We start from the raw sequence: 144,179 nt of genomic DNA on the forward strand, positions 1-144,179 counted from the left end.
CTCCCAGATATTTTACAGAAGTAACTGCTACCAGTGTTTGTTACGCTATGATAAAATCATACAATAAAGGATCCTTCTTTCTGTGTGTTCGCAATACATTACATTTGTCTATGTCAAGGGTCAGTTGCCACTCCCTACATCAAGTGCCTATCCGCTGCAGATCTTCCTGCATTTCGCTGCAATTTTCTAATGCTGAAACTTCTCTGTATACTACAGCATCATCCGCGAAAAGCCACATGGAACTTGCGGTCAGTCTCGGTCAGTCTCTCGTCCCCAGCTTGCTAGTCTGTCTCTCGTCCGCATTTGTGAGGCAGTTAGTGTCTGCCTGTCGTTCGGAGTGCTACTATGTCTGTCGTTCGGATCAACCTTTAAAGCCGGCAAAATGAGAGTCTTTGCACTCCGCCAGTAACAGAACTCAGCGAGTGGTCGCCCGGTCGGGGCTTAGTTCCTGCATCTGAGTCGGCGCGTTAGGCCGCCAGTCTGCTCGAGTTTGCTCAGGCAACGGTCATTGGCGGTCGGATCGATAGATCGGTTGGTCGGTCGCTCACTGAGACACGAGATGACTTGTGCGTCTTGAGCGTCGGCGCATGTGAGGTCGCCACGTGAGTCCAGTGGGCCGCGCCGTATAGCGAGGGGTAGTGGCTTCGCGGCCGACACGAGAGCAGCAGGAGTCAAACCACGACGTCGGTCTGGCCGGTGCGAGCTGCGACGCCGTGAGACGGGAGATCGGCGCGCCTTCCTGCGTCCGCTGAAGCGGCTGGCAGCGGGCGGTTCGGGAGAGCGTGAGTGGCAGCAGCAGCAGCGTGTATCGATACTAGTACTGCTGTACTATCTTTGGTGTGGCGGATATATTTTGCGGGCATACTGTGTGTAGCAGTCGGTCGGTTGGGGCAGCGAGAAAGTCTCCGTGACGCGTTGTCTGGCCGGAGCCGCTGGAGGTTGGACTTGTGAGGCGCTTCTTGCTAGCGTTACGAAGTTCGTCGCCCACCGATGCTGGACACTAAAGTTGAGTGCTCACTTAACCCACTAACAGGCCTCAACTGTTATCACATCTCTTCGTTTGATCCTGGTTGTCGCTTTCTGGGAGGTTCCCGCGAGCAACAACATACGTGCATTGAAGCCGGCTAGAATTGCAGCCGTCTTCTTGTGTGATCATTATCATCATCTTCATCATTTAAGACTGATTATGCCTTTCAGCGTTCAGTCTGGAGTATAGTCCCCCTTATAAAATTCCTCCATGATCCCCTATTCAGTGCTAACATCGGTGCCTCTTCTGATGTTAAACCTATTACTTCAAAATCATTCTTAACCGAATCCAGGTACCTTCTCCTCGGTCTGCCCCGACTCCTCCTACCCTCTACTGCTGAACCCATGAGTCTCCTGGGTAACCTTGCTTCTTCCATGCGTGTAACATGACCCACCATCTAAGCCTGTTCGCCCTGACTGCTACATCTAGAGAGTTCATTCCCAGTTTTTCTTTGATTTCCTCATTGTGGACACCCTCCTGCCATTGTTCCCATCTACTAGTACCTGCAATCATCCTAGCTACTTTCCTATCCGTAACCTCAACCTTGTTGATAAGGTAACCTGAATCCACCCAGCTTTCGCTCCCATACAACAAAGTTGGTCGAAAGATTGAACGGTGCACAGATAACTTAGTCTTGGTACTGACTTCCTTCTTGCAATTTTGGAGATGTTGATCTTCATACCATAGTCCTTACATTTCTGATCTAGCTCTGAAATATTACTTTGCAAACTTTCAATCGAATCTGCCACCACAACTAAGTCATTCGCATATACGAGACTGCTTATTTTGTGTTCACATATCTTAATCTCACCCAGCCAGTTTATTGTTTTCAACATATGATCCATAAATAATATGAACAACGGTGGAGACAGGTTGCACTTCCTTGTGTCTAGGCCTTAAGCCATAAGAAATATTTTCCAGTTTGTATGTCGTCTTAGCTCAGTTTTCTTGTGTGATGTTAAACTTAATTCAATTCACTCCTTCGTTAATGAGGTGCACCAGTGGTATCTTCTGCCTTGACGTTCCTGTTACCTACCCTGGTCGTTGACGTAGTTTTCGGCAGTGTATTTTCCTCGTCGTGTTGATGCTGTCCAGCTCGGCGTGTAGTACGACAGCTCAGGTGTTGTTCGTAGTTTTGGGCGTTTATTCTGACTTGGCAAGACTGGGTACCAGTATCCAGAACGTTGTGCTATTGACATCTTGTTGTCGATTTGCTGGTCGGGTGGAGCGGAACTGACCTTGTTGGTCGGTTCGTCGGCTGGCTTTCAGTTGGGCTGCCTTCCGATTAACGGGTTGTCGGCCTGGCTGCCTGTCTCACCTAAACGTGCGCTAGTGTTACTTCCCAGGCCGATCCTTGGAACCTTCTGAGCGCCGCTCCCTCTGCTTTACATAGTGATTTCCTTTTAGTCGTAAGTACTCTGTGTGGCCTTCAGCCGGGTCTTAGCTCATTAATTTTACAAGGCTTTTCTTCTTAGGCCTCAAGCCGTACAAAAGAAAAAAAAAAGTTTCTTGTTTGGTATGTGGCCTTCAGCCGAGTTTCACCCTTTCAAAATTAGAACTGAAAATTCCTTGTGTCTAGTCCTTAAGCCGTAAGAAATATTTTCTAGTTTGTATGTGGGCTTCAGTCGAGTTTTCCAGCTTAAAAATTGAACATTTTTTTTGCCTGGGCTTTAAGCCATGAGATTGTTTGGGTTTCATATGTGTCCTTCAGCCGAATTTTATGTGAACATTTTAGGATAAAGCCTTTAGCCTATTTTACTTGAAATTTAGAAGGTCTTCCCTTTAGGCCTTAAGCCGTAAAATTGTTTTCTGCATGGTCTGTGGCCATCAGCCGAGTTTTAATCTCTCTTAAATTAAAAATTAAAAATCCTTGTCTTGCCCTTAAGTCACAAGATTATTATTCTTTGGTATCAGGCCTTCAGCCGAGTTTTATACGAAATATTTTAAGATAAGGCCTTGAGCCTTTACAAATTGAAAGCTCTTCTTCCTAGGCCTTAATCCGTTAAATTGTTTTGTCGATATGCGACCCTCAGCCTAGTTCTCAGCCTATTTAGATTAAACATTGAAAATCTTTGTCTCCGCCTTAAGCCGTACATTGTTCTTGATTAATGTGTGGCCTTCAGCCGAGTTCTATGGGAAAAATTTAAGCTAAGGCTTTCAGCCTATTTATATTGAAGATAATTTTTTTTTTCTAAAGGTGTGAAACCTCCAGAAGAACTGCTGTACCTCAGTTCCTTGCTTGAGCCTTGTGCCTTGGATTTTCGATGTGGCCTTCAGCCGATCTAAATTAAATCAAAGGAGGTCTTTCGTTAAAACCTTGAGAGTTTTTGATTCTTGCTTGTGTGATTGTGTCTCTTAACAAATAAAGTCTATATGTTGAGGACAACTGACAGTAACTTACTTTGGCCCCTTTCCACAAATATAACCTCATGCGCTCTGTCCTGCTAGCTCAGGGATTTCAATCCCCTGTCGATAGCACTCATTACTTCATGGGTATAAAGAGCTGGTTGTGTTTCACAAGAACGATATTTTCTGAATCCGTGCTGACTATGTGTCAATAAATCATTTTCTTCGATGTAACTCATAATTTCGAACACAGTATATGTTCCAAAACCCAACTGGAAATCGACGTTTGTGATATGGGCCTGTAATTCACCAGATTACTCCTATTTCCATTTTTGGGTACTGGTGTGACTCGAGCAATTTTCCAGTCTTTAGGTACGGATCTTTCTGTGAGCGAGCCGTTGTATGTAATTGCCGTACTGACGTCCAAGTCTTTCATCACAGTACTTTCATCGCCCAATGTTATTGCGACATTGTACTCGTTTCCCAGGTGCGTTTTTCCAGAAGAGCAGTTGGCTCTGGTTTTATTTTTCTGGATGACAATGCGCATCCGCTTCCGACAGCTCACCCGCGAGGGATCTCTTGGAAGGAAAGGCGAATGGACTGGCCTACTCAAGTCCCGTCGAGTATGTGTCGGCTGCATTGCGGAGGCGTATCGCAGGTCCGCGTGCTCCAACTACACCATCCATTAGTTGCCAAGCGCGCTGGTGGAGCAACGAAACGCTCTACGTCAAGAACTCGCCTCAAAACCTGGTGGCTAGCGCGGAACCACGCTGTAAAACATACAGTGCCGTCCGTAGTGATCACACACCGTGCTGGGAACCAATTAGAAAGACAGCAGGTGCTGACAGGTGTGAAAATCAGCCGAACTATCACTAAGTGACTGTTGCAAAATTTTCACTCGAATTATTTACAGAGGAATGCAAAAACTGGTAGAAGCAGACCTCGGCGAAGATCAGTTTCGATTCTGGAGAAATGTAGGAACACGAGAGGCAAAACTGGCCCTACAACTGCCCATAGAATATAGGTCAAGCAATGGCAAACCTACGATTACAGCATTTATAGACTTAGAGAAAGCTTTGGACAATGTTGACTGGATTATTCTCTTTGAAATTGCGAGGGTAAGATACAGGGAGCGAAAGGCTATGTACAACTGGTACAAAAACCAGACAGCTGTTATAAGAGTAGAGGGGCACGGAAGGGACGCAGTAGTTGAGAAGGGAGTGAGACAGGGTTGTAGCCTACCCGTGATGTTGTTCAATCTGTACGTTGAACAAGCTCTAATGGAAATAAAAGAAAAATTTGGATTAGGAAATAAAGGTCAGAGAGAAGAAATAAAAACTTTCAGGTTTGCGACGACATTGTAATTCTCTCAGAGACAGCAAAGGACTTGGAAGGGCAGTCGAAAGGAATGGACATCGTGAAAGGATTACATAAGATTAACGTCAACAAAAGCAAAACGAGGATAATGCAATGCAGTCCTTCATAATTACTTTGTTTGGATGTAGAACTGAAGAATTGTCCAATTGTCGTGTAGCGTGTGCTTACTCTGTGTTATTGTTCGCAAAACTTCTGACGAATTGATTGGGCAATGTAAGTCCCAATACCAATAAAGAAATACAGTCACTGCAAAATTTATTCGACCCCTTAGGCACTGAATCATGTGGCCCTGTTCAGAAGTAATAACTTCGATCCCTGTCCACATAACAAATAAATTAAATTGTCTTACGTCTAAAACAGCAACGGTGGAATGCGACATGTTCTGGTCTCTCGTGAAGAACAAAAATATGCTAGCTGCAGGCTCAGCAGTGTGCAATGCTGACCATAATACTTGAAATGCAAATGAAATTATTTTCGCTGATAAACGAGAACATTTAAGAAAATCCAACTTCTTTGAAAAAAAAAAAAGTGATCTGGACAGGGAGGAGGTAGTGATTATGGTGAATTACAAAGACGGAGGTTTTTTTTTTTTTTTTTTTTTTTTTTTTTTTTTTTTTTTTTTTTGCAATCCTGAAGATTAGATGGGTAGATCACATAACTAATGAGGAGGTATTGAATAGGATTGGGGAGAAGAGAAGTTTGTGGCACAACTTGACTAGAAGAAGGGATCGGTTGGTAGGACATGTTCTGAGGCATCAAGGGATCACCAATTTAGTATTGGAGGGGAGCGTGGAGGGTAAAAATCGTAGAGGGAGACCAAAAGATGAATACACTAAGCAGATTCAGAAGGATGTAGGTTGCAGTAAGTACTGGGAGATGAAGAAGCTTGAACAGGATAGAGTAGCATGGAGAGCTGCGTCAAACCAGTCTCAGGACTGAAGACCACAACGACAACAATATTCCTGGTTAACTTTGGCTTTTCAAAAACATGTGAGAATTGAAGTTACATTACTCACAATTGATTCACAAACAATGAGATTTAAATAGCAATTATTATCTAACCTCATTAAAACCAGTATAAATGCAAATCTTCAAATTACATATAGCTGTGTTAACAAATCTTAGAAGCATTACAAAAATGAAATATCTAAATAGCCTTTTTTTTTATCAAAAATGTATATGTACATTCTGGGGCTAGTCAACAACTACAATTATCAGTCAACTCATCTACTAGCCGGCCGGAGTGGCCGTGCGGTTCTACGCGCTACAGTCTGGAACCGCGTGACCGCTACGGTCGCAGGTTCGAATCCTGCCTCAGGCATGGATGTTTGTGATGTCCTTAGGTTAGTTAGGTTTAAGTACTTCTAAGCTCTAGGGGACTGAGGACCTCAGATGTTAAGTTCCATAGTGCTCAGAGCCATTTGAACCAGCTCTTCTACTCTAATGCCCTGGCAAAAACAAAAATCATAATTATTTAACATCTTTGCCTTGCTTAGAAGAAGATTTGTGATTCCAAGTTCTACAATACTGTCATACTTAAATTAAGCTTTACACGCCACACAACAAAAAGTGCCCACTCTATCGTCTTTCCCGCACAGACAGCTACCTACAAATGTGCACCAGCGTTTTCTTACTCCAACACTATAATAATCTCAGACCAGAAGCAGTATATTATCTTTGGCTCTGCAGTTGAGCACAGTCAGCGATCCGGATTACCCAGCCTATCAGAGACATTCATCGTTTATGGTATACTAGTTTCATTTTAATTTATTATTATTCTTATCTTGTTCTGGTGCCACATACAAGTGAGTCCTAGTAGACCCCTTTCAAGTCGAATTAAATGAGGTACTGCTGAGGAAATTAGATTAGAGAACTTTGAAATAGTAGGTGAGTTTTGCTACACTCCTGGAAATTGAAATAAGAACACCGTGAATTCATTGTCCCAGGAAGGGGAAACTTTATTGACACATTCCTGGGGTCAGATACATCACATGATCACACCGACAGAACCACAGGCACATAGACACAGGCAACAGAGCATGCACAATGTCGGCACTAGTACAGTGTATATCCACCTTTCGCAGCAATGCAGGCTGCTATTCTCCCATGGAGACGATCGTAGAGATGCTGGATGTAGTCCTGTGGAACGGCTTGCCATGCCATTTCCACCTGGCGCCTCAGTTGGACCAGCGTTCGTGCTGGACGTGCAGACCGCGTGAGACGACGCTTCATCCAGTCCCAAACATGCTCAATGGGGGACAGATCCGGAGATCTTGCTGGCCAGGGTAGTTGACTTACACCTTCTAGAGCACGTTGGGTGGCACGGGATACATGCGGACGTGCATTGTCCTGTTGGAACAGCAAGTTCCCTTGCCGGTCTAGGAATGGTAGAACGATGGGTTCGATGACGGTTTGGATGTACCGTGCACTATTCAGTGTCCCCTCGACGATCACCAGTGGTGTACGGCCATTGTAGGACATCGCTCCCCACACCATGATGCCGGGTGTTGGCCCTGTGTGCCTCGGTCGTATGCAGTCCTGATTGTGGCGCTCACCTGCACGGCGCCAAACACGCATACGACCATCATTGGCACCAAGACAGAAGCGACTCTCATCGCTGAAGACGACACGTTTCCATTCGTCCCTCCATTCACGCCTGTCGCGACACCACTGGAGGCGGGCTGCACGGTGTTGGGGCGTGAGCGGAAGACGGCCTAACGGTGTGCGGGACCGTAGCCCAGCTTCATGGAGACGGTTGCGAATGGTCCTCGCCGATACCCCAGGAGCAACAGTGTCCCTAATTTGCTGGGAAGTGGCGGTGCGGTCCCCTACGGCACTGCGTAGGATCCTACGGTCTTGGCGTGCATCCGTGCGTCGCTGCGGTCCGGTCCCAGGTCGACGGGCACGTGCACCTTCCGCCGACCACTGGCGACAACATCGATGTACTGTGGAGACCTCACGCCCCACGTGTTGAGCAATTCGGCGGTACGTCCACCCGGCCTCCCGCATGCCCACTATACGCCCTCGCTCAAAGTCCGTCAACTGCACATACGGTTCACGTCCACGCTGTCGCGGCATGCTACCAGTGTTAAAGATTGCGATGGAGCTCCGTATGCCACGGCAAACTGGCTGACACTGACGGCGGCGGTGCACAAATGCTGCGCAGCTAGCGCCATTCGACGGCCAACACCGCGGTTCCTGGTGTGTCCGCTGTGCCGTGCGTGTGATCATTGCTTGTACAGCCCTGTCGCAGTGTCCGGAGCAAGTATGGTGGGTCTGACACACCGGTGTCAATGTGTTCTTTTTTCCATTTCCAGGAGTGTATTTGGTCAGCAAAATGACTGATGATGGCGAAAGTAGAGAGGGTATGAAATGTGTACTAGCAATGGTAACTAAAGCTTTCCTGAAGAAGAGAAATTTGTTAACATGGTGTAACGATTTGTCAGGAAGTCTTTTCTGAAAGTCTTTGTATGGAGTGAAGTCTTTGTATGGCAGTGAAATTTGGACGATAAACAGTTTAGGCAAGAAGAGAATTCAATTGTTCAAATGTGGTGCTAGAGAAGAATGCTGAAGGTTAGATGGGCAGATCACGTAACTAATGGAGTAGTACTGAGCAGAATTGGGGAGCAAAGAAATTTATAGCGCAACCTGGCTAGAAGAAGGCATCGGCTGACAGGACATATTCAGAGACATCAAGGTATGGGCAATTTAGTTCTGGAGGGAAGTGTGGGGGCAAAAGTAGTAGAGAGGGAGACCAAGAGATGAATACACTAAGCAGATTCAGAAGGATGTAGGTTGCAGTAGGTACTGGGAGATGGAGAAGCTTGCACAGGATAGAGTAGCATGGAGAGCTGTATCCAACCAGTCTCTGGTCTGAAGACCACAACGGCAGCAACCACCAATTGTAATGTCCAGGGGACCATCATAAATCTAGGTGACTTCCATTTAATTATTGTCTTTAAAAAAATAAAATAAAAAAAACCTGTCATTTCTCTTCGTCTCATTGCGTACTCTTTTTATGATAATTTCCGTAGTATACAGCTCTTTCAGTAGTGTATTCGGAAATTCCCGTTACATACTTTACATACTTCTAGTTATTGTACAGAGAAGTGAGTACATAATAGTCTGAATAGGAACCCATGTTCGGAAACGTACAGTTTTCGTTCGACCACGGTTTCAGTTGAAATGTTTCAAGTCGTCCACTTCCGCTTGAGGAACTGAATTAGGCGTGACGCAGTACAGTTATTAGGTAATACATAGCTCAGAAGTAAACATGGCGAAATATCCATTTATCACTTGAGTACATTTGGTTGTATTAATACTGAAACATTAAGAGTTTGCACTTTTCCAAAAAAAACAAAAAAAAAAAAAAACAAAAAACAAAAAAAAAAGAGAGTGCAGCATTCCGTGCTTGCAGAACAGTGCTGACGCATCACGTCAGGTGATTGTCTGGCATGGTACACGTCTCATCTTGTCCGCCCTGTTGCATACCAGGACAAGCAGCTCTGAGACTTTTCCCTCAGCAGGTGTGGATGCGGTACACATCTGAACTGCAACCGCCGTGGAACGGAGATGGTACGTTTCCGAACATGGGTCCCCATCCAGAATATTATGTACTCACTTCGCTCTACAAGCCGTACAAGTTTGTAATGGGATTTTGCGACCACCCTGTATGTACGGTCCAAGTTTCATTGACCTACGTTACCCGGTAGCGACACACCATCATATGAAACTTACTTTGCAGATCAGTGTACGTATATTGTTCTCACCATAATCATAGCTAGTTACCCCTTAAGGAGAGCGCTAAGAAACTGTCAGTTTTCATCCTGTTTTTTCTCTCTTTCTTCTTTCTTCTCAGAAACCTCCCAAGCATCAAATTTGTTTGTTCTCTTGTTTCTTCTCTTTGGACGCTTGCTGGAATTTCTGTTTTCGGATTTTTTCCCCCTTATTTCCTGTCTATTATGTCTTCTGTTGATATGTTTAGTCTCTTGAACTCTTCCATGGTTTCGTTTACCCAGCTGATTTTCGCTGTATCAGTCGTCACTACGTTACATATCTTCTTGCTCACTCAGTCTCCTCCATCCTATCTATATGTCCGTATGGCTCTGCCCTTGTTTTCCTGATGTTGTTTGTAGTCGTCTCTGTCTGTTCGTAAAGTTCTTCTGTCGACCTTTTACTCAGATCCCCTCTTTCTGGAGCGGAACATACATCCTCTCTCATTTGTCTGTATCCTTGATTTTCGTACTTCCCTTCATTACTGTCGTTCAGGACCTCTGGTATGACTACTTCAATATAACCTCTTAATTTCGCATCGACGGGCATTCTTCTTTCCTTGTACACACACCAAAAAGTTGTGCGTCATCCCGGTTCCCAGAACTCCTGGAGATAGACGTTGACTGTGCTTACTGTATCACAGAAACAGTCCTTTTGACTGTTCCGAGATGTCACTAAACCCGTCCAAAGATGTAAACAACCATGCATGAGCAGCGCCTATTAGACGGAGGGGGTCCGACAGCCTATCGGTTCCACTCATTCCACCAGGAAGGAGGTACACGTCTCGTGTTGTCTGTAGTTCAACCGTGCCTGGACGGTCAATACCGCGGTTCGATCGCGTCCGCGTTGTTAATTTGTGCGAAGGGAAGTGTACAGGCTTCTCGGATTCAACCAAAGCGATGTTGTCTGGACATGGAGAAGATACAGAGAGACAGGAACTGTCGATGACGTGCCTCGCTCAGGCTGCCCGAGGGCTACTACTGCAGTGGATAACCGCTACCTACGGATTATGACTGGGAGGAACCCTGACAGCAACGCCTCCATGTTGAATAATCCTTTTCGTGCAGCCGCAACACGTCCTGTTACGACTCCAACTGTGCGCAATGGGCTGCAGGATGCCCAACTTCACTCCCGACATCCATGGCGAGGCCCATCTTTGCAACTACGACACCATGCAGCGCGGTACAGATGGGCCCAACAACGTGCCGAATGGACCGCTCAGGATTGGCATCACGTTCTTTTCACCGATGAGTGTGGCATATGCCTTCAGCCAGACAGTGGTCGTAGACGTGTTTGGAGGAAACCCGGTCAGGCTGGACGCCTTACACCCACTGTCCAGCGAGTGCAGCAAGGTGGAGGTTCCCTGCTGTTTTGGGGTGGCATTATGTGGGGCCGACGTACGTCGCTGGTGGTCATAGAAGGCGCCATAACAGCTGTACGATACGTGAATGTCATCCACCGACCGATACTGCAACCATATCGGCAGCATACTGGCGAGGCATTCGTCTTCGTGGACGACAATTCGCGCCCCCCGTCGTGCACATCTTGTGAATGACTTCCTTCAGGATAACGACACCGCTCGACTAGAGTGGCCAGCATGTTCTCCAGACATGAACCCTATCTAACATGCCAGGTATAGATTGAAAAGGGCTGTTTATGAACGACGTGACCCACCAACCACTCTGAGGGAAATACGCCGAATCGTTGCTGAGGAGTGGGACAATATGGACCAACATTGCCTTCATGAACTTATAGATAGTACGCCACGACGAATACAGGCATGCATCAATGCAAGAGGACGTGCTACTGGGTATTAAATGTACTTGTGTCTACTGCAATGTGGACTACCATGTCTGAAGGTCTCGCTATATGGTGGTACAACATGCAATGTGTAGTTTTCATGAGCAATAAAAAGGGCGGAAATGATGTTTGTGTCGATATCTTTTCCAATTTTCTGTACAGTTTCCGGACCCTCGGAACCGATGTAAGTCTGTATGCTTTTTGTACTTTTCCGATCTTTTCCTCATTGGATGCCCAGGTCGGTCCATTTTTCTGTGCTCTCTCCTGCAGGTATTTGAAAGTTTCTGTGTTGTCTTCCCGTAAGAAAATAGCAACGGGTGACTATGGATTTTGTGTCCATATACAGCGTTCTTTCATGAGAGATGTATAGTCCTGCTTTGGCTATGTTTCGTATAGTGTCTCTAGAGTTGATTGAGTTGATTGCCTTCTTTCCTGTTTTTTTTTTTTTTTTGTTATAGGAGCACGAAATCTAATAAGTTCATACTTGGTAAGGGGAAACTAGTATGGAGAGATGGGGGTGTAAAAGCTAATACCAAAGTTGAAACGAAAATACACAAACAGCGTTTCAGAACAAATGTCTTTAAGAAAATTGAAAAAACAAGCAATACGTTCTTAATGCACTTGAACATAAATAGGTTAAGTTCAAACTATACAAAGAGCAAAGAAACAAAACTTAACTACTTGCATACCCAATATTAGGGTCGTATGGTTGAATAAACATTGGCTTACAAAGGGTAGGGGAGAAGGTCCAAATGTAGGCTAGCTAAGGTTTTTACACAGTAATATTTTCTATTGATGATTCACTTATTGAAGAAACCATGGAATGGTTCAATAACTGTGTCCTGGGGATGTTATGGGTGATTAAACAATTAAGAAACACTATTGTTATTTTAAATAATTTGGATCGAAACATGGGTTACCTTTAACGTGAAGGAAATATATTTAAAAACAAGTGTGGAGTGCAATTTATTTCCAACGATCACAAATATAAATTCCATTGGCCATCCCTGCGCATTCAGTATGTGGCCACATACGGTATTGGAAACAATGGACCCAAATTTCTCCGCTGAAAATGGGCTGTCCCAGAATGTGCATGATTCGTCTTTCCGAGGATGTGTGCCGTTTCCAGAAAGCTCGAAACCACTTTTACCGTCGTCAACGTCGGCTCACCCTCATTAGATAATTCGCCAGACTAGGATAGGTCTACTTTCATTTTCTTCCGTTGATTTTTTTGCTGTCGTTTGTCTTGCCTTATTGATTTGATTCTTGAATCATTTTTGATGAGGAAAAGTCTGCCGTCTCTTGCTCTTCAGTCGCCTGTCCAAGGAACTTGTGCGTACTTCCTTGCATGGTGATCCCGTAATCAAGCAAGCTTCTGCAGATTTTCGACCTTTACTGCTTGTTTCCTTTGCAGTTGTGGGTGGTGAGGAAATCTGAAAAGGGCTAACAGGTTTCGAAGTTTCTGGTTGCGCATTTGATGAGGGAGGAATGTTGTTGTTGTTGTTGTGGTCTTCAGTCCTGAGACTGGTTTGATGCAGCTCTCCATGCTACTCTATCCTGTGCAAGCCTCTTCGTCTCCCAGTACCTACTGCAACCTACATCCTTCTGAATCTGCTTAGTGTATTCATCTCTTGGTCTCCCTCTACGATTTTTACCCTCCACGCTGCCCTCCATCACTAAACTGGTGATCCCTTGATGCCTCAAAACATGTCCTACCAACCGATCCCTTCTTCTAGTCAAGTTGTGCCACAAACTTCTCTTCTCCCCAATCCTATTCAATACCTCCTCATTAGTTACGTGAGGAATGAGCAGAGTAAATTCTGAAAACGTTCGTCGCTGAGAGAATAATTTTGAATTTGTTGGTCCTGTATTATGGCGAGATAAATGGCGATTCAGAAAAAGACCTGCCCAAATGCAGCCAACTGCGTTAGTGGTACAAGGTGCGTTAATACGATCCCTCTCTGCTAGAAACAAACGCCACCCGTTTCAAACCGGATAAAGTACAACCAAAAAACCTTTGCTCGATAGTCAACAAGTAAGAAACAAAGTCTCTTCTTCCGGATGTGGACCTGAAACAGAAGGCTTGCGTAGCTCAGCACCGGCAGCTGCAGTCGGAGTTAACACGTGTTTTCTTGCTTTACGGGCAGCAGGGTAGAGCGAGGTATGTCATATTCTTATGCAGCCTTTTGTGTCCCCACTTTCCTCGCCCTCACAGCAGTCCTCAAAGGGTCCCACGTCTTCCTTTTGCCCTTTGCTTGGGTAGACAGGCTTGTTACCGAGCTCCCTACGTCTACGTCTACGTGATTACTGTGCTATTCACAGTAAAGTGCCTGGCAGAGGGTTCAATTAACCTTCAAGCTGTCTCTCTGCCGTTCCACTCTCGAACGGCGCGCGGGAAAAACGAGCACTTACATTTTTATGTGCGAGCCCTGACCTCTCTTATTTTATCGTGACGATCATTTCTCCCTATGTAGGTGGGTGCCAGCAGAATGTTTTCGCTATCGGAGGAGAAAACTGGTGATTGAAATTTCATGAGAAGATCCCTTCGCAACGAAAAACGCCTTTATTTTAATGATTGCCACTCCAATTCACGTATCATGTCTGTGGCACTATCTCCCCTATTTCGCGATAATACAAAACGAGCCGCCCTTCTTTGTACTTTTTCGATGTCATCCGTCAGTCCCACCTGATGCGGATCCCACACCGCACAGCAATACTCCAGAATAGGGAGGACAAGCGTGGTGTAGGCAGTCTCTTTAGTAGACCTGTTGTACCTTCTAGGTGTTCTGCCAATGAATCGCAGTCTTTGATTTGCTCTGCCCACAACATGATCTATGTGATCGTTCCAATGTAGGTCATTTGTAGTTGTAATCCCGAAGTATTTACTTCAATTTACAGCGTTCAGGTTCCCGTGACTTATCACTTACAAAATGTAATAGGCCTACTAAAGTGTCTGCCTACACTACGCTTGTCCGCGCTCTTTTTAGAATACTGCTGCGCGGTGTGGGATCCTAACCAGATAGGATTAACGGAGGACATCGAGAAAGGTCAAAGAAGGGCAGCAAGTTTTGTATTATCGCAAAATAGGGAACAGTGTGTCACAGACATGATACAGGATTTTGAGGTGGACACCGTTAAAACAAAGGCATTTCTCGTTCCGGCAGAATCTTCCCACGAAATTCCAATCACCTTCTTTCTCCTCCGAATGCGAAAATCTTTTGTAGGCACAAACCTACATAGGCAGAAACGGCCATCACAATAAAATAAGGGAAATCAGAGCGCGTACGGAGAGATATACGTGTTCATTTTTTCCGTGCGATGTTCGACATTGGAATAACAGAGAATTATTGTTGGGATGGTTCCACGAACGCTCTGCCAGTAACTTAGTGTGATTCGCAGAGTGTCCGTGTAGATGTAGATGAAGATAATGTTAAGTCTTTCCTCCCTCTATATCTATGAGCTGATTATCTTTGTACAAACTAACCCCGATTTATTTGTAGTAAATCATTTTCAACATGGTTGCGACACCAGAAATCAGAACAATTTTATGCTGCCCACCCACGGTTAAACCTTTACGCTAAAACTCCACAGTATGTGGGTGTGATAATTTGTAACAAAGTGAAAGGAAGAGAATTGCTCACTATAAATTTAGAAACTGAAAAAAGCCCTCTGTGAGATACTAGTGCAGAAATGTTACCGTTCAGTAGAAGAATTCATGGGCAACCTGAAAATTTGAGCAGGAGAGAACAATTTTTAAAAGTTTGTTACTTTTTAAGAAACAATATTAATTACATGTTGTTGTGGTCTTCAGTCCAGAGACTGGTTTGATGCAGCTCTCCATGCTACTCTATCCTGTGCAAGCTTCTTCATCTCCCAGTACCTACTGCAACCTACATCTTTCTGAATCTACTTACTGTATTCATCTCTTGGTCTCCATCTACGATTTTTGCACCTCACGTTTCCCTCCAGTATTTGGTGATCCCTTGATGCCTCAGAACGTGTCCTACAAACAGATCGCTTCTTTTAGTCAGGTTGTACCAAAAATTTCTCTTGTAATCTTGAGCATTCTTCTGCAGCACCACATTTGGAAAGCTTCTATTCTCTTCTTGTCCAAACTATTTATCGTCCATGTTTCACTCCCAAACTTGCCTCCACTCCATACAAATACTTTCAGAAAGGACTTCCTGACACTTTGAACTATACTCGATATTAACAACTTTCTCTTCTTCAGAAACGCTTCTCTTGCCGTTGGCAGTCTACATTTTATATCCTCTTCACTTCGACGACCATCATTTATTTTGCTACGCAAATAGCAAAACTCATCTACTACTTTAAGTGTCTCATTTTCTAATCTAATTCCCTCCGCACGACTACATTCCATTATCGTTGTTTTGCTTTTGTCGATTTTGAACTTATATCCTCCTTTCAAGACACTGTCCATTCCGTTCAACTGCTCCTCTAAGCACTTTGCTGTCTGTGAAAGAATTACAATGTCATCGGCGAACCTCAAAGTTTCTATTTCTTCTCCATGGATTTTAATACCTACTCTGAATTTTTCTTTTGTTTCCTGCACTGCTTGCTCAGTATACAGATTAAATAACATCGGGGAGAGGCTACAACCCTGTCTCACTCCCTTCTCAACCACTGCTTCCCTTTCATGTCCCTCGACTCTTACAACTGCCATCTAGTTTCTGTACAAATTGTAAGTAGCCTTTCGGTCCCTGTATTTTACCCCTGCCACCTGCAGAATTTGTGAAAGGGTATTCCAGTCAACGTTGCCAGAAGCTTTCTTTATGTCTGCAAATGCTATAAATATAGGTTTACCTTCCGTCAACCTATCTTCTACGAATAATCGTAAGGTCAGTATAGTAGTTGCATATTAATTACATAGCCAGTACAGCATATTGTACTAATGGTAGTATAAGAAAATGTTTTGACGAGCGTCCTGTACATTAAGTCATTGTCTTGAAATTTTATGTTACGAGACAATGCTCTTCTATTCTATTCTAGGTACATTCTCAACAAGGGCCGGAAATTTTATATCGACGGTTCTATCCTTGTTATCTCAAATTTACCCCACTGACTGTTATCCCATGGTCTCATTATTTTCTCGAAAACGGACGTAGGTAGTCTGGGTGACAAATCATTTCCCTCTCGCACTCTTCTGTTTATTTCAGATGGTTCCAAGATCTCCCCCATGACTTTGACTTTGTTTGTTGTATTTTTCAATTATTCATGGATTAACTTTCCGGGCTTGTTGCCCACCTTTATTCCATCGAGTGTGTTGGAGCTTTATCTATATTATAGAATGAAGGCTTTCACGACCGGGTGACATGGCTGTTGATATACTTTCCGGGATGTGAGGTCGTGGTCCAAGAACTTTTCTGCTCCTTACGTTTCGTCCAGAACTGCGCTGGACTTCCTCAGAGGCGCTGCTCCGCTGAGTCTTGCCGACGTAAGGAGCAGAAAAGTTCTTGGACCACGACCTCACATCCCGGAAAGTATATCAACAGCTTTATCTATGTACCTGTAGGCTTTCTTGAAGTCGACAAGTAGTGTTGTGTTGTTCGTGGAATTTTTTTCTCGGGCACCAGACCTGTCCACTGCGCAATCTTCCATTCCTGACCCCTCCGTGGATTTCTCCTGTCTGTGGATCGATTTAACCGGGCTTTGGATAGAATTTTGTGCATCACAGGTCGTAGTAAAATTACTCTGCATTTATTACGGTACATTTCGTCCCACTTCTTATGAGGAGGGGGGGGGGGTATTAGGGCTGACTCCCAGTCTTCTGGAACCTTTCCTGTTTCCTAGATGTTTCCGATGATTCACTGTGTTTTGGCAGTAACGTCTTTTCTGTTAATTGCCTGGGTCGCGTACACGTGTAAAAATTAATACATGATGAGTAGAGGCCAGTTTGAGATGCCAGTGCATGCATCCTCACATCATGCTCGTATGAGACGCAAGTTGAACAAAAACTGGATGTAACCGTAACGACCATATCACGCAACAATTTGCACTGGTATAAGAGGCAAGTTCAATGAGCAATGTGGTTGTAACAGCACAACAGAGAGGAGACTTCAAAAGTAATTCGCTGACTGTGAATTCCCTGATGTAAGGCCTGTTAGGTACAGATCTACGGTGCAGCAGTGACGCATGGAAATCTGTTGCCAGATCCGGGCTTCTCGCTTATGGCGATCGGTCGTCTTGCCTTTAGGCAACCGTACGTTCCCTGTATCGAGTAAACTTCCATGCTTCACACATTCTTATACGAGACTACTATTACACCATGGGTAATAAAATCGCAGGCAAACGTAAAACAATAAGCTCACCATTACACCATTTATCGACAACAAAACTAACTGTGTCCAGTAGAACTAACTTGATACACTCCTGGAAATTGAAATAAGAACACCGTGAATTCATTGTCCCAGGAAGGGGAAACTTTATTGACACATTCCTGGGGTCAGATACATCACATGATCACACTGACAGAACCACAGGCACATAGACACAGGCAACAGAGCATGCACAATGTCGGCACTAGTACAGTGTATATCCACCTTTCGCACCAATGCATGCTGCTATTCTCCCATGGAGACGATCGTAGAGATGCTGGATGTGGTCCTGTGGAACGGCTTGCCATGCCATTTCCACCTGGCGCCTCAGTTGGACCAGCGTTCGTGCTGGACGTGCAGACCGCGTGAGACGACGCTTCATCCAGTCCCAAACATGCTCAACGGGGGACAGATCCGGAGATCTTGCTGGCCAGGGTAGTTGACTTACACCTTCTAGAGCACGTTGGGTGGCACGGGATACATGCGGACGTGCATTGTCCTGCTGGAACAGCAAGTTCCCTTGCCGGTCTAGGAATGGTAGAACGATGGGTTCGATGACGGTTTGGATGTACCGTGCACTATTCAGTGTCCCCTCGACGATCACCAGTGGTGTACGGCCAGTGTAGGAGATCGCTCCCCACACCATGATGCCGGGTGTTGGCCCTGTGTGCCTCGGTCGTATGCAGTCCTGATTGTGGCGCTCACCTGCATGGCGCCAAACACGCATACGACCATCATTGGCACCGAGGCAGAAGCGACTCTCATCGCTGAAGACGACACGTCTCCATTCGTCCCTCCATTCACGCCTGTCGCGACACCACTGGAGGCGGGCTGCACGATGTTGGGGCGTGAGCGGAAGACGGCCTAACGGTGTGCGGGACCGTAGGCCAGCTTCATGGAGACGGTTGCGAATGGTCCTCGCCGATACCCCAGGAGCAACAGTGTACCTAATTTGCTGGGAAGTGGCGGTGCGGTCCCCTACGGCACTGCGTAGGACCCTACGGTCTTGGCGTGCATCCGTGCGTCGCTGCGGTCCGGTCCCAGGTCGACGGGCACGTGCACCTTCCACCGACCACTGGCGACAACATCGATGTACTGTGGAGACCTCACGCGCCACGTGTTGAGCAATTCGGCGGTACGTCCACCCGGCCTCCCGCATGCCCACTATACGCCCTCGCTCAAAGTCCGTCAACTGCACATACGGTTCACGTCCACGCTGTCGCGGCATGCTACCAGTGTTAAAGACTGCGATGGAGCTCCGTATGCCACGGCAAACTGGCTGACACTGACGGCGGCGGTGCACAAATGCTGCGCAGCTAGCGCCATTCGACGGCCAACACCGCGGGTCCTGGTGTGTCCGCTGTGCCGTGCGTGTGATCATTGCTTGTACAGCCCTCTCGCAGTGTCCGGAGCAAGTATGGTGGGTCTGACACACCGGTGTCAATGTGTTCTTTTTTCCATTTCCAGGAGTGTATTTCCCGTTCAAGGCGGTAGCACAACACGGGTTGACGATTAACCATTACTAGGCAAAACATAAATTATATTGTGCCAATGAATTTGTAGTAGTCGAATTGTTCCTACTGAACACTCAGACATTTTGTTTCATAATCGATAAATTATATAATGTAACTATGACCTTTTTAGGTCTCGCCTTTGACAACGATTTTACTGTGCTTTAGAAGTATCTCATATTTGTTTTGCTGTTACGACCAAATCTATCATTGAATTTGCCTAAGTTATTGCATGATACGGTTATTACTGTTACATCCAGTTTTTCTTCAACATGCATATCATACGAGCATGACGTGAACATGGATGCATTGCCAACTCTAACACGTCTAGTCATCATATTTTAATTTTTTTATACGTACGCGATCCACGCAATTAAACAAAAACCGTTTTTCAAATTTTAAGAAGTTACCTGAGATCTCTGTCTCCTTACGTGAATGTGTCAGGCTGTGTTACTTTTCAGTGATGATATTATGTTCACGATTACCTCGTGGGCTGTTAGTTTCGTACCCAGGTTAGGCTCTGATTTTTCGGACTGTGGTCTCTGTGTATGTCTATCACGTTCAGTAGTCTGCCAAAGTATTGCGCCAATATCTCTCAGTTCTTTTTTGGTTTCGTCTCCAGTGTTGCGCGTTGTTTTTGTTGAAGTCCTGTTCTATACTATGTGATCAAAAGTATCCGGACACCCACTTATTAGGTGCATTGTGCTGCCACCTACTGCCAGGTACTCCATATCAGCGACCTCAGTAGTCATTAGACATCGTGAGAGAGCAGAATGGGGTGCTCCGCGGAACTCACGGACTTCGAACGTGGTCAGGTGATTGGGTGTCACTTGTGTCGTACGTATGTATGCGAGATTTCCACAATCTTAAACATCCCCAGGTCCAGTCTTTCGGATGTGATACTGAAGTGGAAACGCGAAGGGACACGTACAGCTCAAAAACGTACAGGCCGACCTCGTCTGTTGACTGACAGAGACCGCCGACAGTTGAAGAGGAGTGTAATGTGTAATAGACAGACATCTATCCACACCGTCACACAGGAGTTCCAAACTGTCACAGTTAGGCGGGAGCTGAGAAAACTTGGATGTCACGGTCGAGCGGCTGCTCATAAGCCACACATCACGCCGGTAAATGCCAGACGACGCCTCGCTTGGCGTAAGGAGCGTAAACATTGGACGATTGAACAGTGTGGAGTGACGAATCACGGTACACAATGTGGCGATCCGACGGCAGGGTGTGGGTGTGGCGAATGCCTGGTGAAACTCATCAGCCAGAATGTGAGTAGTGCCAACAGTAACATTCGGAGGCGGTGGTGTTAGGGTGTGTTTTTCACGGAGGGTTGCTTGCACCCCTTGTTTTCTTTTCTTTTTTTGCTTGGCACTATCACAGCACAGGTCTACATTGATATTTTAAGCAGCTTCTTGCTTGCCCCTGTTGAAGACCTACATCTATATCTACATACATATTCCGCAATCCATCGTACGGTGCGTGGCGGAGGGTATCTCGTGCCGCAACTGGCATCTTCTCTCCCCGTTCCGCTCCCAAACAGAACGAGGGAAAAATGACTGCCTATATGCCTCTGTACGAGCCCTAATCTCTCTTATCTTATCTTTGTCGTCTTCCAGCGAAATATAAATTGGTGGCAGTAAAACTGTACTGCAGTCAGCCTCAGTAGCGATTCACGAAAAGAACGCCTCCTTTCCTCCAGAGACTCCCACCCGAGTTCCTGAAGCATTTCCGTAACACTCGCGTGATGATCAAACCTACCAGTAACAAATCTAGCAGCCCCGCCTCTGAATTGCTTCAATGGCCTCCCTCAATCCGACCTGATAGGGATCCCAAACGCTGGAGCAGTACTCAAGAATAGGTCGTATTAGTGTTTTATAAGCGGTCTCCTTTTTACAGATGAACCACATCTTCCCAAAATTCTACCAATGAACCGAAGACGACTATCCGCCTTCCCCACAACTGCCATTACATGCTTGTCCCACTTCATATCGCTCTGCAATGTTACGCCCAAATATTTAATCGACGTGACTGTGTCAAGCGCTACACTACTAATGGAGTATTCAGACATTACGGGATTCTTTTTCCTATTCATCTGCATTAATTTACGTTTATGTATATTTAGAGTTAGCTGTCATTCTTTACACCAATCACAAATCCTGTCCAAGTCATCTTGTATCCTCCTACAGTCACTCAACGACGACACCTTCCCGTACACCACAGCATCATCAGCAAACAGCCGCACGTTGCTATCCACCCTATCCAAAGGATCCTTTATGTAGATGGAAAATAACAGCGGACCTACCACACTTCCCTGGGGCACTCCAGATGATACCCTCACCTCCGATGAACACTCACCATCGAGAACAACGTACTCTACTGCTGGAGGAAAATGACACCATGAATCCTACAGGACTGTTTGTAAATCCATACGAGTAGCGAGGGGGTGGAGATCTCTTCTGAACAGAATGTTGCAACGCATCCCAGATATGCTCAACAATGTCCATGCATGCGGCGTTTGGTGGACAATTCTGTGGCAATTCTGGACGTGTGAGATGTCGCATTGTGCTGCTGCAACTCCCCAAGTCCCTCGCAATGCACAATGGATAATTAATGGATGTAGATGATCAGACAGGATGCTTACGTCACCTGTCAGAGTCGTATCGAGACGTATCAGGGGTCCACATCACTCCAAGTGCACACGCCCCACACCATAACAGAGCCTCCAGCAGCTTGGACAGTCCCCTTTTGACATGCAGGGTCCATGGATTCATGATTTTGTCTCTATACCCGTACAAGTCCATCCGTTCGATACTATTTGAAACGACTCTCGTCCGACCAGGCGACATGTTTCCAGTCACCAACAGCCCAATGTCAGGCGAGGCGCCGCGCGGAATGGCCGCACGGTTTGAGGCGCCATGTCACGGACTGCGAGGCCCCTCCCGCCGGAGGTTCGAGTCCTCTCTCGGGTATGGCTGTCTGTGTTGTTCTCAGCGTAAGTTAGTTTAAGTAGTGTGTAAGTCTAGGGACCGATGACCTCAGCAGTTTGGTCCCTTAGGAATTCACACACAAAAAAATGGCCCTGCGCACTATGGCACTTAACAGCTGAGGTCATCAGTCCCCTAGAACTTAGAACTACTTAAACCTAACTGCCCGCATCTCGTGGTCGTGCGGTAGCGTTCTCGCTTCCCACGCTCGGGTTCCCGGGTTCGATTCCCGGCGGGGTCAGGGATTTTCTCTGCCTCGTGATGGCTGGGTGTTGTGTGCTGTCCTTAGGTTAGTTAGGTTTAAGTAGTTCTAAGTTCTAGGGGACTGATGACCATAGATGTTTAGTCCCATAGTGCTCAGAGCCATTTTTTGAACTTAAACCTAACTAACCTAAGGACATCACACACATCGACGCCTGAGGCAGCATTCGAACCTGCGACCGTAGGGGTCGCGCGGTTCCAGACTGAAGCGCCTAGAACCGCTCGGCCACCACGGCCGGCGATTCACACACATTTGAACATTTTTTTCAGGCGAGGCGTAAAGTTTTGTGAGGTGCAGTCATCAAGGGTCCTGAAAGCCCATATCGATGATGTTTCGTCGAATGGTTCGCACGCTGACACTTGTTGATGGCCCAGGACTGAAACCTGCAGGAATTTGCGGAAGGGTTGGACTTCTGTCACGTTGGACGATTCTCCTCAGTCGTCGTTGGTCCCGTTCTTGCAGGATCTCTTTCCGGCCGCAGCGATGTCAGAGACTTGATGTTTTACCGGATTCCTGATATTCCCGACTTCATCGCTACCTCGCACGTGCTGTGCCCCATCACTTGGGTGCCGACCATAACACCACGTTCAAACTCACTTAAATCTTGATAACCTGCCGTTGCAGCAGCAGTAACCGATCTATCAACTGTGCCAGATACTTGTCGTCTTACATAGGCGTTGCCGATGGCAGCGCCGTATTCTGCCTGTTTACGTACCTCTGTGCTCCAATACGCATGCCTATACCAATTTCTTTGGCGCTTCAGCGTTTGTCAGTTAACATCCAATATCTCTCACTCAGCATACGTGTCACAGAAAATCATAATGTTAAGAATAACATATTGTGAACATCTAAAGGACTGAAAAGTGGAAACACATGCACAGGATTTGCAAGCCACCTCGTACAACAGAACCACTTAGCTACTGCCATGTAAACACCAGTAAACAGTAATCACAATTTGCAGATATCTAAAAATCGACAATACTTTCAAGGCAGTAGAGAAAAACGGGGTTCGCTTGGTAGGTAAAATATTTAACCTAGAAACTTCCACACTAAGCAAAACTAATCATTGTTTAATTGGGTGCAGTATATTTATCATTGTTGAAAAGTCATGGTTTCAGTACTTTTTTTAATGAGGAATTCTTTTATAGTGATAGGTGTGACGTATAATATTGTTATCTGAGTCGATTGTGAGCGAGCACCGATGTTGTAAGTTGTATCGCAGACGTTTAGCTAGTATCTCTGATCTGGGCGAGGGCACAGTGGAAGCTGTCGATGTTAGGCTCTGGTAGAGTGAGCCAGTAGAAGTTCAGCTGTGTTGGAGTTAGGCTAATAATATTAAGCGTGATGAAGCTATGGCAATATTATGGCTCAAATTTAATGTCTCAATTTATCTTTTCTTCAATCAACGAGACTACGAAACTGATTTGTGAAGGAAGAAATCTTACGGAATGTCAGGCAAATACAATAATGATGTTACTTTGTTTTTTTTTTTTTTTTTTTTTTTTTTACTATCGCTGCGGCATCGAACTATACTACTGGCCACTACAATTGCTACACCAAGAAGAAATGAAGATGATAAACGGGTATTCATTGGACAAATACATTATACTGGAACTGACACGTGATTACATTTTCACGCAATTTGGGTGCCTATATCCTGAGAAATCAGTACCCGGAACAACCACCTTGATACGCCTGGGCATTGAGTCAAACAGAGCTTGGATGGCGTGTAGAGGTACAGCTGCCCACCCAGCTTCAACACGATTCCACAGTTCATCAAGAATAGTGACTCGCGTATTGTGACGAGCCAGTTGCTCGGCCACCATTGACCAGACTTTTTCAATTGGTGAGAGATCTGGAGAATGTGCTGGCCAGGGCAGCAGTCGAACATTTTGTGTATCCAGAAAGGCCCGTACAGGACCTACAACATGCGGTCGGGCATTATCCTGCTGAAATGTAGGGTTTCGCAGGGATCGAATCAAGGGTAGAGCCACGGGTCGTAACACATCTGAAATGTAATGTCCACTGTTCAAAGTGCCGTCAATGCGAACAAGAGGTGACCGAGACGTGTAACCAATGGCACCCCATACCATCACGCCGGGTGATACTCCAGTATGGCGATGACGAATACACGCTTCCAATGTGCGTTCACCGCGATGTCGCCAAGCACGGATGCGACCATCATGATGCTGTAAACAGAACCTGCATTCATCCGAAAAAATGACGTTTCGCCTTTCGTGCACCCACGTTCGCCGTCGAGTACACCATCGCAGGCGCTCCTGTCTGTGATGCAGCGTCAAGGGTAACCGCAGCGACGGTCTCCGAGCTGATGGTCCGTGCTGCTGCAAACGTCGTCGAACTGTTCCTGCAGATGGTTGTTGTCTTGCAAACGTCCCCATCTGTTGACTCAGGGATCGAGACGTGGCTGCACGATCCGTTACAGTCATGCGGATAAGATGCCTGTCATCTCGACTGTTAGTGGTACGAGGCCGTTGGGACCCAGCACGGCGTTCCGTATTACCCTCCTGAACCCACCGATTCCATATTCTGCTAACAGTCATTGGATCTCGACCAGCGCGAGCCGCAATGTCGCGATACGATAAACCGCAATCGCGATAGGCTACAATCCGACCTTTATCAAAGTCGGAAACGTGATGGTACGCATTTCTCCTCCTTACACGAGGCGTCACAACAACGTTTCACGAGCCGACGCCGGTCAACTGCTGTTTGTGTATGAGAAATCGGTTGGAAACTTTCCTCATTTCAGCACGCTGTAGGTGTCGCCACCGGCGCCAACCTTGTGTGAATGCTCTGAGAAGCTAATGATTTGGATATCACAGCATCTTCTATCTGTCGGTTTAATTTCGTGTAGGCTGTTCCAACCGAGCTCCAGGGAGCCCGAGCGCTCCGGAGCGGCCACTGCGGCAGCTCGGAGCCCGCGTGGAGGGGGAAAGCGAACTCACTGCCCCCTGGCCGCATGCAGCCGCAACTGACGCAATAATCCGTGTTCAATTACAGCTAGCATCGGTAGGAACGGTAAACCCTGCAAGATGGCACAAGTATCGAGTACCGAAGTCAATAACGTTTCACCCCCCATAGGCAATCTGTCATAACACGAGGAAGTAGTCCCACATAATAGCATTGACACATTTCACCCTCCACAGGAGATAGACATCACCAAAGACAGCAGGCTAAAGGACCCATTGCGTGCCCAAGCCTAACTGAATGTGTAATAAATAAAGTGTTTTCCTTTTATCCTTACATCCCATCCTAGAAGAATAAGTCATCAAGGATGATCTCTTCAGTCCACACCACACACTATATATATTAAAAAAAATTTAAAAAAAAACAACAATTACAGCTCTGACTAGCCGCGGGAGCCCTGAACCTCTATTGGAGGATACCTTTCTATTCATTGAGAGGGATGGTGGTCTGCAGTGTCTTGTATGTGATAAAGTATTTAATTCTGCGAAGAGGTACAGTATACAACGACATTATACACGTCTTCACGCAGCGCACTACGATCAGGTAGAAGGCGAATTTTCAGAAGAATGAGAGCGGAGAAAACACTTCTGAATCTGCAATTCGAGCAAGCTACAGGGTCGCCCACATCATTGCGACGAGTGGCAAGCCGTTTTCGGTGGGACCACTCGTAAAATCGTGCATGGTGGCAGTTGCAGAACGTTTGTTTCCGAGGGAGGTGCAGGCAATTGAAGGGGTTTGCCTGTCGAAGCAAACAATGTCTCGTCGAATCCTGGACATGGCAGCGGACTTAGAGACACAGCTCAGGAAAAAGGCGGAGAGGTTTGTTGCATTTTCGCTAGCGCTTGACGAAAGCACCCGACACATCGGACTGTGCTCAGCTTGCAGTCTTTGTGCGTGGTGTCGACATGGAGCTGCAGGTAACTGAAGAACTCTTGGATGTGGTACCACTGGATTACACAGCAACAGGACGTGACATTTTTGAAGCTGTTTGTGAATCAGTGGACAATATGAATTTGCCGTGGGATAAGCTCCATTCTGTAGCGACAGACGGTGCACCACAAATTATCGGGCGTCACCAAGGTTTTGCTTCTCGTTTGTAAAATAAACTCAGGGACGAATTCGGGAAAGACATTTTGACTCTTCATTGTTTCATTCACCAAGAGGCAATATGTGGTGAAATAGTAGAGATGTCGTGAAGTGTGTGAATTTTGTGCCACATCACGGTACGAATCATCGCCAATTCAAAGGATTCCTGAAAGACATGGAAGCGGAGTATGGGGATATACCTTACCACAGTACAGTTCGTTGGCTGGGTCGGGGAAAAGTTCTTGATGTTTTCTTTGCCATTCGTGAGGAAATATCCCTATTTCTCGAAATGAAAGGGGAAGAAATGCTTTGTCTGAAAGATATAAAATGGATATCAGACCTGGCGTTCCTAGCTGACATAGCTGTGCATCTGAATAATTTAAATCTGTCACTGCAGGGCAAAGGGCAGCTAATGGTTGACATGCACTACCAGATCAAAGCGTTCGTGGAAAAGTTACGTTTATTTGAGAGGCAGATGAGTAATGGACATTTAACGTTCTTCAATCGTCTAGCTTCTTTAAAACTACCTGAAGGTACTACTTTCGGCGATTACCAAGCAAAGTTAAAGCAGTTCATTACGTCGTTTGAAACACGATTCCGAGACCTCACTAGTTTGGAAATGGAACTTAAGGTGTTCAGCACTGCTTTTTCAGTTTCTCCCGATGACTTGTTATCGTCACTTCAGTTGGAGATTATTGATTTGCAAAATCCAACTTTGTTGAAAGAGAGGTACTACAACACGTTGGATTTGTCACGATAGTATCGTTCTTTACAGGAAAAAAACATTTCCCAAGCTTCACATCAATGCCGCTCAGATCATGTGCATGTTTGGATTTACCTATTGTTGTGAGCAGCTTTTCTCAGCAATGAAAAGAGTAAAAAGTAAGGAACGATCGTTTCTTCAGGATGCAACAATGAAGGCCGTCCTCCGCATTAACGCTGCGAACGCTTTGACGCCTGATATTTCCGACCTTGTAATGAGTTTCAGGATGTCATTTGGTATGTTATCCGGTCCAGGGGCTTTTCCTGTCTTCGATTTGTTGATAACATGTAATATTTCTTCTTTCGATATGCTTGGTCCTCGTTCTCCAATCATGTTATCATAAAATTTTTGATCTTGAAGACACAAGAAAAGATCAAAAATTTTATGATAACATGATTGGAGAACGAGGACCAAGCATATCGAAAGAAGAAATATTACATGTTATCAACAAATCGAAGACAGGAAAAGCCCCTGGACCGGATAAGATACCAAATGACATCCTGAAACTCATAGGAATAGACCATATAGATATATTTGTACAATTGTTTAATGATATTTATAATTCGGGAATTATTCCTAGGGATTGGTTGACATCTACCTTTGTTACATTACCCAAAAAGGCTAATGCCAAAACTTGTAATGATCACCGTACAATAAGCTTAATGAGTCACACCTTAAAGATATTTCTAAAAGTTATACACCAACGAATATACAAAAAAGTAGAAGAAGGTATAAGTGAAACACAGTTCGGTTTTAGAAGTTCCCTCGGTACAAGAGAAGCATTGTTTGCTTTTAACATATTAGCGCAACGATGTATGGAGGTTAACCAGCCACTATATGTGTGCTTTCTGGATTATAATAAAGCATTTGACAAAGTTCGTCATGATCATCTCATAGAATTGTTAGAAAAGAAAACACTTGATAAGAAAGACATCCGCATTATATACAACCTCTACTACAATCAAACCGCAACCGTGAAGGTAGAAAATGAGTTATCGAATGATATAGAAATAAAGAGGGGTGTGAGACAAGGTTGCGTTCTCTCACCCTTATTGTTTAATATGTATTCAGAAGACATAATCCAGGCAGCTCTATCAGATGAAATAGCTGGCATTAAAGTGAATGGGCTAAACATTAACAATGTTAGGTTTGCTGATGACACTGTACTACTAGCTGGAAACCTCAAAGATCTACAATTACTTCTTGACAAAGTCGCAGAAAAAAGTGAAGAATTTAGCTTGACTCTTAACGTAAGCAAGACTAAGTTCATGGTGATATCTAAAACACACCAAGAAGAAAATCTTACAAGCAATAGGGAAAGAGTCGATCAAGTACGTAAATTTAAATATCTCGGAACAATTGTAAATGAGGAGATTGAAAGCTCAGAAGAAATTAAATCGAGAATAGGACAGGCCAGAAGTATCTTTAATAAGATGAAAAATGCATTCTGTTCGAGAGACATTTGTTTAAACACAAAAATGAGGTTGCTAAGATGCTATGTATTCTCAAAATTATTATACGGAATGGAAGCGTGGACATTGAAAAAGAAGGACATGAACAGTTTAGAAGCTTTTGAACTGTGGGCATATAGAAGAATACTTAGAATTAGTTGGGTGTCGAGGATTACTAATCAAGATGTCCTAAGAAGAATGGGAAAGGAAAAAGAATTAATTAAAACTATTAAAGTAAGGAAGCTACAATATTTAGGCCATGTTATTAGGGGAGTAAATTACAAAATATTGCGAATAATACTAGAAGGGAAAATTTGTGGGAAGAGAACGAGGGGTAGAAGACGGACATACTGGATTGACAATCTAAAAAATTGGTACAACTGTTCAACGTCAGAACTCCTTAGATCGGACAAATCAAGATCAGAAATTGCCATGATGACAGCCAACCTTCTTAGAGGAGACGGCACATGAAGAAGAAGAATGAAAAGAAAATGTCAAGCTACAGTGGACCAATAAATTTAGTATGCAATTTCTTGTAAAACAGTTGTTTCTTGTTTATTTCCTAACAACGTATTTCCTGGTGTACCATGCCACCACGTCTTAGAAGCTAAGAATATGAGGTTGTCGATTTTGTCAGACGCAGCCGGCACCTCAAAACGCTCGCCTTGCCGCCTGTCTCAGCCAGCCGTGCCACCTGCCGGCCCACTTGACTGGTCACACAGCGAGCGACGCGGCTCCCTGGAGCAGGGAGCGCTCCGCGGCTCACAAACGGAGCCCGCGAGCTGGAACAGCCTGTAGCACGTCATCTTCGTGGTGTAGCAATTTTTATGGCCAGTAGTGTAACTTGGTTATTGTAATGAAAGTTGTTAGAGTTGAGACATGGGAAAGTGTACTGTTTGGATGTTGAGAAGTTCATTAAACTTAAAATCTGCCTTGAGCGCTTTTTCTCAATATACAGAAAAATGTAGTTTTGTCATTTGTGAGCATATTTCACTCTCTTACCAACCTTTCTCCCACAATTCTTTTTAATGGATCGTCCAACGAACTATGTTCGATCAACAGTTCGATTTACAATTAACAGGGAACTCATTGCACTTCTCGAGTGCCTCTGTGCAGATACAGTAATTTGCAGCTTTAGCATAGCGGCGGGCAAGAAAGAACAGTACTGCAGCGCGTTATCCGGATATGCGCAGAATAGAGGTAAGGAGAAAAGATTATCATTTTTTTTTTTATTTATTCAATCAGAGTCAACTTGTGTTATTCAGAGACAGTTTTTGTGATCAAATATTGCAAAGCCAGTCACTCTAGGTTTCATGTCCAAGTTGGTCATTCGGGCAGTTTTTACTGTTCAAAATTCTTCCAGCCACATTGCTAACTTCTAGCGTATGAAGACTTCCCTTTCCATTTCGACAATTAATTATTATTACAGTGCAGCTTTGCTTTCACAATACGACAGTTCATTTATTATCACAGATGAAGCTTACAATCAGAAACAGTACACTTCACTCATAATTTTTATTTATTTAGATAAGTTTCACCTAATTTTTACTTATTTTCATAACTGTCAATAGGAAAAGTAAAATAATTTGATCTTACCTCATTAGTGGGGTAAGAGCCCGTTAGCCTACTTACTTTATTGGAATATACTCACGGAAAAAGATTTTCTGTAGAAAAGCAGTAGAAATGTTTCATAAAATAGAGTTTAATTGGCAATATTATTCACAAAATTCACATGTAAGGTAACAGTCGTCATCTGCCCGGCTGCAACTTTCGTGGGCTCAGAAAACACATTTTCCGCTTTGAATCCAACCGTCTCCCATTTCCGAGTTTGAAAACCGCCTTTCCAAAAGAAGCAGTTAGCGTCTGACTTGTCTTTTTATCATCTTTATCCACAGAATGATTGTCGAGGAACTGAGAATTTTTTGGTGACACTCTTTTTTGTGTTGGTTCTACACTTTCGTCTGTTTTTGATTGATTTGCTTTTCTGGCTCTCCGAAATACAACTTTCCCTGGTACCAATTTCTCGTGCATTTTTCCCCTCAGTTTTATACTGCGAGGCTTTGCCTCTTCTTTTACCATCTGTTTCTGTTTTCTTGTTTGCAACTCTAGGTGGTGACTTTATGTTTTTGGGTGATACAGCATACGCGGACGACGTAGCCAAGGTCTTGGTCCCAGAAAATTGTGGTTCCCAACTTCCCATTCGTAGCTGAGTCTACGTTCTTGGTATCTAAAAGACACCGACGCTTGATAGGTTTATTCTTTGTCTGTGATGCGGGATGTCCTGTTGCAGCTAGGTCTTCTTGTGAAACGAGATTTGCCTATGGATGTGGGTACTTTATCGAGCGTAACATCGTTCACACTTACGTTACGCGTGAAGATCACGCCAAGTTTTACTCTGCCTTCTTGAATACATACTTCATTCTATAAAATCATTCTCCTGGAATGTCATTCCATACGACTAGTTACTCTCCTCGCCCCAATGTTAATCTTTACGCATTAGCACATGCAACGGTTTGAATATGTATTTAGAAACTGAAATCTATCGTAGCTGCTGCCTGCTTGCTGATGTGCTTTCGAGAAATGTGCAACAATGTTGTCAAGACGCGAGGTGGGTGGAAATTTTGATTAGGGTCAGATAAGTGTTTTACTTTAGTTACGTATTTAATACGCATATCAAAAATAGTTTTGCATCACTTTCGTTCCGAGAGTTCCGAAACCTGTACAGAAAACCGGAATAGAAATCAGCCCTTTTTATAGCTCATGGAAAGCACACGTTCCGTTTTGTACGACCATACAGCGAGACATTCAGACGTGGTGGTCTAGATTGCTGGACACACCGGTACCTCTAATACCCAGTAGCACGTCCCCTCAGAGTGGTTGGTGGGTCACGTCGTCCGTAAACAACCTTTCTCTATCTATGCCAGGCATGTTCGGTAGGGTTCATGTCTGGAGAACATGCTGGCCACTCTAGTCGAGCGGTGTCGTTATCCTGAACGAAGTCATTCGCAAGATGTGCACGATGGGGGCGCGAATTGTCGTCCACGAAGACGATGTCTCGCCAATATGCTGCCGATACGGTTGCACTATCGGTCGGAGGATCGCATTCACGTATCCTACAACCGTTACGGCGCCTTCTATGACCGTCAGCTGCGTACATAATTCCACCCCAAAACAGCAGGGAACCTCCACCTTGCTGCACTCGCTAGACAGTGTGTCTAAGGCGTTCAGCCAGACCGGGTTGCCTCCAAACACGTCTCCGACGATTGTCTGGTTGAAGGCATATGCCACATGCATCGGTGCAGAGAATCCTGAGTGGTCCATTCGGCCTGTTATTGGGCCCATCTGTACTCCACCGCACGGTGTCGTGGTTGAAAAGATGGACCTCGCCGTGGACGTCGGGTGTGAAGTTGCCCACCACGCAGCCTACTGCGTAGAGTTTGAGTCGTAACACGACGTCTTGTGGCTGCACGAAAAGCATTATTCGGTAGTTTTGCTTTCAGGGTTCCTCCGAGCCATAATCCGTAGATAGGGGTCATCCACTGCAGTAGTAGCCCTCGGGCGGCCTGAGCGAGGCATGTCATCGGCAGTTCCTGTCTCTCTGTATCTCCTCCACGTACGAACATCACTCCGAGACGCCTGGACACTTCACTTGTTGAGAGCCCTTCCTGGCAGAAAGTAACAATGCGGACGCGATCGAACCGCGGTACTGACTACCTAGGCACGGTTGAACTGCAGACAACACGAGCCGTGTACCTCCTTCCTGGTGGAATGACTGCAACTGATCGGCTGTCGGACCCCTCCGTCTAATAGGCGCTGCTCATGCACGGTTGTTTACATCTTTGGGCTGGCTGTAGTGACATCTCTGAACAGTCAAAGGGACTGTGTCTGTGATACAATATCGACAGTCAACGTCCATCTTCAGGAGTTTTGGGAACCGGGGTGATGCAAACCTTTTTTGATGTGTGTTTACAGATTCGTTGCATTCAGATCAGTTACAGTTCCGTACAAATTAGCTTCTGTTAAGTCAAAGGTTACCATACGAGTTTAAGCAGGATGACAGTTTGTGTGGACATAACAGTCCAACATTGACAGTCGCGACACTTTGTCTCGATTTCATTGCCTACAGCGCCAGCACCGCGCCAAGCGGCTAGTAAGTAGAACTGTGGGGTTCGGGGCGATCGTGAAAGCGAAAGTGAATGGAAGTTGTTTATTTTGGTGTGTACAATGGTTTTTACAAACGGGAGCGTCTGTAGCGCAATAAATTGCAGCAACAACGAGAAGAAGATACCAAACGTCTTTTTTTATGTTTCCTAAGGACGCTGAGCGGTACCGGGTGGTCAAAAAGTCAGTATAAATTTGAAAATTGAATAAATCACGGAATAATGTAGATAGAGAGGTAGAAATTGACACACACGCTTGGAATGACATAGGGTTGTATTAGAACCAAAAAAATACAAAGTTCAAAAAATGTACGACAGATGGCGCTTCATCTAGCCGGAATAGCAATAATTAGCATAACAAAGTAAGACAAAGCAAAGATGATGTTCTTCACAGGAAATGCTCAATATGTCCACCATCATTCCTCAACAATAGCTGTAGTCGAGGAATAATGTTGTGAACAGCACTGTAAAGCATGTCCGGAGTTATGGTGAGGCATTGGCGTCGGATGTTGTCTTTCAGCATCCCTAGAGATGTCGGTCGATCACGATACACTTGCGACTTCAGGTAACCCCAAAGCCAATAATCGCACGGTCTGAGGTCTGGGAACCTGGGAGGCCAAGCGTGACGAAAGTGGCGGCTGAGCACACGATCATCACCAAACGACGCGCGCAAGAGATCTTTCACGCGTCTAGCAATACTTTTTTTGTTTGGTTCTAATAAAACCCCGTGTCATTCCAAGCATGTGTTTCAATTTTTACCTCTCTATCTATATAAGTTTTCAAATTTATACTGACTTTTTGATCACCCGGTATATACCATCATGTTACTAAACTGTATCGTCAGAAGTCGCTTGGAAAATACAGTTGCATTAATGATTAATGTTTCGTATTAGGAGCAGAAAATGGCTAATGAATAGCAGACCAGAAGATCTTATATATAAAAAAAACGCTATTTACGTTTATAATAACGTTTTGTTCACTACATTTCGAACCAACCATTTCACGAATGCAGACAACAATAAACTCGTGTGGAATGCAGTACCCACACTGTTTTACATCCCGAATTAGCTACCTCAACTGAGGAGATGGTTTGATAATCCGTCTAAAGCTATGAAAAGCCAGTTGAACTCTCCATGTATCAGTGCCAGCTTCATCTGAATCGTCGACACAGACCTGCTCTGAAGATGAAGTGGTTAGATTAAGTGCAGTTATTCGTGTCTTGCAAAAGCGTGTGAAGTGTCGGAATGTGCATATCGCTAGACTTCGTGCAAAACTATTACGCGACAAGGAAAGTGCCTAGTATAGACAGCAACAGGAACTGTACCAGAAGGATTAAGTGAAGAAGGACAAACAAGATCTGAATATTTAAAAAAAAGATGCCCTTGACTTAGAATGCCATTGAAGGAGAAACGTGCCTCAAGATGGAAAGACGAAAATAAGCTGTTTGTTCTAAATTTATTATATTACAACACTCAGGCATACAGGTTTTGTCAGAATGTTTTGTGCTTCCATCAGTGCGTACATTACAGGGATATGTGGAAGGCATCCAAATGAAATGTGGGATATATGGCAACATATTCCACCTTTTACACCAGAAGGTACAGCATTTCTCTGATACTGATTGGATGAAATGCCAGTAATGGCACATGTAACATGTGACAGCACTATTGGCTTTCAGAACTTGTGGTTTACACCCATAGATAAAATTGCCAATAGTGCGTTCGTGATAATGATTAATAGCTCTATTTCATTGATGTACAATTTTTGTAAAGGAACAATGGGAGCTATGCATTTGACTGCAATATTTTACGAAGTAGTCAAAAGACTTAAGGAAATTTGATTCATTTGGAAGACTTGTGTGACTGACCAGGGTTCAGATTTTGTCGACTGGAGAAAGAGACTCAGAATTACGTAGGACAACCTAGGTTTGGTATATGAGGAGCAGAGGATCTATTTCTTCCGTGGCACCTTGCATTTGTTGAAGAGTGTCGGAAACAATCTGTGAAGGCGTGACATAATTCATACGTCAGATGACTATTTGATCGGTACTGCTTCTTGGAAGGACATTTCCCAGCTCTATTCAGGTGACTTGCTCAGAAAATACAAGTTAGCTCCCAACCTGTGGAACCGCCAGCTTTTCCAAAAATGAAAGTTGGTTTTGGTAGTGTAATAGCTCATTCTAATGTTTTCAACATATTTCTACCACTATTTGGCAGTTGTTTGCCCCTCCCCCCCCCCCCCTCCCCCACCTAGAACAATGTAAAGATGAAGGTCGTACTTGTGGCAACAGGTGAGGATAAACACAGTAGGCGTACGGAATGTCACGTGAGGTGTCGATCCCTCTTGCAGATGGAGGTACATGTATGTGCTTCTTACGTGTGAATCTGTGTGTTTGCATTCTTCTGCTTTTAACGTGGTAAGCTGCAGTTCTGTCCAACGTCACAAGTGTTTCTTGGCGAGTGTTTTATAGCTTGCCACTCAAGTTATGACTTTTATTCATACTTGCGCTTATTTTAGAATCATTTTTAGAAACATATCTGACTTCTGTTATTAGACAAACTCTTGGAGGCAAAAGAATAATTCAAATACGAGGGTGGTTTGAAAAGTTCTCGGAACGGAATAGAAAAAAGTACTAACATCACTGAAACTTTTTTTTTTCCAATGTAGTCTACTTCTAGATTAATGCACTCGGTCCAACGATGTTCCAGTGCCTTGATACCATCTCGAAAATGAGTTTCCTCCAGGCCTGTAAAATAATTGTCTACTCTGGCTATCAGTTCTTCGTTGGAAGTGAGTCTTTGTCTACGAAGAAAAATTTTCAGTTTTGGGAAGAGATGGAAGTCTGACGGAGCCATATCAGGTGAATAAACCGGATGTGGCAACAGTTCATACCTTAGTTCGTGCAATTTTGCCATGGAGATGGCATGTGTGTGCGGGCGTGCATTCTCTTGATGGAAGATGACTTTCTTCCTTATTGAACCTGGCCTTTTGTAGCGTGTCTTTCGTTGCAATTTGTCCAGGAGGCTAGCACAGTATTGTCCAGTAATTGTTTGCCCAGTGGGGAGATAATCTACAAACAGAATCCCCTTCGCATCCCAGAACACTGATGCCATGACCTTTCCCGCCGAAGGAATTGTCTTTGCTTTCTTTGGTCAAGGCAATGTTTCCATTGCCTTGACTTATGTTTTATCTCTGGGGTGTAGTAGTGCACCCAAGTTTCATCTGTCGTCACAAAAAATTTGTTCGTTTTGAAACGTCCCCTTTGAAAAATTATACAAGTGCTTAAACTGACACACAATATTTTTAGCGCAACGCAATCTGACTTTCAAAAACCCCTACAAATGAATGGCCCTGACTAACATTAACCTATACCTTTCACAAATCACTTACCTCACCAAAAATCTTCGTTACTCGAACTACTGCAATACAGCGAGCGCCACTACTGCCAGCTAAATAAAAGATTCAAACTACGGAAGGCACTAACTACTGATAGGCATAGTTAGCAAATGAAAGATTTTAATAGAGAACGAACAATGTATTTACCTTAATAGTCATAATTGACATCCAGTCTTACAAATTTCAAAACTCCGCCATCTCTCCCCCCACATCCACCACTACAGGCGGCTCACCTCCAACTGCGCAACGCTACGCGCTGTTCACATCCAGCTGCCGCTGCCCAACACTACAATGGCAGACAACAATGCAAACTAGCCACAGACTGCACACAGCACAGCCAGTGATTTTCATACAGAGCGCTACGTAACGTTGCCAATAAGAAAACATAAACAGCCTACTTACAGTTTCTCCTAAAACGGGCTGAACGTTGTTCCGATATGTCCATTCTCGTGCGTTTTTGAGCCAGCCTCAAGAGTCGCGGCATCCATCTTGCAGATAGTTTTTTCATTTCCAATTCTTCTGCTAAAATGTGATACACCCTTTCAGATGACACGTGGCAACCCTGAGCAATTTCACGCACTTTCAGTCGGCGATCCTCTGTGACCATTTTGTGCACTTTTAGAATGATTTCAGGAGTAGTGACACATCTTGGCCGACCACTGCGCGGGTCATCATTTAACCTCTCCCGACCAAATTTGAATTCATTTGTCCACTTGGCAAGAGCTGAATATGAAGGAGCAGAGTCCCCCAGCGTATTCTGGAAATCGGCACGAATGTCCTTTGCTCTCGTACCTTTCTTTACGAAGTACTTAATCACTGTTCGAATCTAGATTTTTTCCACCTCCGCAAATCACTACTCGGGAGCGACAACAGAGCACACCACAGCTCTCTTTCCAGATCACTGACGTGGCACGTGTTTACTGGCAACTGTCCAATGAATGTCACGTGAACAACTCGTTGCGCTAGCGCTGACCTCTCGTAGGGATTCCGAGAACTTTTCAAACCACCGTCGTGTTTCGTAAATCACGTAGGAAAGCGGCGCAAAACAAACATTGTGCTTACGACGCGTCTGACGCTCTCCTTTCTCGCCGCTTTGAGCGCTAGTGTCGCTCGAGCTGTCAAATGGTAACAACTTTTACAACGGTGAGTGTCGCGACTGTTTAGTTAGACTGCGGAAATACGTAGACTTGGGCTAAATTTTAGACAAGTAAAAACATAGTTGGGACGTTACAAGGTGCTTGCTGGAAAAATTGGTACTTTAATGTGCTATGTACCGCTGAATGGGAAGAAACATGAAATAGAGAACTAAATTAGAAGTGACTGAGCGTGAAAACACGAAATGCAAGTTAAATAATGCGAAACGGAGGTAACAGAGGCGTTTCAGCGTCAACAGTCAAATGTTGTGGAGGGGAGAGCGCGACCGAATGGATGCCGCTTGGGAAAGAGCTGTGGTGCCGGCCACAGAACAACAAGAAGAGAGAAGCGCAGCTCCTGTGTCAAAAGAGGGAAACACAGGCCGACAGCTGCGCCTCTAGTGGTATGGAGCTTAACTAATAAAGGATAAACATTGCGGGTTGCATCCCTCCTAATTTATATACGTTTAGTTTCTTTTTTTTTCCTTGTAATTTTCTTATCTCAGTTTTCCGGGCGTGCTTTGCACAGTTATAGCACATTGCAATACAGCAGTGACAAACCTATTATTCAGGAATATTTGTAGTCCAATTTAGCTGCTACAATTTTTATTTAATTTGTGACAGTTATTTAGACTGCAAGCTTGTTGAGTCTTACTGTCAATTTCAAGCGTTGTGTCTAGTTCTTAAACGTCCTGGAGCTTTTGTAGGTTGATAGAAATCAATAAGTGTGTCAGTTTGCAAACTTACTTTTGACGTTTGCGTCTGACAGTCGCTGCTGAAGAAAACATCATAGCAGCAGCGACTGTCAGACGCAAACGTCAAAAGTAAGTTTGCAAACTGACACACTTATTGATTTCTATCAACCTACAAAAGCTCCAGGACGTTTAAGAACTCGACACAACGCCTGAAATTGACAGTAAGACTCAACGAGCTTGCAGTCTAACTAACTGTCACAAATTAAATAAAAATTGTAGCAGCTAAATTGGACTACAAATATTCGTGAATAATGTCATACTTTGAAATCTTACAAGCTGTGTGGTCAATGGAGAAAAAACCTATTATTAAGAGAATATTCGTCAATTAAAGAGGTTCAATTAAGATATGTCTGTCACAGTGTTAATTAATGAAGAATTCTAAAAATTGTTACAACTAGGTTTCAGGACTGTAATGTCTGCTTGGTGTAATAGGCACATGCCAAATGCTGGTTGCTCACCTACGGCTTGCCAAAATGACGCTGTGTGAGTCGGGAATGAAACAGTAGTTACTGAGAAAGTGACCCGTCACACAAGACAATGATCAGTGCATTGTCAGCGGCTGAGATCATTCTGCGTGACAGGAATATTGAAGCTAGCCATGTGCGCCTCATTAGCAGGAATTGACGTAGTTCGAAAAACATTGTCATGGAAGTAGATCGGCCTTTGTCAGCAATACATTTCAACAAATTAAACATATATAATGACCACACTCTTTCAGGATACTCAACATACTGTCGTAATAATGCCAGCCATATTTTTAATTTTTGTAGCCTGTTGTATAATTACTTTATTAACGCTGACAGTGTTCATGCAACCATTGAAATGCTTTTTCTCGTCTCGACGAGCCAATTAAAACATTGTTGTTCGTGAGGGCTTTTCGACTGTATGCAGCTTGCAGTGGAAATGTGATGTCCTCATGTATGCAGTACAATGTCTCTTATTAGATCCATATGTAAGTAATAATAGTGAAACTTATGTACTTCATATCTTGGACACTTTTTACCAGATGCACAAAGGGGTCACACCTGTGGAAAGTACTCGACTTTTCGCAACTGGCCGTAGGACAACAGGCAGCAAATAATAACCTTGGTTTATTGTCCTTCCTTGCTTCTAGATCACCTGATTTTGTAATATTCCGTACTTCGTTATTCACTATCCTCACGATGAATCGTCTGTCCCTTTTTACGATCTGCAAACATAGTTCAGGCAGGAAACATAATCCCCGTGGCTAATGGCTCAGCAGTTATTGAACTGGGCAGTGTTCTTGACAAAAGAATAAACAAAACAAAACACTGCAATGTACTGTGTAGGTGAAAACTATTACGTAGTAACGAAAGATATGGAGCGCTTAAACGGCGCAAAACGAAACACTACTCACAAGGGAACCTCCCCATCACACCCGCCTCAGATTTAGTTATAAGTTGGCAGAGTGGATAGGCCTTGAAAAACTGAACACAGATCAATCAAGCAAACAGGAAGAAGTTGTGTGGAACTATGAAAAAAATAAGCAAAATATACAAACTGAGTAGTCCATGCGAAGATAGGCAACATCAAGGACAATGTTAGGTGACTCACCCTATATATATATATATATATATATATATATATATATATATATATATATATATATATATATATAATGACTTTTGAACACTATTAAGGTAAATTCATTGTTTCCTCTCTATCAAAATCTATCATTTGCTTAGTATGCCTATCACTAGTTAGTGCCTTCAGTAGTTTGAATCTTTTACACTCCTGGAAATGGAAAAAAGAACACATTGACACCGGTGTGTCAGACCCACCATACTTGCTCCGGACACTGCGAGAGGGCTGTACAAGCAATGATCACACGCACGGCACAGCGGACACACCAGGAACCGCGGTGTTGGCCGTCGAATGGCGCTAGCTGCGCAGCATTTGTGCACCGCCGCCGTCAGTGTCAGCCAGTTTGCCGTGGCATACGGAGCTCCATCGCAGTCTTTAACACTGGTAGCATGCCGCGACAGCGTGGACGTGAACCGTATGTGCAGTTGACGGACTTTGAGCGAGGGCGTATAGTGGGCATGCGGGAGGCCGGGTGGACGTACCGCCGAATTGCTCAACACGTGGGGCGTGAGGTCTCCACAGTACATCGATGTTGTCGCCAGTGGTCGGCGGAAGGTGCACGTGCCCGTCGACCTGCGACCGGACCGCAGCGACGCACGGATGCACGCCAAGACCGTAGGATCCTACGCAGTGCCGTAGGGGACCGCACCGCCAGTTCCCAGCAAATTAGGGACACTGTTGCTCCTGGGGTATCGGCGAGGACCATTCGCAACCGTCTCCATGAAGCTGGGCTACGGTCCCGCACACCGTTAGGCCGTCTTCCGCTCACGCCCCAACATCGTGCAGCCCGCCTCCAGTGGTGTCGCGACAGGCGTGAATGGAGGGACGAATGGAGACGTGTCGTCTTCAGCGATGAGAGTCGCTTCTGCCTCGGTGCCAATGATGGTCGTATGCGTGTTTGGCGCCGTGCAGGTGAGCGCCACAATCAGGACTGCATACGACTGAGGCACACAGGGCCAACACCCGGCATCGTGGTGTGGGGAGCGATCTCCTACACTGGCCGTACACCAGTGGTGATCGTCGAGGGGACACTGAATAGTGCACGGTACATCCAAACCGTCATCGAACCCATCGTTCTACCATTCCTAGACCGGCAAGGGAACTTGCTGTTCCAACAGGACAATGCACGTCCGCATGTATCCCGTGCCACCCAACGTGCTCTAAAAGGTGTAAGTCAACTACCCTGGCCAGCAAGATCTCCGGATCTGTCCCCCATTGAGCATGTTTGGGACTGGATGAAGCGTCGTCTCACGCGGTCTGCACGTCCAGCACGAACGCTGGTCCAACTGAGGCGCCAGGTGGAAATGGCATGGCAAGCCGTTCCACAGGACTACATCCAGCATCTCTACGATCGTGTCCATGGGAGAATAGCAGCCTGCATTGCTGCGAAAGGTGGATATACACTGTACTAGTGCCGACATTGTGCATGCTCTGTTGCCTGTGTCTATGTGCCTGTGGTTCTGTCAGTGTGATCATGTGATGTATCTTACCACAGGAATGTGTCAATAAAGTTTCCCCTTCCTGGGACAATGAATTCACGGTGTTCTTATTTCAATTTCCAGGAGTGTATTATACTAGAACTGACTTGTGATTACATTTTCACGCAATTTGGGTCCATAGACCCTGAGAAATCAGTACCCAGAACAACCACCTCTGGCCGTAATAACGGTCTCGATATGCCTCGGCATTAAGTCCAACAGAGCCTTGGACGCCGTGCACAGGTACAGCTGCCCATGCAGCTTCAACACGATACCACAGTTCATCCAGAGTAGTGACTGGCGTATTGTGACGAGCCAGTTGCTCGGCCACCATTGACCAGACGTTTTCAATTAGTGAGAGATCTGGAGAATGTTCTGGCCAGGGTAGCAGTATCCAGAAAAGCCCGTACAGGACCTGCAACATGCGGTCGTGCATTATCCTGCTGTAATGTAGGGTTTCGCAGGGATCGAATGAAGGGTAGAGCCACGGGTCGTAACACATGTGAAATGTAATGTCCACTGTTCAAAGTGCCATCAATGCGAACAAGAGGTGACCGAGACGTGTAACCAACGGCACCCCATACCGTCACGCACGTTGATACTCCAGTATGGCGATGACGAATACACGCTTCCAATGTGCGTTAACCGCGATGTCGCGAAACGCCGATGGGACCATCACGATGCTGTAAACAGAACCTGGATTCACCCGAAAAAATCACGTTTTGCCATTCGTGCACCCAGGTTCGTCGTCGAGTACACCGTCGCAGGCGCTCCTGTCTGCGATGCAGCGTCAAGGGTAACCGCAGCCACGGTCTCTGATCTGATAGTCCGTGCTGCTGTAGACGTCGTCGAAATGTTCGTGCAGATGGTTGTTGTCTTGCAAACGTCCCCGTCTGTTCACTCAGGGATCGAGACGTGGCTGCACCATCCGTTACAGCATGCAGCCTGTCATCTCGACTGCTAGTGATACGAGGCCGTTGGGATCCAGCACAGCGTTCCGTATTACCCTCGTGAACCCAGCGATTCCATATTCTGCCAACAGTCATTGCACCTCGACCCACGCGAGCATCAATGTCGCGATACGATAAACCGCAATCGCGATAGGCTACAATCCGACCTTTAACAAAGTCGGAAACGTGATGGTACGTATTTCTCCTCCTTACACGAGGCATCACAACAACGTTTCACCAGGCAACGCCGGTCAACTGCTGTTTGTGTATGAGAAATCGGTTGGAAACTTTCCTCATCTCAGCACGTTGTAGGTTTCGCCACCGGCGCCAACTTTGCGTGAATGCTCTGAAAAGCTAATGATTTGCATATCACAGCATCTTCTTCCTCTCGGTTAAATTTCGCGTCTGTAGCACGTCATCTTCGTGGTGTAGCAATTTTCATGGCCGGTAGTGTAGTTTTTCGTGCTAGGCTTTTTAAAATGTAGAACTCTGAAAACGAGTGAATCATGTATAGTAGCCACGTATTGTAGACTAGCCACTTAGTGGCCCGTTCACACCTACTCCTGGCACGTCAGATAGAGCAGCGGCCTCCAGCGACGTTCTGCGTCTTCCCGCATCTTCGCTAGGAGCGTGCCGGCAGCCCGGCTAGGCAGTTTGGCTTACATCTGCAGGCTGCGTTAACACAGCACAGCACGAGTGTCAGTCTTTGCAGTGCTTCCGTGATCAGGAATCGTGGTCAGTAGGACTGCTGATATATATATAAAAAAAAATCTGCTATCCGATATATCGATATTTTCAAACAAAGAACTAATTGCTATCGATATGTCTAAACAGTACATCGATGTATCACCAGAAAAATTTCGGGCTAGCTTTCCATAAAAATGTCTGATGCACCTTGTAGATACACTGCCGGTTTTAGAGCTGTATTATTATTATTTTATTATTATTCTTATTATTATTTATTTTATGGCCTTTATTGGACCACTCTAGTCACAAATACAAAGTTGCAAACAAGTTGTTACACAGGGGTACAATTTGACTCAACAATAACTTAATATGATAATATGATATGACTCGAAACAAGGCCCCAGGAGTAGACAACATTCCATTAGAACTTGACGGCCTTGGGAGAGCCAGTCCTAACAAAACTCTACCATCTGCTGAGCAAGATGTATGAGACAGGCGAAATACCCTCAGACTTAAAGAACAATATAATAATCCCAATCCCAAAGAAAGCAGGTGTTGACAGATGTGAAAATTACCGAACTATCAGTTTAATAAGTCACAGCTGCAAAATACTAATACGAATTCTTTACACACCAATGGAAAAACTCATAGAAGCCGACCTCGGGGAAGATCAGTTTGGATTCCGTAGAAATGTTGGAACACGTGAGCCAATACTGAGCCTACGACTTATCTTAGAAGAAACTTTAAGGAAAGGCAAACCTTCGTTTCTAGCATTTTTAGACTTAGAGAAAGCTTTTCACAATGTAGATTGGAATAATCTCTTTCAAATACTGCAGGTGGCAGGGGTAAAATACCGAGAGCGAAAGGCTACTATTTACAATTTGTACAGAAAGCAGTGGTTGGGAAGGGAGTGACGCAGGGTTGTAGCCTCTCCCCGATGTTATTCAATCTGTATATTGAGCAAGCAATAAAGGAAACAAAAGAAAAGTTCGGAGTAGGTATTAAAATCCATGGAGAACAAATAAATACTTTGAGGTTTATCAATGACATTATAATTCTGTCAGAGACAGCAAAGGACTTGGAAGAGCAGTTGAACGGAATGGACAGTGTCTTGAAAGGAGGATATAAGATGAACATCAACAAAAGCAAAACGAGGATAATGGAATGTAGTCGAATTAAGTCGGGTGATGCTGCGGGAATTAGATTAGGAAATGAGACACTTAAAGTAGTAAAGGAGTTTTGCTATTTGGGGAGCAAAATAACTGATGATGGTCGAAGTAGAGAGGATATAAAATGTAGACTGGCAATGGCAAGCAAAGCGTGTTTGAAGAAGAGAAATTTGTTAACATCGAGCATAGATTTAAATGTCAGAAAGTCGTTTCTGAAAGTATTTGTATGGAGTGTAGCCATGTATGGAAGTGAAACGAGGACGATAAATAGCTTAGACAAGAAGAGAATAGAAGCTTTCGAAATGTGGTGCTACAGAAGAATGCTGAAGATTAGATGGGTTGATCACATAACTAATGAGGAGGTATTGAATAGAATTGGGGAGAGGAGAAGTTTGTGGCACAACTTGACTAGAAGAAGGGATCGGTTGGTAGGACATGTTCTGAGGCATCAAGGGATCACCAATTTAGCATTGGAGGGCAGCGTGGAGGGTAAAAATCGTAGAGGGAAACCAAGAGATGGATACACTAAGCAGATTCAGAAGGATGTAGGTTGCAGTAGGTACTGGGGGATGAAGAAGCTTGCACAGGATAGGGTAGCATGGAGAGCTGCATCAAGCCAGTCTCAGGACTGAAGACCACAACAACAACAGCAACAATAGGTAATAATTAGAGTCTATTCTTATATGAAAGGTATTTTTCTCTTGTGTCTGCCCAATATTTCTTCATTCTTTCAGATATTTTCTTTCATTCTTCATCTGAGACCACTCTTCGTGTACTCTTTCATTGATTTTCATTTGTAGTCTGGTTTGCGGGTCTTACAGTATTCCGGTTTTCTCTGTCTTGTTCTTTAGATCATCTTGAAGTTCTTTTATATCTTCCTTAATTTCTGTGATCCATTTAATGTCGCTCTCGCTATTCCACAATTTTTATATTACTTTTTTACTAATTCTATGTTCTGGAGTTCTCATCAGATGTCCAAAGAATGAGATGCGTTTCTTCATGATTGTGCTCATGACTGGTTCTATTTTCTTATATACTGTTTCATTTGATGCTATTCTCCAATGTCCATTTATTTTATACTGTTTATTAATACATGTCCTAACTATTGTTCTTTCTATTTTTAGTATTCTGTCAATTTCTGCTGTATTAGTTGTTTTGAAGATAGTTTCAGCTGCATACGTTATTTCTGGTTGTGTAACTGTTTTGTAGTGTTTTAATTTTGCATCTATAGATAGGCTTTTGTTGCTGCATGTAGTTTTGGTAATGTAATTTGCGTAGTTCAGTTTTTTTATTCTATTCTACCATGATGGCTTCTCATTTAGATTGTATGTTATTATTTCGACTGAATATTTAATTTTATCAACAATTTTGATTTCCTGTTCTCCTACTGTAATTTTGTTTGCAAGTGGTGGATCAGTTAGCATAATCTCCGTTTTTTTTCAAATTATATTCCAGGTCTACTTTCTCTGCTATCTCTTGTAGTGATTTCACTAGTTGCCTGGCTTCTTGAACGATGTTGGCTAGCAGAGCAAGATCATCAGCGAATCCCATGCAGTTTAAGCTAATATCATCTTTTGCACTTCCAATTCTTATCATCTTTGGATTGTCCTTGTACCATTCTCTCATTATGTATTCCAGTGCACAGTTGAACAGTAATGGTGATAGGAAGTCACCTTGTCTTAAGCCTGTTTTTGTGAGGAATGGTTCCGAAATTTCTCCTCTAAACTCCACTTTCGATTTGGTGTTGTTTAGAGTGAGTCGTATTATTTTAATTCGTTTTGGATGGAGTCCTAGATTTCTTAAAATTTTTAATACTGAAGGTCTGTGGAGACAGTCACATGCCTTCTTAAAATCTACAAATGTTATTGCCAGAGGTTTGTTCCGTTTCTTGTAGTATGCCATAATCAATTTTAAATTAATTATCTGCTCTGCACAGCTTCTCCATGGTCTGAAACCTCCCTGATATTCTCCTAACTCCTGTTCTAATTGCTCCTTGATTCTTTCATATAGGATCTTGGATAGAATTTTGTATGTGCAATCTAGGAGAGAGATTCCTCTGTAGTTGTCTGGGTTGCTCTCATCTCCCTTTTTGTGTAGTGGGTGGATGATAGCTGTGGTCCAATGTTCGGGGAATCGTTCTGTTACCCAAATTTTTGTTAGAGCCATGCGTAAGGAGGTCTTGACTGTGTCACTTGCGTATTTCCACATTTCAACAAAATCCTGATCTTCTCCACATGCCTGTATATTGAAATACCGATTTATTATTAGGTATTCTGAACGTCAGCGAGCTAGCAGTCTGGCTATCCCCCTTACAGCAAGAACTGAAAGGAAAACGATAAGTACTTTGCTGGTAGTTGCATGTAAGTGTCACAATAAAAGATCTCCGATGGATCTGTCGACCGGTTTCGTCACATATCGGATTTGTCCGTAGCACCTCACGTACTTTCCTGTTTTTTTTTTTTTAATTTTTTTCATATCTGCTAACGCCAGCGATCTAGCAGTTGTAGTGTCAAAATTACATGGTGCAGCTAAACGTTGCAGTTTCTGTTATGATTTAGACCTTTCTTCACCATTTTCAGCAACTGTTTCTGAAGAATGTTGACGTGCAGAAACAGCACCCTAATTACATAAAATTTTTAACGCAATTGGTGTGCTATTTTTCACACCGGAAATCTTGTTATTTAATTCACACTGGCACCCCCCCCCCCCCCAGCACAATCTGGCTTCTTCTTTTACCATAATTCTTTCACGCTGTCAAAAGAGAAAGATTCGAAGTGTTGAAAGCTCAAAAGGTAGTAGGACTGCTTCACACAATGAAAGTAAAATTATGCTCCACGACAGTTTCAAAAGAACTTCAAATATTTATGGAAAATTGCGAAAAATATATAATAGAAAATAAATATATCGGCACTAGAAATTGCCATTTCGATATCCGTATATAGATATATCGGTGAAATAAATATCGCCTTGATATATATCAAATGTTTACATGGAAGAGGTCTGGAGATTCTGGAAGGTGTCAGATAGATTATATAATGGTAGGACAGAGAGTTAGGAACCAGGTTTTAAACTGTAATACATTTACAGGGCCAGATGTGGACTCTGACCACAACCAATTGGTTATGAACTGTAGATTGAAAGCGAGGAAACTGCAAAAAAGTGGGAATTTAAGGAGATGGGATCTGGATAAATTGAAAGAACCAGAGGTTGTAGAGAGTTACAGGTAGATCACTAGGGAACGATTGACAAGAATGGGGGAAAGAAATACAGTAGAAGAATTATGGGTAGCTTTGAGAGATGAAGTAGTGAAGGCAGCAGAGGATCAAGTATGTAAAAAGACGAGGGCTAATGGAAATCCTTGGGTAACAGAAGAGATACTGAATTTAATTGATGAAAGGAGAAAATACGAAAATGCAGTAAATGAAGCAGGCAAAAGCGAGTCCAAACGTCTCAAAAATGAGATCAACAGGAAGAGCAAAATGGCTAAGCAGGGTTGGCTAGAGGACAAATGTAAGGATGTAGAAGCATGTATCACTAGGGGTAAGATAGATACTGCCTACAGGAAAATTAAAGAGACCTTTGGAGAGAAGAGAACCACTTGCATGAATATCAACAGCTCAGATGGAAACCCAGTTGTAAGCAAACAAGGAAATCAGAAAGATGCAAGGAGTATATAGAGGGTCTATACAAGGGCGATCTACTTGAGGACAATATTATGGAGATGAAATGGGAGATATGATACTGCGTGAAGAGTTTGACAGAGCACTGAAAGACTTAAGTCGAAACAAGGCCTCGAGAGTAGACAACATTCCATTAGAACTACTGATAGTCTTGGGAGAGCCAGACCTAACAAAACTCTACCATCTAGTGAGCAAGATGTAATAGATAGGCGAAATACCCTCAGACTTCAAGAAGAATATAATAATTCCAATCCCAAAGAAAGCAGGTGTTGACAGATGTGAAAATTACCGAACTATCAGTTTAATAAGCCACGGCTGCAAAATACTAACACGAATTCTTTAAAGACGAATGGAAAAACTGGTAGAAGCCGACCTTGGGAAAGATCAGTTTGGATTCCGTAGAAATGTTTGAACACGTGAGGCAGTACTGATCCTGTTAGTTATCTTAGAGAATAGATTAAGGAAAGGAAAACCTACATTTCTAGCATTTGTAGACTTAGAGAAAGCTTTTGACAATGTTGATTGGAATACTCTCTTTCAAATTCTGAAGGTGGCAGGGGTAAAATAAAGGGAGCGAAAGGTTATTTACGATTTGTACAGAAACCAGATGGTAGTTATAGGAGACGAGGGGCACGAAAGGGAAGCAGTGGTTGGGAAGGGAGTGAGACAGGGTTGTAGCCTATTCCAGATGTTATTCAATCTGTATATTGAGCAAGCAGTAAAGGAAACGAAAGAAAAATTTGGAGTAGGAATTAAAATCCATGGAGAAGAAATAAAAAATTTGAGGTTCGCCGATGACATTGTAATTCTGTCAGAGACAGCAAAGGACTTGGAAGAACAGCTGAATGGAATGGACAGTGTCTTGAAAGGAGGGTATAAGATGAACATCAAGAAAAGCAAAACGAGGATAATGGAATGTAGTCGAATTAAGTCCGGTGATGCTGAGGGAATTAGATTAGGAAATGAGACACTTAAAGTAGTAAAGGAGTTTTGCTATTTGGGGAGCAAAATAACTGACGATGGTCGAAGTAGAGAGGATATAAAATGTAGACTGGCAATGGCAAGGAAAGCGTTTCTGAAGAAGAGAAATTTGTTAACATAGTGTATAGATTTAAATGTCAGGAAGTCGTTTCTGAAAGTATTTGTATGGAGTGTAGCCATGTATCTAAGTGTAACATGGACGATAAATAGTTTAGACAAGAAGAAAATAGAAGCTTTCGAAATGTGCTGCTACAGAAGAATGTTGAAGATTAGATGGGTAGATCACATAACTAATGATGGAGTATTGAACAGAATTGGGGAGGAGTTTGTGGCGCAGGTTGACTAGAAGAAGGGTTCGATTGGTAGGAGATATTCTGAGGCATCAAGGGATCACCAATTTAGCATTGGAGAGCAGCGTGAAGGGTAAAAATCGTAGAGGGAGACCGAGAGATGAATACACAAAACAGATTCATAAGGATGTAGGTTTCAGTGGGTATTGGGAGATGAAGAATTTTGTACAGGATAGAGTATCATGGAGAGCTGCATCAAACCAGTCTCAGGACTGAAGACCACAACAACAACAACAAATATCAAATATTTCTGGAAAGAATATGGACATATCTGTAGTATCCTAGTCACCCACGATTAAGTCTTGTACCACATGGAAGGGAGGGAGAGGATGTTGTTACGGGTGGCCAGTATCTTCTTTCTGCAACACAAATGCACGCATGGATTAATACAGTTCATTATGTGTGTGAACATTGTTTAACTTGAATATGGTCCATGTTCTGTGGTACAAGCTCATCAATAATAGTCCTCTTGCAGACAGTATCGGTAATCTTGCTGTTAGAAACTTTAGTCTCACTGCTAGTCAAGCTATACGCACTAATGTGGTCGCTACGTACTGTCGCAGCCTGCGATCAATTATACCCGCCCTGGCTGTGGACTGACAGATGCTAACTGGATGAGTGTTTCAGTCAGGCCCTCCGATCAGCGGAGGCAGCCTAAATACTCGCTGTCGAGAGGGTGTTGGCAGCGAGTTGCTTTGTGTCTCTGGGCTCTCGTGATAGGCGCATTTGATCCAGGGCCTACTAGTGGATGTTCACTACTTCTTTGCCAGCACAATATTGATATTTTATCAGCCACCCCAATGGGCAGCATTGCATTACATTGTGGTAGGGTGTGAATCGCTGCTGCGTAATATTCTGGATGATTATCGCTGCCGTATACAGCGGCAGCTTGGGGGGAGCTGCCAGTCGGGCACTGTTTTGCAGAGGTGCAGACGTGTTACTGCCGGTGCTGGAGTGTGTGGAGCCATCAAGTGTGGCGTCAGCTCAGTGCTGTAGCGGCTGAGGGAGCTCTGGCGGCGCAACAGACATCCTGCGCCCTCACGTTTTACCAAACCCCTCCTGCGAGAGTATCGTGGTGGCATTTTTCAACACTACAATACTCCTCCTCACAAGGCACAACTCTATGGCGAGTCTGTGTAACGTTGAGCTATTCCTGGTTCCAGCTGTTGTGTGATCCACAGGAGACAACGGATTCATGACGTTTGCGCACTGTTTCCTCCATGTGGTTCCTTTGTAGCGGCAAGCACTGTATTTCAACTTCCATATTTCCCAGCTGACTCCCAGAGAGTGAAATCAGCATCAGAAATGTCTTGAAAATGGCAAAGCATTCTGGAAAAATACGAGGGACATGTCATAAATAATCTACAGGTTGGTATTGCTGTGTATTGTTTGTGCAACAACAACGATAACTACGTCAGATGTGGTTGGAAGCACCCCTTTTCGTTCTGTCGCTGCGTACTCTGACATAAAGTCGGTGAGAGGTAGAAATGGAGCCTGCAGGGGCCTCAGGTACTGTGGCTGTTGAAGACCAGAGGTCGTACATCAAGATTGAAGCTTTAAGCGGCAAAATCCCGAGAGAAATCCACTGTGCGTTAAGCGAAATTTGTGTTTACAATGGACCATAGCGCAGTTTCACGTTGGTTTCATTGTTTTCGCGGTGGTCTTATGAGCGTAGACGATGATCCGAGACCCAGAAAGGCACAAACAGCAGATGAACGAAGTGTGAAACTTGTGGCAGATGCTCTTGAAAAAGATCACACTGCGGCTTGTGAGTAACTCCCTGAAGCCACGACGACTCCTCCAAAATCAATATTTCGCATTCTGAAAAATGATTTGAAAACGAGAAAAATTTCCGTGAGATGGGTTCAAAATGGTTCAAATGGCTCTGAGCACTATGGGACTAAACATCTATGGTTATCAGTCCCCTAGAACTTAGAACTACTTAAACCTAACTAACCTAAGGACATCACACAACACCCAGCCATCACGAGGCAGAGAAAATCCCTGACCCCGCCGGGAATCGAACCCGGGAACCCGAGCGTCGGAAGCGAGAACGCTACCGCACGACCACGAGATGCGGGCTGAGATGGGTTCTACACAGTTAGACTGCTGAAGAGAATCAGAAACGCCTGGATGTTGCAACCTTGCTCAAACAACGATTCTACCGTGAAGCTCAAGGATTCATTCGTGTTCGTGGACAACAATTCGCGCCCCCATGGTGCACACTTCCTTGAGGATAACGACGTCGCTCGACTAGAGCGGCCAGCACGTTCTCCAGACATGAACCCTACCGAACATGCCTGGGATGGATTGAAAAGGGCTGTTTACGGACGACGTGACCCACCAACCACTCTCGCCGTTGAGGAGTGGGACAATCTGGACCAGCAGTGCGTTGATGAACTTGCGGATAGTACAGCACGACGGATACAGGCATGCATCAGTGCAAGAGGACGTGCTACTGTGTGTCAGAGGTACCGGTGTGTACAGCAATATGGACCACCACCTCTCAAGGTGTCGCTGTATGGTGGTACAACATGCATTGAGTGTCGTTGTCATGAGCAATAAAATGGGCGTAAATGATGTTTACGTTAGTCTCTATTCCAGTTTTCTGTACAGGTTCCGGAACTCTCGGAACCGAGGTGACACAAAACTTTTTTTGATGTGTGTTTTTGCATCACTGGGACACGCTCTCGTTGAACAATGCTTCAGTTCGTATGAAAATGTACGAAAATAGCTCGCTGACTGGTTCGTTTGACAATAACTTTTTTTTTTTTTGGGCTGGCATTTATAGCCTGCTGGAGAGGTGGGAGAAATGTATAAACAGCAATGCAATTTATTTTGAATAAACTGTTTGAAACAACATATTTGTGATTATTGCAACCAAATTCCGGTTTTATACTTCTACACCTGGTACTTCCTGCTGTTCTTGCGCTAAGTCCAAGAGTTATTGATGTATGTTCCAATACTTTATCGGCAGGAACGTATGCCTCTTCACGACTACTTGACGTATTCCTTCTCCTGCTCACGAGTTCTCCTGAACAACCCCAGTGCCTGCCTCTTTAGCGGCACACCTCGACGCAACGGGTTGTCACTAGACGAACAAACTTTTTCCCGTGGCATTTTTCACGTACCAGAATTTTCTGAAACACAGAACAAAAGAAGCACACGGTAGAAACCAACCACAACGCACACACGTTGTATGCTTTGACGTCACGACCGGAAGCGGCTACTGTGCTGGGATTGGTTGGTGCCACACGCGCTTCTCATCCTTCACTTGTTAAGGGGGGCCGACGTGGAGCACGAGAGGCACCACAGGACATTTTAATTCTCACTGTCTATACTTCTACAAATAAATTCGTAAAACTCTGTAAGCATGACCAGGAAGGATTCACACTCATAGCAGTGGAAGTTCAAAAACGCAACAAAATAATTTTTTATGCATGTGAAATTTCATCATTTTTTCACTTACTGTTGGCTGCATTTGTTGCTATAGGTACACTTTTCTTCATAAGTAAGAGAGATTCTTCGATGAATATTTCACAGCATACAAACCATACTTACAGGTGTATGAAACTCTAGAATTTATTTAATTTATAACAAATAAATGAGCTGTTAGATTTTAAACTTCATGTTTGAAAAAAAGATTTTATAGTTAATTATCTCAATTTGTACCAGAATTTTTAATAGATTTGGAAAATTCTAGAGTTTTGCGTTAAGGAATTTGAGTTTAATATGCATACCAAGTTTGAAAGTAATAGGATATTGATTTTGGATGTTTCATGTACCTAAGTACACGAATCTGGTTTTGTGGAAAATGGCCGTTGAAGTTCCTGCGTGTATCTGGCATTCTTTTAGAACTGTCCAGCACCATAAGCAGGCAGTTTTTCATTTTCTAAATCAGTTTTCTTCCTTCTCAGTTACCTATGATGCACTCTTCTTGATTTTATCACCTTAAAAAATAATTTCTCTGCTTTCACTAAATCCTGTCTGTCTATCGCATGCCAAGTTTTGATGCAGTTCACTCCGGGCTTAATTGCCATTTTTTCTAAAACATATATCCTCCTTTGCATGCCATCATTAAAACATGGAACTGCATCATAAACACCAACAGCAAGTGCATTTCTTCCCACAAAAATGGTTTTTGGCCATCTTTCCCATATACATTGGATAAAACTTTCATTTGGGTTTTCAGTACCGCCATGAAGACATGAGCCGTGTGCAACTCATGTTTATTCCGTTTGTTACTTGACATCTTGTCTTTGCGGTACCTCCGTCCCGTTTCTTATTTGATTTACTGGTGTCACTAAGTTGCTGGCTTGCCTGCCCATGAGTGGCAGCAGCAGCGCTATCGATACGAGCCCTGTCGTACTCTCTTTGAAGCGACCGTTATTTTCCGGGTCGTGGTGTGCGGTGAGTTGAGTTGGGATGGAGCTCCAGTGAGGTCTGGACAGCCAGTACTCGCTGACCACTGGTGACACACATGCTCTGTCCAACATAAGGAGACTTGAGCGTGGACGACCGTTGGTTGGTCGTTCGGTCGGTCGTCTCATTGGGCGACGTGTATTTGGTCTTCTGACCGCTTCTGGGCTCCTTCAATTGGTCACCTTGCGGAACATGGGTCGGCTCCTTGCTTGTGCGGAGATGTCGGGTGGCCAATGGCCAAGTGTTCCCTCTGCATGGTTGGGTCCAATCCAGTGTCTTCCGGTCAGTGTGTGTCCGAGTTGCGAATAGCTATCAAGGGAGTCGGGAGAGAGCAGCAGTGAGGTCAGAACAGCCATGACTCTCCCGATCATTGCTGACACACATGACATGAGTGTAGACGGCCTTGGTTGGTCGTTCAGACGGTCTTCTCATCGGACGACATGTACTTGGTGGCCGAGTGCTGCTGGGTTCTCTGTGTGTGTGTCGACCTTCCATTCGTCCTTGTTGTTCCCCAGTGACTGGTTTCAGTATTGTTCGATTCGTTCGTGGAAGTGTTTCGCGGAACTGTGTGTAGCTTGTGTGGTTTTGACTGAGCAGTTACACTCCTGGAAATGGAAAAAAGAACACATTGACACCGGTGTGTCAGACCCACCATACTTGCTCCGGACACTGCGAGAGGGCTGTACAAGCAATGATCACACGCACGGCACAGCGGACACACCAGGAACCGCGGTGTTGGCCGTCGAATGGCGCTAGCTGCGCAGCATTTGTGCACCGCCGCCGTCAGTGTCAGCCAGTTTGCCGTGGCATACGGAGCTCCATCGCAGTCTTTAACACTGGTAGCATGCCGCGACAGCGTGGAAGTGAACCGTATGTGCAGTTGACGGACTTTGAGCGAGGGCGTATAGTGGGCATGCGGGAGGCCGGGTGGAGGTACCGCCGAATTGCTCAACACGTGGGGCGTGAGGTCTCCACAGTACATCGATGTTGTCGCCAGTGGTCGGCGGAAGGTGCACGTGCCCGTCGACCTGGGACCGGACCGCAGCGGCGCACGGATGCACGCCGAGACCGTAGGATCCTACGCAGTGCCGTAGGGGACCGCACCGCCACTTCCCAGCAAATTAGGGACACTGTTGCTCCTGGGGTATCGGCGAGGACCATTCGCAACCGTCTCCATGAAGCTGGGCTACGGTCCCGCACACCGTTAGGCCGTCTTCCGCTCACGCCCCAACATCGTGCAGCCCGCCTCCAGTGGTGTCGCGACAGGCGTGAATGGAGGGACGAATGGAGACGTGTCGTCTTCAGCGATGAGAGTCGTTTCTGCCTCGGTGCCAATGATGGTCGTATGCGTGTTTGGCGCCGTGCAGGTGAGCGCCACAATCAGGACTGCATACGACCGAGGCACACAGGGCCAACACCCGGCATCATGGTGTGGGGAGCGATCTCCTACACTGGCCGTACACCACTGGTGATCGTCGAGGGGACACTGAATAGTGCACGGTACATCCAAACCGTCATCGAACCCATCGTTCTACCATTCCTAGACCGGCAAGGGAACTTGCTGTTCCAACAGGACAATGCACGTCCGCATGTATCCCGTGCCACCCAACGTGCTCTAGAAGGTGTAAGTCAACTACCCTGGCCAGCAAGATCTCCGGATCTGTCCCCCATTGAGCATGTTTGGGACTGGATGAAGCGTCGTCTCACGCGGTCTGCACGTCCAGCACGAACGCTGGTCCAACTGAGGCGCCAGGTGGAAATGGCATGGCAAGCCGTTCCACAGGACTACATCCAGCATCTCTACGATCGTCTCCATGGGAGAATAGCAGCCTGCATTGCTGCGAAAGGTGGATATACACTGTACTAGTGCCGACATTGTGCATGCTGTGTTGCCTGTGTCTATGTGCCTGTGGTTCTGTCAGTGTGATCATGTGATGTATCTGACCCCAGGTATGTGTCAATTAAGTTTCCCCTTCCTGGGACAATGAATTCACGGTGTTCTTATTTCAATTTCCAGGAGTGTATTTTAATGCTGTCTGCGTGTTGGATGCAGTGAGTCGGTTGGGACCGAGCAGCAAGGAAGTCGACGCGGCGCGAGGAAAGGCTGGGCCCGCTGGCGGCGTGCATGCGCTGTCGGATCGTGAGGCGCCAGCTGCGAGAGCGACAAGTTCGTTGCCCACTGAACCTGGACGCTGATGTTGAGTGATCAGTTAATCTGTTATGAAACCTCAAGAATTGTGACACGTCTTCGTTCATTTGCGGGTTGTTGCCCCCTTGGCCGTCCGAGCTAGCAGCATCGTATGATGTGTTGGAGTCAGCTAAATCTTGCAGCCGTCTTGCTATGTTGTGATTAATTATCGGATTGACTGTCACTTATCAGTGAAGTGCACTGCCTTGTGGCCGTTAACGCCCCAGTTACCTGCCCTGGTCGTTAGCGTAGTTTGTAGGCAGTGTGCCTTTCCTCGTCGTGTTCTTGCTGTCCAGCACGCCGTGTAGTTCGACAGCCTTTTGTTTGGTTCACATTTGCTTAGGGTGGTTATTGTTCCCCTGGCTGTTTTTAGACGCCATTTTTGTGGAGGCGTAGTGCTGTTCATATTCTCGTCCTCGGCCCGTATTCTCCATCGTTGGTCGGACGGAAGGGAATTAGTCACATTGTTGGTCGGTCCTTGGGCTGTCCCTAGTTGGGGTTGCCATTCGATTATTCAACTCTTGGCTGCCTGTCTCACCTCACCCTACGTTTGAGCTACCTTCCCAGGCCGACCCTCGGAACACTTCTGAGCACCACTTGTTCTGTTTGTTTTAAATTCTGACTTTCATTTTGGATGAAGTATTGTGCGATGCCTTTGGCTGTGTATTAATTCAGCTTTTTAAAAATTTTACACGAAGGCCTTCAGTCGTGTTAAAATTTTGAGCATTGATTCTTTCTTTTTTAAAAAACAGATTTTTTATTCTTAGAAATTGTTCTGTCTGAAATACTTTATAATCCAGGCCCTAAGCCATTAGTTGTTCCACGTGTTATGTGTGGCCTTCAGCTGAGGATTTGCATGAACCCCTTAATAAGGCCTTCAGCTGTGTGTATTCCCTAAAGGAATTTTTTTTAATAAGAAGCAAGGGGTGTATTCTAAATTATTTATCTGACTTGTTGTTTAGGCCTTCAGCCATTGTTTTAAATTTGTTTGTAGTTCTCAGCCACGCAATAAGTTAATCAGCTTCAGTTGTTTTGTTGTAAGTTTAAAAGGTAATTTTCTTGCTTAGAAAAAATTACTTATTAATGTGTGTTAATTATAGTTGTCCTTCACATATGTAGCGTAGGCCTTCAGCCATTAATTATTGTCATTGCATGTTTTTTTTTTTAAAAAAAAAAGAGCATCTCAAGTTTTCTTTAAGTTGGCCTTCAGCCGTATTGTTTAATTGTGATCTTTTAAGCCGATGTGTAAATAAGTGCTTCTTAGAAGTTGTATGTTTGATTCTACAACTCACAGTAACTGTATACGGCCCCATCCACAACCTTACACTTATCCCGTGCTCTCTCTGGTTACCAGGCAACGAGGTTTCAAGACATTTATTCAATAAGTTTTCCTTTGCTAGATCCCTGAATATAGGTTTGATGGCTCCCATTACAGCAGTTGGTAGAGAATTCCTGTGATGATATTGTTCACCACCAGAAATTGACCTATGGTAGCCAAAACACTATTCGGTTCCTTTTGGGCACAACTTGGGATTATTGTCTGTGGACATTTTGTGGAAGTATAATGCCCAAACTGCTTGCTTCATATTTTTCAAGTTCCCTGTGTTCCTTCTTACTGCCAAGCCATAATATGTCTGTAACTTGTCAGTTTCTGCATTCGTCAGTCACCCTCTCCCTTTTATTCCCTTCCCATCAGATAATTTTTTTCCTGACAAATCTTGTCTCAGCCTTCTAAGTCTAGTGCCAAGTCTTTTCTCTACATGTCCCACGCATTCTAACTTCTGTAGAACAGTCTCAGCTCCAATATGGAGGAAAGCTTTACTATCACCAAGGTACTTCACATGTCGCAGACCATGGTAGGCGACAGACCTGGTAAACAAGCTGACTACTTCCATGCCTCCACTTGAGCCTTTGTAGCTCCTATTACATTCATGATCTGCAAACCCTTTCACACCCCTATGACAAGATTTGCTCAACACTTGAAGATCTAGTACTTTGACAGTATCAACAGATGTTGTTGTAACAACACCGTTCAATGAAGTGTGCCCTCTTTTTTGCCAGGTACCATCAAAAGCGGCCGCTGTGTCCCTGTCACCACCATTTTCGATAATATATTCCTCCGTAGCACGTTTCATTGTTGACGTATGCTACCCTCAAATTCACATCATAACCACTGTTTTCGATTTTAGATGTCATGCAAGACGCAGAAACATTGCATTTCCTGTATATCATAGACACGTTCATAGCAGGGCCTTTCCTGGCCCACCACAGAGACACATTGCACGCCAAAGCAATGCTTGCACATTAGATTGTCCAATATTAGCTGTGGCAGTATGTTAACATCAACATATTACATGGACCTTCAGATTCACAGCCTCCATTTTCATTAGCACCAAAACCAAAACAAAATTCAAATGGCTCTGAGCACTATTGGACTTAACATCTGAGGTCATCAGTCCCCTAGATCTTAGAACTACTTAAACATAACTAACCTAAGGACATCACACAACACCCAGTCATCACGAGGCAGAGAAAATCCCTGACCCCGCTGGGAATCGAACCCGGGGAGAACAAACAAAATCAGCGATCAAAACAATGCATGTCGAGAAGCAGCAGAGAAAGTATCGATATCAGAGGACTCTTTGTTTCACGTATGTAACGTCCCCTTACAAAACTTAATGAATTACTGTGCTGATAAACCTCTTACATTATTTGATTTTCAAACAGCTGAGCAAAACTGAACGTACTCAGACATTCACTAAACTGACACACAATATTTTTAGCGCAACGCAATCTGACTTTCAGTAATCCCTACAAAAGAATGGTCCTGACTAACAATAACCTATACCTTTCATGAATTCTTACCTCACAAAAACCTTCGTTACTCGAACTACTGCAATACAGCGAGCGCCAATACTGTCAGCTAAATACACTCCTGGAAATTGAATTAAGAACACCGTGAATTCATTGTCCCAGGAAGGGGAAACTTTATTGACACATTCCTGGGGTCAGATACATCACATGATCACACTGACAGAACCACAGGCACATAGACACAGGCAACAGAGCATGCACAATGTCGGCACTAGTACAGTGTATATCCACCTTTCGCAGCAATGCAGGCTGCTATTCTCCCATGGAGACGATCGTAGAGATGCTGGATGTAGTCCTGTGGAACGGCTTGCCATGCCATTTCCACCTGGCGCCTCAGTTGGACCAGCGTTCGTGCTGGACGTGCAGACCGCGTGAGACGACGCTTCATCCAGTCCCAAACATGCTCAATGGGGGACAGATCCGGAGATCTTGCTGGCCAGGGTAGTTGACTTACACCTTCTAGAGCACGTTGGGTGGCACGGGATACATGCGGACGTGCATTGTCCTGTTGGAACAGCAAGTTCCCTTGCCGGTCTAGGAATGGTAGAACGATGGGTTCGATGACGGTTTGGATGTACCGTGCACTATTCAGTATCCCCTCGACGATCACCAGTGGTGTACGGCCAGTGTAGGAGATCGCTCCCCACACCATGATGCCGGGTGTTGGCCCTGTGTGCCTCGGTCGTATGCAGTCCTGATTGTGGCGCTCACCTGCACGGCGCCAAACACGCATACGACCATCATTGGCACCGAGGCAGAAGCGACTCTCATCGCTGAAGACGACACGTCTCCATTCGTCCCTCCATTCACGCCTGTCGCGACACCACTGGAGGCGGGCTGCACGATGTTGGGGCGTGAGCGGAAGACGGCCTAACGGTGTGCGGGACCGTAGCCCAGCTTCATGGAGACGGTTGCGAATGGTCCTCGCCGATACCCCAGGAGCAACAGTGTCCCTAATTTGCTGGGAAGTGGCGGTGCGGTCCCCTACGGCACTGCGTAGGATCCTACGGTCTTGGCGTGCATCCGTGCGTCGCTGCGGTCCGGTCCCAGGTCGACGGGCACGTGCACCTTCCGCCGACCACTGGCGACAACATCGATGTACTGTGGAGACCTCACGCCCCACGTGTTGAGCAATTCGGCGGTACCTCCACCCGGCCTCCCGCATGCCCACTATACGCCCTCGCTCAAAGTCCGTCAACTGCACATACGGTTCACGTCCACGCTGTCGCGGCATGCTACCAGTGTTAAAGACTGCGATGGAGCTCCGTATGCCACGGCAAACTGGCTGACACTGACGGCGGCGGTGCACAAATGCTGCGCAGCTAGCGCCATTCGACGGCCAACACCGCGGTTCCTGGTGTGTCCGCTGTGCCGTGCGTGTGATCATTGCTTGTACAGCCCTCTCGCAGTGTCCGGAGCAAGTATGGTGGGTCTGACACACCGGTGTCAATGTGTTCTTTTTTCCATTTCCAGGAGTGTAAAAGATTCAAACTACTGAAGGCACTAACTAGTGATAGGCATACTAAGCAAATGATAGATTTTGATAGAGAGGAAACAATGAATTTACCTTAATAGTGTTCAAAAGTCATTATATATATATATATATATATATATATATATATATATATATATATATATATATATATATATATATATATATATATATAGGGTGAGTCACCTAACATTACCGCTGGATATATTTCGTAAACCACATCAAATACTGACGATACGATTCCACGGACCGAACGTGAGGAGAGGGGCTAGTGTAATTGGTTAATACAGACCATAAAAAAATGCACGGAAGTATGTTTTTTAACACAAACCTACGTTTTTTTTAATGGAACCCCGTTAGTTTTGTTAGCACATCTGAACATATAAACAAATACGTAATCAGCGCCGTTTGTTGCATTGTAAAATGTTAATTACATCCGGAGATACTGTAACCTAAAGTTGACGCTTGAGTACCACTCCTCCGCTGTTCGATCGTGTGTATCGGAGAGCACCGAATTACGTAGGGATCCAAAGGGAACGGTGATGGACCTTAGGTACAGAAGAGACTGGAACAGCACATTACGTCCACATGCTAACACCTTTTCATTCGTCGTTTTCACTGACGCACATGTACATTAGCATGAGGGGTGAGGTACACGTACACACGTGGTTTCCGTTTTCAATTACGGAGTGGAATAGAGTGTGTCCCGACATGTCAGGCCAATAGATGTTCAATGTGGTGGCCATCATTTGCTGCACACAATTGCAATCTCTGGCGTAATGAATGTCGTACACGCCGCAGTACATCTGGTGTAATGTCGCCGCAGGCTGCCACAATACGTTGTTTCATATCCTCTGGGGTTGTAGGCACATCACGGTACACACAGAAAGAAGTCCAGAGGTGTAAGGTCAGGAGAACGGGCTGGCCAATTTATGCGTCCTCCACGTCCTATGAAATGCCCGTCGAACATCCTGTCAAGGCTGAGCCTAGTGTTAATTGCGGAATGTGCAGGTGCACCATCATGCTGATACCACATTCGTCGACGCGTTTCCAGTGGGACATTTTCGAGCAACGTTGGCAGATCATTCTGTAGAAACGCGATATATGTTGCAGCTGTTTGGGCCCCTGCAATGAAGTGAGGACCAATGAGGTGGTCGCCAATGATTCCGCACCATACATTTACAGTCCACGGTCGCTGTCGCTCTACCTGTCTGAGCCAGCGAGGATTGTCCAAGGACCAGTAATACATGTTCCGTAGATTCACTGCCCCGTGGTTTGTGAAACCCGCTTCATCGGTAAACAGGTAGAAGTGCAACGCATTCTCTGTTAATGCCCATTGACAGAATTCCTCTCGATGATTAAAGTCATCACCATGTAATTGCTGGTGTAGCGACACATGAAACGGGTGAAAGCGGTGACGATGCTGTATGCGCATGACACCACTTTGACTCAGTCCACCGGCTCTCGCAATATCCCGTGTACTCATGTGTGGGTTCAAGGCAACAGCAGCTAACACACCAACTGCACCCGCTTCTCCTGTGACGGGCCTGTTACGGACCCGTTTGCGTGCTACGGCCATACCTGTTGCATACAGTTGGCGGTAGATGTTTTGCAATGTGCGGCACGTTGGATGCTCTCTGTCCGGGTACCGTTCTGCATACACCCTGCAGGCTTCAGCTGCATTTCGTCGACACTCGCCATAGATGAGTATCATCTCCGCCTTTTCAGAGTTCGAATACACCATGGTCACAGTTCCTACAACACTACACTATCACAGACGTCTGTTAACACGGTGTACTACAGTTGGTCTGCGTGCGGAGACGAATGCAGAATAACAATAGCAGCAAGCGCTACATGCGGACACTGCGACAGCTAGACCAAACCACAACAGTGCACTACAGCCACACTCGTAAACACGGTCGTCATCGTAAACATGTCCCTGCAGATGCTGCTCGCCGACCGTGGCCCGTGTTTGCTACAACACGCAACTGAACGTCGGAGGTTTCAAGCGTCAACTTTAGGTTACAATATCTCCGGATGTAATTATCATTTTACAATGCAACAAACGGCACTGATTACGTATTTGTTTATATGTTCAGATGTGCTAACAAAACTAACGTGGTTCCATTTAAAAAAACGTAGGTTTGTGTTAAAAAACATACTTCCGTGCATTTTTGTATGGTTTGTATTAAAGTTACACTAGCCCCTCTCCTCACGTTCGGTCTGTGGAATCGGTTCGTCAGTATTTGATGTGGTTTACGAAATATATCCAGCGGTAACGTTAGGTGACTCACCCTGTATATATACCAGTATTACAAATGTACTGTCTCTGATGTACACACGTCCAGATCATCCGCTCTCCCCACATCCACCACTGCTGGCGGCTCACCTCCAACTGCGCAACGCTACGCGCTGTTAACAGCCAACTGCCCAACACTACAATAACATATATTACAACAATGCCGACCAGCCTGACTGCACACAGCACAGCCAGTGATTTTGATACAGAGCTCCACGTGGCGTTACCAACATAAAAACCTAAACAGCCTACATACACACGTATGACAATATCTGGCGCAAATATAGACATCCGAATTCTACACAGCGAAATACACTAAGGTATGACAGAAGAATGCTGCGCAAAGGGGTGTGGCGCTGTATCTTGGTACGCTTAAGACCAAATAACGTGCCTTATAATCTCTCAAATATATATGTTTTATACGTCAAACTATTCAGAAAGATGTGCGACACAAAATAGCATAATTTCGAACAATCGAATTTTTTAAAATTTTTTACGTCTTACCACCCCCCTCCCCCCTTCAACTGTTATACTGACAACCAGAAACACATACGTGAAGTGCAAAGTTTCAGCGCCTTCGGCATGAAACTGATGGAGCTGACTGACGGAAGTTATGTACTGTAGAATACAAGAACCACTGGCGGCTGATTAACTACGTCGTTCGCTGCAGGCTCACCTGGAGATTCTGTTGCCTCGAGCCCATGTTGGCGGAAGTGAACAAGTTAAGAAGTACACTACGTGTTCAAAAGTATCTGCACACCTGGCTGAAAATGACTCACAAATTCGTGGCGCCCTCCATAGGTAACACTGGAATTTAGTATGGTGTTGACCCACCCTTAGCCTTGATGACAGCCTCCACTCTCGCAGGCATACGTTCAATCAGGTGCTGTAAGGTTTCTTGGGGAATGGCAGCCCATTCTTCACGGAGTGCTGCACTGAGGAGAGGTATCGATGTCGGTCGGTGAGGCCTGGCACCAATTCTGCGTTCCAAAACATCTATAGGATTTAGGACTCCGTGCAGGCCAGTCCATTACGGGGATGCTATTCTCGTGTCCTCACTCCACCACAGGCCACGCGCTATGAGCAGGTGCTCTATCGTGTTGAAAGATGCAATCGCCATTCCCGAATTGCTCTTCAACAGGGGAGAATCAAGTAGGTGCTTAAACCATCAATGTAGGCCTGTCCTGTGATAGTGGCACGCAAGGGGTGCAAGACCCCCTCATAATACCACCGCCTCCAAATTTTACTGTTGGCACTACACACGCTGGCAGATGACGTTCACCGGGCATTCGCCATACCCACACCCTGGCATCGGATCGCCACATTGTGTACCGTGATTCGTCACTCCACACAACGTTTTCGCACTGTTCAGTCGTCCAATGTTTACGCTGCTTACACGAAGGGAGGCGTCGTTTGGCATTTACCGGCGTCATGTGTGGCTTACGAGCAGCCGCTCGACCGTGAAATCCAAGCTTTCTCACCTCCCGCCTAACTGTCATAGTACTTGCAGTGGATCGTGATCCAGTTTGGAACTCCTGTGTGACGGTGTGGATAGATGTCTGCCTATTACACATTACGACCCTCTTCAACTGCCGGTGATCTCCGTCAGTCAACAGACTAGGTGAGCCTGTACGTTTTTGTGCTGTACGTGTCCCTTCAAGTTTCCACTTCACTATCACATCGGAAACAGTGGACGTAGGTATGTTTAGCAGTGTGGAAATCTCGAGTACAGACGTGTGACGCAGGTGACACCCCATCACCTGACCACGTTCGAATTCCATTCTGCTCTCTCACGATGTCTAATGACTACTGAGGTCGCTGATATGGAGTACCTGTCAGTAGGTGGCAGCACAGTGCACCTAATATGAAAAAAGTATGTTTTGCAGGGTGTCCGGATAGTTTTAATCACATAGTTTAACGTGGCGTGACACAAATTATTATTCACAGTTGGTAAACCCTCTGCTGCAGTTCTAGAAACCCTCTGCTCCCGTTCTAGCTGTACTGGTGCAGCTCAGAAAGGACCGGCTGCCATTACATCAATGTTTCGTGCATCTATGAGGAGGAGGAGGAGGAGATTTAGTGTTTATCGTCCCGTCGACAACGAGGTCATTAGAGACGGAGCGCAAGCTCGGGCTAGGGAAGGATGGGGAAGGAAATCGGCCGTGCCCTTTCAAAGGATCCATCCCGGCATTTGCCTGAAGCGATTTAGGGAAATCACGGAAAACCTAAATCAGGATGGCCGGAGACGGGATTGAACCGTCGTCCTCTCGAATGCGAGTCCAGTGTGCTAACTCGTGCATCTATGCCCTACGCTACTTGCCATTGTGTTTAGGGATTCGTGGGACGCAGTTTGCCAAGAGGGTGATCCTGACTGTTTGTTAGATGTTGTTTCATTCAGTGTCATTTTTTTTGGTATGCTCACTTGGTTATGAGGCCTGACAATATTGGTTATTTGTATTACGCAAACGACTCTGATCTTCGCACGTGTAACACTGATCTTGCTTTTAACCATTGTATGGGCACACGTGTAGCAATGCACCAATGTAATTCCTTAAACTTAAGACTTTTGGAGATAACAAGACTTTAATCTTTTACTCATACGGTGAATTTTTCTGTAATGTACACAATGAAATGACATCTCTGGGACTGTTATGTTTCAATCAAGATTCAAGGCATACATCGTTTGACAGTTTAAATTTATGTTGCATAACTTTTTTTTAATTTTTTATGTGTTGTTTGTTATTATCTGTTGATTTTATTGCATTAAAATGTCTGTAGTGTCCTGCTTTTTATCACGAATAATCAAATTTTTGTGTGTTTTTTAAATAGTACACATAGAGCTGTTAGAGAACTGGATTTTACATTCTGACAAGAATATAGTATCTCTGTGTCAAGGTAATTTTCAGACAAAAGTAGATGGCACAATTTAAATGCGCACATTAAAACGGCATTCGATAGGTACAAAAAGGAAATCTGCAAAAGTGACATTTAGTGCTGAGGCCTACAGGTTTCTTTACCTCCACTCAGAACCCCATTTGATTTTAACTAACAAAAAATAAAAAAAATGGCTCTGAGCACTATGGGACTCAACATCTGAGGTCATCAGTCCCCTAGAACTTAGAACTACTTAAACCTAACTAACCTAAGGACAGCACACACATCCATGCCCGAGGCAGGATTCGAACCTGCGACCGTAGCAGTAGCGCGGTTCCGGACTGAAGTGCCTAGAACCGCTCGGCTACCGCGGCCGGCTTTACCTAACACTTTTAATATTTTATTGTAGAGTGCGCATCACCATTGCCATGAAGTTCTTCCTCAGAATCATCCACTTGTTTTCTAGCTGGACTGTGATTGCTGGATACTGGAAGATTGTCATCTTTTTACTCTATTTTTGATCTATAGCAACGACATATTTCTCCATCCACTAGTAAACTATTTCATCAAAGCTAGGGTCGTTAAACCGCATATATCCCTATGAACAAATTTTGTACTGCACTGAAGAAAGCAGGTACATAGTCCGGTCTAGGAAACCCCAAAACGTGTCAACAAGAAATAAAGAAAGCGATAGTGCAACTGACGATAAAAAAAAACTCTGTAGGTTGGGTATTTAAGGAGGGTAGGGCGTAGAGAAACATTGCGCCAAAATTTATTGTGGACAGAGAGCCCGAAGACACTCGTGTCGTCAGAGAGCTCATATCTCGTGAGGTATGTGTTAGTATGGAAGGTCTTTCTTTTCTTTTTTTATCATAATCTTCTGAGTGGTTTGATGCGGCCCCCTACGAATTCCTCTTCGAGTAGCACTTGCAACCTACGCCTTCAATTATCTGCTGGATGTATTCCAATCTCTGTCTCCCTCTACAGTTTCTGCCCTCTACAGCTCCCTCTAGTACGACGGAAGTCATTTCCTGTTGCCTTAACAGGTGTCCTGTTATCCTGCTCCTTCTCCTTGTCAGTGTTTTCCATATATTCCTTTCGTCTCCGGTTCTGCGCAGAACCTCCTCATTTCTCACCTTATCTGTCCACCTAATTTTCAACATCCGTCTGTAGCACCACATCTCAAATGCTTCGAGTTTTTTCCGTTCTTGTTTTCCCACAGTCCATGTTTCACTGCCATACAATGCTGCGCTCCAAAATCATATTCGAGACATTTCTTCCTCAAACTGAGACCAGGAATATCCTCTTTGCCAGTGCCAGCCTGCTTGTCATGTCCTCCTTGCTCCGCCCGTCATCGATTATTTTGCTGCCTACGTACCAGAATTCCTTAACTTGACGTACTTCATGACCATCAATACTAATGTTAAGTTCCTCAATGTCCCAATTTCTGCTGCTTGTCATTACTTTCGCCTTTTTTCGATTCACCCTCAATTCAGATTCCGTACTCATTAGACTGTTCATTACATTCAGTATCTTCTAAATGTTCTTGACTTTCTCTCAGGACAGCAAAGTCATCAACAAATGGTATCAGTGATATCGTTTTACCTTGAATTTAGATCCTAGACGTGAACATTTCTCTTATTTCCCTCATTGTTTCTTCGATCTACACATTGAACAGTATGAGCGAAAGATTACGTCTTTGTCTTACAACCTTTTTAATCCGATCTCTTGGTTCTCCGTCGTCCACTCGTATTATCCCCTCTACTGTATATTACCCGTGTCTCCCTATAGCTTACTGGTATTTTTCTCAGAATTTCGAACATGTTACACGATTTTATACTGTCGAACGCATTTTGCAGGTCGTCATCCAACACACTCTCAATTTTGTTTTCCATTCTTGTGTATAGCAACTTGAATGTGTGAGCTGTTTAGGTTATTGTGCAATGATTCTCGCACTTGTCACCTCTCGCAGTCTTCGGAATTGTGTGGATGACATTCTTCCGAAAGTCTGATGGTACGTCGCCAGACTCATACACTGTACACACACCTACGTGAAGAGTCCTTTTTTTTTTTTTTTTTGCCACTTCTGCCAACGATTTTAGAAATTCTCATGGATGTTGTCTACCCCTTCTGGCTTTTTTTGATTTTGAGTCCTCCAAAGCTCCCTTAAATTCTTATACTGGATTCCCTATCTGTTCTAAATCGACTCCTGTTTCCTCTTCTATCACATCGGACAGCTCTTGCCCCTGATACAGGTCTTGAATGTACTCCTTTGACCTATCCCCTCTCTCCAGTGCACTTTGCAGTGGGATTCCCGTTGCACTCTTAACGTTAGCACTCTTGCTTTTAATTTCACCGAAGGCTGTTTTGGATTTACTATATGCTGAGACTGTCCTTCTGACAATCAATTCTTCTTTCAATATGACCGTAACGAGACTTTTCAAAGGACGAGTAATCAAGATATGTAAGTGGGTTCAAATGGTTCAAATGGCTCTGAGCACTATGGGACTTAACTTCTGTGGTCATCAGTCCCCTAGAACTTAGAACTACTTAAACCTAACGAACCTAAGGACATCACACACATCCATGCCCGAGGCAGGATTCGAACCTGCGACCGTAGCAGTCGCGCGGTTTATGTAAGTGAGGAAATGCAGTTAAATTTTGCTATAGAAACAGAATTTTGTTGGAACCTGCTTTAAAAAAAAAAAAACTTAAGATTGAGCCATGCTGCAGCTCGCGTTGGTACCGTTGCTAGGTTGACATCATGTAGTTGGTATAGTTACGGTTGTGGTCTTCTTTTTGTGTTCATTGGTGCCACTCCGTTTGCAACTGTTTCTGTCCGCTAGTGGCAGCAGCGGCGGTTATCGGTATCTAGTAACTGTGGTACTATCTGTGGGGCGACGGTGTGGTGTTTCTGTGTGGTGTGAGTCAGAGTCCGGTTGGGGATGGACGAGGAGCCAGGTCCGCGCAGTGCGATAACACGCGGGGACCACTGGCATCCATTGCTGGATGGAAGGGCTGTAGTCGCGAGGGGTACAACCTCGTTGTCAACCGGACCCAGGAAACTTCCTGGCAGATTAAAACTGTGTGCCGGACCGAGACTCGAGCTCGGGACCTTTGCCTCTCGCGGGCAATTGCTCTACCAACTGAGCTACCCAAGCACGACTCACGCCCCGCCCCCACAGCTTTACTTCTGCCAGTACCTCGTCTCCTACCTTCCAAACTTTACAGAAGCTCTCCTGCGACCTTGCAGATCTAGCACTCCTGAAAGAAAGGATACTGCGGAGACATGGCTTAGCCACAGCCTGGGGTATGTTTCTAGAATGAAATTGAAGTTTCATATCAGCGCACACTCCGCTGTAGAGTGAAAATTTCATTCTTCAGACTCAGGAAGTTTGAGTGGACCTTAGTTCAAGTAGTGGAACATCCACCATTGTCAGATCTCGCCATTTGCTTGCGTGTTGCTGCTCGCAGTGTCGCCGAGGGCCCGCATCTCGTGGTCGTGCGGTAGCGTTCTCGCTTCCCACGCCCGGGTTCCCGGGTTCGATTCCCGGCGGAGTCAGGGATTTTCTCTGCCTCGTGATGGCTGGGTGTTGTGTGCTGTCCTTAGGTTAGTTAGGTTTAAGTAGTTCTAAGTTCTAGGGGACTTATGACCACAACAGTTGAGTCCCATAGTGCTCAGAGCCATTTGAACCATTTGTCGCCGAGGCGAAGAGCAGCGAGTGGAGTGTTTGTTGAAGGCGAACCTAACTAGCCTTCCTCCACTTCTTATTATTAGCTGTTGCATTCTATATGTTATTATTTGTGAAGTTCAAGCAGTGGTATTTTTCCTGCCTAGTGGCCGCTAACACCCCAGTTACCTACCCTGGAGCTTAGTGTATGTTACGGCAGTGTACTTTTCCTGCCCCTTGCCGCTGGTGCCTGGTAAGGGTTCGACAGTTTCCTTGATTTGTGGGCCGGGTGCTCTGTGTGTGTTTTCTTTTTCTTTTTCTGTACTCTGGTAGTAGTGGTTCCTTTCTGCTCCAGGATGCCCTAAACACTGGAGTCTGAAGACATAGTGCTGATCGCCAGTTTCGGCTTGGGTGTGTTGTTCCATCATTGCATTGGTCATCTGACGTTAGGTAGATTCGGCAAATGATTATTGGTCATGCGTTTAAACTTCCACTAGTCTGTTACCATCTCGTGAAGTGAATGCAACTCTTGGCTGTCTGCCTCATCGCTCGCGAAGTTTTGAGGGAGTTTCCCAGGTCGATCCTTGGAGCAACGGCTGCGCTCCCCTCCCTCCCCCCCCCCCCCCGATCTCCTTTGGTTAGATGACTGTTTTTCTTTTTTTTTTTTCTTAATTTTTAATAACTGCAATTCCAAGTTTGAAGATGTTTAACTGGTTCTCAAAGGATTGCTGGGCAGGCCTTCAGGTGTGAAACTGTTTTTAAATTATCACTATTGGTGCCTTCAGCCGAGAAATAGTTTGAATTTGTTGTCATTTAGGCCTCCAGCCGTGGAACACTTATTAATTTATTGTCACCTTTTATTTGTTGTTGTTTCCAAATAAAGTGTACATGATTGAAAAATGAACTAACCAACAGCAACTGATTACGGCCCCATCCACAATCATAACCCAATCCTGCCTTACTTCTACATCTACATCTACATCTACATCTACATCTACATCTACATTTAGACACCGCAAGCCACCCAAGGGTGTGTGGCGGAGGGCACTTTACGTGCCACTGTCATTACCTCCCTTTCCTGTTCCAGTCGAGTACGGTTCGCGGGAACAACGACTGTCTCAAAGCCTCCGTGCGCGCTCGAATCTCTCTAATTTTACTTTCGTGATCTCCTCGGGAGGTATAAGTAGGGGGAAGCAATATATTCGATGCCTCATCCACAAACGCACGCTCTCGAAACCTGGACAGCAAGCTACACCGCGATGCAGAGCGCCTCTCTTGCAGAGTCTGCCACTTGAGTTTGCTCAACATCTCCGTAACGCCATCACGCTTACCAAATAACCCTGTGACGAAACGCGCCGCTCTTCTTTGGATCTTCTCTATCTCCCCTGTCAACCCGACCTGGTACGGATCCCACACTGATGAGCAGTACTCCAGTATAGGTCGAACGAGTGTTTTGTAAGCCACCTCCTTTGTTGGACTACCTTTTCTAAGGACTCTCCCAATGAATCTCAACCTGGCACCCGCCTTACCAACAATTAATTTTATATGATCATTCCACTTCAAATCGTTCCGGACGCATACTCCCAGATATTTTCCAGAAGTAACTGCTACCAGTGTTTGTTCCGCTATAATATAATCATACAATAAAGGATCCTTATTTCTATGTATTCGCAATACATTACATTTGTCTATGTTAAGGGTCAGTTGCCACTCCCTGCACCAAGTGCCTATCCGCTGCAGATCTTCCTGCATTTCGCTGCAATTTTCTAATGCTGCAACTTCTCTGTATACTATAGCATCATCCGCGAAAAGCCGCACGGAACTTCCGACACTATCTACTAGATGATTTATATAAATTGTGAAAAGCAATGGTCCCATAACACTCCCCTGTGGCACGCCAGAGGTTACTTTAACGTCTGTAGACGTCTCTCCATTGATAACAACATGCTATGTTCTGTTTGCTAAAAACTCTTCAATCCAGCCACACAGCTGGTCTGATATTCCGTAGGCTCTTACTTTGTTTATCAGGCGATAGTGCGAAACTGTATCGAACGCCTTCCGGAAGTCAAGGAAAATAGCATCCACCTGGGAGGCTGTATCTAATATATTCTGGGTCTCATGAACAGATAAAGTGAGTTGCGTCTCACACGATCGCTGTTTCCGGAATCCATGTTGATTCCTACAGAGTAGATTCTGGGTTTCCAGAAATGACATGACACGCGAGCAAAAAACATGTTCTAAAATTCTACAACAGATCGATGTCAGAGATATAGCAGCTAGACTTGACATTCGTCAGAAACAACGTGCTGTCATAGAATTCCTGTGCTGTGAAAACGAGAAAGTGGGAGACGTCCACAAGAGGTTGAAAAAGGTGTACGGAAATGCTGTTGTCGATCGCAGTACAGTTAGTCGGTGGGCAAGCAGGTTACGTGATGAAAGCGGGCACGGCAATATTGAGGATTGCCCTCGCAGCGGCAGGCGTCGTATTGCACACACTCCAGAGAATGTGCAGAGAGTTAACGAATTGGTGACTGCTGACAGACACATCACAGTGAACGAATTGTCACGCCAGTACGTTGGGATAGAGGAAGGAAGTGTTTGCAGAATACTGAAAGTGTTGGCGTTAAAAAAGGTTTGTGCCAGGTGGGTCCCCAGGACGTTGACAGTGGCTCACAAAGAAACAAGAAAAACCGTATGCAGCGAACTTTTGGAACAGTTCGAGAATGGTGGAGATGAATTTCTTGGAAGAACTGTGACAGGTGATGAAACATGGGTCCATCATTTTTCACCAGAGACGAAGAGGCCATCAATGGAGTGTCATCATGCAAATTCACCCAAGAAAAAAAATCAAAACCACACCTTCTGCTGGAAAAGTTATGGCTACGGTGTTTTTCGATTCCGAAGGACTCTTGCTTGTGGACATCGTGCCAACTGGAACCACCATAAATTCTGATGCATATGTGACGACATTGAAGATACTTCTAGATCGACTGAGTCGTGTTCGACCACATCGGCAAAAGCAGGATGTTTTGCTGTTGCGCGACAATGCACGGCCACATGTCAGTCAAAAAACCGTGGAAGCGATCACAAAACTCTGGTGGACAACACTGAAACACCCGCCTTACAGTCCTGACCTGGCTCCGTGTGACTGTCATCTCTTTGGGAAACTGAAAGACTCTCCTCGTGGATCAAGGTTTGAAGATGATGACTCCCTTGTGCACGCTGCCAAACAGTGGCTCCAACAGGTTGGTCCAGAATTTTACCGTGCGGGTATACAGGCGCTGGTTCCAAGATGGCGTAAGGCAGTTGAGAGGGATGGAAATTATGTGGAGAAATGAAAATATTGTTCCTAAAGGGCCACTGTAAAACTTTCAAACATGTAGAATAAAAGATGAATTTAAAAAAAATAGTGTGCATTTCTTTTGGAGTGACCCTCGACAAAGGAGGGCCTACTTACAACAGCGTAACAACACCAGTGTACGTGTACTACGGCTTCTAACAAATCGTAGCGTTTGTGTTTGTTTACATCAGGTTTATTCTTGTGATGAACGGAGAACAGTGTCGGCGGGCGTGTTGAGCCGTAGAGAGACAGCCGCTACGCGCCACCGTATGCTTACGGCAAGGCGTTCTGGTACCTCAGCAGCGTCCTCAGGCGCAGGGTCCGCGGACGACGCGCCACTGGAGTCGAAGCCAGCGCCAGAAAGGCTCCCACTGTGCAACAGTTTAACGTGACCGAACTGACGCTCTCAGACGAGGCAACTCCTTGTAGTGAACAGACGCAGTGAGACCATCCAGGGAGATTGTGTGCGTAGATTTGGTCACATGCGTGGCTGTCGCAACTAGTCAACGATGTAACACGACCCTCAGTACTGTCGGGCCGAAACACGACTATCCACGGCTCCGCCTACTGGGTTAATTCCTTAAAAATAGTGAGCGAGTGCTGTTTTCTTTCAATTGCATTGGAAACGTACGTTTTTGGGGGTGTCCGTATACTTTTGATCACATGGCGTAGGCTGTGATCACGTTAACGTGACTGGAGTGTGTGCAACGATAAATCATATTAGACGCAACGCTGACACATTACAACCATCTCTTCAGCACAGCTGAGAAGCAGCAGACGCCAGTGGACCTCGTGAGGAAGCTGGCAGGTGGTAAATACGTCATTTGTAACGACAACTGTACATATAATAATTTTTTTTCTTTATGAATTTAGATAAATTAATGTAAGCAATGTTTTGAACTTCTTTTTCGGTTCGTATCGTGATGTTAAAGAAACTGTGAGTAACTTTTGAAATGAATATTATTATTTATGTTGGATTTCAAATAATGTGGTAATCAAAGGGAAGTGTACTTAATGTTAAAACTATTGTAAGATGTGAAAATTGTAATTTATACACTTGGTCCATACGTAGGTAATGCATTAGGATATGTGTAGTAGAAAACCTGTGGTGAATACCCTACCTGTAGGGGAGCGGGAAAAGGTGGAGGCAGGCGAGTGCGGGAAGACGCACACTGGCGCGGTTCGGCACAACGGGCTCAGTAAAACAGTCGGAGTTGTGAATCGGTCAGAGGAACACGTACTGTACCGAGGCGGCTACCCAGGAATAGTGGATTCCATTGAGCCTCGGATGCACCGATTCCGACGACTACTTGGCATGGCTATATTCTGAGGCACAAAGTTGGAAAGATTACGACGCTAAGAAGATGGAAAGTGCCGATGTAGCGTGAGCCTTAGCCGCGCTTGTATGTGTGCCGTGCTGCCCGCTACCTCGCTGCCCGCCAACCGCCGCACCGACTTGCACAGGTCAAACATTTATTTCATCTTTAGAAGTGTATCTGTGTGGACCAGTGTCGAAACTGTTTCTAACTGTTCAATAATAACGTGACTTTTACCAGAATTGCCCTAGCCACTACTGATCCTGAGCACTGACCTAGACAGGGTCCTTACCTCGTATTGTGCAACCCGAGTATCCTGAACTGAAAGATTAAAAATTAGTGTTAATAAGAATTATCAGTAGATCAATCTATGCTATAAAGAAGTTTAAAAGTTCTGTGTGTTATTGTAAATGTCGGTAAAGATCAAAAGTATGACTAAATTGGAAGAGGGTTTTTTGAATTGTGTTAGCGATGTTATTTAATTAATTTGAGACAGAACTAATGACAGTTAAATTATTCAGATGTAAGACAAAAGAGTAGTTATCCATGGATTGATAATTTTGAGTGTTTATTTGCCTTTTAGTACTTAACAGTTTCAGTATAACGACCATAACAGTTTCAGGGCCCCCCCCCCCCCTCTCTTGTCCATCATTTCAAACCTTGAAATGTGCTTATCAGATTTGACCAATAAAGTTAAGTTCTATATTGAACCTAAGGGTATTAGTGTTGTTTTCCAATGTTAATATTGACATTGTATGTGTGCTCTCAAAACTGCTCATTCTAGGACAATCTATGCCCGATTTCAGTCTGATCTATATACAAAATGCAGTTCGTAGTAATCATTGCTGTGTGGTGTTGTGTGAATTTATCTCGTCCAAATTAGTACAAAAAGAGAAAACTTTAGTTCAGTGGATTTTTCTGGTTGCAAACTTTGCCATATAACGCATCATTACTACGTGTTACTATGCTTGTACATGCACCCACTTGTACAAGGAAAAACTCACTCATTGCCTAAGTAGGCTGGCGACCGAATTATTAATTATAGGTAGCATCTACTGTGTGTACTTCTTGTCCATGCGAAAGAGTAATTATACTTTACATTTGCTTGATGCATCACTGTAGTTATTGACTGAGTACAAGTCCGATCTTGCTTCTATTAGGAACACGCGGTCAACTTATGTACTAAAATCCTTGTTTATAAGGTGAAGCCCGTGAACTTATTACAGTACAGGCTTTATACAGCTAACCTACGTCCGAGTAGGGCGGGAGCGTTACAAGTTCTCCGTCGAGGACCCGTCGAGCTGGTGTACTTTGCAGCAGAGTACAGCGCACCAGCTTACCACCGCAGCGATCGTGTGTAGAAAGATGAGGTTCATTTGCACCCGGCTATGAGAACCAGTGGTCGCACAGTCAGGTCTACATCCACGTGCTGGTCGCCTATACTTCATATTATTAATTACTTACACGTCAAGTTCGGTAGGACCAAATTGAGGAGGAAATCTCCAAGGTCGTCAAACGTGTCAGCACCTGAAATTACAACATAAAAGCAATAACAGACAAAAATAATATGTTTATGATTCCATAAAAAGTCAAGCCATAAGTTTAAGTAAACACAGTCAACAACATAAGAAGCAGCTTAAGTTTTCAAGGAACTACTGAACAGAATAGGAGTGAATCATTAGCAATCTCTTCAGTTTCGATTTGAAAGAGCGTGGATTATTGCTAAGATTTTTGAATTCTTGTGGCAGCTTATTGAAAATGGATGCAGCAGTTTACTGCACACCTTTCTGCACAACAATTAAGGAATTTCGATCCAAATGCAGACTGAATCTCTTCCAACTATTGTAGTTGTTGTTCTGGTCTTCAGTCCTGAGACTGGTTTGATGCAGCTCTCCATGCTACTCTATCCTGTGCAAGCTGCTTCATCTCCCAGTACCTACTGCAGCCTACATCCTTCTGAATCTGCTTAGTGTATTCATCTCTTGGTCTCCCTCTACGATTTTTACCCTCCACGCTGCCCTCCAATACTAAATTGGTGATCCCTTGATGCCTCAAAACATGTCCTACCAACCGATCCCTTCTTCTGGTCAAGTTGTGCCACAAACGTCTCTTCTCCCCAATCCTATTCAATACTTCCTCATTAGTTATGTGATCTACCCATCTGATCTTCAGCATTCTTCTGTAGCACCACATTTCGAAAGCTTCTATTCTCTTCTTGTCCAAACTATTTATCGTCCATGTTTCACTTCCATACATGGCTACGCTACATACAAATACCTTCAGAAACGACTTCCTGACACTTAAATCTATACTCGATGTTAACAAATTTCTCTTCTTCAGAAACGCTTTCCTTGCCATTGCCAGTCTACATTATATATCCTCTCTACTTCGACCATCATCAGTTATTTTGCTCCCCAAATAGCAAAACTCCTTTACTACTTTAAGTGTCTCATTTCCTAATCTAATTGCCTCAGCATCACCCGACTTAATTCGACTACATTCCATTATCCTTGTTTTGCTTTTGTTGATGTTCATCTTATATCCTCCTTTCAAGACACTGTCCATTCCATTCAACTGCTCTTCCAAATCCTTTGCTGTCTCTGACAGAATTACAATGTCATCGGCGAACCTCAAAGTTTTTATTTCTTCTCCATGAATTTCAATACCTACTCCGAATTTTTCTTCTGTTTCCTTTACTGCTTGCTCAATATACAGATTGAACAACATCGGGGAGAGGCTACAACCCTGTCTTACTCCCTTCCCAACCACTGCTTCCCTTTCATGTCCCTCGACTCTTATAACTGCCATCTGGTTTCTGTACAAATTGTAAATAGCCTTTCGCTCCCTGTATTTTACCGCTGCCACCTTTAGAATTTGAAAGAGAGTATTCCAGTCAACATTGTCAAAAGCTTTCTCTAAGTCTACAAATGCTAGAAACGTAGGTTTGCCTTTCCTTAATCTTTCTTCTAAGATAAGTCGTAAGGTCAGTATTGCCTCACGTGTTCCAGTATTTCTACGGAATCCAAACTGATCTTCCCCGAGGTTGGTTTCTACTAGTTTTTCCATTCGTCTGTAAAGAATTCGTGTTAGTATTTTGCAGCTGTGACTTATTAAACTGATAGTTCGGTAATTTTCACATCTGTCAACACCTGCTTTCTTTGGGATTGGAATTATTATATTCTTCTTGAAGTCTGAGAGTATTTCGCCTTTTTCATACATCTTGCTCACCAGATGGTAGAGTTTTGTCAGGACTGGCTCTCCCAAGGCCGTCAGTAGTTCCAATGGAATGTTGTCTACTCCGGGGGCCTTGTTTCGACTCAGGTCTTTCAGTGCTCTGTCAAACTCTTCACGCAGTATCATATCTCCCATTTCATCTTCATCTACATCCTCTTCCATTTCCATAATATTGTCCTCAAGTACATCGCCCTTGTATAGACCCTCTATATACTCCTTCCACCTTTCTGCTTTCCCTTCTTTGCTTAGAACTGGGTTTCCATCTGAGCTCTTGATATTCATACAAGTCGTTCTCTTATCTCCAAAGGTCTCTTTAATTTTCCTGTAGGCAGTATCTAACTTACCCCTAGTGAGATAGGGCTCTACATCCTTACATTTGTCCTCTAGCCATCCCTGCTTAGCCATTTTGCACTTCCTGTCGATCTCATTTTTGAGACGTTTGTATTCCTTTTTGCCTGCTTCATTTACTGCATTTTTATATTTTCTCCTTTCATCAATTAAATTCAATATTTCTTCTGTTATCTAAGGATTTCTACTAGCCCTTGTCTTTTTACCTACTTGATCGTCTGCTGCCTTCGCTACTTCATCCCTCAAAGCTACCCATTCTTCTTCTACTGTAGTTCTTTCCCCCATTCCTGTCAATTGTTCCCTTATGCTCTCCCTGAAACTCAGTACAACCTCTGGTTCTTTCAGTTTATCCAGGTCCCATCTCCTTAAATTCCCACATTTTTGCAGTTTCTTCAGTTTTAATCTACAGTTCATAACCAATAGATTGTGGTCAGAGTCCACATCTGCCCCTGGAAGTGTCTTACAATTTAAAACCTGGTTCCTAAATCTCTGTCTTACCATTATACAATGTATCTGATACCTTTTAGTATCTCCAGGGTTCTTCCATGTATACAACCTTCTTTCATGATTCTTAAACCAAGTGTTAGCTATGATTATGTTGTGCTCTGTGCAAAATTCTACCAGGCGGCTTCCTCTTTCATTTCTTAGCCCCAATCCATATTCACCCACTATGTTTCCTTCTCTCCCTTTTCCTACTGACGAATTCCAGTCACACATGACTATTAAATTTTCGTCTCCCTTCACAATCTGAATAATTTCTTTTATTTCATCATACATTTCTTCAATTTCTTCGTCATCTGCAGAGCTAGTTGGCATATAAATTTGTAATACTGTAGTAGGTGTGGGCTTCGTAACTATCTTGGCCACAATAATGCGTTCACTATGCTGTTTGTAGTAGCTTACACGCATTCCTATTTTCCTATTCATTATTAAACCTACTCCTGCATTACCCCTATTTGATTTTGTTTTTATAACCTTGTAGTCACCTGACCAGAAGTCTTGTTCCTCCTGCCACCGAACTTCACTAATTCCCACTATATCTAACTTCAACCTATCCATTTCCCTTTTTAAATTTTCTAACCTACCTGCCCGATTAAGGGATCTGACATTCCACGCTCCGATCTGTAGAACGCCAGTTTTCTTTCTCCTGATACCGACGCCCTCTTGAGTAGTCCCCGCCCGGAGATCCGAATGGGGGACTATTTTACCACCGGAATATTTTACCCAAGAGGACGCCATCATCATTTAACCATACAGTAAAGCTGCATGTCCTCGGGAAAAATTACGGCCGTAGTTTCCCCTTGCTTTCAGCCGTTCGCAGTACCAGCACAGCAAGGCCGTTTTGGTTATTGTTACAAGGCCAGATCAGTCAATCATCCAGACTGTTGCCCTTGCAACTACTGAAAAGGCTGCTGCCCCTCTTCAGGAACCACACGTTTGTCTGGCCTCTCAACAGAAGATGTGGACTCTGACCACAATCTATTGGTTATGTAGATTAAAACTGAAGAAACTGCAGAAAGGTGGGAATTTAAGGAGATGGGATCTGGATAAATTGAAAGAACCAGAGGTTGTACAGAGTTTCAGGGAGAGTATAAGGGAACAATTGACAGGAATGGGAGAAAGAACTACAGTAGAAGAAGAATGGGTAGCTTTGAGGGATGAAGTAGCGAAGGCAGCAGACGATCAAGTAGGTAAAAAGACGAGGGCTAGTAGAAACCCATGGATAACAGAAGAAATATTGAATTTAATTGATGAAAGGAGAAAATATAAAAACGCAGTAAATGAAGCACGCAAAAGGGAATACAAACGTCTCAAAAATGAGATCGACAGGAAGTGCAAAATGGCTAAGCAGGGATGGCTAGAGGACAAATGTAATGATGTAGAGCCCTATCTCACTAGGGGTAAGATAGATACTGCCTACAGGAAAATTAAAGAGACCTTTGGAGATAAGAGAACGACTTGTATGAACATCAAGAGCTCAGATGGAAACCCAGTTCTAAGCAAAGAAGGGAAAGCAGAAAGGTGGAAGGAGTATATAGAGGGTCTATACAAGGGCGATGTACTTGAGGACAATATTATGGAAATGGAAGAAGATGTAGATGAAGATGAAATGGGAGATACGATACTGTGTGAAGAGTTTGACAGAGCTCTGAAAGACATGAGTCAAAACAAGGCCCCGGGAGTAGACAACATTCCATTGGAACTACTGACGGCCTTGGGAGAGCCAGTCCTGACAAAACTCTACCATCTGGTGAGCAAGATGTATGAAAAAGGCGAAATACTCTCAGACTTCAAGAAGAATATAATAATTCCAATCCCAAAGAAAGCAGGTGTTGACAAATGTGAAAATTACCGAACTGTGACTTTAATATGTCACAGCTGCAAAATACTAACGCGAATTCTTTACAGACGAATGGAAAAACTGCTAGAAGCCGACCTCGGCGAATATCAGTTTGGATTCCGCAGAAATGATGGAACACGTGAGGCAATACTGACCCTACGACTTATCTTAGAAAATAAATTAAGGAAAGGGAAACCTACATTTCTAGCATTTGTGGACTAAGAGAAAGCTTTTAACAATGTTGACTGGAATACTCTCTTTCAAATTCTAAAGGTGGCAGGGGTAAAATACAGGGAGCGAAAGGCTATTTACAATTCGTACAGAAACCAGATGGCAGTTATAAGAGTCGAGGGACATGAAAGGGAAGCAGTGGGTGGGAAGGGAGTAAGACAGGGTTGTAGCCTCTCCCCGATGTTATTCAATCTGTATATTGAGTAAGCAGTAAAGGAAACGAAAGAAAATTTCGGAGTAGGTATTAAAATCCATGGAGAAGAAATAAAAACTTTGAGGTTCACCAATGACATTGTAATTCTGTCAGGGACACCAAAGGACTTGGAAGAGCAGTTGAAGGGAATGGACAGTGTCTTGAATGGACGATATAAGATGAACATCAACAAAAGCACAACGAGGATAATGGAATGTAGTCGAATTAAGTCGGGTGATGCTGAGGGAATTAGATTAGGAAATGAGACACTTAAAGTAGTAGATTAGTTTTGCTATTTGGGGAGCAAAATAACTGATGATGGTCGAAGTAGAGAGTATATAAAATGTAGACTGGCAATGGCAAGGAAAACGTTTCTGAAGAAGAGAAATTTGTTAACATCGAGTATAGATTTAAGTGTCAGGAAGTCGTTTCTGAAAGTATTTGTATGGAGTGTAGCCATGTATGGAAGTGAAACATGGACGATAACTAGTATGGACAAGAAGAGAATAGAAGCTTTCGAAATGTGGTGCTACAGAAGAATGCTGAAGATTAGATGGGTAGATCACATAACTAATGAGGAGGTATTGAATAGGATTAGGGAGAAGAGGAGTTTGTGGCACAACTGGACTAGAAGAAGGGATAGGTTGGTAGGACATGTTTTGAGGCATAAAGGGATCACAAATTTAGTATTGGAGGGCAGCGTGGAGGGTAAAAATCGTAGAGGGAGACCAAGAGATGAATACACTAAGCAGATTCAGAAGGATGTAGGTTGCAGTAAGTACTGGGAGATGAAGATGCTTGCACGCGATAGAGTAGCATGGAGAGCTGCATCAAACCAGTCTCAGGCTGAAGACCACAACAACATAGAGTAAATACACTGAAGAGCCAAAGAAGCTGGTACACCTGCCTAATATCGTGCAGGGTCCGTGCGAGCACGCAGAAGTGCCGGAACACGACGTGGCATGCCGTCGACTAATGTCTGAAGTAGTGCTGGAGGGAACTGACACCATGAATCCTGCACGGCTGTCCATAGATCCTTAAGAATACGAGGGGGTGGAGATCTCTTCTGAACAGCACGTTGCAAGCCATCACAGATATGCTCAAAAATGTTCATGTCCGGGGAGTCTTTCAACTCACAAAAGTGTGTCTCGAGCCACTCTGTAGCAATTCTGGATGTGTGGGTTGTCGCATTGTCCTGCTGGAATTGCCCGAATCCCTCGGAATGCACAATGGACATGAATCGATGATAGGACAGGATTCTTACATACGTGTTACCTGCCAGATTCGTATCTAGACGTTTAGGGATCCCATATCACTCCACCAGCACATGCTCCACACCATTAGAGAGACTCCACCAACTTGAATGGTCCCCTGCTGACATGCAGTGTCCATGGATTCATCAGGTTGTCGCTATACCCCTGTATGTCCATCCAATTGATACAATTTGAAACGAGACTCGTCCGACGAGGCAACATGTTTGCAGTCATCAACAGCCCAATATCGATGCTGAGGGGTCCAGGAGAGGCTTAAAGCTTTGTGTCGTGCACTCATGAAGGGTACACGAGTGGGCTCCGGAATCTCATATCGATGATATTCCGTTGAATGGTTCCCACCCTGATGCTTGTTGATGACCCAGCCTTGAAATCTGCAGCAGTTTGCGGAAGCGTTGCACTTCTGTCACGTTCAACGCTTGTCTTAGTCCTCGCTGGTCCCGCTCTTGCAGGATCTTTTTCCGGCCGCAGCGATGTCGGAGATTTGATGTTTTAGTAGATTCCTGATATTCACGGTACACTCGTGAAATGGTCGTACGGGGAAATCCCCACTTCGTCGCTACCTCGGAGATGCTGTGTCCCATCGCTCGTGCACCGACTATAACACCATGCTGAAACTTACTTAAATCTCGATAACCTGCGATTGTAGCAGTACTAACGTCAAATAACTGCACCAGACACTTGTTGTCTCATATAGAGATTGCCGACCGCAGCGCCGTATTCTGCCTGTTTACGTATCTCTGTATTTGAATACGCATGCCTATACTAGTTTCTTTGGCGCTTTAGCGCATTTTTCCACTTAGCCTATATTTTCGTTTCTTTCCATATTTCATTGCCAATCTAAGAAATTATCAATCACTCTATTTGAATGGTTCGACTGCTTGGCGATTTCACGATTAGAGGGTGCCATTTCCTTGTACACACCAGTTTTTGCCTTTTCATCACATGACAACTTTGGTATTTTCACAATCGTGGTTGGTGTACACTGCCAGTAATGGTGTCTGCTCGCTATCTGCATTAGAGGCACATACATACACACACGAAACACCATACCCACTGCCTTAATACTGAGTTCCAGCCTGAACTACCTGAATCTTTTACAATACTGTACTACTGACATAAAACACGATATTATTTGAGTGCATTTGTCAGTATACTGGAACTCATACTGCTGCATATATACTGAACAGAACGATTCCAGCCGACAGGGTTAGTTTCCCTGCAAATACCCGTGCCTTTGTACTGATTTCCACTACTGTACTCGAACTGGGAATATGTTCACGAATTCTGCAGCAAACTGATGTTGAGGAAATTGGTCTGTAATTTTGTGGGTCCGTTCTCTCACCATTCTTATATACAGGAGGCACCTGCGCTTCGTTTAGGTGCCTTGGTACTTTTCGCTGGGGGGAAGATTCGCGATAAACGCAAGCTTAGGAAGGGGCCAGTGGCGTAGAGTGCCCTTCGTGAGACGGAACTGCGCTTCAACAACGACCTGCCGACTTACTATTACATCAACTCTGTCACTTGTTTACCTACACCAGGGACACTTACTGCGATGTTGCCCATGCAGTAGTCCGTGCTATGGTCAAACGACTGTCTCTTTCCTCGCTTCTGCTCCGTGGACGATTTCTTAAGCTGAAATTTAAAACTTCGGCTTTTTTTCTGCTATCTTCTACCGCCGCAACTTGTCAACAAGTGACTGGATAGAACAACCTTAGACCCGTATTACTATCGTATTACTATCCGCAAATTGCTGCAGATGTCACTGCTGCGCCATCAACACGTGTCAGCGTGCGAACCATTCAACGAAACATCATCAATATGGGCTTTCGAAGGCCCACTTGTGTACTCTTTATGATTGTCAACAACGACATTGGACTGTTGATGACTGGAAACATGTTGCCTGGTAGGACGAGTCCCATTTCAAATTGTATTGCGCGGATGGATGTGTACGGGTACGGAGACAACCTCATGACTCCATGGACCCTGCTGTCAGGAGGGGACTGTTCGAGCTGGTGGAGGCTCTGTAATGGTGTCGGGCGTGTGCAGCTGCAGTGATATGGGACCCCTGATACGTCTAGATACGAGTCTGACAGGTGACACGTACGTAAGCATCCTGTCTGTTCATCTGCAGTTATTCATGTCCACTGTGCATTCCGACGGACTTGGGCAATTCCAGCAGGACAATGCAACACCCCACACGTCCAGAATTGCTACAGAGTTGCTCCAGGAACGCTCTCCTGAGTTTAAACACTTCCGCTGGCCAACAAACTCCCCACACATGAACGTTACTGAGCATATCTGGGATGCCTTGCATCTTGTTGTTCAGAAGACATCTCCATCCCCCCACCCCCTGTTACGGATCTATGGACAGCCCTGCAGGATTCACGGAGTCAGTTCCCACCACCACTACTTCAGATATTAGTTGAGCCCATGTCACGTCGTATTGCGGCACTTCCGCGTACTCGCGTGAGCCCTACACGATATTAGGCAGGTGTACCAGTCTGATGGCTCTTCATTGTATGTGAAGCATCGAAACGGTTCCTTTTTCACAAAGCGAGGGCCACAAACGGTCATTCTTCTCAGATTCTCGCTGATTTACAGTTGTCAGTAGCTGCAAGATGTGTACGACGAATTTTGTCAAGGGACGGAGCTCTTGCATTAAAGAAACGACTGCTTAAACCTGCTCCAACACCCAAACATAAACCAGCTGGATTCGAGTTTTCTGACAAACGTGTATCATGGCATCAGACTACGATAAAGTGATCTGCAGTGATGAGAAGAAGTTGGAGAGGCCAGATAGATTTCGATATTAATGGCATGCTCTGAGAACAGAGCAGCTGGTAAGAATGAGCTGAACGTTTGATGGTGGCATTGTTGTGATTTGGACAGCATTCTGCACTAAAGGTAAATCATGCATTTCTTGGCTGAATACTGGAATGGGTTCTACCATGAACACTGATGAGCTGGACACTGAACGAAAGTAAAACGTTTCAACAAGATAATGCAAGTCTGCATGTTTCTGCTACAACCAAAAACTGCCTTGAAGATAAAGAAATCGATGTCTTGCACTGCCCTACACGTGGTCGGGATACAAACCCTGCAGGAACTTGTGGGGAATAATTGCAACTCGTGTTTATCGCAATAGAACGCAATTTGAGGTCATGCTCTAGTTGTCATCTTCAATCCAAAAACTGGTTTGATGCAGCTCTCCACGCTTCTCTATCCTGTGCAAGCTTCTTCATCTCCCAGTACCTACTGCAACCTACATCCTTCCGAATCTGCTTACTGCATTCATCTCTTGGTCTCCCTCTACGATTTTTACCCCCCATCCCACCCCCGCTTCCCTTCAGCACTAAATTGGTGATCCCTTGATGCCTCAGAATGTGTCCTATCAACCGATCCCTTCTTCTAGTCACGTTGTGCCACAAATTTCTTTTGTCCCCAGTTCTATTGACTGTCCCCTCATTGGTTACATGATTTACCCATTTCATCTTCAGCATCACATTTCGAAAGCTTCTGTATAAACTTTACATCATTCACGTTTCACTACCATACATAGTTACACTCTGGACAAATACCTTCAGAAAAGACTTCCTGACACTTAAATCTATTTTCTCTTCTTCAGAAACGCTTTCCTTGCCATCGCCAGTCTACATTTTACATCGTCCCTACATCGATTATCATCAGTTATTTTGCTCCCCAAATAGCAATACTCCTTCACTACTTTAAGTGTCTCATTTCCTAATCTAATTCCCTCAGCATCACCCGACGTAATTCGACTACATTCCATTATCCTCGTTTTGTTTTTGTTGATGTTCATCTTATATCGACCTTCCAACGCACTCCCCACACCGTTCAACTGCTCTTCCAGGTCCTTTGCTGTCTCTGACAGAATTAAAATGTCATAGGCAAACCTCAAAGTTTTTATTTCTCCCCCCTGGACTTTAATTCCTACTCCAAATTTTTCTTTTGTTTTCGTTACTGCTTGCCCAATACACAGATTGAATAATACAATAATAGGATACTTCCTTCTCGACCACTGCTTCTTTCGTGCCCCTCGACTCTTACAGTTGCCATTTGGTTTCTGTACGAATTGTAAATAGCCTTTCGATCCCTGTATTTTATGCCTGCCATCTTAAGAATTTGAAAGATAGTGCTTGAGTCAACAATGTCAAAAGATTACTCTAAGTCAACAAATGGTATAAACATACCTCTGCTTTTCCTTAACCTACCTTCCATAAAATGGCGTAGGGGCAGTATTGCCCCGCGTGTTCCTACATTTCTTCCGAATCTTAACTGATCTCCCCGAGGTCGGCTTCTACCGGTTTCTCCATTCTTCTGTAAAGGATTCGTGTTAGTATTTTCCATCCGTGAATTACTCAACTGGTGGCCGTGAAATCCTACGGGACTTAACCACTAAGGTCATCAGTCCCTAAGCTTACACACTACTTAACCTAAATTATCCTAAGGACAAACACACACCCATGCCCGAGGGAGGACTCGAACCTCCACCGGGACCAGCCGCACAGTCCATGACTGCAGCGCTCCAAACCGCTCGGCTAATCCCGCACCGCACTCAACTGATAGTTCGGTAATTTTCGTATCTGTCAGACATGCTTTTTTTGGAATTGGAATTATTATATCGTTCTTGAAGTCTGGGGGTATTTCGCCTGTCTCATACATCACGCTCACCAGATGGTAGAGTTTTGTCATGGCTGGCTCTCCCAAGGCTATCAGTAGGTCTAACGGAGTTTTGCCTCCTCCCGGGGCCTTGTTTCGACTTAAGTCTTTCAGTATTCTGTCAAATTGTTCTAGCACTGTCATATCTCCCTTCTCGGCTTCATCTACGTTCTCTTCTGTTTCCCTTGAAGTCATGTGAGCTGAAAAGTGTGATATGGGAAGCGTGGGTGAAAATTTCACTGTAAAAACTACAAATGCTTGCTAAATCAGGGTGAAAGGGTATTTTTGAGGTAATTAGGACGAACAGAGGTTTGTCAAAGTAATATCTACATCTACATCTACATTTAGACACCGCAAGCCACCCAAGGGTGTGTGGCGGAGGGCACTTTACGTGCCACTGTCATTACCTCCCTTTTCCTGTTCCAGTCGCGTACAGTTCGCGGGAAGAACGACTGCCGGAAAGCCTCCGTGCGCGCTCGAATCTCTCTAATTTTATATTCGTGATCTCCTCGGGAGGTATAAGTAGGAGGTACCAATATATTCGATGCCTCATCCAGAAACGCACGCTCTCGAAACCTGGACAGCAAGCTACACCGCGATGCAGAGCGCCTCTCTTGCAAAGTCTGCCACTTGAGTTTGCTAAACATCTCCGTAACACTATCACGCTTACCAAATAACCCTGTGACGAAACGCGCCGCTCTTCTTTGGATCTTCTCTATCTCCTCCGTCAACCCGATCTGGTACGGATCCCACACTGATGAGCAATACTCGAGTACAGGTCGAACGAGTGTTTTGTAAGCCACCTCCTTTGTTGATGAACTACATTTTCTAATGATTCTCCCAATGAATCTCAACCTGGTACCCGCCTTACCAACAATTAATTTTATATGATCATTCCACTTCAAATCGTTCCGGACGCATACTCCCAGATATTTTCCAGAAGTAAATGCTACCAGTGTTTGTTCCGCTATCATATAATCATACAATAAAGGATCCTTCTTTCTATGTATTCGCAATACATTACATTTATCTATGTTAAGGGTCAGTTGCCACTCCTTGCACCAAGTGCCTATCCGCTGCAGATCTTCCTGCATTTCGCTGCAATTTTCTAATGCTGCAACTTCTTTGTGTACTACAGCATCACCCGCGAAAAGCCGCATGGAACTTCCGACACTATCTGCTAGGTCATTTATATATATTGTGAAAAGCAATGGTCCCATAACACTCCCCTGTGGCACGCCAGAGGTTATTTTAACGTCTGTAGATGTCTCTCCATTGATAACAACATGCTGTGTTCTGTTTGCTAAAAACTCTTCAATCCAGCCACACAGCTGGTCTGATATTCCGTAGGCTCTTATTTTGTTTATCAGGCGACAGTGCGGAACTGTATCGAACGCCTTCGGGAAGTCAAGGAGCCTGTATCTAATATTTTCGGGGTCTCATGAACAAATAAAGCTAGTTGGGTCTCACACGATCGCTGTTTCCGGAATCCATGTTGATTCCTACAGAGTAGATTCTGGGTTTCCATAAACGACATGATACGCGAGCAAAACACATGATCTAAAATTCTACAACAGATCGACGTCAGAGATATAGGTCTACAGTTTTGCGCATCTGCTCGACGACCCTTCTTGAAGACTGGGACTACCTGTGCTCTTTTCCAATCATTTGGAACCCTCCGTTCCTCTGGAGACTTGCGGTACACGGCTGTTAGAAGGGGGGCAAGTTCTTTCACGCACTCTGTGTAGAATCGAACTGGTATCCCGTCAGGTCCAGTGGACTTTCCTCTGTTGAGTGATTCCAGTTGCTTTTCTATTCCTTGGACACTTATTTCGATGTCAGCCATTTTTTCGTTTGTGCGAGGATTTAGAGAAGGAACTGCAGTGCGGTCGTCCTGTGTGAAACAGCTTTGGAAAAACGTGTTTAGTATTTCAGCTTTACGCGTGTCATCCTCTGTTTCAATGCCATCATCATTCCGGAGTGTCTGGATATGCTGTTTCGAGCCACTTACTGATTTAACGTAAGACCAGAACTTCCTAGGATTTTCTGTCAAGTCGGTACATAGAATTTTACTTTCGAATTCGCTGAACGCTTCACGCATAGCCCTCCTTACGCTAACTTTGACATCGTTTAGCTTCTGTTTGTCTGAGAGGTTTTGGCTGCGTTTAAACTTGGAGTGAAGCTCTCTTTGCTTTCGCAGTAGTTTACTAACTTTGTTGTTGAACCACGGTGGGTTTTTCCCGTCCCTCACAGTTTTACTCGGCACGTACCTGTCTAAAACGCATTTTACGATTGCCTTGAACTTTTTCCATAAACACTCAACATTGTCAGTGTCGGAAGAGAAATTTTCGTTTTGATCTGTTACGTAGTCTGAAATCTGCCTTCTATTACTCTTGCTAAACAGATAAACCTTCCTCCCTTTTTTTATATTCCTATTAACTTCCATATTCAGGGATGCTGCAACGGCCTTATGATCACTGATTCCCTGTTCTGCACATACAGAGTCGAACAGTTCGGGTCTGTTTATCAGTAGGTCCAAGATGTTATCTCCACGAGTCGGTTCTCTGTTTAATTGCTCGAGGTAATTTTCGGATAGTGCACTCAGTATAATGGCACTCGATGCTCTGTCCCTACCACCCGTCCTAAACATCTGAGTGTCCCAGTCTATATCTGGTAAATTGAAATCTCCACCTAAGTCTATAACATGCTGAGAAAATTTATGTGAGATGTATTCCAAATTTTCTCTCAGTTGTTCTGCCACTAATGCTGCTGAGTCGGGAGGTCGGTAAAAGGAGCCAATTATTAACCTAGCTTGGTTGTTGAGTGTAACCTCCACCCATAATAATTCACAGGAACTATCCACTTCTACTTCACTACAGGATAAACTACTACTAATAGCGACAAACACGCCACCGCCGGTTGCACGCAATCTATCCTTTCTAAACACCGTCTGTGCCTTTGTAAAAATTTCGGCAGAATTTATCTCTGGCTTCAGCCAGCTTTCTGTACCTATAACGATTTCAGCTTCGGTGCTTTCTATCAGCGCTTGAAGTTCCGGTACTTTACCAATGCAGGTTCGACAGTTTACAATTACGATACCGATTGCTGCTCGGTCCCCGCATGTCCTGACTTTGCCCCGCACCCTTTGAGACTGTTGCCCTTTCTGTACTTGCCCGAGGCCATCTAACCTAAAAAATCGCCCAATCCACGCCACACAACCCCTGCTACCCGTGTAGCCGCTTGCTGCGTGTAGTGGACTCCTGACCTATCCAGCGGAACCCGAAACCCCACCACCCTATGGCGCAAGTCGAGGAATCTGCAGCCCACACTGTCGCAGAACCGTCTCAGCCTCTGATTCAGACCCTCCACTTGGCTCTGTACCAAAGGTCCGCAGTCAGTCCTGTCGACGATGCTGCAGATGGTGAGCTCTGCTTTCATCCCTCTAGCGAGACTGGCAGTCTCCACCAAATCAGATTGCCGCCGGAAGCCAGAGAGGATTTCCTCCGATCCATAGCGACACACATCATTGGTGCCGACATGAGCGACCACCTGCAGATGGGTGCATCCGGAAGGACCCTTTCCACATCTGGAATGACTGCCCCCGCTATGCGCACGTAGTGCACATTGGTTTTATTCCCCTCTCTTGCTGCCATTTCCCTAAGGGGCCCCATTACGCGCCTGACGTTGGAGCTCCCACCAGTAAGCCCACCCTCTGCGACCGCCCGGATCTTGCAGACTGAGGGGCAACCTCTGGAACAGGACAAGCAGCCGTGTCCGGCCGAAGATCAGTATCAGCCTGGGGCAGAGCCTGAAACCGGTTCGTCAGACAAACTGGAGAGGCCTTCCGTTCAGCCCTCCGGAATGTCTTTCGCCCCCTGCCACACCTCGAGACGACCTCCCACTCTTTCTGGGAAAACGAAGATCCTGTAAGTACAAACAATTGGTAAACGACATGCTTTTTGCATACCAAAAACTGGGTTGCAACGTGTCGCCCAAAGTGCATTTAATGCATTCTCATTTGGATCAGTTCCCAGAAAACTGCGGCGACGTATCTGATGAACGTGGAGAAAGGTTCCATGACCTTAGAACGCCGGTACGAAGTGAAATAGGTACCTACGATGCTGGCTGATTATTGCTGGAATATAATTCGAGACTGCAAGGGCATTCACCACAAAAGGAAGAAATAATACTACAAAAGCTGTAATGTATAAAGTGTAAAGTACAATGGTGGGAAAATATATATTTTTGATCATGGTTTTAAGTTTCTAAGCTCTGCGTACAATGGTGGAGGTCAGTAGTTCCTTTATTGATAGAAAAATGTTGTAACAACGTTCAGAAACACTAAAGTTTAATGTTTTCTAATGCAGTAAACATTATGCAGATCATTATTTGGTCAAAATCAAAATTCAGACAATGTAATAACACGACAGCACTGTGAGTGCCTTTATACCAGTTATCGCTCAGGAAGTGCAAACGTCTTATTTAGTTACGTTATGAAAGAAACTATATTATTTTGTCTTGATTGTTTATGTCTTATATATACACTCCTGGAAATTGAAATAAGAACACCGTGAATTCATTGTCCCAGGAAGGGGAAACTTTATTGACACATTCCTGGGGTCGGATACATCACATGATCACACAACAGAACCACAGGCACATAGACACAGGCAACAGAGCATGCACAATGTCGGCACTAGTACAGTGTATATCCACCTTTCGCAGCAATGCAGGCTGCTATTCTCCCATGGAGACGATCGTAGAGATGCTGGATGTAGTCCTGTCGAACGGCTTGCCATGCCATTTCCACCTGGCGCCTCAGTTGGACCAGCGTTCGTGCTGGACGTGCAGACCGCGTGAGACGACGCTTCATCCAGTCCCAAACATGCTCAATGGGGGACAGATCCGGAGATCTTGCTGGCCAGGGTAGTTGACTTACACCTTCTAGAGCACGTTGGGTGGCACGGGATACATGCGGACGTGCATTGTCCTGTCGGAACAGCAAGTTCCCTTGCCGGTCTAGGAATGGTAGAACGATGGGTTCGATGACGGTTTGGATGTACCGTGCACTATTCAGTGTCCCCTCGACGATCACCAGTGGTGTACGGCCAGTGTAGGAGATCGCTCCCCACACCATGATGCCGGGTGTTGGCCCTGTGTGCCTCGGTCGTATGCAGTCCTGATTGTGGCGCTCACCTGCACGGCGCCAAACACGCATACGACCATCATTGGCACCAAGGCAGAAGCGACTCTCATCGCTGAAGACGACACGTCTCCATTCGTCCCTCCATTCACGCCTGTCGCGACACCACTGGAGGGGGGCTGCACGATGTTGGGGTGTGAGCGGAAGACGGCCTAACGGTGTGCGGGACCGTAGCCCAGCTTCATGGAGACGGTTGCGAATGGTCCTCGCCGATACCCCAGGAGCAACAGTGTCCCTAATTTGCTGGGAAGTGGCGGTGCGGTCCCCTACGGTACTGCGTAGGATCCTACGGTCTTGGCGTGCATCCGTGCGTCGCTGCGGTCCGGTCCCAGGTCGACGGGCACGTGCAGCTTCCGCCGACCACTGGCGACAACATCGATGTACTGTGGAGACCTCACGCCCCACGTGTCGAGCAATTCGGCGGTACGTCCACCCGACCTCTCGCATGGCCACTATACGCCCTCGCTCAAAGTCCGTCAACTGCACATACGGTTCACGTCCACGCTGTCGCGGCATGCTAGCAGTGTTAAAGACTGCGATGGAGCTCCGTATGCCACGGCAAACTGGCTGATACTGACGGCGGCGGTGCACAAATGCTGCGCAGCTAGCGCCATTCGACGGCCAACACCGCGGTTCCTGGTGTGTCCGCTGTGCTGTGCGTGTGATCATTGCTTGTACAGTCCTCTCGCAGTGTCCGGAGCAAGTATGGTGGGTCTGACACACCGGTGTCAATGTGTTCTTTTTTCCATTTCCAGGAGTGTATCTACTACTTTCAAAATAAATTTCAGACCGCATGCTACAGACATTGTACTATTACTGTACTGATCCCATTACTGAATAATACATTTCCTTCAGACTAATGAGCGTGGTTTTAGAAAGCATCGCTCGTGTAAAACTCATGTTGCCCTTTTCTCACATGATCCTACTACATTCTATACTCGTGCTCATAAATTAAGGATAACGCTGATACATGGTGAAACAACGCTCTGGTGGCCTGTTTGCGGGTTTCAATCAGCTCGGGGTATGATTATGCGGTGCATTTGACCTGCTGTGGCGCTGGCAGCAGTCCACATACGCAGACGTGTGTTGGTGCATGTCAGAGTACGGTGCAGCGAGTAAGTGTGCAGACGTTTTCAGACGTGCTAATGTTGACTGTGTGTTGAAAATGGCTCAAAGAACACATATTGATGACGCTATGAGGGGTAGAATACTTGGGCGACTGGAGGCTGATCAAACACATCAGGTCGCAGCACGGGCCCTCCGTGTGCCACAAAGTGTGATCTTAAGATTGTGGCAACGATTCCAGCAGACAGGAAACGTGTCCAGGCGCTACAGTACGGGACGCCCACGATGTCTCACCATCAGTGCCCGCAGACGGCCACGGAGTACTGCAGGTAGCCTCACTCGGGACCTTACCGCAGCCACTGGAACAGTTGTCTCCAGACACACAGTCTACAGACGACTGAACAGACACGGTTTATTCGCCCGGAGACCTGCATGGTGCATTCCACTGACCTCTGGTCACAGGAGAGCCCGTAAAGCCCGGTGTCAAGAACACAGTACATGGTCATTGGAACAGTGGTCCCAGTTTACGTTCACGGACGAGTCCAGGTATAGTCTCTCGTTCTCGCCGGGTTTTCATCTGGCGTGAACCAGGAACCAGATACAAACCTCTTAATGTCCTTGAAAGGGGTCTGTATGGAGTTCGTGGTTTGATGGTGTGGGGTGGGATTATGATTGGTGCACGTACACCCCTGCATGTCTTTGGCAGAGGAACTGCAACAGGTCAGATGTATCGAGGCGTCATTTTGCACCAGTATGTCCGCCTTTTCAGGGGTGCAGTGGATCCAACCTTCCTCTTGACGGATGATAACGCACGGCCCCACCGAGCTGCCATCGGTACCTTGAAACAGAAGGTTTCAGGCGAATGGAGTCGCCTGCCTGTTCTCCAGACCTAAAGCCCATCGAGCACGTCTGGGATACTCTCGGTCGACGTATCGCTGCACGTCTCCAAACCGCTACGACACTTCAGGAGCTCCGACAGGCACTGGTGCAAGAATGGGAGGCTGTACCCCAGCAGCTGCTCGACCACCTGATCCAGAGTATGCCAACCCGTTGTGCGGCCTGTGTACGTGTGCACGGTGATCATATCCCTTACTGATGTCGCGGTACATGCGCAGGAAACAGTGGCGTTTTGTAGCACGTGTGTTTCGGGATGGTTTTCTCAACTTATCACCAATACCGTGGACTTACAGATCTGTGTCGTGTGTGTTCCCTCTGTTCCTATGCTATTAGCACTTGTTTTGTGTACTGCCACATTATGTGGCACCACATTCTGCAATTATCCCTAATTTATGAGCATGAGTGTAGATAAACTGGCTGACCACATTTGGTGGACTTGTGAGCGGTTTACCTTTTCCGTGATTCAGGGTACTTCATACATGTCTTCCTCTTTTCCATACCATGACTCGGTATGCCTCTAACATGTCGTCATCAAATGGTATGTGAACTACGGATGAAGGGAAACAGGCAGCTTCCACATTACTAGATTTCCATAAAGTATTCTACACGGTGCCCCACTGCAGACTGTTAACAAAGGTATGAGCATACAGAACAGGTTCCCCAGTATGTGAATGGCCCAAAGAGCTCTTAAGTAATAGAACGCAGTATGTTGCCCTCGACGACGAGCGTTCATCAGAGGCGAGGGATCGTCACGAGCTTCCCATGGAAGTGTGACAGGACCGGTATTAAACTTCCTGGCAGATTAAAACTGTGTCCCGGACCGAGACTCGAACTCGGGACCTTTGCCTTTCGCGGGCAAGTGCTCTACCAACTGAGCTACCCAAGCACGACTCACGCCCCGTCCTCACAGCTTTACTTCTGCCAGTACCTCGTCTCCTACCTTCCAAACTTTACAGAACCTGCAGAACTAGCACTCCTGAAAGAAAGGATATAGCGGAGACATGGTTTAGCCACAGCCTGGGGGATGTTTCCAGAATGAGATTACGCTGATACGAAACTTCCTGGCAGATTAAAACTGTGTGTCGGACCGAGACTCGAACTCGAGACCTTTGCCTTTCGCGGGCAAGTGCCCTGTAAAATTTGGAAGGTAGGAGACGAGGTACTGGCAGAAGTAAAGCTGTGAGGACGGGGCGTGAGTCGTGCTTGGGTAGCTCAGTTGGTAGAGCACTTGCCCGCGAAAGGCAAAGGTCCCGAGTTCGAGTCTCGGTCCGGCGCACAGTTTTAATCTGCCAGGAAGTTTCATATTAGCACACACTCCGCTGCAGAGTGAAAATCTCATTCAGGACTGGTATTGTTTTCTGTGTTCACAAATGATGTAGCAACAGGGTGTGGCAGCTGCCTGCGGTTGTTTGCTGATGATGCCGTGGCGTACGGTAAGGCGTCGTCGCTGATTGACTGGGTTCATCAAAACGGATACAGGGATCAGTGACAGACAGGATTGCGTAGCCAGATTCAATACTGTAACCCCCAAATCCTCCAAAAATAAACGAAAAATATACCTATTCAAAATACCAGATAAAAATTCGCTTGACGTCTTCCTGAGAGACAACCTCCACTCCTTCCAAATTAACAAGTCTATACGAGATGTGGCTTGAATTAAAAGAAATAGTATCGACAGCAGTTGGGTGATTTATACCGAATAAATTAACAGATGACGGAGCTGATCCTCCTTGGTACACAAAACGGGTCATAACAGTGTTGCAGAGACAACGGAACAAACATGACAAATTTAAGGAGACGCAAAATCCCCAAGATTGGCGATCCTTTACAGAAGCTAGAAATTTAGCGCGGACTTGAATGCGAGATGCTTATAATAGCTTCCACAACGAAACTTTGTCTCGAAACCTGGCAGAAAATCCAAAGAGATTCTGGTCGTATGTGAAGTATGTTAGCGGTAAGAAAGAATCAATGCCTTCTCTGCGCGATAAGAATGGAGATACTATCGAAGACAGTGCTGCCAAAGCAGTGTTATTAAACATAGCCTTCCGAAATGCCTTCACAAAAGAAGACGAAGTAAATATTCCAGAACTCGAATCGAGAACAGCTGCCAACATCAGTAACGTAGAAGTAAATATCCTCGGAGTAGTGAAACAACTTAAATCACTTAACAAAAGCAAGTCTTCTGGTCAAATTAGGTTCCTTTCGGAGTATGCTGATGCATTAGTTCCGTACTTAACAATCATATACAACCGTTCGCTTGACGAAAGATCCGTACCCAAAGACTAGAAAGTTGCACAGGTCACAGCAATATTCAACAAAGGTAGCAGGAGTAATCCACTAAATTACAGGCCCATATCGTTAATGTCGATATGCAGCAGGATTTTAGAACATATATTGTGTTCAAACATTATGAATTACCTCGAAGAAAACTGTCTATTGACACACAGTCAACATGGGTTTAGAAAATATCGTTCCTGTGAAACACAACTAGCTCTTTATTCAGATGAACTGTTGAGTGATATTGACAAGGGGTTTCAGATCGATTCCGTATTTCTGAATTTCCACAAGGCTTTTGACACTGTACCACACAAGCAGCTTGTAGTGGAATTGCGTTCTTGTGGAATATCGTCTCAGTTATGTGACTCGATTTGTGATTTCCTGTCAGAGAGGTCACAGTTCGTAGTAATTGACGGAAAGTCATCGAGTAAAACAGAAGTGATTTCTGGCGTTCCCCGAGGTAGTGTTATAGGCTCTTTCCTGTTCCTTGTCTATATACATGATTTGGGAGACAATCTGAGTAGCCGTCTTAGGTTGTTTGCAGATGACGCTGTCGTTTATCGACTAATAAAGTCATCAGAAGATCAAAACAAATTCCAAAACTATTTAGAAGAGATATCTGTATGGTGCGAAAATTGGCAGTTGACCATAAATAACGAAAAGTGTGAGGGCATCCACATGAGTGGTAAAAGGGACTTGTTAAACTCCAGTTACACAAAAAATCAGTCAAATCTAAAGGCCCGCAAATTCAACTAAATACAATTACGAACAACTTAAATTGGAAGCAACACATAGAAAACCTTGTGAGAAAGTCTAACCAAAGACTGCGTTTTATTGACGGGACACTTAGAAAATGTAACAGATCTACTAAAAGGACTGTCTACACTACGCTTGTCCGTCCTATTTCAGAATACTGTTGCGTGGTGTGGGATCCTTACCAGATAGGACTGACGTGGAGTACCTCGAAAAAATTCAAAGAAGGGCAGCACGTTTTGTATTATCGCTAAATAGGGAAGAGAGTGTCAACGAAATGATACAGGGCTTGAGGTGGACATCATTAAAACAAACGTGTTACGGAGGAATCTTCTCACGAAAGTCCAATCCTCCGAATGTGAAAATATTTTGTTGACGACCTAAATAGGGCGAAACGACCACTATGATAAAATAAGGGAATCAGAGCTCGTACGGAAAGATGTAAGTGTTCGATCTTTCCGGGCGCTATACGAGATTGGATTAATAGAGAATTGTGAAGGTGGTTCGATGAATTCTCTGCCAGGCACTTAAATGTGATTTGCAGAGATATAGATGTAGATCCAGTTGTGTTTCAGTGATATTGTAGCTATGGAAATCGTAGTTCACTTTAACCTCATACGGTTTTGTGATGGCGTCATATGAGCGAAGTTGCTAAATTTCAGGCAAAATGTATTATTAGCCGTAACTCCGAAGCTAAACATTTGCGGACCTATGTTTATATGAACTTTTCTCTTTAGTTATAGAATAACATATTAAAATATTTGCAAACCATTGTGAATCACCCTGTATATACCACCTCGGTTGCGAGAGTTCCGGAATCTGTACAGAAAATTGGAATAGAAATCAGGATAATCATTTCCGCCCTTTTTGTTGCTCATGAAAACCACACTCTGCATGTTGTGCCACCATTCAGCGAGACCTTCAGAGGTGGTGGTCCAGATTGCTGTACACACCGGTACCTCCAATACCCAGCAGCTCGTCCTCTTGCACTGATGTATGTCTGTATTCGTCTTGGCATACTATCCACAAGTTCATCAAGGCACTGTTGATCCAAATTGTCCCACTCCTCAACGGCGATTGGGCGTATTTCCCTCAGAGTGGTTGGTGGCTCACGTCGTCCATAAACAGCCCTTGTCAATCTACCCCAGGCATGTTCGATAGGGTTCATGTGTGGAGAACATGCTGGCCACTCTAGTCGAGCGATGTCGTTATCGTGAAGGGTAATTCACAAGATGTACGCGATGGGGGAGCGAATTGTCGTCCATGAAGGCTAATGCCTCGCCAATATGCTGCCGATATGGCTGCACTATCTGTCAGAGGACGGGATTCACGTATCGTGTAGCCATTGCGGTTCCTTCCATGACCACCACCGGCGTACGTCGGCCCCACATAATGCCACCCCAAAACAGCAGGGAATCTCCACCTTGCTGCACTCGCTGGACACTGTGTCTAAAGCGTTCAGCCTGACCGACGGCTGGTTGGTTGAAGGGATATCCGACACTCATCTGTGAAGAGAACGTGATACCAATGTTGAGCGGTCCATTCGGCATGTTGTTAGGCCCATCTGTACCGCGGTGCACGGTGTCGTGCTTGCAAAGATGGACCTCGCCGTGGACGTCGGGAGTAAAGTTGTGCATCGTGCAGCCTACTGCACACAATTTGCGTCGTAACATGACGTCCTATGGCTGCACGAAAAGCATTATTCAACATGGTGGCGTTGCTGTCAGGGTTCCTCCGAGCCATAATCTGTAGGTAGCGGTCATCCACTGCAGTAGTAGCCCTCGGGCGGCCTGAGCGAGGCATGTCATCGACAGTTCCTGTCTCTCTGAATCTCCTCCATGTCTGAACAACATCGCTTTGGTTCACTCCGAGACGCCTGGACACTTCCCTTGTTGAGAGCCCTTCCTGGCACAAAGTGACAATGCGAACGCGTTCGAACCGCTGTATTGACCCTCTAGGCACGGTTGAACTACAGACAACACGAGCCGTGTACCTCCTTCGTGGTGGAATGACTGGAACCGATAGGCTGTCGGACCCCCTTCCGTCTAACAGGCGCTGCTCATGCATGGTTGTTTACATCTTTGGGCGGGGTTAGTGACATCTCTGATCAGTGAAAAGGACTGTGTCTGTGACACAATATCCACAGTCAACGTCTGTCTTCAGGAGGTGTGGGAACCGGATGATGGAAAAGTTTTTTTATGTATATATATGAATACCAGAGAAACGTAGAGACACGCGAGGCGGTACTCTCTGTACAACTTCTCTTATAACATAGGTTAAGTAAATTCAACCGACGTTTATAGCATTTATAGACTTAGAGAAAGTTTTGACAAAGTTGATCAGAGTACGCCTTTTGAAGTTCCGAAGGTAGTAAGCGTAAATGACAGGGATCGAGAGGCTATTTAGAACTTCCACAGAAACCAGACACCAGATATAAGAGTCGAGGGGTAAGAAAGGGCAGCATTGGTTGAGAAGGGAATGAGACATGGTTGTTGCCCGTCCCCGATGTCATTCAGTCCATACGATAAGAAATAAATAAGGGAAACCAAAGAAAAATTTGGAGTAGGAATAAAAGTCCAGAGACAAGAAACAAAAACTTTGAGGTTTATCGACGACGCGATAATTCTGACAAAGACAGCAGAGGACATGGAAGAGCAGATGAACGGAATGGACAAAGGGTGACCTAAGATTAATATAAACAAAGCCAAAATAAGTGTAATGGAACGCAGTGAAATTAAATAAGCTGATTCTGAGGGAATTAGATTATGAAATGAGACACTTAAAGTAGTAAAGGAGTTTTGCTATTTGGGGAGTAAAATAACTGATGATGGTCGCAGTAGGGAAGATATAAAATGTAGACTGGCAATGGGAAGAAAAATGTTCGTGGAGAAGAGAAATTTGTTAAGATCGAGTATAGATTTAAGTGACAGGAAGCCCTTTCTGAAGGTATTTGTGTGGAGTATAGCCATGTATGGAAGTGAAACATGGATCAAAAAACAGTTTAGACAAGAAGAGACTAGAAGCTTTCGAAATGTGGTGCTACAGAAGAACGCTGAAGATTAGATGAGTAGATCGCGTAACTAATGAGGAGGTATTGAATAGAATTGGGGAGAAGAGGAGTTTGTGGCACAACTTGACTAGAAGAAGGGATCGGTTGTTAGGACGCGTTTTCAGGTATCAACGGATCACCAATTTAGAACTGGAGGGAAGCGTGGAGGGTAAAAATCGTAGGGAAACCAAGAGACGAATACAGTAAGCAGATTGAGAAGGATGTAGGTTGCAGTAGGAACTGCGAGGTGAAGAAGCTTGCACAGGATAGCGTGGAGAGGTGAATCAGATCAGTGTAGGGGCTGAACATCGCAACGACAAAGGATATTATGTATAGGAACTAGGTCTGTAAAGCACCCAGTTTTGTATTTTTGCACTTTTAAAGATAGATGCTAACCTCTGCAATATTTTGAAATCTTATCAACATCTGACTGAATATTGGTACAGTTTGTTTCGGACAGTATCTCAGTACAGATAACTGCATCATCTGGGACAATTCTTAGGTTACTAGTAAAATCGTACTGTTGGACACTACTGCGACATAGTATCTCCTTAAGTGGCTCACGGACGTCGCACTGCATACTCTTGTGATAGCTGCACAGTTTCGCCACGATACCGCTGCTCGTCATCTTCAGGTTTCTACTGAGGTCTTGCAGCAGAGGCTCGTCGATGTACAGTAGCCGGCCGGTGTGGCCGTGCGGTTAAAGGCGCTTCAGTCTGGAACCGCGTGGCCGCTACGGTCGCAGGTTCGAATCCTGCTTCGGGCATGGATGTGTGTGATGTCCTTAGGTTAGTTAGGTTTAAGTAGTTCTAAGTTCTAGGGGACTGATGACCACAGAAGTTAAGTCGCATAGTGCTCAGAGCCATTTGAACCATTTTTGATATACAGTATGCGCTGACTCCCTAAAACAGCGCGGGGCCATGAGGTGAGGTCGTAGCGTCATGGTACACGAATCGATCGGAGCGCGAGACCAAAAGACCCCCGTCGAAATAAAGCGGACCCGGTCTCCGCGGGAAAAGCTATGCACAGCCGTTTGCCTCCCATAGCATCTAACCTCTGCATGGGAAACTGCGAAGATATAGCACTTCTGTCGGCAGTGAAATCCAAATGTTTCTGGGAGGTATACGAATGGCGGTTTTGTGGTATGGCCACATGGGACAGCAACATTTCCAACTTTTCTACACTGCAGCGCCAAAGAAACTGGCATAGGCCATGCGTATTGAAATACAGATATATGTAAACAGACAGAATACGGCGCTGCGTTCGGCAACGCCTGTATGTGTCTGGCGCAGTTGTTAGATCGGTTACTGCTGCTACGATCGCAGGTTATCAACTGAGTTTGGTGTTATAGTCGGCGCACCAGGATGGACACGGGATCTCCGAGGTAGCGATGAAGTGGGGATTGTCCCGTATTTATTTATTTAGCGTATGGAAATGTACAAATCACGTATGAAAAATCTAAAAGTACATAACACACAAAACAGTTACAATATCACAAGCAAACATCTAGGTTAGAAATATAATCGATTGCACTGTTAGTCGCATCCATGAAGTCCCTTGTTGGCCCAGGGTAGGCCCTCAGAGGGCATTCTGCCACGATATGGTGAGTTGTCTGCCTGTCGGCGCCGCAGTCGCACTGTGGTGATGGCACTATGCCCCATTTGTACAAGGAGTCCGCACAACGGCCGTGGCTCGTCCTGATCCTGTTAAGGGTAGACCAGATTTTGCGGGGCAAATCAAAGCCCCGAGGTCTGTTAGATGTTATGTTCCCAATAAGGTGTTAACCTGAGGCGGTGTCTTGTCCTCCCATTCTTCTCTCCAGCGGTCCTCGACAATAAAAGCGTTCTTTACCAGATCTTTGGCACTTGCGAGAGGGGGGTGTCTGGATTTCAATCTATTTTGCTCAATTCCATTACTCAGGGTGTGGATAGGAAGATCTGGGCTATTTTGGATTTTTCGACACTCCCTGACAAGTGCGTGTTCCCAGCGCAAATGTGGCGGCGGGATATGGCTCGATACAGGCAGCCATTGGACAGGAGTTGACCTGATCGTTCCAGAGATAATCCTCATCGTTTGGTTCGAGACTGCATCCACCTTCTTGATGTGAGCGCTATTTAACCATATTGGGGAGCAGTACTCTGCTGCAGAATAGACAAGTCCTAGTGCAGAGCTACGCAGAACGGAGGCAGTGGACCCCCAACTAGTGCCACAAAGCTTTTGGACAATGCTGTTTCTAGTTCTGACTTTTTCAGCAGTGTTTACAAGGTGTTGTTTATAGCTCAATGTTCTATCGAGTGTCACGCCCAGATACTTTGGTGTTCTATTATATGGAAGAATGCCGCCATCAAAGCGGATCTTGAGCTCTTTGTTTGCTAATTTGTTATTCAGGTGGAAACAAGTGGCCTCTGTTTTGGATGGGCTGGGTTGGAGCCTCCAGTCACGGAAGTATTTTCCTAGAGTGGTCAAATCGCTGGATAGTGTGATCTCAGTTTCCTCCATCACTCGGTGTGGTGTGGCCAAGGCCCAGTCGTCCGCATATCCGAACATTTTGGATCTCGTCCTAGGCATATCGGCTATATACATGGTGAAAAGCAGTGGAGCCAGTACTGAACCTTGGGGCAGGCCATTATTAAGTTTCATGAGTTTACTTCTGTTGTTACCGATGACAACCTGGAATGGTCTATTGCAGAGCATTTCGTTGATAAGGTTAGCCGTTTTTAGACATGGCACGATGCGGAGGAGCTTATAAATCAGGCCCTGTCTCCAGACAGTGTCGAACGCCGCCGTCAGGTCGACAAATACCACTGATGTTTTTTGCTGTCTTTGGAAGCCCGCCTCGATGTAGGTTGTTAGAGCGAGGACCTGATCCGTGCAGCTTCTTTTCGGCCGGAAGCCCGCCTGTTCTACCGGTACAGCCTCCAGGATGACTTCGCTCATTCTGTTGTACATAAGTCTCTCCAGTAATTTATAGATCATGCTGAGTAAGGCGATTGGGCGGTAGCTCTGAGGTTGGTCACTCGGTTTGCCCGGTTTTAATATGGCAACAATTTTAGCCTTTTTGAGAGTGTGCGGAATTTTTCCAGTTTGCAACACGTTAGAGAAGAATCGCGCAAGCCATAATCTTGCAAATTTACCACAGTGGAGCAGAAATTCTGGGTGAATCCCATCAAACCCTGGGGCCTTTCCTGGTTTTATATCGTTCAGGGCCATTTTTAACTCTTCGACTGAAAAGGGTTGGGAATAAGATGTATTGTTCTCTGCTGTCGATTTTAGCTCTTTAAGCTCCTTTTTAATTTTTATAGTGTGGGCTCGTTCCTTTGGGGCCCTGGACGTCTTGCTGATGTGAACCGCAACTGCATTTGGGGACATAGCGCTGGTCATTCGCAGATTTCTACCTCCACCTCCAAGTCTCCGAAGCAAAGACCACGCCCTTCTGCTTGATCTTGTAAAATCCATTTGTTCCACGGTCTCCATCCACTTAGCACGCCTGGCCGCGTCTAGGCTATGTAATAGATCGTCTGCAATTTCTTTATCCCCATTGTCCAGAAACTGTCTATAAAGCCGTTCACTTTCCTCGCTCCATCCTGGCACATATTCGTTTCTGAATCCTCTGGGCATACTATAGCTGAGCTGATGACGGGGTGTAAAGCTAGTTCGCGACCGTAGTAGAATACTACACGTGCACCCTGGGTAACGCTAAATGAACTAGCAAAGTACAGGCGACCAGATAATCCTTAGTTGATCTCCTGGTCACGGCAAATCACGATGATTGTCCCGTAAGACCATTACACGAGTGTAGCGTGAATATCAGAAATCCGGTAATACGTCGTATCTGCGACATCGCTGCGGCCGGAAATAGATCCTGCAAGAACGGGGCCAACGACGGCTGAAGAGAATCGTTCAGCGTGACACAAGTGCAGCCCTTCCGCAAATTGCCGGCCGGGCTGGCCGAGCGGTTCTAGGCGCTACAGTCTGGAACCGCGTGACCGCAACGGTCGCAGGTTCGAATCCTGCCTCGGGCATGCATGTGTGTGACGTCCTTAGTTAGCTTTAAGTAGTCCTAAGTTTTAGGGGCTGATGACCTCGAAGTTAAGTCCCATAGTGCTCAGAGCTATTTTTTTGAACCTCCGCAAATTGCTGCAGTTTCAATCCCGGGCCATCAATAAGTGTCAGCGTGCGAACCATTCAACGAAACGTCATCGATATGGGCTTTCGTAGCCGAAGGCCCACTCATGACTGCACGAGACACAGCTATACGCCTCGTCTGGACCCATGAACGCCGAGACATTGTTACTGGAAACATGTTGCCTGGTCGGCTGAGTCTCGTTTCAACCTCATGAATCCGTGGACCCTGTATGTCAGGAGGGGACTGTTCAAACTGGTGGAGGCTCTGTAATGGTGAGAGGCGTGTGCAGTTGGTGTGATATGCGACCTCTGATATGTCTAGATACGACCTTGGCAAGAGACACGTACGTAAGCATCCCGTATGATCACCTGTATCCATTCGTGTAAATTGTGCAGTCCGACGGACTTGGGCAATTCCAGCAGGACAATGCGTCATCCCACACGTCCACAATTGCTACAGAGTGGCTCCAGGAACACTCTTCTCAGTTTAGACATTTCCGCTGCCCACCAGACTCCCCAGACACGAACATTGTTGAGCATATATACTAAGATGGTATCTGTGTTCGCGGTGGCTCAGATGGATAGAGCGTCTGCCATGTAAGCACGAGATCCCGGTTTCGAGTCCCGGTGGGGGCACACATTTTCATCTGTCCCCGTTGACGTATGTCAACGCCTGTAAGCAGCTAAGGGTGTTCATTTCATTGTAATTGTTGAGCATGTTTGGGATGCCTTGCAACGTGCTGTTGAGAAGAGATGTCCACCCCCTCGTACTGTTACTGGTTTATGCACAGCCCTGGAAGATTCATGGTGTCAATTCCCTCCAGCTCTAGTTCAGATATTAGTCGAGTCCACGCCACGTCGGCCCTACGCGCTATTAGGCAGGTGTACCAGCTTCTTTGCCTCTTCATTGTAGAATACCGTAACTGCCCCCACCGGAGCATATTTTCACCATGGAAGTAGAGAAAGATGGAGACCTCACATCCGAGTCGGTAGAAAAGAACACGGGTTCCTTGGGTCACAGTGATTTGCGTAAAGCAACCCATAATGACCTATACCGGTGACCTAACAGCATCTTCCATCTCAATGCAGTTGTGTACTACGGACTCTGGATCATAGGCCTGGAACTATCTCAGATTGACAGAGCTTACCAGAAGAGCTTAGCCATCTTCGCTCTGTTTTTCTCCAGAACGGCTACTCTGATAAGCATATTCGAAATGCATTTCAACGAGCACGCATTGAACATCAAGAATAGCCAGAAGGAACGGAGAGGATGATGGTTTTTCCATATTAGTTTTGTGGCGTATCCTTTAAGATCGGCGGACTGCTCAACAAACATCTTATAAAATGCCTCTTCCGCCCTCCAGCGCCAATTTATAAGGTGCTGAATTCTGTTAAAGGCGACCTTCTCGATAAACTCCTGTTTTCTGTAATTTAAAAAAGCAGAAGACTGTTTGGGAGAAAACCTTGGGAGATGAAGAATACTGCCAGAAGGCATAACCTGTGTCGTCTGCTCACCCCTGCTTGACAACGGGACTAGCATTGACCGACGTTTCGTCAGAGCCGTACCACTTCGTCGATATTTAAGCCACCGATGTCCCTTAAAAGTCGACTCGTCATGCAGTTCCGTCAACAGCTCACAGACACAGAAGTGTCCATAGTGTAAAACTGTAGACAAGTTCGTGCGAGCGTCTAGAAAAATTGCTGATCTTGCTGGTGTGGCCAGTAACTTTGCGAGTGTCGGATGTTCCTTACTGCGATAGTACTGATAAACATGTCGACGAATCGCATCTTCTGCAAACGAATCGATATTGCAAATCCGCATATCCATACGAATTTCTTTCCCCAGGGCTTTAAAGTTTCGACAGTTGTTCCGCTTCCTTTTCTTTGTCAAACATTTCCTTCCAAATCTTCGCAAAAGAGTTTCATATTTATATTCAAAAGTGCAACAGTTTTGTCTATTATTTTGTTAACAGACAGCAGCAGGTGGTCCACCATTAAGTTTTTCATTCTTAAACTAGGCGCTTAACGCGTGAACTACAACTGCCGCTATTTTTAAAAATATCGGCAATCCGATACATCGATATTTAAAAATACGCCATAAACGGTACACGACACACCGAAAAAATCATCGATATGACGGCGGAGAAAATATCGACGTACGTGCCTATAAAAATATCGGCTGCACATTGTAAATAAAGTGCTAGTTTCAGAGCTATATATTTAAGTACTGATTCATTATTAGATATTCTGTACATTGAGAACTAGCCGTCTTGCTCAGAGCAAGAATTGAAAGGAAAACGACGCACGTTCGCGCTTGGCGGTAACCACTTTGGTAACAAATGGTTCAAATGGCTCTGAGCACTATGGGACTCAACTGCTGTGGTCATCAGTCCCCTAGAACTTATAACTACTTAAACCTAACTAACCTAAGGACATCACACACATCCATGCCCGAGGCAGGATTCGAACCTGCGACCGTAGCGGTCGCGCAGTTCCAGACTGTAACGCCTAGAACCGCTCGGCCACTCAGGCCGGCTCTAACAATGGAAACTGCATGTACGGGTACGTGGCACAACAAAAGGTGTCCGATGGGACCGCCGTTCGGTTTCGTCGTACATCGGATTTGTCCGGAACACTTCATGTGGACCTCACTGCTTTTTCACTTCTGCAAAACGGCGGCGACATAGCAGCTGTAGCGTCAGGATTCCGTGCTGAAGCCAAACGTTTGCAGTTTCTGCTGGCAGCGCCCAGCGCCGAGTACGTCAGCATTTGCTGTCACACTTCTTAGCCCACCGTAAGGGCCAATCTTGTCATTTAGATTTCTGTACAACGTTTTCAGCAACTGTTTTTCAAGAATGCTGATGTGAGGAAAGAGCACACACACTACATGCTTCAAAAATTGTTTTTTGACGCAACTGGTGTACTATTTCTTCTCATGGGATATCTTGTTATTCCATTTACATCGCCCCCCCCCCCCCCCGTGCAACCTGATTTCTTATTTTGTGCCACATATACTTCCTTGACACATTCAAAGAGGAAGACAGGACGTGATGAAAGATCGAAAAGTGGCAAGACTCCTTCTGGCAATGAAAGTAAAATTATGTTCCACTACAATTGCAAAAGAACAACTTCAAACATTCATCGAAAATTGCAAAAAAAAAAAAAGGTAAAACGAAATAAAAATATGGATGACAATGATGCACTATAGATACAACCATACTTTTGTGGAAGAAATATCGTCGATAATTGACGATACGTATTAACTGAAATGGATATGCGTAAATATCGATATGTTATGAACAGCCCTTCCCCAAAGCACTTCTCTCCGCAACTCAACATACATTTTTTTTTTGTCATCAGTCTACTGACTCGTTTGATGCGGCCCGCCACGAATTCCTTTCCTGTGCTAACCTCTTCATCTCAGAGTAGCACTTGCAACCTACGTCCTCAATTATTTGCTTGACGTATTCCAATCTCTGTCTTCCTCTACAGTTTTTGCCCCCTGCAGCTCCCTGTAGTACCATGGAAGTCATTCCCTCATGTCTTAGCAGATGTCCTATCATCCTGTCCCTTCTCCTTATCAGTGTTTTCCACATATTCCTTTCCTCCCCGATTCTGCGTAGACCCTCCTCATTCCTTACTTTATCAGTCCACCGATTTTCAACATTCGTCTATAGCACCACATCTCAAATGCTTCGATTCTCTTCTGTTCCGGTTTTCCCACAGTCCATGTTTCACTACCATACAATGCTGTACTCCAGACGCACATCCTCAGAAATTTCTTCCTCAAATTAAGGCCGGTATTTGATGTTAGTAGACTTCTCTTGGCCAGAAATCCCTTTTTTGCCATAGCGAGTCTGCTTTTGATGTCCTCCTTGCTCCGTCCGTCAGTCGTTACTTTACTGCCTAGGTAGCAGAATTCCTTAATTTCATTGACTTCGTGACCATCAATCCCGATGTTAAGTTTCTCGCTGTTCTCATTTCTACTTCTTCTCATTACCTTCGTCTTTCTCCGATTTACTCTCAAACCATACTGTGTACTCATTAGACTGTTCATTCCGTTCAGCAGATCATTTAATTCTTCTTCACTTTCACTCAGGATAGCAATGTCATCAGCGAATCGTATCATTGATATCCTTTCACCTTGTATTTTAATTCCACTCCTGAATCTTTCTTTTATTTCCGTCATTGCTTCCTCGATGTACAGATTGAAGAGTAGGGGCGAAAGGCTACAGCCTTGTCTTACACTCTTCTTAATACGAGCACTTCGTTCTTGATCGTCCACTCTTATTATTCCCTCTTGGTTGTTGTACATATTGTATATGACCCGTCTCTCCCTATAGCTTACCCTTACTTTTTTCAGAATCTCGAACAGCCTGCAGCATTTTATATTGTCGAACGCTTTTCCCAGGTCGACAAATCCTATGAAAGTGTCTTGATTTTTCTTTAGCCTTGCTTCCATTATTAGCCGTAATGTCAGAATTGCCTCTCTCGTCCCTTTACTTTTCCTAAAGCCAAACTGATCGTCACCTAGCGCATTCTCAATTTTCTTTTCCATTCTTCTGTACATTATTGTTGTAAGCAGCTTCGATGCATGAGCTGTTAAGCTGATTGTGCGATAATTCTCGAACTTGTCAGCTCTTGCCGTCTTCGGAATTGTGTGGATGATGCTTTTCCGAAAGTCAGATGGTATGTCGTCAGACTCATATATTCTACACACCAACGTGAATAGTCGTTTTGTTGCCACTTCCCCCAATGATTTTAGAAATTCTGATGGAATGTTATCTATCCCTTCTGCCTTATTTGACCGTAAGTCCTCCAAAGCTCTTTTAAATTCCGATTCTAATACTGGATCCCCTATCTCTTCTAAATCGACTCCTGTTTCTTCTTCTATCACATCAGACAAATCTTCACCCTCATAGAGGCTTTCAATGTATTCTTTCCACCTATGTGCTCTCTCCTCTGCATTTAACAGTGGAATTCCCGTTGCACTCTTAATGTTACCACCGTTGCTTTTAATGTCACCAAAGGTTGTTTTGACTTTCCTGTATGCTGAGTCTGTCCTTCCGACAATCATATCTTTTTCGATGTCTTCACATTTTTCCTGCAGCCATTTCGTCTTAGCTTCCCTGCAATTGCTATTTATTTCATTCCTCAGCGACTTGTATTTCTATATTTCTTTATTCCTGTACATACATAGAAATTGGTATTTTTTTGTTGAACAATATTATTATCTTCACTGTGTAATTGGGATCTTTCCGAGGCTGCTTTGAGAGGAGGTAGATCGACGGTTGTCGCTGTAACTCCCGTTGTGGTTATCTGAAACATGAAATTATCATATCACCTTGATCCTTACATTTGAAACTTCAGCTCATCGTAAGACTTTGTCGAAAAAAATTTTTTGGCGAAATTATAAACATTTGAAAAAAATGGCCGTTTTTGGACCCATGTTTTTGGCCAGAAAAAATACTAAATATCAACACAAGAAATCGCTTACGACGAACTGAAGACAATACAATTTGCTTCAAGAGAGAACAAAAATCATTAAAAAATGAATGAAAATTGCAGCGTGGGTGACGAGAACCTTGCCGGAAATCATGGTTTTCAGAAAAACGCGTAGTGTTTGACAGTAATTTATCATATACAGGCAAGTGGCAAAGCCTGAAACTTATGGGATATGATCGTGCCTGTTCCGTAACAACTACGGCCCCGGCTAGTGGACGGCCGCTCTCTGCTGCTTCGACCTGATAAGCCCTCACTTTCGTCCTCGGAGCCCTTTTCGTTCCTCAGCGCATCGCCGCTGCCGTCTCTGGCTTCACAAATGTTGCAATGTGTGTGAATTCATAAGGGACCAAACTGCTAGGGTCATCGGTCCCTACACTTACAAACTAACTTACGCTAAGAACAACACACACACCCATGCCACCCAAGCGCAAAGGGCTGTAGGCGCAAACAGTAGCCCTGTCTAGAGCTATGAGGAGGCGATGTCATAGATATGTTTACAAAATCGCATTGCAGACATCCAAGCAGGGCACAGAAGGTATCCGGGATACTGTACTTAAAGTAAGCAGTACACTAGAAGATAAATGGGTAGCTTTAAGAGATGAAATTTTATGAGATGAAATAGTGAAAGCAACAGAGGATCAAACAGGTAAAATGACAAGGACTAGTAAAAATCCTTGGATGACACAGAAGGTATTGAATTGAATTGATGATAGAAGAAAATATAAAAATGCAGTAAATGAAGCAGGCGAAAGTAAATACAATCGTCTCAGAAATGAGACTCTGAGGAAGTGAAAAATGGCTAAGCAAGAATGACTAATGTTAGGGTTTGGAAGCAGAATATGTCACTGTAAGAAAGATAGAAACCGCCGACAGGAAAATTAAAGACGCCTTTAAAGAAAGATGCAAAACTAGTCCTAAGAAAAGAAGCGAGAGCACAAAGTTGGAAGGAGTATATAGAGCGTGTATACAAGAGAGATGTACTTGAGGCCAAATACGGAAATAGAAGGAAATGTAGATGAAGATGAAATGCGAGATATGATACAGCGTGAAGAATTTCACAAAGCCCTGAAAGACTTAAATCGAAACAAGGCAGTAGTAGACAAGATTTCGCTAGAGATACTTACAGCCTTGGGAGAGCTAACCATGACAGAACTCTCCCATGCGCTGAGCAAGATATATGAGACAGGCGAAATACACTCACACTTCAAGAAGAACGTTATAATTATAATTCCAGAGAAAGCAGTTGCTGACAGGTACGAAGATTACCGAACTACCAGCTTAATAAGTCATGGTTGCAAAATACCAAGACGAATTATGTACAGACGATTGAAAAACTGGTAGACGCCGACCTAGGGAGAGACAGTTTGGACTCCGGAGAAATGTAGGAACACGTGAGGCAATACTGACCCTACGACTTATCTTAGAAAATAGGTTAAGGAAAGACAAACCCACATTTATAGCGTTTATAGACGTACCGAAAGCTGTAGACAATGTTGACTGAAATACTCTCTTTCAAATTCTAAAGGTGGCAGGGGTAAAATACAGAGAGCGAAAGGCTATCTACAATTTGTACAGAAACCAGATGGCAGTTATAAGAGGGGCATGAAAGGCAAGCAGTGGTTGAGAAGGGAGTGAGGGTTGTAGCCTATCCCCGATGTTATATTGAGCAAGCAGTAAACAAAAGAAAATTTTGGAATAAGAATTAAAATGCAGGGAGAAGAAATAATAGCCTTGAGGTGTGCCGGTGACATTGTAATTCTGTCAGAGACAGCAAAGGATTTGCAAGAACAGTGTCTTAAAAGGACAACAGTGTCTTAAAAGGAGGATGTAAGATGAACACCAACAGAAGTAAAAGGAGTATAATAGAATGTAGTCGATATAAGTCAGATGATGCTGAGGGAATTAGATTAGAAAACGAGACACTTAAAGTAGCAGATATTTTCCTCCGTAGGCATCAAAATAACTGATGATGGCCGAAGTAGAGAGGACATAAAAGATAGACTGATAATGGCAAGAAAATCATTTATGGAGAAGAAAAATTTGTTAATAGCGAATATAGATTTAAGTGTCAGGAAGTCTTTTCTGAATGTATTTGTCTCGAGTGTAGCCATAGGGGCTGCAGAAGAATGCTCAAGATTAGATGGGTAGATGAGTAATGAGGAGGTACTGAATAGAACTGGGGAGGAGAGAAATTTATGGCATAGCCTGACTAGAAGAAGGGATCAATTCATAGAATTCATTCTGAGCCATCAAGGGATCACCAATTTCAGTGCCGGAGGGAAGTGTCTGGAGTAAAAATCGTAGAGGGAGGCCAAGAGATAATTACACTATGCAGATTCAGAAGGTTGAGGGTTGCAGTAGGTACTTGGAGATGAAGAGGCTTTCATACCCTAGAGTAGCATGGAGAGCTGTATCAAACCAGTCTCCAGTCTGAAGACCACCACAACAACAAAAACAGTCTACATTTCTACATTACTTATACTTCTCTGTACGATTGTTTAATTACTCAAAAATGTTCAAGTGTGTGTGAATTCCTAAGGGACCAAACTGCTGAGGTCATCGGTCCCTAGACTTACACACTACTTAAACTAACTTAAACTAACATGCTAAGGACAGCACACACACCCATGCCCGAGCGAAGACTCGAACCTGCGGCGGGAGGGGCCGCGCAATCCGTGACATGGCACCCCAAACAGTGCGGCCACTCCGCGCGGCACTGTCTTCGCAGAATCGGCGCATTTGATCGCCGATTTTGATTTGAAGGGCATCTGCCACCTGCATTAATGCTGTGTGGCCTACAGTGAATAGATATACGGCCGAATGTGGAGCAATGTTGAAAATTTCGCAGAGACTGGATGTTATTTTTGGAACGCATCTCCAAATGAGACTATTGAAACTTTCGTTCACATTTTGAGTAGAACCCTACAATCAACGCTCCAGCAAATTAGGTTTACTCAGATCGGTATAAACGTGGCTGTTGGCATCCGTAAGAATTTTGGCAATGGTGTTTTGTGTTTATAAGTTTGCAATTCATCGTTTGCTTTAGCTTCAAATCCTCACAGAATGGTTACCTTTTGGAGATCCTGAGATACACTGAAGAGGCAAAGAAACTGGAACATCTGCCCAGTCTAGTGTAGGGCCCCCTCGAGAACGCGGAAGTGCCGCAACACACTAATGTGTCAAGTAGTGTTGGAGAGAATTGACACCACTAATCCTGCAGGGCTGTCCATAAATCCGTAACAGTACGGAAGGGTGGAGGTATCTTCTGAACAGCACGTTGCAAGCCATCTCAGATGTGAACTTAAACATCTTCAGCATTTCGCGGTCCTGTCAGCAACTGTATAAATATTAATTTTAATTTTAATAATAAACAGCCCCAGTTGCACCGTTTACCTAGAATTTACCTAGGTTTCAGTCGGGATAACCCAACCTTCTTCAGAGTAACAGTAACTACCGTTTGTCCATAGTGGACATGGTCAAGCTAAAACTACAAATGCATTAACTATCGTCAGACAGTAAAACTTATCTGGGACTGCCTCGGCCTCACTTCGCGACCGCGATGCGGCAGCTGTACTGGAACTAGAGGTGGGACACAAACCTGACTGTCGGCCACTATAGCTACGGCGCGACTACGAGGCATAATGACTTTTAGTGCCGTTTCATTTCACAGCATCACTAGGGGTAACGTCTTTGATCAGTAATCAAAACGTACTCAGTTCCAGTTCGATCCCCGCCACTGCCTAAATTTTGATAAATAATCAGCATTGGCGGCCGAAGACTTCTTCCACAAGAAGTCAGCCTCATTCTGCCAACGGCCTTGTCAAAGAGGGCGGAGGAGCGGATAGAGGTTCAGGGCACTCTCTTGTCCTAGGGGTGGGAAACTGCCCCTAAAGGCGGAAGTATCACCAATGATGAACGACATGAGGATGCAGAAGGCAATGGAAACCACTGCATTAAAGACACGTAACGTGTATCCACAGGACATGTGGCCTGTAATTGAACAAGTGTCATGATGATCTCTCCATTGGCAAAAGATTCCGTTGTATTCCCCATCCGGATCTCCGGGAGTGGACTGCTAAGGGTGAGGTGACCATGAAAAAAAGACAGAATAACCAACGAAAGCATAACGTTCTACGAGTCGGGGCGTGGAATGTCAGAAGCTAGGGAAACTAGAAAATCTGAAAAGGGAAATGCAAAGGCTCAATCTAGATGTAGTAGGGGTCAGTGAAGTGAAGTGGAAGGAAGACAAGGATTTCTGGTCAGATGAGTATCGGGTAATATCAACAGCAGCAGAAAATGGTATAGCAGATGTAGGATTCGTTATGAATAGGAAGGTAGGGCAGAGGGTGTGTTACTGTGAACAGTTCAGTGATCGGGTTGTTCTAATCGGAATCGACAGCAGACCAACACCGACAACGATAGTTCAGGTATACATGCCGACGTCGCAAGCTGAAGATGAACAGATAGAGAAAGTGTATGAGGACATTCAAAGGGTAATGCAGTATGTAAAGGGGGACGAAAATCTAATAGTCATGGGCGACTGGAATGCAGTTGTAGGGGAAGGAGTAGAAGAAAAGGTTACAGGAGAATATGGGCTTGGGACGAGGAATGAATGAGGAGAAAGACTAATTGAGCTCTGTAATAAATTTCTGCTAGTGATGCCGAATACTATGTTCAAGAATCACAAGAGAAGGAGGTATACTTGGAATAGGGCGGGAGATACGGCAAGATTTCAGTTAGATTACATCATGGCCACGCAGATTTTCCGAAATCCGATACTGGATTGTAAGGCGTACCCAGGAGCAGATATAGACTCAGATCACAATATAGTAGTGATGAAGAGTAGGCTGAAGTTCAAGACATTAGTCAGGAAGAATCAATACGCAAACAAGTGGGATACGGAAGTACTAAGCAATGACGAGATACGCTTGAAGTTGTCTAATGCTATAGATACAGCAATAAGCAATACCTCAGGAGGCAGCATAGTTGAAGAGCAAGGAACATCTCTAAAAAGGTCCATCACAGAAGTTGGAGAGAAAGACAGTGAAGGTAAATGCGAAGAAACTGTGGGTAACAGAAGATATACTTCGGTTGATCGATGAAAGATGGAAGTACAAAAATGTTTCGGGAAACTCAGGAACTCAGAAATACAAGTCGCTGAGGAATGATATAAATAGGAAGTGCAGGGAAGCTAAGAAGAAATGGCTGCATGAAAAATGTGAAGAAAAGGGAAAAAAATGATAATCGGAAGGACAGACTCAGGATACAGGAAAGTCGAAGCAACGTTCGGTGAGATTAAAAGCAAGGGTGGCAACGGGAATTCCACTGTTAAATGCAGAGCAGAGAGCGGATAGGTGGAAAGAATACATTGAAAGCCACTATGAGGGGGAAGATTTGTCTGATGTATGAGAAAAAGAAACATAGGTTGATCTTTAAGAGATAGGAGATGCAGTATTAGAATCAGAATTTAAAAGTGTTTTGGAGGACTTAACATCAAATAAGAAAGAAGGGATGGATAACATTCCATCAGATTTTCTCAAATCATTGGGGGAAGTGGCAAAAAAACGAGTATTCACATTGGTTTGTAGAATGTGTGAGTCTGCCGACATACCATCTGACTTTCGGAAAAGCATCATCCACACAATTCCGAAGACGGCAAGAGCTGACAAGTGCGAGAATTTTCGTACAATCAATAGCTCACGCATCCAAGTTGCTGACAATATACAGAAGAATGGAAAAGAAAATTGAGTGTTTTAGATGATAAGTTTGGCTTTAGGAAAGGTAAAGGCATCAAATAAGGAATTCTAACGTTGCGATTGATAATGGAAGCAAGACTGAGGAAAAATCAAAACACCTTCATAGGATTTGTCGACCTGGAAAAAGCATTTGACGATGTAAAACTGTCCAAGATGTTCGAAATTCTGAGAAAAATAGCGGTAAACTATAGCGAGAGACAGGTAATATATAATATGTACAAGAGGCAACAGGGAATAATGAGAGTGGACGACCAAGAACGAAGCGCTTGGATTAAAATGGGGGGGGGGGGGGGGGGTAAGACAGGGATGTAGTCTTTCGCCCCTACTGTTCAATCTGTACATCGGAGAAGAAATGCTGGAAATAAAAGAAAGGTTCAGGAGTGGAATTAAAATACAAGGTGAAAGGATATCAATGATACGATTCGCTGATGTCATACTATCTTAAGTGAAAGTGAGGATGAATTACATGATCTGCTGAATGGAATGAACAATCTAATAAGTACAGAATATGGACTGAGAGTAAATCGAAGATAGGCGAAAATAACGAGAAGTAGCAGAAATGAGAACAGCGAGAAACGTAACATCAGGATTGATGGTCACGAAGTAAATGAAGGAATTCTGCAACTTAGGGAGCAAAATAACCAATGACGGACGGAGCAAGGAGTACATCAAAATCGGACAGTGCTGGCCGAGAGAAGTCTACTAGTATCAAATGTCGACCTTAATTTGAGGAAGAAATTTCTGATAACGTATGTTTGGAGCACAGCACTGGACTGTAGAAAAAGTGGAACAGAAGAGAATCGAACATTTGAGATGTGGTGCTACAGACGAATGTTTAAAACTCGCTGGACTGATAAGGTAAGCAATGAGGAAGTTCTCTGCAGAATCTGAGAGGAAAGGAATATTTGGAAAACATAATTAACTAAAAATAAACAGTTGCTCAATGATGAAATAAATGTTGGAAACCAGGCTCTATATAGAGTAATTGATGAAATTACATGAAAAAGAAAAGAGGCTTTTCCATCGTTCACCCCCTCACACTCTTTCGCAACCCCCTCTCCTCCCCCCACCCCCCAATCCACAGTTTCATTTCACTTTTCGCTCCCCACCTTCTCCTGTAACTCACACTCCATCACACTGCTATATACTTATGTCGACTCATCAGAGCTTTTCGCAGCCCTACAAAAAAAAGTTTCCATCGCTATTCCTTCCCTACTCCTACACAGTACATAAATACACAGAAACATAATTAACTAGAATTACGCACATACAATAAACTGATTTTTTAAAAAAAGTTGCAGCTCAAAGACAAAGTAGTGGAAAGGTTACGTTGGCAACACAAGAAAACGCAGACCACAACACATACTTGAAGTACAAAAACAAACAGAATACAGTGGTGTGCATAAAAGTTTGTTGTGAAAAACATAAGAAATGCATAGTGCTGCAGAACAACTAAATATTAGACGAAAATTATCAGTGTCTAATGCAGAAAAACAAGGATGTGCTAGAGGACGGCATTTCCAGATGTAAGCGAGAAATCAACCGAAAAAGTGGAAACGTGAAAGGAGACGTACAGCACAAAAGCGTACAGGCCGACCTCGTCTGTTGACTGACACAGACTGCCGACAGTTGAAGAGGGTCGTAATGTGTAATAGGCAGACGTCTATACAGACCATCACACAGGAATTCCAGACTGCATCGGGATCCACTGCAAGTACTATGACAGTTAGGCGGGATGTGAGAAAAGTTGGACTTCATGGTCCAGCGGCTACTCATAAGCCACACATCACGCCGGTAAATGCTAAACAACACCTCGCTTGGTGTAAGGAGCGTAAACACTGGACGATTGAACATGGGAGAAACGTTGTGTGGAGTGACGAATCACGGTACACAATGTGGCGATGCGTTAGCAGGGTGTGGCTATGGCGAATGCCCGGTGAACGTCATCTGCCAGCGTGTGTAGTGCCAACAGTGAAATTCGGAAGCGGCGGCGTTATGGTGTGGTCGTCTTTTTCATGGGGGGGGGGGGGGGGGGGGCTTGCACCCATTGTTGTTTTGCGTGCCACTGTCACAGCACAAGTGTACATTGATGTTTTAAGCACCTTCTTGCTTCCCACTGTTGAAGAGCAATTCGGGCCGGCCGCGGTGGTCTAGCGGTTCTGGCGCTGCAGTCCGGAACCGCGGGACTGCTACGGTCGCAGGTTCGAATCCTGCCTCGGGCATGGGTGTGTGTGATGTCCTTAGGTTAGTTAGGTTTAAGTAGTTCTAAGCTCTAGGGGACTTATGACCTAAGATGTTGAGTCCCACAGTGCTCAGAGCCATTTGAACCATTTTTGAGAGCAATTCGGGGATGGCGATTGCATCTTTGGTTCAAATGGCTCTGAGCACTATGGGACTCAACTTCTGAGGTCATTAGTCCCCTAGAACTTAGAACTAGTTAAACCTAACTAACCTAAGGACATCACAAACATCCATGCCCGAGGCAGGATTCGAACCTGCGACCGTAGCGGTCTTGCGGTTTCAGACTGCAGCGCCTTGCATCTTTCAACACGATCGAGCACCTGTTGATAATGCACGGCCTGTGGCGGAGTGGTTACACAACAGTAACGTCCGTGTAATGGACTGGCCTGCACAGAGTCCTGACCTGAATCCTACAGAACACCTTTGGGGTGTTTTGGAACGCCGACTTCGTGCCAGGCCTCACCGACCGACACACTTCGATCCAACGGAACAATATGCAAGAGCGCTGAAGTCTTGTTTATATAAATGCAGCGTCGTACAATGTGCTGACGTGATTGCAAAAATGAAAATATAAACCCGAAAGAACCATCGTTGCGTATCAAAATGCAGACACGTAAAGAGAAATACCTGATATACTGCATACTTATGGATAAATGTAATATACTAAACAGATTTGCAGCTACGACTTACTGGAGGTAGTATAAGTAGGCTGTTTAGGTTTTTTTTATATTGGTAACGTCACGTAGCGCTCTGTATGAAAATCACTGCCTGTGTTGTGTGCAGTCTGTGGCTGGTTGGAGTCATTCTTGGAATATATGCCATTGTAGTGTTGGGCAGTTGGATGTGAACAGCGCGTAGCTTTGCGCAGTTGGAGGTGAGCCGCCAGCAGTGGTGGATGTGGGGAGAGAGATGGCGGAGTTTTGAGAGCGGACGTGTGTCCATCAGAGACAGTAAATTTGTAAGACTGGATGTCATGAACTGCTATAGATACACTCCTCGAAATTGAAATAAGAACACCGTGAATTCATTGTCCCAGGAAGGGGAAACTTTATTGACACATTCCTGGGGTCAGATACATCACATGATCACACTGACAGAACCACAGGCACATAGACACAGGCAACAGAGCATGCACAATGTCGGCACTAGTACAGTGTATATTCACCTTTCGCAGCAATGCAGGCTGCTATTCTCCCATGGAGACGATCGTAGAGATGCTGGATGTAGTCCTGTGGAACGGCTTGCCATGCCATTTCCACCTGGCGCCTCAGTTGGACCAGCGTTCGTGCTGGACGTGCAGACCGCGTGAGACGACGCTTCATCCAGTCCCAAACATGCTCAATGGGGGACAGATCCGGAGATCTTGCTGGCCAGGGTAGTTGACTTACACCTTCTAGAGCACGTTGGGTGGCACGGGATACATGCGGACGTGCATTGTCCTGTTGGAACAGCAAGTTCCCTTGCCGGTCTAGGAATGGTAGAACGATGGGTTCGATGACGGTTTGGATGTACCGTGCACTATTCAGTGTCCCCTCGACGATCACCAGTGGTGTACGGCCAGTGTAGGAGATCGCTCCCCACACCATGATGCCGGGTGTTGGCCCTGTGTGCCTCGGTCGTATGCAGTCCTGATTGTGGCGCTCACCTGCACGGCGCCAAACACGCATACGACCATCATTGGCACCGAGGCAGAAGCGACTCTCATCGCTGAAGACGACACGTCTCCATTCGTCCCTCCATTCACGCCTGTCGCGACACCACTGGAGGCGGGCTGCACGATGTTGGGGCGTGAGCGGAAGACGGCCTAACGGTGTGCGGGACCGTAGCCCAGCTTCATGGAGACGGTTGCGAATGGTCCTCGCCGATACCCCAGGAGCAACAGTGTCCCTAATTTGCTGGGAAGTGGCGGTGCGGTCCCCTACGGCACTGCGTAGCATCCTACGGTCTTGGGGTGCATCCGTGCGTCGCTGCGGTCCGGTCCCAGGTCGACGGGCACGTGCACCTTCCGCCGACCACTGGCGACAACATCGATGTACTGTGGAGACCTCACACCCCACGTGTTGAGCAATTCGGCGGTACGTCCACCCGGCCTCCCGCACGCCCACTATACGGCCTCGCTCAAAGTCCGTCAACTGCACATACGGTTCACGTCCACGCTGTCGCGGCATGCTACCAGTGTTAAAGACTGCGATGGAGCTCCGTATGCCACGGCAAACTGGCTGACACTGACGGCGGCGGTGCACAAATGCTGCGCAGCTAGCGCCATTCGACGGCCAACACCGCGGTTCCTGGTGTGCCCGCTGTGCCGTGCGTGTGATCATTGCTTGTACAGCCCTCTCGCAGTGTCCGGAGCAAGTATGGTGGGTCTGACACACCGGTGTCAATGTGTTCTTTTTTCCATTTCCAGGAGTGTATTATGCCTTTTGAACACTATTAAGGTAAATACATTGTTTGTTCTCTATCAAAATCTTTCATTTGCTAACTATGCCTATCAGTATTTAGTGCCTTCAGTGGTTAGAATCTTTTATTTAGCTAGCAGTATTGGCGCTCGCTGTATCGCAGTAGTTCGAGTAGCGAAGGTTTTTGTGAGGTAAGTGGTTCATGAAAGGTGTAGGTTATTGTTAGTCAGGGCCATTCTTTTGTAGAGATTATTGAAAGTCGGATTGCGTTGCGCTAAAAATATTGTGTGTCAGTTTAGTGTTGATCAGAATAAGTAAAGAGAGTAATGTCTGAGTACGTTCAGTTCAGCTCAGCTGTTTGAAAATCAAATAATGTAAGAGGTCGATCAGCACAGTGATTCATAAATTTTTCTAAGGGGACGTTTCAGTAGTATGCAGTCGATATTTAGTGAGAACCAACTGAGAGCGACAGGGTGACACATGCGTGCTGCTGTCGCCCCTTCCTTCACGAACCAGATGCCTTCAAGGCTACTTCCCTAAGGAAAATTTTGCATAGTTATCGTCGCATCACTTTACACTTTTGGTAGATGACGTCTGGGAACTGTAACCAATTTTGGAAGTCACTGCCGTCAAGCTGTAGACGCAGCGCAGTCTGAAGACGATGAAGTCTGACGCAGCGCAGTGTTCGCAGAACACTCGTTTCGTTGACACTTCTCGTACTTGTCATTTGTCTCTGAGTGACGTTCGCATTGTTTGTTACTGCTGCTGAAATGTTGGTTTCATTTGTTTCCTCAGTTGCTCTCGTTTCTCCTTGACGTACTTTGTTTTCCACTCTTCCAGTTTCTACAAGTTTTTTTTTTTTGTATAATGTTTACAAAGAGATATGGTAACTGCTTGGCGCGAAGTGGATACTTTTAGCCGTACAAGTGGACCGCTTCTCTAGTAGTTTGGTGACATCTGAAATAAAGGATACTGATATTTTGGATTGCCGTATGCATTGTGAACGTCTCGGTAGCTTTACCAGCAAGATATCCGATCGCTGCAGCAGCAGAATGCAGACATGAGCTTCAAGCGCATGAGTAAACACAAGAATTATGCGTGACACAGAACCTCACCATCGCAGCCCCCTCAGATTTAGTGGTGCACAGCCCGTGAAAAACTGAACGCAGATCAAGCACGAAAACAGGAAGAAGGTGTACTGAACTGCGAAGAAAAGAAACAAAATGGAGACACTGAACGGTCCGAATAGACTGTGAGTGCCATGGCGTCGTGCTTCCGTCGGCAAGGTTCCGGTTAATTTCAGTTTTCTGATGATAGCTGTGTTTCTTTGTCACCTATGTTCCCATCTCATTTGCTTCGGCTTGTTCTCTCCTAGTTTCCCTGTTCCTTTTCTTTTGTGTTTTCACTCAGCATCGCTGCTGTTCTATTGTAAAATGTTACATAAATGAAGTATATATATACATGAACATATGCAATCCTTCCAGTGAGATTGGAATTTTTCTGTTTGGTATTTACAATGTAATCTGATTTCGTTCTACTTCTGCCTTTACATTCCGTATTACAATTAAAAAATAAGTATATAAAAAATTTAAAAAAATTACGAAAATATAAAAATCTATGTAAAAACGATTGTTGGTAGATATCATGACAGCTTGCTGCTGGTTTCTCGGCTATGTTCTTGTTTTATTCCCCTTTCTCCTTTTATTTATTATTGTGTTATTATACTTGATATTTTCCCCCCTTTGCAGCTTATATTACATGATGATTTGACTGTGGTCTACTCAAGTGTCATGGTAGTACGAACTACCAAGTCATTCTGATAATAAAATAAATCGTTCAAATGGCTCTGAGCACTATGGGACTTAACTTCTAAGGTCATCAGTCCCCTAGAACTTAGAACTACTTAAACCTAACTAACCTAAGGATACAACACGCATCCATGCCCGAGGCAGGATTCGAACCGGCGACCGTAGTGGTCGCGCGGTTCCAGACTGTAAATTAAATAAACGTGGGACTGCGAAGCGAGCGAGCCAGTTTCTTAACCCCACCACGCCATATTTTTTTTTTTTTTTTTTTTTTTTTTTTTTACAAATCATTCATTATGAACTGTCCGTCCGACCATTGAAATCTTTCTTCTCTTCGTGTAGTCTTGGCAGCTGTCATACTGTGCACTGGTTATAGAATACAAGTCAGGTGGTAACGTATTGTAAGTAAACGTCATGAATAGTAAGAGCAGGCGACATACCACATACACGTCTCACAGAAATCAAAACAACAAATAAACCGGTGTGAACTGTGTTATAACGTTCGATGGAGAGCGTTCTTCGAGATGGTCTCCAGGGATGGGTCTCTCCGAGGAAACAGGCACCAGGCACAAACTCGCGACCGGCTTACGAGGTGGCCGAGCACGCGTGTTTTCCTCTTTCGTCCACGCAAGCACGTCCTAACGCCTCGTAGCGAGTCCAACACAGACCGCCGCGAGCGCGAAAAACCCGCGGGATCACAACAGGGGCAGAGATCCTACTACAGCCCCGTAATCGATAGTGTAGTGCCAAAGACCTGGCGTGCCAGAAAAGGCGCACATGTTTTGAGAGACCACCAGAAACTGTGTTATTGTGAAACTGTTGCGTTCATTTGTCGCAAGCTTATGTCACAAACTATTACGTTTTCATCATTTCCTTCGGAGTGATCACATTCACATTCATACGAACACCCAAACAGATTCCTGCCATATGAGACACGTACTGTGACTAATGCCCTGTATGACACACCAGACATGTTTTCCGATGGGGCATTCGCTTGACTTGTCGCCTTGTCATCACACGTTCGCGGTTCCCTTTCGAAAGGCAGTTCATTTCGGGTGCTAATAGAGTAGTCGTGCAGAATCAACTGTTATTACATTAGTATGTCCCTTCCTCACACCTCGCTGTTGCAAACGGACGTTACACCATAACACAGACACAAATTTGAGTACAGCGAGTATATATATATATATATATATATATATATATATATATATATATATATATATATATATACTCCTGGAAATTGAAATAAGAACACCGTGAATTCATTGTCCCAGGAAGGGGAAACTTTATTGACACATTCCTGGGGTCAGATACATCACATGATCACACTGACAGAACCACAGGCACATAGACACAGGCAACAGAGTATGCAACAATGTCGGCACTAGTACAGTGTATATCCACCTTTCGCAGCACTGCAGGCTGCTATTCTCCCATGGAGACGATCGTAGAGATGCTGGATGTAGTCCTGTGGAACGGCTTGCCATGCCATTTCCACCTGGCGCCTCAGTTGGACCAGCGTTCGTGCCGGACGTCCAGACCGCGTGAGACGACGCTTCATCCAGTCCCAAACATGCTCAATGGGGGACAGATCCGGAGATCTTGCTGGCCAGGGTAGTTGACTTACACCTTCTAGAGCACGTTGGGTGGCACGGGATACATGCGGACGTGCATTGTCATGACGGAACAGCAAGTTCCCTTGCCGGTCTAGGAATGGTAGAACGATGGGTTCGATGACGGTTTGGATGTACCGTGCAATATTCAGTGTCCCCTCGACGATCACCAGTGGTGTACGGCCAGTGTAGGAGATCGCTCCCCACACGATGATGCCGGGTGTTGGCCCTGTGTGCCTCGGTCGTATGCAGTCCTGATTGTGGCGCTCACCTGCACGGCGCCAAACGCGCATACGACCATCACTGGCACCAAGGCAGAAGCGACTCTCATCGCTGAAGACGACACGTCTCCATTCGTCCCTCCATTCACGCCTGTCGCGACACCACTGGAGGCGGGCTGCACGATGTTGGGGCGTGAGCGGAAGACGGTCTAACGGTGTGCGGGACCGTAGCCCAGCTTCATGGAGACGGTTGCGAATGGTCCTCGCCGATACCCCAGGAGCAACAGTGTCCCTAATTTGCTGGGAAGTGGCGGTGCGGTCCCCTACGGCACTGTGTAGGATCCTACGGTCTTGGCGTGCATCCGTGCGTCGCTGCGGTCCGGTCCCAGGTCGACGGGCACGTCCACCTTCCGCCGACCACTGGCGACAACATCGATGTACTGTGGAGACCTCACGCCCCACGTGTTGAGCAATTCGGCGGTACGTCCACCCGGCCTCCCGCATGCCCACTGTACGCCCTCGCTCAAAGTCCGTCAACTGCACATACGGTTCACGTCCACGCTGTCGCGGCATGCTACCAGTGTTAAAGACTGCGATGGAGCTCCGTATGCCACGGCAAACTGGCTGACACTGACGGCGGCGGTGCACAAATGCTGCGCAGCTAGCGCCATTCGACGGCCAACACCGCGGTTGCTGGTGTGTCCGCTGTGCCGTGCGTGTGATCATTGCTTGTACAGCCCTCTCGCAGTGTCCGGAGCAAGTATGGTGGGTCTGACACACCGGTGTCAATGTGTTCTTTTTTCCATTTCCAGGAATATATATATATATATATATATATATATATATATATATATATATAGGGTGTTACAAAAAGGTACGGCCAAACTTTCAGCAAACATTCCTCACACACAAATAAAGAAAAGATGTCATGTGGACATGTGTCCGGAAACGCTTAATTTCCGTGTTAGAGTTCATTTTAGTTTCGTCACTATGTACTGTACTTCCTCGATTCACCGCCAGTTGGCCCAGTATAAGAAAGGTAATGTTGACTTCGGTGCTTGTGTTGACATGCGACTCATTGCTCTACAGTACTAGCGTCAAGCACATCAGTACGTAGCATCAACAGGTTAGTGTTCATCACGAACGTGGTTTTGCAGTCAGTGCAATGTTTACAAATGCGGAGTTGGCAGATGCCCATTTGATGTATGGATTAGCACGGGGCAATAGCCGTGGCGCGGTACTTTTGTATCGAGACAGATTTCCAGAACGAAGGTGTCCCGACAAGAAGACGTTCTCGAAGCAATTGATCGGCGTCTTAGGAAGCACGGAACATTCCATCCTATGACTCGCGACTGGGGAAGACCTAGAACGACGAGGACACCTGCAATGGACGAGGCAATTCTTCGTGCAGTTGACGATAACCCTAATGTCAGCGCCAGAGAAGTTGCTGCTGTATAAGGTAACGTTGACCACGTCACTGTATGGAGAGTGCTACGGGAGAACCAGTTGTTTCCGTACCGTGTACAGCGTGTGCAGGCACTATCAGCAGCTGATTGGCCTCCACGGGTACACTTCTGCGAATGGTTCATCCAACAATGTGTCAATCCTCATTTCAGTGCAAATGTTCTCTTTACGGATGAGGCTTCATTCTAACGTGATCAAATTGTACAATTTCACAATCGACATGTGTGGGCTGACGAGAATCAGCACGCAATTGTGCAATCACGTCATCGACACAGATTTTCTGTGACCGTTTGGGCAGGCATTGTTGGTGATGTCTCGCTTGGGCCCCACGTTCTTCCACCTACGCTCAATGGAGCACGTTCTCATGATTTCATACGGGATACTCTACCTGTGCTGCTAGAACATGTGCCTTTACAACATGTAGTTCATGCACGATGGAGCTCCTGCACATTTCAGTCGAAGTGTTCGTACGCTTCTCAACAACAGATTCGGTGACCGATGGATTGGTAGAGGCGGACCAATTCCGTGGCCTCCTCGCTCTCCTGACCTCAACCCTCTTGACTTTCATTTATGGGGGCATTTGAAAGCTCTTGTCTACGCAACCCCGGTACGAAATGTAGAGACTCTTCGTGCTCGTATTGTGGACGGCTGTGATACAATACGCCATTCTCCAGGGCTGCATGAGCGAATTAGGGACTCAATGCGACGGAGGGTGGATGCACGTATCCTCGCTAACGGAGGACATTTTGAAGATTTCCTGTAACAAAGTGTTTGAAGTCACGCTGGTACGTAAAATGAGTTCTAATATGGAAAGTAAGCGTTTCCGGACACATGTCGACAACATATTTTCTTTCTTTGTGTGTGAGGAATGTTTCCTGAAAGTTTCGCAGTACCTTTTTGTAACACCCTGTACATATACACTCCTGGATATTGAAATAAGAACACCGTGAATTCATTGTCCCAGGAAGGGGAAACTTTATTGACACATTCCTGGGGTCAGATACATCACATGATCACACTGACAGAACCACAGGCACATAGACACAGGCAACAGAGCATGCACAATGTCGGCACTAGTACAGTGTATATCCACCTTCCGCAGCAATGCAGGCTGCTATTCTCCCATGGAGACGATCGTAGAGATGCTGGATGTAGTCCTGTGGAACGGCTTGCCATGCCATTTCCACCTGGCGCCTCAGTTGGACCAGCGTTCGTGCTGGACGTGCAGACCGCGTGAGACGACGCTTCATCCAGTCCCAAACATGCTCAATGGGGGACAGATCCGGAGATCTTGCTGGCCAGGGTAGTTGACTTACACCTTCTAGAGCCGGGCGAAGTGGCCGCGCGGTTCTGGCGCTGCAGTCTGGAACCGCGAGACCACTACGGTCGCAGGTTCGAATCCTGCCTAGGGCATGGATGTGTGTGCTGTCCTTAGGTTAGTTAGGTTTAACTAGTTCTAAGTTCTAGGGGACTAATGACCTCAGCAGTTGAGTCCCATAGTGCTCAGAGCCCACACCTTCTAGAGCACGTTGGGTGGCACGGGATACATGCGGACGTGCATTGTCATGTCGGAACAGCAAGTTCCCTTGCCGGTCTAGGAATGGTAGAACGATGGGTTCGATGACGGTTTGGATGTACCGTGCAATATTCAGTGTCCCCTCGACGATCACCAGTGGTGTACGGCCAGTGTAGGAGATCGCTCCCCACACGATGATGCCGGGTGTTGGCCCTGTGTGCCTCGGTCGTATGCAGTCCTGATTGTGGCGCTCACCTGCACGGCGCCAAACACGCATACGACCATCATTGGCACCAAGGCAGAAGCGACTCTCATCGCTGAAGACGACACGTCTCCATTCGTCCCTCCATTCACGCCTGTCGCGACACCACTGGAGGCGGGCTGCACGATGTTGGGGCGTGAGCGGAAGACGGCCTAACGGTGTGCGGGACCGTAACCCAGCTTCATGGAGACGGTTGCGAATGGTCCTCGCCGATACCCCAGGAGCAACAGTGTCCCTAATTTGCTGGGAAGTGGCGGTGCGGTCCCCTACGGCACTGCGTAGGATCCTACGGTCTTGGCGTGCATCCTTGCGTCGCTGCGGTCCGGTCCCAGGTCGACGGGCACGTGCACCTTCCGCCGACCACTGGCGACAACATCGATGTACTGTGGAGACCTCACACCCCACGTGTTGAGCAATTCGGCGGTACGTCCACCCGGCCTCCCGCATGCCCACTATACGCCCTCGCTCAAAGTCCGTCAACTGCACATACGGTTCACGTCCACGCTGTCGCGGCATGCTACCAGTGTTAAAGACTGCGATGGAGGTCCGTATGCCACGGCAAACTGGCTGACACTGACGGCGGCGGTGCACAAATGCTGCGCAGCTAGCGCCATTCGACGGCCAACACCGCGGTTCCTGGTGTGCCCGCTGTGCCGTGCGTGTGATCATTGCTTGTGCAGCCCTCTCGCAGTGTCCGGAGCAAGTATGGTGGGTCTGACACACCGGTGTCAATGTGTTCTTTTTTCCATTTCCAGGAGTGTATTTGGTCTACAACTTTGTTTCCGCCGTTTTGCAATAGACGGCAGTAGCGGCAAGTGGGGTTCTGGTGGATGGTCATAGGTGTAATACATTAAGCTTAGCAATGTGTAAAGAAATGCCATACAAATATTAGTCGATTGCATCATAAGGTTATACTCGATTAAGTACGTCGCCATTTGAGGGAAGTTTTAATTTTCTGCTTTAACATGAAGGAATCTGCGGCTGTGGCTCTTAAAATGCTGGGTAACACCAATGGTGAGGGAACTATTAGTAGAAGAGCGCTCAGTGAATGATTTCAACGCCTTAACAACAGTGATTTTGATGACGGTGGAGGACAGAACGTTTACGTAGTTACTTAACAGACGAAGACAGTCACAGGACACCATTATCGAAAGCAGTTGATGCGTTCGAGCCCAGCACTGAATCACAAACGACCACAATACAGCGACAGATACGTAAAGGTAATTTTGCAGCAGGTCAGTGCTCGACCCCACGTCGCTAAACCCGTCAAAACATACATGGACACGTTGAAATCAGGAGTCTATCCCTCCCGCCGTATTCTCCATACGTTGCTCTCTCTGACTGCTATCTTTTTCGATCAGTGGCATATGGCTGACCAACACTTTCAGTCATATGAACAAGTGCAAAATTGAATCGATTCATAGATCACGACAAAAGACGCCCAGTTCTCGGGATTCGTATGGTATCCGAAAGATGGGAGAATCTAGTGGCCAGCGATGGGCAATACTGTGAGTCATAATTTCTTTGCAAGTTTTTCACAATAAAGCTCCGAACTTCGAGAAAAACGGCGGAACACAAAATATTCTTCTTTTTTTTAACTTGGTTCCCCTTTTTTGAGTCGCACACGGAGACCTCTTAAGCACGATGCCGTCGCTTCTGATCCTTTGCTCAGCTTCCAGAGTTCGTTGTTTCTATTGTGCCTTTTTTTCCACAGTTTAGTACACCTTCTTCCTGTCTTCATGACGTCCCGGTTAGCCGCATGGACTCAGCCGTCCTGTCATATGTCGCTGAATTCCTATTAGAACCTTCTTCCAAATCTGTCTATCGCTTTAGCCTTTCTCCCGCATCGTTCCGCAAGGTCGGCGAGGTTACGACGGATTTGGCAAGGTTAATGAGCGGCCAGATGCCCTTCCTGCCCCCACCCCATATCCCCTGGGACGCAATTAGAGCACCGCAGGTGTCTCGGTCTAGTGTAAACCATGAGATAGTGCGAAAAGTTACTTAGAGAAAGGTTTCGACAACGTTGACTGGAATACTCTCTTTCAAATTCAGAAGGTGGCAGGGGTAAAATACAGGGAGCGAAAGGCTATTTACATTTTGTACAGAAACCAGATAGCAGTTATAAGAGTCGAGGGACACGAAAGGGAGGCAGTGGTTGGGAAGGGAGTGACACAGGGTTGTAGCCTCTCCCCGATGTTATTCAATCTGTATATTGAGCAAGAAGTAAAGGAAACAAAAGAAAAATTCGGAGTAGGTATTAAAATTCATGGAGAAGAAGTAAAAACTTTGAGGTTCGCCGATGACATCGTAATTTTGTCAGAGACAGCAACGGACTTGGAAGAGCAGTTGAACGGAATGGACAGTGTCATGAAAAGAGGGTATAAGATGAACATCAACAAAAGCAAAACGAGGATAATGGAATGTAGTCCAATTAAGTCGGGTGATGCTGAGGGAACTAGATTAGGAAATCAAACACTTAAAGTAGTAAAGGAGTTTTGCTATTTGGGGAGCAAAATAACTGATGATGGTCGAAGTAGAGAGGATATAAAATGTAGACTGGCAATGGCAAGGAAAGTGTTTCTGAAGAAGAGAAGTTTGTTAACATCGAGTATAGATTTAAGTGTCAGGAAGTCGTTTCTGAAAGTATTTGTATGGAGTGTAGCCATGTATGGAAGTGAAACATGGACGATAACTAGTTTGGACAAGAAGAGAATAGAAGCTTTCGAAATGTGGTGCTACAGAATAATGCTGAAGATTAGATGGGTAGATCATATAACTAATGAGGAGGTACTGAATAGGATTGGGGAGAAGAGGAGTTTGTGGCACAACTTAACTAGAAGAAGGGATCGGTTGGTAGGTCATGTGTTGAGGCATCAAGGGATCACCAATTTAGTATTGGAGGGCAGCGTAGAGGGTAAAAATCGTAGAGGGAGGCCAAGAGATGAATAGACTAAACTCAGAAGGATGTAGGTTGCAGTAGGTACTGGGAGATGAAGAGGCTTGCACAGGATAGAGTAGCATGGAGAGATGCATCAAACTAGTCTCAGGACTGAAGACCACAACAACAACAATAGGCGAAAGTGTTGTAGGTATCTGCGAGTCGCGTAAATGAGGCGGGACGAGAGGACCAGCCCGGCATTCACTTGGGAGGATGTGGAAAACCGCCTAAAAACCACATCCAGGCTGGCCGGCACATCGGCCCTCGTCGTTAATCCGCCGGGCGGATTCGGTCCAGGTCCAGGGAGCAGCGCATTAGCGCTCTCCGCTATCCTGGTGGGCTTAGAAGCTTCTTTGGAATGTCACAGAAAAACGTGTAGGGGTACAACAAGGGTACTCTTCAACAGCACAATGGCGTGTAGGCTAAAAAAAATAATGTAGTGGGGTGGCAGACGATTGTACAGCGGTAAGGGGGGGGGGGGGGGAGTGGCACGAACAATAGACTACAAATCACAATCTGTCGGGTTTGAGCGTTAGGTGAAGTGGGGTGGCTTAGCTGGCGGGGGTGGTTTAAACGACATTTATTTATGTTCTCTCGAAAACCGCGGCATCTAGCGAAAATGTTTACTAGTCCAAAATTAAACTGCGTCACATTTCCTACAAAAAAGGGCCTATAGGTTTTTTTCTTCGCTACGAGTAATAGCTTCCGCGTTGTCGCGAAATGAAAAACGGCAAATTACTAAGAGTGGTGTTTCAAAGGTATAAAATTAACGTTTACTGTTAAATGGAGCATTTTATGAACAAGTATTAAATGTCTGTATCACGTGTAAATCCAATAGAGCAGCATTAAGAGATAAATTGACTTCCGGATGTGTAATGGAGTGGACAGCTTTGCGGTGCAGACTGGTCGTTGCTTGATCGTGTTCTCTCGCTTCCCTCGCTCTCGGGTGTGCAGAACGGACAGCGAGCACGCGGTTCCTCGCTCCGTCTACGAGACAGGACTACGGGATGCTGCAGCAAGTTACATTGAAGCGCCAAAGAATCTGGTATAGGCATGCGTATTCAAATACAGAGATAAGTAAACAGGCAGAATACGGCGCTGCGGTCGGCAACGCGTGCATAAGACAGCAGGTGTCTGGCGCAGTTGTTCGATCGGTTACTGCTGCTACGACGGCAGGTTATCAAGATGTAAGTGAGTTTGAAAGTGGTGTTATAGTCGGCGCGCGAGCGATGGGACACAGCATCTCCGAGGTAGCGATGAAGTGCGGATTTGTCCTGTACGACCGTTTCACGAGTATGTCGTGAATATCGGGAATCCGGCAAAACATCATATGTCCCACATCGCCGTAGCCGGAAAAAGATCCTACAAGAACGGGACCAATGACCACTGAAGAGAATGGTTTGACGTCACAGAAGTCGAAGGCCGACTCCGGCACTCATCCACACCGACTTTGGACTGTTGATTTTGCCGGGTCGGAAGAGTCCCGTTTCAAATTGTATCGAGCGGATGGACGTGTACGGGTATGGAGACAACCCCGTGAATCCGTGGACGCTGCATGTCAGCAGGGGACGTTCAAGCTAGTGCAGGCTCTGTAATGGTGGCCGTGTGCAGTTGGAGTGATGTGGGACCCCCGATACGTCTAGCTACGACTCTGACACATCCGCAAGCACCCTGTCTGATCACCTGCACCCATTCATGTCCATTGTGCATTCCGAAGACAGCAATTCCAGCACGACAATGCGACACCCCACACGTCCAGAATGGCTCCAGGAACACTCTTCTAGCTTAAACACTTTCGCTTGCCACCAAACTCCCCAGACATCTGGCATGCCTCGCAACGTGCTCTTTCACCCCCTCATACTCTTACGGATTTATGAACAGCACTACTTCGGATGTCGGTCGAGTCCATGCCACGTCGTGTCGCAGCAGTCGTGCGTGCTGGCTGGGGCCCTGCACGATATTAGGCATGACTGCCATTTTCTTTGGCTCCTGTGTGTATATCGGCCCTCCGCAGCGCGTCTTATCAATCACTGGAAAAGCAGCACGCAGACGTGCTGAGGGTGCGTTTACTTCTGCACAAAGTGCGTAGGTGATGTGAGTTTGTGATAGTGCTAAATCTCCATCGACACACTCTGCACACTGTCCTACGCTGCTAGGGGGGAAATTCATTGTTCTACGTCAGTAACTGGAATACTCTCTTTCAAATTCTGAAGGTGGCAGGGGTAAAATACAGGGAGCGAAAGGCTATTTACAATTTGTACAGAAACCAAATGGCAGTTATAAGAGTCGAGGGGCACGAAAGGGAGGCAGTGGTTGCGAAAGGAGTGAGACAGGATTGTAGCCTCTCCCCGATGTCATTCAATCTGTATATTGAGCAAGCAGTAGAGGAAACAAAAGAAAATTTCGGAGTAGGTATTAAAATTCATGGAGAAGAAGTAAAAAGTTTGAGGTTCGCCGATGACATTGTAATTCTGTCAGAGACAGCAAAGGACTTGGAAGAGCAGTTGAACGGAATGGACAGTGTCTTGAAAGGAGGATATAAGACGAACATCAACAAAAGCAAAACGAGAATAATGGAATGTAGTCGAATTAAATCGGGTGATGCTGAGGGAATTAGATTAGGGAATGAGACACTTAAAGTACTGAAGGAGTTTTGCTATTTAGGGAGTAAAATAACTGATGATGGTCGAAGTAGAGAGGATATAAAATGTAGACTGGCAATGGCAAGGAAAGCGTTTCTGAAGAAGAGAAATTTGTTAACGTCGAGCATAGATTTAAATGTCAGGAAGTCGTTTCTGAAAGTATTTGTATGGAGTGTAGCCATGTATGGAAGTGAAACATGGACGATAACTAGTTTGGACAAGAAGAGAATAGAAGCTTTCGAAATGTGGTGCTACAGAAGAATGCTGAAGATAAGGTGGGTAGATCACGTAACTAATGAGAGAAGTTTGTGGCACAACTTGACTAGAAGAACGGCTCGGTTGGTAGGACATGTTTTGAGGTATCAAGGGATCACAAATTTAGCATTGGAGGGCAGCGTGGAGGGTAAAAATCGTAGAGGAGGACCAAGAAATGAATACACTAAGCAGATTCAGAAGGATGTAGGTTGCAGTAGGTACTGGGAGATGAAGGAGCTTGCACAGGATAGAGTAGCATGGAGAGCTGCATCAAACCAGTCTCAGGACTGAAGACCACAACAACAACAACAACGTCAGTTGTAGCAATCCTCTGGGAAGGCCAACGTCCCGCGCCTGCGCTCGCTTGCCATTCTGCAGGGCGCACTGTAGCTACCCAGCATTTCGCGCCCACTTCTCATGTGTGAGCACATCTGGACTGAGCACGTGTTTCTTTTTCTTTTACAGGCTGAATATTAATAAAGCCAAAAAACTGCAGGGATAGATTGCTGGCTAGAAATGGGCCAGAGAGATCGTATGAACAGGTATCCAGAAATACACCGCTGCCACGGCAGATGGCGCTGACGAATGACACTCCCTCAGTCCGTGTGCCATCTGTTCCTTGGGTATTGCAGGCTGTGTAACTGACGCAGCCTACTGTAAGTAGCGAAATGGCCCGGCATTCGTGTCGGGAACAAGCCGAGGTGGTGTTCGTGTGAGAGGTGGCATGAGCCCCCTCTCATATTTCTTACGATTTTCCTCTCTAATTGCACGCGGTGGAAAGTCGCTATTCCTTCACACGCGGACTTCCCACGCAGCGTCTCTCGTCACCCAGGTGGTCCGGTGACAGGCGGGCTCTGTTGAACTGGAGAGGGTTAAGCCGACGGGTGTGAGGAAGTCGAGTGAATGCTTTGCAGACGCCGACATTGTCAAAAGACACGCCCGGAAGGGCCTGAAGTAGCGGCTGGGCTAGAGGTTCCGTTACTTCGCAGAAAGTTAGCGAAAACACTTTCTGGCGGGCTACCAGCGAGGCGTGGGAATGACTTGTGTACCCAGGCAGTTGTGGCGGGAAAATTCCCGCGCTTTCTGCAAAATAGTAACTGTGATTGGCTTGCTCAGGGCATAGCTCCGTGACGTAGCAAAATCAGCGCAGAAATTGGCGCCAAGAATCCCCATTGGTGGAATGGTAGTGCTCCGGCAATAGAGTGGAATTTTCTGCCGGTTTTGGAGTTGCTGATTGGAACGTTTAACCACGGCCACTGTCGTGGGGGCGGGAATGTTCTGTGTTCGGCCTGTACGGGTGCTCTAGGGTAGTCGGCTCTCGCCTTTCGGTCGAGGACGTCGAAGCAACCAGCCATCGCCTCCGGTACGCCAAATCGTGTTCTGGCAGTTAAGAAGACAGTTTGGTAATGTATGTTCGCAGCACCGGCAGACAGGGATTTTTCCTAGGTGATAATCAGAGCTCAGCAGAGCGCGCCTGTTCGTCTTTTTCTAACTTTGTTCTGTCTTGAGTAGCAGCAATTAATGTTGGGTTAGCTGTGTGTCTCTCTTAAGATTTGAGTGGCAAGGAATTGGCTCCACATACCACTTCCTCATAAACCCCACAATCTAGTTTAGGGACAACTTCACATTCACAGCGTTTGTTTGAGTATCCAATTTGAGCCAATTTGATGTATTGTAAATGTTTCATGTGTTTTTGTTTATTATTTTGTGTTTAGTCTTAATAAATCATATTGTTACTTTGGACAGAACTTTCATTCTGTTAATCGGTAGAGCAACCCAACATTTCTCACTACGTTAATGAAACCATCCTTTATTTAACTTATTTATCAAATTAAATTATTGCAGGTGCCAAACTCTTTTCTACTCCACTTGCAGGGTTGATTACAGTCAGTTCGCGTATATTTTTTAATCCTTGTGCAACAGCAAAAGTCGGAGTTAGAATAGGGGGGGCTTAGAGCATCATTTACATCTGTAGATTCTAGAATTTAGTGTTAAATACACTGCTAGCCCCGGCACCTCGCACGTGTACGGCCAGGCAGATGCAAGCGGTCGAGAGACAGCGTGGCTATACCGAAACAAGTACCCCCACAGACTACAGGCACATCAGACAATATTTCAGGCCCTTGTTGGGCGTTTGTGTGACCGTGGTTCCTTTCAGACAAACGAATTTGCAGGGAGGCGTACACCAGCTTTGGAGGACCGGCTTCTACACGATATTGAGACGAACCATACTACAGGTCCCAGGCAAGTGTTCCGCTAACATGGTGCAAGCCAAAGTGCGATTATGTGTACCGTGCATGACAACCCCTACCATGGACGCCACTTTGAACACCTGTTGTGACGTGGATGTGATGCAGATCTGTACTGTCCTCCGGGACGGCATGTCTTCGCTGCACGCACACCGCCCTTTGCCAGAGACACGTTCATAGGAAACTCAACTTCCAGTCAGGAACCCATGCCTACACTTTCTCCGTTTTATTATTGTTCACTCTGTGCACTGGACTTCATCTACATCTACATCTACGTGATTACTCTGCTGCCGGCCGGTGTGGCCGAGCGGTTCTTGGCGCTTCAGTTCGGAACCGCGCGACTGCTACGGTCGCAGGTTCGAATCCTGCCTCGGGCATGGATGTGTGTGATGTCCTTAGGTTAGGTTTAAGTAGTTCTAAGTCTAGGGGACTGATGACCTCAGACGTTAAGTCCCATAGTGCTCAGAGCCATTTGAACCACTTTTTTTGATTACTCTGCTATTCACAACACTGCCTGGCAGAGGATTCAGTGAACCACCTTCAAGCTACATCTACATCTACATGGATACTCTGCAAATCACATTTAAGTGCCTGGCAGAGAGTTCATCGAACCATATTCACAGTTCTCTATTATTCCAATCTCATGTAGCGCTCGGAAAGAATGAACACCTATATCTTTCCGTACGAGCTCTGATTTCCCTTATTTTATCTTGGTGATCGTTCCGCCCTACGTCGGTCGGTGTCAACAAAAACTCTGCAAATCACATTTAAGTGCCTGGCAGAGAGTTCATCGAACCATATTCACAGTTCTCTATTATTCCAATCTCATGTAGCGCTCGGAAAGAATGAACACCTATATCTTTCCGTACGAGCTCTGATTTCCCTTATTTTATCTTGGTGATCGTTCCGCCCTACGTCGGTCGGTGTCAACAAAATATTTTCGCATTCGGAGGAGAAAGTTGGTGATTGGAATTTCGCGACAAGATTCCGTCGCAACGAAAAACGCCTTTCTCTTAATGATGTCCATCCCAAATCCCGTATCATTTCTGTGACACTCTCTCCCATATTTCGCGATAACACAAAACGTGCAGCCCTTCTTTGAACTTTTTCGATGCACTCCATCGGTCCTATCTGGTAAGGATCCCACACCGCGCAGCAGTATTCTAAAAGAGGACGGACAAGCGTAGTGTAGGCACTCTCCTTAGTAGGTCTGTTACATTTTCCAAGCGTCCTGCCAATAAAACGTTGTCTTTGGTTAGCCTTCCCCACAGCATTTTCGTTGTGTTCCTTCCAATTTAAGTTGTTCGTAATTGTAACACCTAGGTATTTAGTTGAATTCACGGGTTTTAGATTAGACAGATTTATCGTGTAACCGAAGTTTAACGAGTTACTTCTAGCACTCATGTGGATGACCTCACACTTTTCGTTATTCAGGGTCAACTGCCACTTTTTGCACCATTCAGACACTTTTTTCTAAATCGTTTTTCAGTTTGTTTTGATCTTGTGACGACTTCATTAGTCGATAAACGACAGCTTCATCTGCAAACAACCGAAGACGGCTGCTGAGATTGTCTCCCAAATCGTTTATACAGATAAGGAACAGCAAAAGGCCTATAACACTACCTTGGGGAACGCCTGAAATCAAGTTTTACTCGATGACTTTCCGTCAGTTACTACGAACTGTGACCTCTCCGACAGGAATTCGCAAATCCAGTCACATAACTGAGACGATATTCCATAAGCACGCAATTTCAATACCAGCCGCTTGTATGGTACAGTGTAAGAAGCCTTCCGGAAATCGAGCAATACGGAATCGATCTGAAATCCCTGGTCAATCGTTCCAGTCTCGAAAGGCGCGAGGGAAAAACGAGCACTTAAATTGTTCTGTGCGAGCCCTGAATTCTCTCATTTTATCGCGATGATCATTTCTCCCTATGTAGGTGGGTCGCAACGGAACGTTTTCGCAATCGGAGGACAAAACTAGTGACTGAAATTTCATGAGAAGATCCCATCGCAACGAAAAACGCCTTTCTTTTAATGATTGCCACTCCAATTCATGTATCATGTGTGTGACACTATCTCCCCTACTTCGCGATAATACAAAACGAGCTGCCCTTCTTTGTACTTTTTCGATGTCATCCGTCAGTCCCACCTGATGCGGGTCACACACCGCACAGCAATACTCCAGAACAGGGCGGACAAGCGTGGTGTAAGCAGTCCAATCTCTTTAGTAGATCTGTTGCACCTTCTAAGTCCCCTGCCAATAAAACGCTGTCTTTAGTTTGCTCTACCCACAACGTTACCTATGTGTTCCAATTTAGGTTACTTGTGATTGCAATCCGTAAGTACTTAGTTGAATTTACAGCCTTCAGATTTGTATGACATTGCGTAATCGAAATTTACCGGATCTCTTTTAGCACTCATGTGAATAACCTCACACTTTTCTTTATTCAGGGTCAATTGCCACTTTTTGCACCACACAGTTATGTAGATCATTCGTATTGGTCATCTGATGACTTTACAAGAGCGTAAATGAGGGCATCATCTGCGAACAATCTACGCTACTCAGATTGTCTCGTATGTCGTTAATATAGATCAGGAACAATAGAGGGCCTATAACCCTTCCTTGGGGAACGCCGGATATTACATCTGTTTTACTCGATGACCACGAACTGTGACCTTTCTGACAGGAAATCACGAATCCAGACCCACAATTGAGGCGATATTCCATAGGCACGAGTTTGGTTAGAAGACATTTGTGAGGAATGGCGTCGCAAGCCTTCTGGAAATCCAAAAATATGTAATCAATTTGACATCCCCCGTCGATAGCACTCATTACTTCATGAGTATAAAGAGTTAGATGTGTTTCGCAAGAACGATGTTTTCTGAAGCCGTGCTGACTATGTGTCAATAAATCGTTTTCTTAGAGATAATTCATAATGTTCGAACGCAGTATATGTTCCAGAACCGTACTGCAAATCGACGTTAGTGATACGGGCCTGAAATTCAGCGCATTACTGCTACTTCCCTTTTTGAGTATTGGTGTGGCTTGAGTAATTTTCCAGTGTTTGGGTACGGATCTTTCTGTGAACGAGCGGTTGTATACAATTGATTAATATGGTGCTATTGTATCAGCATACTCTGAAAGGAACCTGACTGGAATACAATTTGGACCGGAGGCCTTGCCTTTATTAACTGGTTTAAGTTCCTCATCTTGGTAGTTCTTGATTGGAATTCAGGAATATTTACTTCGTGTTCTTTTCAGTTTATTGAATGAGTACTTACTTCCATGTGCTGAGTAAGTTTTCGTGTAAAATACATTCCTATAAACAAAGGCTGAGAAGTGTGTAACTCGTAGTAAGAGTGATGTAAGCGATCTTCATATTGTTGGCGGGAGAGGAAAAATGTAGAACGTTACTGTTGTCTACCGTGAGGTTTGTTACAGCCACTTGGTGGTGAATTAATCAATGACCAAAAAGTTACTGCATTTCTCAATTTTTTTTTTGGCTGGTAGACTGTATTCTTCCATTCAGGAATTTCTGACCCTTGCTGGTGGCGTGAGGTTCTCGTTGACCGGTCTGGGCCAGTGTCGTGGGTTCAATTCCAGTCCTGTCCACAGTGTCTCGTGAAGTGAGGGCGTGCGACCCTGCTGATAGAGATGCGCCCATCAGATGGGGAGGTTGGTTTCGCCAACACCGACTCAAAGGAAGGCCTCGGCGCTTGCTTGTTCGTGACGTCACGTCAGGTAGGCACGGCGAACGCCAGGTCTGTTGCAGGCAGAAACGCCTGGCCGTACTTATCACTATAAATCTCTTATTTTTGGACAAAATGTTTGGTATTGTTTTGGATTCTGCAGTTATATTTAGATGAAAGATTTTCTTACTATCGTAAAGCTACAAATGAAGATCATAGTTCTGTATTATTGAATCCTGTCGAAACAAACGTAGATCAATATGAGAAGACGCTTTTCCCCATTGCAAGCTTCGGAAATTTTACATTCAAATAACTATATTTACTTGAACCATTTTGTTATCGAAACTTACCCCAACCCCCTTACAATGAACTCGTTTATATTATTTACTTATTTATTTTCGTTTGACATCGCCACTGGAGATGTGAACTAATTTACATGTCTAAATGTCCAACTGTTGCCAGTCATTAGATTACAGTCGTTTTCAACGAAAGGAATTCTAAACAAGAAACAAAATAGCTTCGTACATCGAAAATACTGCTGAGCTTAAACTTTTTTAAACGTGCGCATTAGAAAAGGTAAATATTCCCCTCTTGCAACTGAAAGGAGAAACTTTTATGAGATAAAAAAATTATATTTGATAAAACAAGTATCTCTCTTGCCTCTTCTTTTGTCCCCCACCCCCTCCCCCAACGTGTACAATCGCAAGATATTTCATTAACATTCAGTGCTCCTCACCCCACAGTCAACCGAGATACCTAAAGAAGAGCACCAATATGTTCACAGTTTCTTGTAAAAGCAACCCAGTACAAACGTAACATCCTCAGATTTACAAATAATGTAAAGAAGCACGAATTCTATTGCTGCTGGACCAGCATGTCAATCCTTAAAACAGGTGGAAATTTAAGTTCACGAGTACACTATTTGTTAAGAAGTGTAATGAATTGCACAATTAATTGATTGCAGAATTCTCTCACAACACTGTGTGTTGGTCAACTACCGCCAATAGCTTCACATTTTCCTGTGTCAGGGAGGGATGCACCACCATTATGGGTATCCGTGCAACAGACCTGGCGGTCGCCGCGCCTAGCTGACGTGACGTCGCGAACAAGCGCCGAGGCCTTCCTTTGAGTCGGTGTTGGTTTCACCCCCAACGGCCATCTGCACTTAACGCACGCCTCCCACACTTCCCCAAGAAAAGGTTCCTTGAAACTCCCTAGCAGTTTAAAACTGTGTGTGTCGCACCGAGACTCGAAGTCGGGACCTTCGCCTTTCGCGAGGGAGTGTTCTACCGTCTCAGCCACCCGTCCTCACAGCTTTTCTTCCGCCAGTACCTTGTCTCCTACTTTCCAAACTTCGCAGAAGTTCTCCTACGAAACACAGTTCCAATCTGCCAGGAAGTTTAATATCAGCGCAGGGAGAAAATTTCACTGTGGAAGTCGCCCTCATTTGAAAGTAGTAAATTTAATGAAGCTCAGTTTTGTACTGGGAAGATTTTCGCTAGACGCAGCGGTTTTCGAGTTATTGAAGAAGGACGTAAAAATGTGACGTTTTTGCGCCCGCCTCCCTTTGCCCTAAACAATCACGCCCTAACAGGTGGGGATTTTTAGTATGCTTTTCATTATACTCTACCACCGTACAAAAATTTGGGACTACGTGAATTTTTTCCCCTAAATTTTCCTTCCTCGACTGGACTATAATGCGAAATGGCAATTGCGAAAAACGAACCTCTGAATAAATTTTATTTCTTAGGATACAACGTGAATTCGAGTACAGGTATTTGTTTGGAGCATAGCCTTGTACGGAAGAGAAACGTTTGGCAGTAGGCAACTGAAAGTAGAAAACAGTGGAAGCTTTTTAAACGCGGTGCTGCGGGATCCTGGTGAACATCGGACTTGTACATCGAATCACAGATGAGGACGTGCAGAATGTTGAAAGAAGGGATCGGTTGGTACGGTGCCAAACTGCGTGTGTGTGTATGTGTGTGTGTGTGTGTGTGTGTGTGTGTGTGTGTGTGTGTGAGGAGGGGGGAGGTGTGGGATGGGGGGTGGAGAGGGGAGGGTGGCGGTGGGGGGGGGGGGTAAAATTGTAAAAACTATTCACGGAGAGATGAAGAGGCCTGCACAGAATAGAGTAACATGGAGAGCTTCATTGGACCAGTCTTCGGACTGAAGACCACAACAACTGCAAGATACTGTAATGTTCACTCCATAAACCACATGTGGTCTGTCTGTTTCGCCCTGTCGCACACACTGCTTGACATCTCTGAAGCATCAGCTGAATAAGCAATGAAAGGCATTATTCCACACTTAGATTCCACGCTTAGCTACACTACTGGCCATTAAAATTGCTACACCACGAAGATGACGTGCTACAGAGGCGAAATTTAACCGACAGGAAGAACATGCTGTGATATGCAAATGATTAACTTTTCAGAGCATTCACGCAAGGTTGGCGCCGGTGGTGACACCTATAACGTGTTGACATGAGGAAAGTTTCCAACCGATTTCTCATACACAAACAGCAGTTGACCGGCGTTGCCTGGTGAAACGTTGTTGTGATGCCTCGAGTAAGGAGGAGAAATGCGTACCATCACGTTTCCGACTTTGATAAAGGTCGGATTGTAGCCTATCGCGATTGCGGTTTATCGTATCGCGACATTGCTGCTCGCGTTGGTCGAGATCCCATGACTGTTAGCAGAATGTGGAATCTGTGGGTTCAGGAGGGTAATACGGAACGCCGTGCTGGATCCCAACGGTTTCGTATCACTAGTAGTCGAGATGACAGGCATCTTATCCGCATGGCTGTAACGGATCGTGCAGCCACGTCTAGATCCCTGAGTCAACAGATGGAGACGTTTCCAAGACAACAACCATCTGCAAGAACAGTTCGACGACGTTTCCAGCAGCACGGACTATCAGCTCGGAGACCGTGGCTGCAGTTACCCTTGACGCTGCATCACAGACAGGAGCGCCTGCGATGGTGTACTCGACGACGAACCTGGGTGCACGAATGGCAAAACGGCACTTTGAACAGTGGATATTACATTTCAGATGTGTTACGACCCGTGGCTCTACCCTTCATTCGATCCCTGCGAAACCCTACATTTCAGCAGGATAATGGACGACCGCATGTTGCAGGTCCTCTACGAGCCTTTCTGGATACAGAAAATGTTGGACTCCTGCCGTGGCCAGCACATTCTCCTGATCTCTCACCAATTGAAAACGTCTGGTCAATGGTGGCCGAGCAACTGGCTCGTCACAATACGCCAGTCACTATTCTTGATGAACTGTGGTATCGTGTTGAAGCTGCATGGGCAGCTGTACCTGTACACGCCATCCAAGCTCTGTTTGACTCAATGCCCAGGCGTATCAAGGCCGTTATTACGGCCAGAGGTGGTTGTCCTAGGTACTGATTCTCAGGATCTATGCACCCAAATTGCGTGAAAATGTAATCACATGTCAGTTCTAGTAGAATATATTTGTCCAATGAATACCCGTTTATCGTCTGCATTTCTTCTTGGTGTAGCAATTTTAATGGCCAGTAGTGTACAATAGTCTGTCTGAGTCCGTTAACAAATATTGTTGTCCCCACCCCCTTGCCCCATGGTCACTATAGCACTATTGACAAGTTGCAAGCGTTTTGCACTGGTGTCTTTACGTCGCATGTTCAGAAAAAGATTTGTTTAATTGACAGAGGCGACAGTCGATATTTTTACCTTTACTTAGATATTATATGTAGCTTCGAAGGCAGTATCGATATTGAAACATCGATACTTATCGCTGACAGCCTCTACAAAGTGATGAAAGGAAAAAAATTTATCCTTTCCTATATTTTCGCTGTTCATGCAGTAAAACTGCAGCCTCGGGGATGACGTTTTAATTATTACTTCTTTGCACACCACGGAATGTGCCTACAAAATTATATCATCGTACAGACACTGTGGGATAAGAACCTCCTATGGGGCTGTGGGTGATGGACAGAGATGAGTGGAGCAGGAAGAGATAAGAGAATGAGAGGGTGAAGGAGGAGGTGCAAACAAATGGAGATGGGGGAAGAGGAGATGGGTGCAGAGAGGATGAGATGGACAGAGAGAGATGGAGAGAAGGAGGGGCGAGTTGGAGAGGGAGAGAGATACTGACAAGGGAACCTCCCCATCGCACCCCCCTCAGATTTAGTTATAAGTTGCCACAGTGGATAGACCTTGAAAAATTGAACACAGATCAATCGAGAAAACAGGAAGAACCTGTGTGGAACTATGAAAAAAATAAGCAAAATATACAAACTGAGTAGTCCATGCGCAAGATATGCAACATCAGGGAACGACGAAACACAGGAGCGCCGTGGTCTCGTGATTAGCGTGAGCAGCTGCGGAACTAGAGGTCCTTGGTTCAAGTCTTCCTTCGAGCAAAAAGTTTAATTTTTTATTTTCAGACAATTATCAAAGATCAGGCACTCACACACAATCAACTTCGCTATACAAAATTCCAGGACATGTTCAGATTTGCTCGGACATATGCAGGATTTGACGGTCTACACACGAAAATTTGAAAACGTAAAAAACATATGTTTTGACAGAGCACAGGGAAAAGTGTGCGAGTGTGAGACTTTTGGATACATTTGTTGCAGTTTATGTGACAAACTCTTATATTTTCATCACTTTTTTGGAAGTAATTATCACATCCAGAAGAAAACCTAAATCGGGCAACGTAGAAGAATCTTTTTACCCATTCGCCAAGTGTACAAGTTAGGTGGGTCGACAACATATTTCTGTCATGTGACGCACATGCCGTCACCGGTGTCGTATAGAATATATCAGACGTGTTTTCCTGTGGAGGAATCGGTTGACCTATGACCTTGCGATCAAAAGTTTTCGGTTCCCATTGGAGAGGCACGTCCTTTCGTCTACTAATCGCACGGTTTTGCGGTGCGGTCGCAAAACACAGACACTAAACTTATTACAGTGAACAGAGACGTCAATGAACGAATGGATAGATCATAACTTTGCTAAAATAAAGAAAAATTTTTCGCTTGAGTGGAGACTTGAACCAGGGACTTCTCGTTCCGCAGCTGCTCACGCTAACCACGGGACCACGGCGTTCCTTATCTCGGGATGTCCATGATGTTGCCTATCTTTGCGTGGACTACTCGGTTTGTATATTTTGCTTATTTTTTTATAGTTCCACACAACTTCTTCCTGTTTTCTCGATTGATCTGTGTTCGGTTTTTCATGACCTATCCAATGTGCCAACTTATAACTAAATCTGAGGGGGGTGCGATGGGGAGGTTCCCTTGTGAGTGTATGATATGGATATGAACAGAAGGTAGAGAAGGGGGCGGATAGAGAGACAGGGAGGACTGGCAACAGAGAGAGGTGAAGATGTACAGAAAGAGGGCCAAGGAGGATGTGAACTAATAGAAGTTTAGAATAAATGCATTGTCAGGTACTCTAGATTAAGCGTAATGTCAGGTACTCGGCTAGTAACCTATAATCAGTAGCGCTGTTCAAGAAGTAATTGCCATAGATATGATGTCACTGCAGAATCACTTTGTTCCTTGAGGTTTTTTTCTTTTTTTTATTTTAAAAATCATCGAAGGTCCCTAGGATGGTAGTGGTACTGCAAGCAGCCCTTTGCCACGTGATACTGAGTGACTTCCGATCGTACAGTTTGCAGATTTGTGGGCCGGCTCTGGTGCGCCATGCACCCCGTGCTAATCGCCTCTGTGTGGCTGCGATGTTACCGCGGTTATTCGGCGGCGGCTGCTGCGCCTGTCCATTCGTCGCGACGTAACTGGACCGCGGATCACGTGACGCGCAACCTCCCTCCCCTCCGGGCCGCGCAGCAACCCTTCCTCCCACCATCCCCTCCTTCTCTGTCGTCACAACGTAGCCCCTTCCGCCGGCCGATATCCGCCGCGCGGCGCGCTGACGGAATCTGCCGCGTCGCGTGCCCCCCACCTCGCCGCCCGGCCGGCTGACCAATCGAACGGCGTCGCCGGCCTGCCATTGGTCGCGGGTCCGCGCGTGCGCACTGACCCCGCGTCCGTACTGCGCATGCGCGGCGACCGACCGTTTAGTCGCACGAGCTCGCATTCCTCCGTGTTTCGTCGGAGGTAAACGGAGCGTGGTGGCGAATGGGTGAGGGGGGGGGGGGGGGAGGGTGACGAAATGAGAGAGTGAGAGAGGGACAGATTAAACAGATGACAGGGCATGCTGGGCTGACGCGCCGCTATTGGTGATTCCATTAGCGCGTTTGCGTAGGGAGCGAGACAACAGAACAAAGGAAGGCGGCCGGCAGATGTTTTGTCGCTCCGCGGCGCAAAGATAGTAGGTGGCGAAGACGGATCACACGCGCTACTACAATATACGGCCATCGTATCGTGTGCTCATTTTTCAATACGAACAGCAGACTCCGCCGT

General features: G+C 45.3%; 2 non-coding genes across 2 annotated transcripts; one reads left to right on the forward strand and one right to left on the reverse strand.

Annotated features, from left to right (window-relative positions):
- Positions 1–93,806: 93,806 nt before the first annotated feature.
- Trnas-cga (transfer RNA serine (anticodon CGA)) lies at positions 93,807–93,881 on the reverse strand. The gene has a single exon. It is a non-coding gene; the product is annotated as a tRNA-Ser (tRNA).
- Positions 93,882–94,196: 315 nt separating this feature from the next.
- Positions 94,197–94,271, forward strand: Trnas-cga (transfer RNA serine (anticodon CGA)). The gene has a single exon. It is a non-coding gene; the product is annotated as a tRNA-Ser (tRNA).
- The last annotated feature ends 49,908 nt before the right edge of the window (positions 94,272–144,179 follow it).

Source organism: Schistocerca nitens, chromosome 11 (genome assembly GCF_023898315.1).
Source record: "Schistocerca nitens isolate TAMUIC-IGC-003100 chromosome 11, iqSchNite1.1, whole genome shotgun sequence".
Classification (NCBI taxonomy): Eukaryota; Metazoa; Arthropoda; class Insecta; order Orthoptera; family Acrididae; genus Schistocerca; species Schistocerca nitens.